General features: G+C 37.0%; 11 protein-coding genes and 1 long non-coding RNA gene across 19 annotated transcripts in view; 5 read left to right on the top strand and 7 right to left on the bottom strand.

Annotated features, from left to right (window-relative positions):
* Positions 1 to 11,525: 11,525 nt before the first annotated feature.
* Positions 11,526 to 21,906, bottom strand: LOC116308623 (NSFL1 cofactor p47). The gene is made up of 11 exons (XM_031719093.2): positions 21,758 to 21,906; positions 21,202 to 21,279; positions 20,641 to 20,663; positions 20,000 to 20,107; positions 19,254 to 19,340; positions 18,619 to 18,769; positions 17,405 to 17,514; positions 16,247 to 16,387; positions 15,760 to 15,906; positions 15,154 to 15,213; positions 11,526 to 12,728 (listed from the first exon to the last, which is right to left on the bottom strand). Exons 1-11 carry the CDS (start codon positions 21,866 to 21,868, stop codon positions 12,596 to 12,598), a joined length of 1,149 nt encoding a protein of 382 aa, XP_031574953.2. The 5' UTR covers positions 21,869 to 21,906; the 3' UTR covers positions 11,526 to 12,595.
* A 605-nt stretch (positions 21,907 to 22,511) lies between these two features.
* Positions 22,512 to 30,234, top strand: LOC116308624 (crk-like protein). Of its 2 annotated transcripts, XM_031719094.2 has the most exons (8): positions 22,513 to 22,866; positions 22,962 to 23,087; positions 24,134 to 24,275; positions 25,483 to 25,542; positions 25,880 to 26,008; positions 26,881 to 26,988; positions 27,074 to 27,154; positions 28,345 to 30,234. In XM_031719094.2, exons 1-8 carry the CDS (start codon positions 22,847 to 22,849, stop codon positions 28,474 to 28,476), a joined length of 798 nt encoding a protein of 265 aa, XP_031574954.1. In that variant the 5' UTR covers positions 22,513 to 22,846; the 3' UTR covers positions 28,477 to 30,234. The 2 variants fall into 2 exon arrangements, with proteins under 2 accessions (XP_031574955.1, XP_031574954.1); XM_031719095.2 differs by lacking the exon at positions 26,881 to 26,988 and having other exon boundaries at positions 22,512 to 22,866.
* Positions 30,235 to 31,187: 953 nt separating this feature from the next.
* On the top strand, positions 31,188 to 43,187 carry LOC116308625 (adapter molecule crk). The gene is made up of 8 exons (XM_031719097.2): positions 31,188 to 31,534; positions 31,614 to 31,733; positions 36,035 to 36,176; positions 36,854 to 36,913; positions 37,025 to 37,153; positions 38,753 to 38,845; positions 39,565 to 39,648; positions 40,482 to 43,187. Exons 1-8 carry the CDS (start codon positions 31,512 to 31,514, stop codon positions 40,611 to 40,613), a joined length of 783 nt encoding a protein of 260 aa, XP_031574957.2. The 5' UTR covers positions 31,188 to 31,511; the 3' UTR covers positions 40,614 to 43,187.
* On the bottom strand, positions 42,182 to 54,720 carry LOC116308599 (uncharacterized). The gene is made up of 4 exons (XM_031719059.2): positions 54,131 to 54,720; positions 46,389 to 52,257; positions 45,503 to 45,743; positions 42,182 to 44,738 (listed from the first exon to the last, which is right to left on the bottom strand). Exons 2-4 carry the CDS (start codon positions 52,188 to 52,190, stop codon positions 44,233 to 44,235), a joined length of 6,549 nt encoding a protein of 2,182 aa, XP_031574919.2. The 5' UTR covers positions 52,191 to 52,257; positions 54,131 to 54,720; the 3' UTR covers positions 42,182 to 44,232.
* A 2,106-nt stretch (positions 54,721 to 56,826) lies between these two features.
* On the bottom strand, positions 56,827 to 72,248 carry LOC116308611 (CCR4-NOT transcription complex subunit 4). Of its 4 annotated transcripts, none has more exons than XR_016121733.1 (24): positions 71,905 to 72,248; positions 71,679 to 71,747; positions 70,937 to 71,002; positions 70,216 to 70,262; positions 69,531 to 69,620; positions 69,289 to 69,349; positions 68,316 to 68,402; positions 67,999 to 68,040; positions 67,648 to 67,706; positions 67,492 to 67,555; positions 67,168 to 67,235; positions 66,316 to 66,366; positions 66,207 to 66,225; positions 65,754 to 65,784; positions 65,541 to 65,568; positions 64,659 to 65,020; positions 64,530 to 64,584; positions 63,871 to 63,980; positions 63,083 to 63,264; positions 62,782 to 62,848; positions 62,289 to 62,390; positions 60,888 to 60,981; positions 59,352 to 59,452; positions 58,626 to 58,663 (listed from the first exon to the last, which is right to left on the bottom strand). XR_016121733.1 is itself a non-coding variant. In XM_031719074.2 (23 exons), the coding sequence occupies exons 1-23, from the start codon at positions 71,923 to 71,925 to the stop codon at positions 58,122 to 58,124; spliced, it is 2,328 nt and encodes a 775-aa protein (XP_031574934.2). In that variant the 5' UTR covers positions 71,926 to 72,248; the 3' UTR covers positions 56,827 to 58,121. The 4 variants fall into 4 exon arrangements, 2 of the variants coding, with proteins under 2 accessions (XP_031574934.2, XP_031574937.2); XR_016121734.1 differs by having other exon boundaries at positions 60,888 to 60,978; XM_031719074.2 differs by lacking the exon at positions 60,888 to 60,981 and having other exon boundaries at positions 56,827 to 58,667.
* A 1,472-nt stretch (positions 72,249 to 73,720) lies between these two features.
* LOC116308612 (DNA-binding protein RFX6) lies at positions 73,721 to 98,621 on the bottom strand. 3 transcript variants are annotated; one of them, XM_031719079.2, is made up of 19 exons: positions 98,415 to 98,621; positions 93,013 to 93,311; positions 91,912 to 92,011; positions 85,659 to 85,782; positions 84,655 to 84,716; positions 84,391 to 84,468; positions 82,537 to 82,564; positions 82,338 to 82,448; positions 81,863 to 81,940; positions 80,674 to 80,787; positions 79,862 to 79,911; positions 79,479 to 79,579; positions 79,184 to 79,242; positions 78,135 to 78,276; positions 77,509 to 77,603; positions 77,246 to 77,363; positions 76,510 to 76,629; positions 75,758 to 76,383; positions 73,721 to 75,310 (listed from the first exon to the last, which is right to left on the bottom strand). In XM_031719079.2, exons 2-19 carry the CDS (start codon positions 93,194 to 93,196, stop codon positions 74,945 to 74,947), a joined length of 2,556 nt encoding a protein of 851 aa, XP_031574939.2. In that variant the 5' UTR covers positions 93,197 to 93,311; positions 98,415 to 98,621; the 3' UTR covers positions 73,721 to 74,944. The 3 variants fall into 3 exon arrangements, with proteins under 3 accessions (XP_031574939.2, XP_088896400.1, XP_031574940.2); XM_089040274.1 differs by lacking the exon at positions 98,415 to 98,621 and adding an exon at positions 94,562 to 94,580; XM_031719080.2 differs by lacking the exons at positions 93,013 to 93,311; positions 98,415 to 98,621 and adding an exon at positions 92,131 to 92,267.
* Positions 98,622 to 100,994: 2,373 nt separating this feature from the next.
* On the top strand, positions 100,995 to 105,479 carry LOC116308617 (glucose-6-phosphate exchanger SLC37A4). The gene is made up of 6 exons (XM_031719088.2): positions 100,995 to 101,412; positions 101,765 to 102,155; positions 102,691 to 102,776; positions 103,442 to 103,555; positions 103,932 to 104,070; positions 104,566 to 105,479. The coding sequence occupies exons 1-6, from the start codon at positions 100,996 to 100,998 to the stop codon at positions 104,733 to 104,735; spliced, it is 1,317 nt and encodes a 438-aa protein (XP_031574948.2). The 5' UTR covers position 100,995; the 3' UTR covers positions 104,736 to 105,479.
* A 40-nt stretch (positions 105,480 to 105,519) lies between these two features.
* Positions 105,520 to 113,241, bottom strand: LOC116308616 (E3 ubiquitin-protein ligase rfwd3.L). Its single transcript, XM_031719087.2, has 10 exons — positions 112,349 to 113,241; positions 111,960 to 112,051; positions 111,127 to 111,411; positions 110,484 to 110,604; positions 109,686 to 109,784; positions 109,338 to 109,498; positions 108,705 to 108,911; positions 107,597 to 107,786; positions 106,662 to 106,910; positions 105,520 to 106,411 (listed from the first exon to the last, which is right to left on the bottom strand). The coding sequence occupies exons 1-10, from the start codon at positions 112,763 to 112,765 to the stop codon at positions 106,259 to 106,261; spliced, it is 1,974 nt and encodes a 657-aa protein (XP_031574947.2). The 5' UTR covers positions 112,766 to 113,241; the 3' UTR covers positions 105,520 to 106,258.
* Positions 113,242 to 113,512: 271 nt separating this feature from the next.
* Positions 113,513 to 122,578, top strand: LOC116308613 (monocarboxylate transporter 10). 2 transcript variants are annotated; one of them, XM_031719081.2, is made up of 6 exons: positions 113,513 to 113,597; positions 116,010 to 116,057; positions 116,861 to 117,059; positions 119,827 to 120,416; positions 120,763 to 121,132; positions 121,732 to 122,578. In XM_031719081.2, the coding sequence occupies exons 2-6, from the start codon at positions 116,019 to 116,021 to the stop codon at positions 122,157 to 122,159; spliced, it is 1,626 nt and encodes a 541-aa protein (XP_031574941.2). In that variant the 5' UTR covers positions 113,513 to 113,597; positions 116,010 to 116,018; the 3' UTR covers positions 122,160 to 122,578. The 2 variants fall into 2 exon arrangements, with proteins under 2 accessions (XP_031574941.2, XP_031574942.2); XM_031719082.2 differs by lacking the exons at positions 113,513 to 113,597; positions 116,010 to 116,057 and adding an exon at positions 116,484 to 116,602.
* Positions 122,528 to 132,946, bottom strand: part of LOC148905375 (uncharacterized) — a 24,647-nt gene continuing 14,228 nt past the window's right edge. Inside the window, exon 3 of the long non-coding RNA XR_016121709.1 lies at positions 122,528 to 123,084. This is a non-coding gene — a long non-coding RNA (uncharacterized LOC148905375). The remainder of the gene's footprint in view (positions 123,085 to 132,946) is intronic.
* Positions 123,422 to 130,493, top strand: LOC116308606 (monocarboxylate transporter 13). Its single transcript, XM_031719067.2, has 5 exons — positions 123,422 to 124,658; positions 126,522 to 126,690; positions 127,682 to 128,253; positions 128,658 to 129,027; positions 129,424 to 130,493. Exons 1-5 carry the CDS (start codon positions 124,626 to 124,628, stop codon positions 129,891 to 129,893), a joined length of 1,614 nt encoding a protein of 537 aa, XP_031574927.1. The 5' UTR covers positions 123,422 to 124,625; the 3' UTR covers positions 129,894 to 130,493.
* LOC116308608 (uncharacterized) overlaps positions 126,454 to 132,946 on the bottom strand; it is a 7,331-nt gene continuing 838 nt past the window's right edge. The window contains exons 1-2 of the mRNA XM_089039987.1: positions 128,251 to 132,946; positions 126,454 to 128,127 (exon numbers count right to left, since the gene is read on the bottom strand). The exon at positions 128,251 to 132,946 is cut by the window's right edge and continues 838 nt beyond it. Of these exons, the coding sequence (XP_088896113.1) occupies positions 130,471 to 132,946 (2,476 nt within the window). The 3' untranslated portion in view covers positions 126,454 to 128,127; positions 128,251 to 130,470. The remainder of the gene's footprint in view (positions 128,128 to 128,250) is intronic.

The following is a 132,946-nucleotide window of genomic DNA, read 5'->3' as shown; positions in this document are numbered from 1 at the left end:
TTGGATTATAAAAGCGGACGTAATTTCTCTTAACGGGAAAAATTCAATTAACCTTTGGTTGGACGAAGTGTGTTTGCTTCAACTGGACATTGATTGTTTAATTGGAAGCCTCTTTTTTGCAGCAGATGATTTCCTATTCTCACTGTGTTTCTTTTGACATGAAAGAATGGTATTTTTGGAAGCCAGGAACTCTTGGGTATATGACTAGACCCATTAAACTTCAACCCTTCAAGGTTCACCCATGTAGCTCAAAAATTAACCAAATGAGTGAATGACCTCGTTTGTTAAATGCTCTTGCATATTATATCATTGTATCTAGCGCTATATAGCACTTACGAGTAAAGCCAGCAATATATATACAATTTCTGCCAAAGCCAATAATAACTTGGATAGCCAGCTGTTAGCTGAATGGGTCTATTGCTCATACAATACTCAGGGAATGGTCATGTGGTCTGAAATGAGACAACATTGAGCCATGCTGAATGGGTCTATTGCTTATAAAATACTCAAGGGAATGGTCATGTGGTCTAAAATGGGACAACATTGAGCCATGCTGAATGGGTCTATTATCCTTACGTTAATGCTCAATAAAAATACAACCAACGAAAACTTTCTCTGATTGTTTATCATGTATTTTGAATAACACGATAATCGTAGCTATGACTCCTCTAAGTCAAGTTTTTGCATGTATTTTTTCATTGTGTATATTTTATTATCAAAGTTATTCACGGCTTTGTTGATTCGAAGGCGGAAAAAAAGTATCATAACATGTGTCTAAAATGCCGAGAATAGATCATTGAGGAACTCCCTAATCATTTCTTTTTTTCTTTTGACCATAAAATACCACTTATAGTATTCGTATTTTCTCAACAATCAGCTTGTAATTAGTGTACTTGGGCTTTTTCCGGTTTTTGAGGGCCAAGAATAGATCATTGGAGAACCCTCTAGCTAATCACTTCATTGTTAGACCATAAAAATAATCTCATAATATTTATAGTTTCTCTATGTTCAATAGTCCAACAAGCAGATCCGGTTCTTTAAAGGAACACTGAGGAACATTGAGGAACACCCCATAGTTTCTATTTTTCATGAGACCATATAACAGTTTAAACAGTTGGTAGTTAAAATAATCTTCATTAATGTTTCTATAAAGTAGAAGCGTCCATGATTGAAGAATAATCATCTTTAATTCCGCTATTGCCACTTTTCCTTCTTATGAGCGTCTTTATAATTTAATGTTCCACATTTAGTTAGAAAAAGACGGCGGTAATCCTTTTACGAGCTCTAATTTACAAATTTATGATGGATGAGATTTTAATGGTGGCTGACAATTTAAGTTTTAACAAGCAAAAGTCAAGCTGGAAGTAGTAAAATTAAGAGAAATCATAAGGTGGTTTCATTGTCGTCTCTGCTATGTATAATGCGGTCTTTATGGATGAGTGTATTGTGTATAAGTAAAAATCATTTAGAAAGATCCAAAGTAGTTAGTAAAATATATATACAAAAACAAAGCTTTGGGGCAACAAGTGGAGACATAGATATTACACGAGTGCTGAGTGAGACGATAACTACGAAAAGAGCTTGCGAACCAAAGAAGGGAGAAAGAACTGAGATAGAGCCGGGACCCCTACAGAGAAAATACAAAACGAGAAAGAATATGGCCACAAAGGCTGAGGCTTCTTTCATCTTGAAATGCAAAGACGAAAAAAAATTCCAGAGAGAAAGCGGTTACAAAGCTGGAGGCTTCTTTAATTTAAAAATACAAAGAAAAAAAATCTCGCAAATCAAATCAAAGTTGAGACACAATTCCACTAAGTAAAAAAAGCGTAAAAATTGACCCCTATACACAAATATGCATATCGCTTATACATAAGGGATTTTTAAAATGAAAGCCTTTCAAAGGGAAATTTCCTAAGACAAAAATATAAACAAACGCGAAACAACCAAAAGCGAAACAGTCTCCCACAAAGTATAAAAGGGATATTCACAAATTAACTTTTAAATTCCAGTTTAAAAATGCTTTTCATTTAATAACCCACTAATTAAAATTGTTTATGAAATTGACATTTGCATTGCAATAACTAATATCCAGGATAGTGTCTCAGCAAGTCAAAAGCGGGATCAAAAATTATATACACTGTGTGATAGATGATTGTATTTTGACTAGATTGTCGATCTTAAAGGCGTCCCTTGAGGGCAGAAAAGCGAATTTTCAATAGTACTATACAGTAAGTGTTGATTAATGAGGATTTACTGGGTCTTTAACGTTACAAAACTGTAAAAGCTCTATTATAGATTACTAAAAAGATTTGCACTTGAATGGTAGAGCAGTCAGTGATTGGACTAATGAGTTAATTGAATGATTTTGGAGTCAGTTTTAGATTTTATAGTTTGCCGGCAGTGAACACGTTGTCGACCATGAAAGCAGAGTCTTTCTCGATTATGATGATGTTGCTGTTGTTGTTGATGATGATATTGACGGTCATAATGATGGTGATGATAGTAGTGATGATGGTGATAACGATGGTGTTCATGATGGTGATCATGATAATGGTGATACGCGATAATGGCGAAGAAGAGCCATCCCCATCGCATGCGAGTAAAAGAGACATGCTAACTCTTTTCACGTTCCGAATAATGCTATTGATTAAACTACATAAAATAGATACTGATTTCTAGCTTCAAGAGGCAATATTAATTCCCGTACGAATGGTATCTTACACGATATAATTTTTTTTTTTTTTGCAAGTGATATCGATGATTTCAACATCTAAACATGACCGGCTAAAAACGCATGTAAATTAGTTGGTTTTTTTTTCGAAGTCAAAAAAAGTTATTTAAAATAATATTAATTATTACCTCGGGCTAAAAGACTGACTGAAAAATTGTATCAAACCTGCCTAGATAGTATGTCATAAGTGCCGAACGCTCGCTTTTAAGCTTAGGAAATCAACGAAAACATTATTAATTAGATTGTTTTTATTTTTTCGAAGCGATTAATCTCTACAGAGCCCTTCCGATCCCCTGTAAGCTTTATTTGAACTCTCCCCCCTCCCCTCCCCAATAATTAGACGTTATCACTTTCACTTGATCGATAGTGATTTATGGCAAACACACTTCCAAACACCTGTAACTAAAAGTAACCCAACACTGAAATAGAAACAAACCGAATGCTTGAATTGAATCTTATTGATTTGTTTGTTTTCGCGTCACCGATAGATGGAGCATCAACGGATGGAGATTTCAAATGGCAGTTTAATCACATCACTTTAATGTGCACTTTACTTGCCGTCTCTTCATTGTTCAACACTCAAGGTCTTTCTGCTAATGCTTCTACCAAGTAAAGTGCTAACGCTTGCTCTTAGAGGTAGCCGCTCTCGTTTGCTTAAATGCTGCATGCTGATCGACTGAACGAAGTTGAAGCGTTAATTTTCTGAGGGAAATACAGGAAGAAAGGAACGATAAAAGAAACGGGGAAAAAAAGACAGAGAACGGGTAAGAAAAAATTAAGAAAAACAAAAGAGGAAAGAGAAAGAAGTGTAAAAAATGAAAAAAAAAAAATGAGGGAAGAAAGATGAAGAGGAATTAAGAAATTAAAGGAAAGAAAAGATGGGAAGGGAAAAAAGAAGTTAACAAGGAAGGAGTGATAAGCAGTGAAGAAAAAAATGTAATTAAAGAAAAGAGAGAAAAAGAAAAGACTGAAAGAAAATGGTGAAAATATATAAGGTCACCAATGTTTTTTATCACTAGAAAAACAAATCGCTTAACATTTCATAGTTTTGTTTGCTAACATAAAAGCCGTTATGGATAATTTTGATGTATAGGTCGAACGTACAATTATGTCACGATATAGTATTAATGTATAAATACAAATGCATCGATATTATATGAGTAGCTTCTTTTGTTATAAAGTAAATAAGTGATATGTCGTAGGTTGGATTTTGTTGACAGTCGAGAAACGACACTTTCCACTCTCAACTTCCGAGTACCCGGGTAAAAATGAAAGAAAATATTTTGGGCTACGATAAAAATCACGCGACAAAAGATATCTTGGAGACTAATACTTACAAAAAATGAGAAATTAGTAGTGGGGGTAAAACATTATTTGGCTTTTCAATACACGGTTTGTGATTGGATAGATTGTATTTCTCGCTATTTGATTGGCTCAAATTCATCGTGAAAGCCATCTCCGTGTCACAGGAATCATACTTTTTTGTGCGCTTTAAAAAATAGCTTTAAATTTAATTACTAGGGAATCTACTGGACGGAAATCCTCGAGGCAAAACAAAAGGTACACTGCACTCTTGATGAAGTCGAACCACTTAAAAAAGCACTCCAAAACTATATCCTACAATATCTTTTGTTTATATTTTCATTAAGGCGTTTTATTTTTTTTAAATGTATGCAATTTGCATGACAAGAAATCTATACGTCAACCTAGAGTTTGGGCACTGAAAAAGGTTGTTTCCTTTTGATCACTTTTAGCCACGTCCCCTTGTGCGTGACAAATTTGATAACACCATTTCAATCAAAGTGAATCCCGTCCCTGATACCATAAATATTTATATTTCCTCCCGAGACTGGCGTGACAAGTTTGACGAGAATCCCGCCTCTGACACCATTAATATTGTTAATATTTTGTCCTGAACAAATGTCACGTGAATCCCGCCCCCGACACCATAATATTGTTAATATTCTGTGCCGAATGTCACGTGAATCCCACTCCCAACACCATAAATATTGTTAATATTTTGTTCCGAGTTTGGCGTGACAAAATTGACGTGAATCCCGCCGCTGCCACCCATAAATAGATTTTTCGATAAGTTTTGCGTGACATATCTGATAACGTGACAGCCAGGATATAAATCTAACAACCACCACACTCAGATCAAAACTTGATAGCACATTATCAATTCAATTTACTCCTTAATTAAATTCAGATCCGGAAGTAACAGTCTCGTTAGAGGATAAGACAGGTTTATATCTGACACGGGTCAGCTTTGACCAGTTGTTAAAATCCCAGGAATGGTATAAGACCTAATCATGAATAGAAAAATGAAATCGTGGAAAAAGATATATTTCCAAACCCTTTCTGTTTTTCAACGGGAATTTAGAAAAAACTAGTTCGGCCATCGATTTAAATTTCTGATTCTCTGACTAGAAACCCTTTAAGTATAGTGATTACATGTGAAATTTTCAATTCAAATCAGGTATTACGAGGAGTGGCGATCTCTATATCCTCAAACCTATCTATTCTGTACGAGATACAATCAGGGAGAAAATATCAGTCATAGTATAAGATAAATATTATCTTTGCCCACTGTTTTCAAGCGGACAATTTTTACTTCGGATTCGTTTTTGAACTCAGGTAACCCAATCCTTTATTGAGTGATACCCAGCTGCGCTATCGATATTTGTTTTTCAAGCTCGTACCCAGAGCCTGCGTTTCTTCTGGCCTGGGCAGAAAAACGAGGCCTCTGGCATAATCCATTTTTGGCGCATGCGCAATGAAAATCATGCTTTCAAACAGTGTTCTGTGTTTACTTCCGATCAAAATAAAAATTAGAAATCGGGAATATATTTCTTAATTTTTGACAAGTCTTTGAACGCATGCGCTCTTATACCGGAAATCCCAGAAATCCTGGTCTCAAAAAATAGATTATGCCAGAGCCCTCGTTCTTCGCCGCAGGCCAGAAGAAACGCAGGCTCTGGGTTTGAAATTATAGTTGTTTGTAATTTTCCGCGCATCCTCAATACGTTTTCACCATTTTCGAAAGAGATAAGATACGAGTCGGCATTTAAGCTCAAACATTTAAGATTTATACAAACAAAACTGTCTTCAGCCTCAAATGAATTAACGATGATCAAAAACCTTTAATCTGTGAATCGACCTCACACGCAAACCGGCATCAATTGACTCCTATTTAAGTGACTGAAGGTCGGTCATATGCAATTTCCCTGTTACGTGAAGGGCGTAAAATCCAAACAAAAACCCTTTTAAGATTAGAACGAAACAAACAGAACGAATGTTTACCATTAGGCAGTTTAAACCGGTCAAGATAACAGTAAAACATCCCTTAATGCAGGGTGTACTTATATATCAGATGTAAAAGTAATTCAGTGCTTTTTTGTTTGGGCTGAATATGAGCCAAAAAGCCATCAAAAAAATGAAGTTTTTGCCACAGGCAGCCCAAGCTAGCTCCTTTTCTTTGAATCGAGAACGTGTCTGTCCTAGCATTAGTTTTCGAGTTTCGTCCTGAAATAATAAATAAATGATTAACTTGGATTAGAAGCAGAAATAGTTTGTAATAAACCTTAACTTTTCTGAGACAGCAAACGTTGTTTACACTGCTCTTGCTTCAGTGCAAATAATTTTGGTTTATCACTCCTTATATGGAGTAGTTTGTACCCAAGCTGGACCACAATGCACTTTGTTTGTCGGACTAATAAAAGGCCCATGGGATCTAGTTTTGTTATTACTAGCTAGTATGCTTACCTTATTAATTACATGATAAAACGCGTAGAGCCAATGCAATTAAACCGTGTAATAAAATCAAACTAAATAACTAACTAATAGTATCTATTTAGTGACTGATAGTTGCTATCACTTAACCAGAACATTCATCATACAAAGACAAATACACAAGAGACCATTTGTGTCTTTTGTTTAATAAACTAAATAGATACTATTAGTTAGTATTTAGTTTGATTTTAGAGTATACACCAAATCGAGATATGGCGACTAATGTGAATAACTATTGTTCTAGACTGTTGCGACAGTTGTGAGAGGAAAAAAAAACCCGTGTAAATCGGTATTTTGAGATGTTGCTGTTAACGTATTTGAAAAAGATCAGTGTCTTTCTTGGTGTAGTAAGCTTTATTGTATTCTGGATTAGGGTTTTTGTCTTGCAGGATATTTTTTAGCTCCAAATTCATTATCCTTAGCTATTGTTTCGCTTTCTTCATGTTTCAGGTGTTTTGCACGAAGAAAGAGCCAGAAATCCTAGGCAGGGGGGGAGGGGGGGTTGGAGGGCTCAAATACCGAATAAACCATTTCATATAGCCGCAGACGCAGGCAAGAGCAACAAAGCACTAGAGTTCACCTTCAAGATTCACAGCCTGAGGTATCGTCACCATGGGACATCACGAAACCTATAGATTTAATCCAGAAGCCAACCTCTGAAAAGAATGATGAATTGATAAAGAACTTTCTGCAGGTCATAGCACAGTTGGTGCAGGGTCAGGTTTAGTAAATTATTTACTTATTGATATATATATACTTTTTTTTTTCTATAGAATTTAAAACGTAGAATTTTTGCTTAAATTTGTTTCAAATGCCGGGGGCCTTAAGATTAGGACTCTGGAATTTGCATGGGCATTACAGCAAAAATCTTGGAAACAAATTGAAGCTAAAAGAGGTTAACAATATAATTAATAGTCATGATATTTTTGGCATTGTAGAAACACACGCCAGCCTTGATTCTGACTTGAAATTAGAAGACTATAAATACTATACAAAATGTCGTGACAAAACAGGAAACCGCCATGCTGGAGGAATAGCACTATATATAAACAATAGAATCAGCAAGGGCGTTTCCTATATACCGACGTCTAACCAAAATGTTATTTGGTGTAGAATAAGTAAAGACTTTTTCCATCTAACAAATGACATATACGTAGGCACAATTTACCTAAGCCCAAATAATTATGCAAAAGAGAATGATGAAGATATATTGCAGGATATAGAACTAGATATAATTAATTTTTCAACTAAAGGTGAAGTCATTCTACAAGGCGACTTTAATGCACGAACTGGGGAAATCCAGGAATACATAAATGATGATGACAGTAAGTACCTTAATTTACCTGATGATTATCTCATTGACAATCAAATGAAAAGGTACTCTAAAGACAAAGAGAACGTTGATAAAAGGGGTAAAAGTCTAATAGATATTTGCACGGCTTGCAATTTACGAATCTTTAATGGAAGGGTTGTTGGTGACTTGACGGGCAAAAAGACTTGTTTTCGATACAACGGAAATAGTCTAGTCGACTATGTAATCGGGAGTACAAATCTACTTGAAAAAGCTCGATTTTTGAAGGTTAATCCACTAATGCCAGATCTATCCGATCATTGTCATATTTCTTATGGAATAGAAATCCAACTTTACCCCAAAAACAGTGGAAACAAAGAAAGAGAAGAAAATAGGGAATTTTCGACAATTTCTAGCTTAAAGTGGCATACTGGAAATATCGATAAATTACAAAACATTTTAAGCACTACAGAAATGCAAGCAACGCTACGCGAATCAATAGAAAACGCAGATAATGTAGACTCAATGGTTAAGGCATTTACTGAAACCCTAACAAGCATAGGAACAGAAGCAGGTCTTTGTTCCCTAACTAAACAAACTAAAGCATTTAAAGAAAATACAGATTCACAAAAGTGGTTCGATTCAGAATGTGAAAACGAAAAGAAAAATCTTCGATCTCTTGGAAAACAAATTTGTAGGAATCCAAATAATGAACAACTTCGTAGGAATCTACATACCCATAAAAGGTCCTTTCGAAGCATGTGTAGACGTAAGAAAAACAAATATTTCAATTCAAAATTAATGAACCTTGACCTCAAAGATTCGAAATCCACCTGGAAGTCTTTGAAACAACTTTTTAATGTAGGCAAAGCAAAAAATGCAAACTCCTGTCGAGCAAACGAAAAGGACTTATTTAATCACTTCAAGACGCTTAATAGCTCCCAGACATCTGCAGTAAATACTACGGAGACCTTAGAACAGTCGCAAAGTCAAGGGGAATTAGATTTTTCCATTACAGATCAAGAAGTATATGAAGTTTTAAGTAACCTAAAGAAACATAAAGCTCCCGGCCCTGATAATATTCCAAATGAGCTATTGATAACGGGAAAGGAAGCACTAAAAGGACACCTAACGGTAATTTTCAATAAAATCCTAGACAACGCAAAGTTTCCCTCTTCATGGAATCTAGGATATATTGTTCCATTGCATAAAAAGGACGATCCAACGAAAGCTGAAAATTACCGTGGAATAACACTCCTTTCTGCAATTGGCAAAGTTTTTACGGCAATACTTAACAAACGGCTCTATGATTACCTAACTACGAATAATATAATTAAACAGGAACAGGGTGGGTTTAGAAAAAAGCACGGAACAACAGATAGTATTTTTATTCTGAAATCCGTAATCGATAAATATGTTAAAAGTAAGCCACGGAAGAAAAATAATTTCCTTTTTTCCTGCTTTGTAGATTTTCAAAAAGCGTTTGACTGCATCCCAAGGAAAAAATTAATGGCAAAACTTGAAAATGTTGGTATAAATGGAAAGTTTCTAAGAGTGATACAATCGATGTACTCCACTGATCAATCAGCAATCAAAGTAAATGGACACATTTCTCCGACATTTTCCTGTTATATGGGTGTTAAACAAGGCTGTATGCTGAGCCCTACGTTATTTAATTTATATCTTCACGATCTGCCTGACTCATTAAATTCGTGTAACAACAATGATGTAATGTTGAATGGCAAACCGATTAGTACTCTTTTATATGCAGATGACCTGGTTCTGTTCTCTAAATCTGCTAAAGGGCTTCAGAAATATCTCGACAAGCTAGAGGCATTTTGTGAACAATCAGGCTTAACAGTTAATATAACAAAGACAAAAGTGATGGTTTTCAATAATACAGGGAAGACAATGAATAACTTCCAATTCTATTTGAACAAATCTAAACTAGAAAACGTTAAATCATATAAATATTTAGGATTAAATTTTACAACCTTTGGAAACTTTACGTTTGCAAAACAAGAATTAAAAAAAGCTGCATTAAAGGCACTATTTCAGATGAAAAGACAAATGGGTGAATTTTTCACATCCAATATCAAATTAACTATAAAACTGTTTGACTCGCTTGTTACACCAATACTTCTATACGCAAGTGAGATATGGGGTATCGAAACATTAAGCACCAAAGACCAAGAGCCCATGGAACTTGTTCATTTGAAATTTTGCAAAATGCTCCTCAAGGTGACAAAGAATGCTAGTAACCTTGCATGCAGAGCTGAGTTAGGAAGGTTTCCGCTAAAATGCAAAGCATGCAGTAAAAGCTTTAAACTCTGGCATAAAATTATAAAGTCGGAACTACACCCAAAAAAACTTTCAGCCGAAGTCTACCAAGATATTAAAAATGAAACTAAAAAAGCCTTTTGGAGCATAAAAATTAAAACTACTTTAGAACAACTCGGATTGGGGATAATTTGGATGAAACAAAATGAACTTTCTCCAAGATGGTATGAATATGGAAAAATAATAACCCAAAGAATATATGACATTGAGAGGCAAATTTTATGGAGTAATCTCCACAATGATGAAAGGAAAGACGACAGACATAAAAATAAACTCAGTCTTTCGTCAGTTCAAAACGGATTATAACTTTGAAGAATATTTAAGTCAAGTCACCAATATTAAGCACAGAGTGGCGCTTACAAAATTAAGAATTAGTAACCATAAGCTTGAAGTAGAAACGGGGAGGTATAAGAGGCCTTATCTCATTTACGATGAAAGGATTTGCCCAGTGTGTAAGTCGGGAGTAGAAAACGAAAAACACTTTCTAGTTTGGTGTCCACTATATGACTCTCATAGAAACGACTTAAGAGAGTTCATAGAAAAAAACACCAGCATTAATTTCAACAATATGAGCGCTGACAGTCGTTTTATGTTCTTAATCAATTCAAAATCAGCGTCTCTACAAAGAGCCATATCAGCATACATTCATCAATGTATGCTGATACGTGAAAATGAATTAAGAAAATTACCTAATACATAGTATATATATATACCTATAATATATTTGGAATCAAACACTCATGTACTATTAGTATAAGGTGCCAAATAAAATTGTATTGTATTGTATTGTAAACCACCTCTAGATCCGCGGCCGAGTGTAAACGTTGGTCTTTGGAGTACCACACAATCTATACCCTGGACTTGGGCCCTTTTCTTGAAATAGCAATACTCCAGTTTCGAGTTCTCTTTGCTCAGCCTTAGTCTCGGTTGTGCGGTATTTTAATCAACTCGTATCAGGCCCGTAGCTAGGGGGTGCAGGGGGTGCGTTCGCACCCCCCCCCCCCCCCCCACGCGAGCTAAAGGTCCGCTTTTTAAGCAAGTGAGATTTTGGCTGGTATGATATTTTCACGTAAAACTAAGTAAAAAAAATCAATTTTACTTTAATAATTTATCTATACCTATGCGTCCTATGGGACTTTAAAAAAATAAAGTATATGGTTGGTCCACTTTTTGTAAATTAGCACCCCCCAAACAATAATCCTAGCTACGGGCCTGCGTATCGTTCCGTAGTTCGTACATTCCGAAATGGGAGTATTCAGTATATAACAATTTACTATACTTTTTATGAATATATTTCTTGTTTAAACATCTAATATAAATAGTCTAAGCGAAATAATACTTTGAATTGCTTAATATATTTAACACCGAAGCTTTTCTTAAACACAGTTTTTGAATTTATTTTCTTAACGGTCGACTCAGTCTTACACCAGTTCCTCTAAAAGTGGATTCAACTGACATCTCATTCAACTTCATACCGATAATTCTTGCTTATTCGTAAGACATCCCGATAAGGACTACGGCCTCGAAGACAACGACGCGCATGTTAAATATAGTTGCGCCGCTGTCTTGTAAAGCAACGTAACAGTAAAATTAGTAAAGCCTCCCTTAAGCGACCATTTGCTAGAAGCGAACAACCTTTATATACCGGTCAGAAGTCAAAGTCTGGCTACAGTAAATCCTCCCTTAAGCGACCATTTGCTAGAAGCGAACAACCTTTGTATACCGGTCAGATATCAAAGTCTGGCTACAGTTAATCCTCCCTTAAGCGACCATTTGCTAGAAGCGAACAACTTTTATATACCGGTCAGAAGTCAAAGTCTGGCTACAGTAAATCCTCCCTTAAGCGACCATTTGCTAGAAGCGAACAACCTTTATATACCGGTCAGATGTCAAAGTCTGGCTACAGTAAATCCTCCCTTAAGCGACCTTTTTTTTTCTCGCAACAGCATTACAATAGTTGTCAAGAAAAATTGAACCTTGGAACAAAATTTGTAAAAAAAGTCTAAAGGGAACATTCAAATTTTATCGATACCCTGAAACAACCTCTGGGCTGATCTAAGTCAGGGCACGGCTAACTCACAGATCGAACCCTGAAACAACCTTTGGGCTGATCTAAGTCAGGGCATGGCTAACTCACAGATCGAACCCTGAAACAACCTTTGGGCTAATCTAAGTCAGGGCACGGCTATCTCACAGATCGAACCCTGAAACAATCTCTGGATTGATCGAAGTCAGGACACTGCTAACAAACAGAGCAAATTAGAATCTAGGGTGTTAAGCTTTGCTTTCGATTCAAGGAAGAGACTTGAACTACAGACAGGAAAGACATTTAGAGAAAACAGAGATTCTTTCTCTTTACCAAAAAATTCCTGAATTTAGAACCATAAACAAGTATCGCTGGAGAAGAGAGGACGAAATGTCGGCACAACACTGACTACATGTCACTTGAACCGCTGTACTATTACAGCATTTAATAGATTCGCTTCTTGGATAGTCTGCCCTGCATCTGTTAACTCCTTATTTGGGAATGTTGTCATGAGAACGAACGGCCTTCCTGCCATCTGAGGTCTTGAACTAAATTAATATCACGTGGTTAAGGAAACCTGGTTTAAGACCTTAGGAATAAACTGAAGTGACGATTGGGTATGAGCCTGATCTTGCCTCCCTTTTCGGTGGATGGGTGGTGGGAGGGTGGATGGGTGGAGGGTGGGTGGAGGGCGGGTAGATGGCGGTCCCGCGGTCAGATTAAAGAGGTCTATATAGTTATTTTCTGAGATACTTTTACCATCATCTGTAATCTTTTTTATATATTTGTAAAAACTCTTTTTCATTATAAGGTAATAAAGTTAATCGTCTGATTGATCGAAAAACAAGGTGATCAAATGGAGCCAGCGTAAAGAAATTATGGTCGACTTAGAGAGGCCATAACAGAACTAGGTGGTCGATTCAAAAAGGGGTGGGAAACAAAGATGGTCGAAACAGAAGAGTTAATGAGTTCGACTTAAAAAGGTTTTGACTAAAAGTGAACGATTTAGAAAGACGAATAAGAATAAAATATGCCCTACTCAAAAAGATATTATAAGATGGTCGATTTAAAAGCAATGGTCGATTATCAGAGGTGGTCGATTATCAGAGGTGGTCGAATCAAGGATAAACGACAATAAAATGTGATTACCAGACCTAGAAATGTTATGACAATAACGGGGTGCGGCTCAAAATGAATGGATGGTGGTCGATAATCAAAGGTGCTCGCCCGGAGGCTGTCACCTGCTTTTTAGGCAAAACGCCACGATTTATTCCTCGCACGATAAAATACAACAACAAAAATCCGAAGATTTTTCACACAAGAATCGATCGTTCTTAATATCAATATACATTTTGTAAATATTTTTTTCCTGGACTGTTTGTAGAGGCTTTCAAGCTCACAAACAAACGCAAACAATATTTGTTCCTGACCAAAGCAGAGACTTAAAATTAGTCTTTCTCTTTTATAAGATAACCCAAACTATTAACACCTATTATTCCGATAATTTTTAATGCCAAAATTTTTAATGGCAAAACCAACTTTTGAACATTGGCTTTGTAGCTAAGCCAAAAAATATTCAAAATTGTTGACTTACAACGAAAATAATTGTATAACTCAATACTTCGATTGCTTAACAATTTTTGGTTCAAAGTCGAAAGGCTTGACTTGGTATTTTTCGAATTGAAAGTCTTTCGTGATTAAGGTGTATACTTTGACACGAAAACGCAGGCCAATATTTTCAACTTCAGAAATACTTGCTAACAATACTCTTGTACTTGTCAATGGAGCAAGACTTATGAAGAAATGAAGTACGATGATCTCTGAATAACGATAGACTTGATATGAGAGAAATGACTTTTCTTTTCTTGAGTATAGACTACGTTTGGGGGGAAAAAACCTATAAAATTTGTAATTGAAATTGTTTATCTAAAATGCATAAAATATTCTGGACTTCAAGAAACAGGTGTAGAATTGAGTTTAAAAATGAAAAGCTTTTCATTAAGTACTTTTTTCAATTCAATTCTTAATATTTACTTCACCACAGAAAGGAGTGCGAGTTCTTTGGACAAAAATATTCACTTTTGAAACGAAAACAATTTTCTTTTGTCAGTGAATTTGTGTTTCAGAATATCCTAGGAAAAAAAATCTTTATCAACGTTATTTAAATATAGAATAAGAAATCGAAGCATTAGCGAGAACAGGTGGTATTTGAAATATTACGAATATCAACAACAAAGACAGAAAGATTTGTATAATAATAAAAAATGCAAGTGAGAAATAGGAAACTAGAAAAATAAAACAGCAAAGAAAAAGCCAGAGAAAAGTAATGTACATAGCTGTCATGAAATTAAGATTAGATAAATAAGAGAATGGATTTGGAAAAATAATAACACAGGTTTTTAGAAAGAGACCTAGGAACTTAGAATTTGAATAAAAGGAGAACTAGGGAGGAAAAGGTTGGAAAAAATTCCATTGAAGAAAAATTACTGTGGAATTGAGGTTTGAGTTCAGAATCCCAGAGCTTAAAATAGTCGCTATATTAACAAGGGAAGTTCAATAGTAGTTGTCGAGAATAAGTCTAAGAACCCAATAAGGAAAGAAAGGAAATTAAGAATGACAGAAATATAAAAAAAATTGAGATCAAAATTGTTGGTAGTTATTAGGAACAAATTGCATGGCACCATGCTGCAAGGCACTATAATAACATCTTTCAATTTAAAAGCCAAACACACAAAATGGGAGGTGGGAGGGGAGGGTTGGGAGGGGAGTTTAATTCAAACATGATAAGGGAGGTGGGAGGGGAGGGTGGGGGATTAACAGATGGCCACCAAAGGTAGCCCAACTGGTCCACAGCTGAAAGTGTGCATTTGACGGTGTGCTCTCTCAAAGCACACACTCCCAACCAATCAGAAAGCAGGGTGTATAGCAGTTATTTCATAAGATGCTAGTAATATAGACTTTGGTAAAGGATACGCTACAATAAATGCCCTTATGTCTCTTACTGTCTGGGTATGATTGAACTTTGATACCAATCTAGTAAATAAAAGTATCATATAAAATAAGTATGTGAGGGGTGGGGTGGGGTGTGGTGGGGTACAGACTCCTAAAGAGGGGGGAATGAAAAGGGGGGGCAGTATACCAGTATATTTTGCATCAAATCTTATAGCAGTTCTCAATAGCACAATAAGAGCAGGGGCAGATCAGGCTAAACATATGGGGGGGGGGGGGGGGGGACCAAATTTTGCTTGACCTATACGAAATGGCTCATATTGCTGTAAATCTATTACTTTCATTGAATAAAACTATAGCTGAAGGAGGGGGGGCTACAGCTCCCTTGCCCCTCCCTGTATCCACTTCTGAAGAATCATTGTAAGAATGAAGGGTTTTGGTGCACGCTAATCGAGGCATTTCCATGACATTCCATTGACATTTGTCTTTGAAAACATTTCCCCCACAAATTCTTTGATTGAATAATACTCCAAAATCTGGGAATCTGTGTCCTCCTTAGGAAGTCAACAAAGCCCCCTCCCCCCCACCCCATCTGCCCCAACCCATAAACAACCATGAAAGGTTCCTAACCTTGTTCCATCTCCTAGTCTGATTTGAATACTAGTTGTAGGCTGTGATTGGTCCACTATTGATGGTGGTGCGGCGCTACTTGACCCTGCAGACGATGATGATGATGTTCCTACCTTTTCTTCATTATATTTAATATCAGGAGCTGGACTGCAAAGGGAAAAGTAAAAAAATAAAAAATAAAAACACCTTTAAAAACCAGAAAATCCAAGGAAACAAAACAAAAACAGATAGGAAAAAAACTAACAAAGAGATAAACACGCTGATGGACAGACAGACAGACAGACAAACACAGGTGTGCACAGATGGGCAGACAGGCAAGTAGGCAGACAGACACACGGATGGACAGAAAGGCAAGTACTGTAGGCAGACAGACAGACACACGGACAGACAAATAAGCAGATGGAAAGACAGACAGACAAATTCTTGTTAGTGCAAAGTAATGACATATCATATACAGCTTGTAGAACTAGCAGTTATTCATGAGTACCTTCCAAGTTTCTGTCCTGTTCCTTGAAAAGCAACAATAGTTGGTTTCTTGGGAGGAACATATTCCTCTTCTCGGTGATCTTCTAGGTTGACATGTACCTCACCACCACGTGACAGACGGTACAACTCTCTGGGGATCTCCCTGTTACGATATTAGTCAAAGTTACCACTAATATCTGCCATTCCATAGCACATACTTACTATTAACTTACTGCTATACAGTACGGAATTGAAATATGGTGACCAATTTGAATAACTATTGTGGTTCTGCACTGACTGGTATAGTGACTGACTAGCCTCGTGTTCACATGGAAACATAAATTTTTTTCACATGTATGAGAGGCTAGTCACTCACTACTCAGTGCAGAACAATATTCAAATTGGTCACCATATTTCAATTGTGCACAAATCTTGCTTTCTGATTGGTTAGTGGTAAAGCACGCTTTATTAGAGCACACTGTGACTAGGATGTGTGCATACTTTCTGTTTGTCATTTATATCCAAAATAACAGTTAATTCTTAATAAAGATATCTGAAATAAAAATATTGATCACTGTGTTGCATGTAGCCTCCTTTATAGACAGCAAACATTTGTAGTGTCATGAGTGAATGTTGTCATGCAGCATCTCTTTCTCTACTTGGGAAGGAAGCCTAGCAAGACAGCCTGAACCAAAGAACGTCTGCATAGGGGACTGTACTGTGTGCAGTTAGGAAGCATTGGAAATTGGCAGAACATTCAAAAACTATCGAGATTCAAACACTCTGGTATGCACTGTGCTTCTACTAACACTTCTCTCATGTTCTGCAAAACCACATTGAGCAAGCAAGATTTCTTACTATTTCTTCCATAATTAGTTTAAAGGAATCTCCTCTTAACTGAGTTTTTGAAGCTACAGTAATATCAGTTTGAAAGATCACTAAAAAATTAATCAATTTAACTTTGAAGTTTTTCAGTCCAAAAGTGTGTATCAAGTCGTGAACTTATGAACAAACTTCAGAAATGGAGCGGCTGAAGTTTTGTGAAATCAACTGTAAGGAACTTTTACTCCAATGATTTTCAAGGTGTATAATTTACCTTTTTATCATTACTATTTCATTAGAAACACCGACACAGCTCACACTAGTTTTTAGCTAGTTATCTCTTCTGTAAGGAGCTTACCCTCTTTTAACAGCATCAATAAATTCTTTATTACTAGGATCATCAAAAGAGCGCAGTTCTCCATCATCAACTGAGAATCCATTAGACCAAAACTTGAGTAAGACTTCTGTCTGTTATACAAATGTTCAAAATAAAAAATACATATATAAACTAATCCCAAAACTATTTGAACACTAGGTACAGTAGTACCACCTCATCATGACATGGTATAACACAGCATGGAAATCTAGGTTGGTGTAGTGGTAGTACACTCCCCTTTCAGCTTTGGGCTCTTGGGTTCAATTCCTGGACTTGGCATCACATGTGAGTAAAGGTTGTTAGGTCTCTCCCTTGATTGGTGGGGTGTGGGTTTGATTCCTTGACTCAGTATCACATGTGAGTAGAGTTTGTTAGGTCTCGCCCTTGATTGGTGGGATGTGGGTTTGATTCCTGGACTCAGCATCACATGTGGGTAGAGTTTGTTAGGTCTTGCCCTTGATTGGTGGGGTGTGGGTTTGATTCCTGGACTCAGCATCACATGTGAGAGCGTAGAGTTAGTTAGGTCTCCATATTGCTTAAAGGATTTTTCACTGGGTGCTACAGTTTTCCTCCCTTCACGATACCTAACATGCTAATTTCCAATTCAATTTGTGAATTAGCTGTGCTCTGACTTTGACTAGCCCAGAGTTTGTTTCGCATTATCAACAAAACTTGATAGTTTGTTTTAAGGCCAGTTTAGACAGTACGATTTTCGCCTACAACTATCGTATACAACACGCTCGAGCCATCCTACAACTCAAGCCGTAGCGTGTAAATCTACGACAGACGAGAGCGTGTTGTATACGATAGTCGTAGGCAAAAATCGTACAATCTAAACCAACCTTTAAAATGGCAATGTGACTTTTCCAAGTTATTCAACATTTCCTCTATAGCATGACCATTTGAACCGCACAGCAGGTTATCTTTTAAAGAGAGCCATTTCATTGACAGCTTAAGTCATCAACCATAGATAGATATATGTAAAGATAAACTACACTATCGAATTACAATGTAGTAATCCGTTCAGTTTGATAATTTAATCCTGTCATCAGCATGAGGGATTTTGATGCCAATCTATCCCACGTCATCCAGCTTCCCAGCTGACGTTTTGCGATTGAATTGCAGCATGTCACCAGGGGTCACTCATTTCAAATAGGCCTTAAGTTTATCATGACGTTATTGATGGTAAATCTTACATCTTGTGGTTCTTGTCCGGCTGGTCTTGTGCCAGCAACAGGCTGTGATGTCCCTCCTTCAGTATCTCCAAGTCTATAGCCTGCCCCAGTAAATCTGGTAGGGGGTTTGCTGCTGGGACCAGGTTCATCTGAGACCTCTTCAGCACCATGTCTGCAGTTTAAAATATGGTTTCGTGGGTTAGGCTGGAATTAGTGAGTTAGGAAGATAATGAAAGATAACAAGTCAATGGAATTTAGAAACAGAAGCTGGCAATGCTTTCACTAGAACCACTAGTCTTTCTCATGCAAGCTTGAGATCTGGTCACGTGATGGTTGTAAACGACGTGACAACTGGTGAGGAATATCCTTTAGGGAATGCCATTTACAACCGTCACATAACCAACCTTGCCTGAAATAGACTTAGTGGTTCTAGCTGAAACATTGCCAGCTTCTGTTTCTAAATTCCAGTAACTGACACATTATCTTTATCATAATATCCAACTGGATGTCTAACTAGCGCAAGTTTAGTAATAAAAATGGCAGGACTGCTTCCATTTGGAGGTTGCTGTATTTTTGTTTTGATCATCATAATATTATAACGAGTTCAAACAGTAAGTTTTCAGAAATATAAAAATAATAGTTTCACCAAAACATACCTTCTTGCCTCATCAAAGATATCTTGTGTTAAGTCTTTGGGGTTTTGCTTCTTTTTAGATTTTGGTGGACCTAAAATTTGCTGTCCACTGGAAATCAAAAAATGAATGAATAAATGGTCAAACAAAGATAATTTACTGTGCGGACACACTAACAGGGTCCACTTGGATAAGACCCACCAATCAGATAGCAGAAAACTAGACCAAGATTGAACTGATAACAGTGTTAGCCAATCAAATTATCACATTCTCATGCTCTTATCATATTGATGTGAATCTGATTGGCTGGTTTAAAATATCGAAATAAATGTCGCAATATGATTGGCTAATGGTAGTAGTTTTTCAAAGTGGTCCTGGTTGGAGTATCCACACAGTAATTCATTATTCACAACTTCTATCCATTTTTTATTTTACTTTTTCATTTTCCATTCCTACATTGAAATAACGAATTATTTTTTAATTTTCCTACATGTATAATCTCTTTATTCATGTATTCATTTGTTTATTTGTTTCCTTTGTTTTCCCTTTCTTCCCTTTCTTCCTTCCCTTCCCACTCAAAAATTTACCAGTCCTTCCCCCCCCCCCCCCATCTTTCCTCTCCCATCCATCCAACCATCTATTCATTCATTTGTTTGATTCATATGTAATAATTAAGACATCTTTACATCCATTCATTCACTTATGTAGTTTATCTAGATATCATTCTCTATCTATATCCAAATTATCCATTTTTCTACCCACCCATCTACCTTGTTTCGGAACCTCCTGCATAAAAAGCTTGTCCCTTATCTTCCTCACTATCATTCTCTTCACCACCCGCTCTGAATGCATCCATTGTAGCAATTCTAGCACTAGATCTGAATAACAAAACAATATGAGACATAAACAGGAGCTGTGCATCCTTTGCAGTGATAACAAAGGGACAAAAAAGCATGGCCACCATGTTGGTTGTAGTGAAATAAGAATCATGAAATAAATTAGATATAACATGTGCCCTGATTGGTCAAAAAATCATGTTTGATAAGAGTATGAAACAAAAACACATCCTTTTTTCTGTGTACACTCTGATTGGAAGGTCCACGAAAATTAAAAGTTATTTTTTGTTAATTTGTTATTTTATAACAAGATTCTTAGGAAAAAACCATAGATTTATTTTAATTTTTGTTGAATTTAACAACTTTATTGAGTAATAGCTGTACATGTACATGCATAAATAAGATAGTAGAGTAATTAGAAAAAATTGTGGATAAATACCCAATAGGGAGAGCGCAAATGGGAATTTAAGCCCATGCTAGGCACTTCCCTTGAGGACTCACATTAGATAAAATAAATTTAAATAAACAAATTTGATATACTATTAACTGTGATACAGGACACTTGCAAACTATACCTTGTTCCACGACTTTGAGTATTCTGTGAGGTAAAACAACCAATGCAAATATCAATAATTTTTGAATAATTATAATGTTAAATAAGCAATAATTAACAAAATTGTCTTGCATATAGCCTTATCTCCTTGATAAGCCTGTGAGCTAAGGTGTTGATGTAATTCAAGCTATTATCATACTATCATACTATTAAAAAAACTTGGATGAAAATGGAGCAATCTGATTGGTTTCCTTAGTGATCAGGCTTCTAGAACTTCTTCTCTCTTGGCTCAGTTAATACTCCTATACTCCTATATGCTCCTTGCATCCATTAATTAACCTCTTTAATTAGCTTGGGCATATTATTCCCTATTTCAGACCAAGTCTCATTCTCTTGAATAAGATTCTTTGTTCAAGTCTCATCCACATTCATGTGCTTCTTGCACACAACCGTTATACAAAGAAATAATACTCAAGGGAATAATTACATGTGGTCAGAAATGGGAAACATTATCAAACCCAAGCTAAAAGGGTATATTAAAATGATACCAAAGAGAAAACTGTCCATTAACTCCTAGAGTTACCTGTGGTTGAGCTGCTGATGGTGGTGGAGGGCTTGGAGAATCATCTCCTCCATCTTCAAAAAAACTACTAAGAGCAAGCTGAAAGAAAATAACACAGCTTTGTCATATTTTGAGATTACTACTGACGGGATTTCTGTACACGACACAGGTAACCCAAGCTGATTTTTGTTACTTTCTTTTTGTCGAGGAAAATCTTTTTAATACCATAAAATGAGTTTCTAAAGTCTTTAAATACCATGTTTAATCCTTAAATCTTTAAAAATTAGAAGCCTTGGACGTAATAAGAAAACATTTTGACGAAAAAGGGCAAGTTTAAGAAAACGTTAAACTAAAAAAACTTGAACGTAGGCTTTAAGTCTCTTTATTGTAAAAGAACATTTCTTATTAATATCTTAGTTATCGTATAAAATAGATACAGCGCCTATTATCATGATATTTTTACAGAAAAAGCTTTCCAAATGACATTTGATTGAAACAGGTCCCAAATGTTTTAGAAGTTAGACAATCCCAGAATTAAAAAAATAAATAAAAAATTCGTACATAAGACAAAACTTACGTGTAATTGCCAGCCAGAAGATTCTAAAAAGAACTGTGCTCTATCTGCATCAACTCCAGTAACATCAGAAAACTCTGATATCAAACGATCTTGTTCTCCTCTGTCAGCCATTTTGGATTTGAAAGGAAAGTCACGTGACTAATGGATTGTCTAAAAGACTGGGATCTAAATAAAGGCGGAAATATTCAGGAGCCGCGCTGCGAATAACGCGCCAACACAAATAATTTCCACGAGTTCACGCGGAACTTTATAAGAAAAAATGTGAACATTTGTTAAGATTAACTAAATCTGGTCAATGTGTAATGATGTTATATATATTATAGAACTTTCACTTTCTGTTCACAATTTGCTAGAATGGTGGAAATAGTTAATGAGGAAGTTGAACAAATGTCGTAAGCTAAGCTTGTTTGTTAGTTTTTCGTTTTGACTGAGCTGGGAAATTCCCCTAATCCAAGGATTTCCTTCGTTTTTCCGCATTGTTTCTTGCCCTAGTTGTGGGGGTTTGGAAAGTTGAAACGAACTGTGCGCATCGTTGACTTTGGTGCGAATACTTCTTAATCAATAGCGCATTCATTAAAGAAAAACTTCCTTAAGACTTTCCTTATTCCTGCTTTTTTTCCATCCATTTCCCTTCATTTTATGCTTCGTTCTTCCTCCCATTCGTTAGTATTTTTGGGGGGAATTTTTACCTCTTTTTAAAAAAATTCTCTTGATGTTGGTCATCCTGTGGTAGCGGCTATAGCCTGGTGTACCTTCCCATGGTTCGTGTGGATTGACGTCGTCTGTTTCCGGATTCTACTCACTTCGAACACCAAAAACTTGTCTAGAAAGAAATGTTCACGGCGATCTATCGGTATTTATTCCGTTAAATCCTCGTAGATCGCATGTTGAGCGTATAAGAATACAATACCAAGAAGACTGCCATGCTCTAGTGCGAAAATATGGGAGTTAACTAGAAATATTTGGAGACAAACATTTGGATATCCAAAGATCAACTCAGTTGCATCAATATTTTGAAAGACTTCGATCTGATAATTATTCGCTTGGAATTCTACGTTTGATTTAAGTAAATCACCACTTAACTTCGTCATGAGTAATCCCTCTAGCAGGTGAGTTTTAAATGGCTTACAAGTTCAAAACTCTTCAAAACATTTACCATTAAATTTCGTAGAAATTTTACTCTATATTCGTTTCAACTCTTTAGTTGGCCATGGTATCATTCCAGCCTCTCAAGAAGAGAAGCAGAAGCAGTGTTAAGTGGCAAAACCCCGGGGACTTTTCTCGTAAGAGATAGTTCTTCAATTCCCGGAGACTTTGTCTTATCGGTCAGGTAATAAATAAATAAAGCTAATATTTCTTTATTTTGTTAGTAAACTCGAAATCTAACGACGTAGATTGAAGAATTAATGTGACAGACTGCAGACATACTTTTTAATAGGAAATTCGTATTAAAAATTGTTTTTGTTTTGCCTTTTCTTGTTTAGTTGATGGTTTTAGTCATCCTTAGTTGTCATTTTGAGAAAAGGAGTGATTATGAAAATCTAAAGTAATGTTTTAAGTTTGATTATTCGATCGCAGCTATTAGAATGCTGCTTTTTTGACCGAGTTTATTATGTAAACATGAGATCAATACTCTCACTAAAAGCACTGATATAAATGGCATAATTAGATTTTCTCATCAACACAGATGTCTGAGACTATAATCCATAATTAATATTTAGACACATCTAGCGTACACTTACAATATGTGCAATTGAAGTTGTTACATTTAAGGGCGAAAAGCAACTTCGCAACTTTCCATGTAACTAAATACTGCTTATCAATGTGTACTGATCATTTTGCATTTCATCTTATATTTTATAATTAATTCTTGCGGCAAAAGCATCTTGGTTTTAGCCACAAGAATTTAATGGTAACTTTTTGTATGTGCAGAGGAAAGAGGCAGAATTTTCACCTCTAAATTTTAAATTATGGAAAAGAAAAACTTGGACCCCATACCAGTACTACAACACAGTTTCATTGCATCCCTATATATCAAGAAAATATTCAAAAATGCTTACTGTATGCCAGTACAACCAAAAGCACCCAATTATATTTTAAAGGGAAATTTTTTTCCGCTGACATTGTGGTTGTGGCACCAAATAGGTTTTATATGACATTGAAATGGCTTTCCGCAACATTCAATTGGTTTTTAACCATTTTTCCTTCCAAAAGTGTAAATACCCTACCAGAGTGCATTTAAAGTTGTTAATGATAACAACCATGAGTTTGGCTTTTTTATTTTATACTTTTATAGCTTATGACTCGGCATTAATTTTTTAAATGATTTTTTATTTCTGATAATCATTAATTATTTTAAATCTAATTCTTTTGTAGTGAAAGTGGAAAAATCAGTCACTACATTATAAACTTCAAGGGAAGCTATTACCAAATCGGTGAACAAACATTTCAAGAAATTCCAAGTATCATTGAATTTTATAGACAACACTTTCTGGATACAACCACACTGAAAGAACCAGTAAGTGATCAAAATTTTACTTTAAATTTAATAATAAGGATAATCATGATGAAAATGATAATAATGGGATTAACAGTGGATTCCACAGAGTGGCTCTTCTTCCACTGGATTCCAATTGGAATTTAGAAGTTGATTTTTACGGAGGGAGGAAAGCCGGAGAACCCGGAAAACCCTACTCTACTCACATACAACACTGAACTCGTTGGGAATGTAATGATACATGATAATGTTTTACTTGTAATGATAGACAGTAGCTAACCAACCTATAGCCCTAGAGAGGGTTTTCCCTGTGTTCTCTAATTTTCTTCCCTCTTCAAAATCCAACACACTAACTTCTAATTCAATCTGCGAGCCATGCCCTGACTTAGGTCAGCCCAGAGGTTGTTTCAGGGTTCGATCTGTGAGTTAGCCATGCCCTGACTTAGATCAGCCCAGAGGTTGTTTCAGGGTTCGATCTGTGAGTTAGCCATGCCCTGACTTAGATCAGCCCAGAGGTTGTTTCAGGTTTTGATCTGTGAATTAGCTGTGCCCTGACTTAGGTCAGCCCAGAGGTTGTTTCAGCGTTCGATTTGTGAGTAAGCCATGCCCTGACTTAGATCAGCCCAGAGGTTGTTTCAGCGTTCAATCTATGAACTAGCTGCACTCTGACTTAGATCAGCCCAGAGGTTGTTTCAGGGTTCGATCTATGAACTAGCTGCACTCTGACTTAGATCAGCCCAGAGGTTGTTTCAGGGTTCAATCTATGAACTAGCTGCACTCTGACTTAGATCAGCCCAGAGGTTGTTTCAGGGTTCAATCTATGAACTAGCTGCACTCTGACTTAGATCAGCCCAGAGGTTGTTTCAGGGTTCAATCTATGAACTAGCTGCACTCTGACTTAGATCAGCCCAGAGGTTGTTTCAGGGTTTGATCTATGAACTAGCTGCACTCTGACTTAGATCAGTCCAGAGATTGTTTCAGGGTTCAATCTATGAACTAACTGCACTCTGACTTAGATCAGCCCAGAGGTTGTTTCAGGGTTTGATCTATGAACTAGCTGCACTCTGACTGAGGTCAGTCCAGAAGACATTTCAGGGTTTGTTTTATATCATTAAATTGGAATTTGGGAGAATTTTTTTGCAGAGGGAGGAGTAAAGCCAGAGAATCTGGATAAAATTAATTAGAAAACTGTTACTTATAATTATTTGTTTTTAACTTTACCTTGTAGGTTCCAAAGGAACCCGAAAACTTGGAGACAGTCAAAGCAATGTATAATTTTCCTGGAAATGTAAGTGGTAACCCTATTATCAAGGAGATGGGATTGTAAAGACTTAATTTTTCAAGTTGGCAAGTTGTAAAATATGCAGTTGCATTTATTTATAAATTTTATCTATTTTAACAAAGGCCTATAGCACTCTGGTAGTGTTTATCACATCTGTTATTTTTGACCTAGAAATCTTTCACGAATGTTTCTTAACCAATTAGAAGCATTACTGTTATCTTTCCATTATCTTGTGGTTAGAAGGTCAATTCTGATTGGCCAAAGAACAATAGAACATTCCCGGACTATTCCCAGGTGCCCACGGTTTTTCGATTCACACTATAATTGCTTGTATTTTTTCCAGGATCCAGAGGATTTACCCTTTAGAAAGGGCGACATTTTGACAGTGATTAAAAAAGAAGAACCTCATTGGTGGAGAGCAAGAGACAGCAAAGGAAAAGAAGGAATGATCCCAGAGCCATACGTGAAACCAGTCAGTAAAAAATAAAATAAAAAATATTTAAACTCACTGTGCTACCGGCCATACAGTGGATGCTTCCACAAGTTTTTGATTTCTTTTTGACATTTTTTTGACAATTTATAATTGCACACTTTACCTCCACTTTTTTTTTCCATTCTTCTATTAAGTCTTATTTCTATTCATTTGATAGTTTTTCTTTGAATATGAATTCCTCATGTTACTGTTTTGGTCCTTTCATCTTGGAACTGAAATTTCATTAATTTATGTGGTATCCTATGGATACGGCATGAAAGTAAAATTTACTTTACAGATGAAGCAGTGACCTGTAAGAACAAGCATGTGTTATCATTCGCATATACATAGTAAGGCTTGGCCACAGGAGGTATGTACCATTCACAGGGCTGTCAACTCTCCCGGATAAGCCGGGAGTCTCCAGATTTTGGACCGTATCTCCCAGTCTCCAGATTAGAGCCTCAAATCTCCCGGATAATTGCTGAAGCTGACCATATCTAGACTCGACTTTCACAACCATAAAATTCCAATTATTTTTGTGTTGTTTTTGTTATTTTACATCGCTAACAAAATCAAAACATTCCTCATAAACTGTTCTCGCAAGCAGGCCATTATAATATAAGCGATAATCTGATTGGTCAAAAATAAACCAATCAGATCAAATGTTACAGAGTGAATGATGTCTTTTTCGCGCACTTTTTTCCGCTGTGACGTCATGTCCCTACCCTATCAATTCTCCAGATTTGAATACCTTTGGGGTTGACAGACATATTTAATATGAAATGCACATGTATGCTCATGAATGGTACGTACCTCCTGTGGCCAAGCCTTACTATGTATATGCGAATGATAACACATGCTTGTTCTTACAGGTCACTGCTTCATCTCTACCCACTACATCGACAAGAAGACCTCCTTCTGACCCAACAGGAGTTTCTGCAAGTGAAAGTTTCCGTTACCATACAAGACCACCACTAGATGTAAATATTGAATTATCATAAAGTGTAGTCTCTAGAAATTGAAAAACCCCACCTGCCAATAATTATAATTCTATTTTGCTTTCAGATCAGAAGTGATGATTTTAACTTTGCAGTGGCCATAATGGACCATGTTAAACCTTATGATGATACACAGCTTACATTTCATGTACGTGTGTAATCCATATCCAATACATTTAATTTTACAGGTTAATTTTAAATTTATTGCCAAGCTTGCAGCCATATTGGTCATATCAGGGCTACATGACATAACTTACAACTGCATGAGCTAAGCTATTATTTTGTAGAATGAAAAACGTATTAATAACTCATGAAGGAAACACAATAGAAATCATGACCATGAAGGAGGTTTTATATCTCATTTAGATTGTCTTCATTTGCATAAACTTTAACTTGGATTTTCTCTATCAAACTTGGTTAATTTCCTAAAGGATTCAGTACGATATGAGAACATACATCATGAGTTTTTTTAGCCGTTCATTAAACTTGCAGATCGTGTTTTATCAGGTTGAAAACACTTGGCTATGCCTCATGTTTTTAAATCCTGATAAAACACTTCTGCTCATTTATTAAACACTACATAAAATAATGGCCAAACTAATCTGTGCAAGCAAAGAGCACAGTAAAAGGGTTCATACAGAAGTGCACAACATAAGCAAAACATTTATGCTAAGCAAAGCCATTCACAACGTACTGGACATATCAAGGTTTTTATAGTAGGGAAAAAAAACTTTGGCAGGTTTCATGCTTTTTTGATCAATGCCCTGCCTTAATATCTGGCCAGTAAATGCAGAAGCTTGGTTTAGGATTGTTCAAAATATATTATCTGGTAAAATAGAAAGTCAGCAATATGATGAAAAGGGGGGGTGGGGGTACTCCCATATATGGACTATACAGGGATGATCCGCTGAACAGGGTATGGTTTCTCGAGGTTCTTGTCATAAACAGGGCATGCAATTCCACTCAAGGTCCAAGTTCTTCCTGAGTTTCCTGTCATATTCAGGGTTTCTACTTTTGTATTGACTGAAACTGGTTATCATGGTCGTAAAAAAACAATACGCGAGATGACATGATAATTGAACAGGAACTCAGTGCAATTAATTATATTTTTTATCATAAACAGGGTCTACAAATTTGATTTTTTTAATCATAAACAGGGTACCCCTTTCAGAATCCCAGCAGAACACCCCTACCCAAATTCTGGTGTAGTACCCCCCCCCCCCCCCCCCCGGATGTGTCACAAACTTTATGTACAAGTGATAATGATGGCAGGAGAGGTGATATAAATAGTTTATGAATTCAAATCATACTAATATTGACATACCTCTCAACCAACAGAGGGGAGACTATATAAAAATTATCAAGAAACATGAAGATGGTGCCTGGTTTGGTGAGTTCAACAACAAAACTGGCAAATTCCCCTTCACATATGTGAGACCTTTACATCCAGATGAAATGAATGGCTTATAGAACCACAGCTTTTTAACTCAGTTCAGTAGCTGAAATGGTTTGTTCAAAGAACAAATTAAATATTTCCATGCAAGGATAGAGAATATGTATGTAGTACTAATTTTCAGAGCTTCAAATGATATTCATGATATCCTACATAAAAGACAATGATGTTAGATCAGACACATCCTATCAACTCAAAAGATGTTGAATGAAAGTGCTTGAATTCCTTCTTCAGATCATTCTATACTGATTGCATTAGTCATAGGCTTATGGAATCAGTCTAAGACCAGATCCTTATTCTTTGGAAATTTTAATCCTTCATGGGGGATGTATGGATATTTTCTGGAACTACACAATGTATGGTAGACTCTTGCACCCTTCCCACCCCTTGGAATTCCAATCTCCCCAGGGGGGTAAGGAAGGGGAGGTATAGAATAAGCTTCTCTTGCATGGATTTGCCAAAGTGATCAAAAGAAAACTTTAGACTACTGTCATGCATGTAGTTTCTCTATTTTGCAATTTTTTTTGTTCTTCACATATCTTATAATTATTTATTGTTTAGCACACTATTTAGTTAATTTCCCCTACACAATATCTAGCTTATAATCCTTCAATGATATTTTATCAATATAAGCAAAGTAATCAATTTCAAGCATGTACAATATACAACCGTCGCAGATGAAGCAAATTGACTGCATATTTGAATTCCCATAAATGATTTTTGCTGTGTATGAAACGCAGCCGCAGCCGCTATTAGTATGGTCATGCAATCCTCAAGGCATTGCGTGATGTGTATCAGGGGTGGATCCAGGATTTTGTTCAGGGAGATGTGCTGCGCACAATATTAACCCAGGAAAGGTTTCACCTCTTACAATCAAAGACAAAAAACAAAATGGTTATCTTCAAAGTAGGAGCACAAAGTGTAACCAGCGAGGGGTGTGCACCCCCTGCACCCCTCCCCTGGATCCGCCCCGGCTTATAGTGCCTGCGTAGGAGGCTACATAAAACTAGTCTTTATCACAACTCCTTTTGGGTTGTCACGTGATACTAGACAGTTCTCTCTTGCTTTAATGTTGCAAATGTAGTTGGTAATGTCTTCATTAATTTCATCAATAATAATAGTCTTTCTTCCCAAAAAAACAGGAATATTTTTTTAAGATTAATGTATGTAACTAAATCAAATAATACTTGAAAGCAGGCAAAAAACCCTTTTCTATTAAAGTCTTTTTTGGTTTGTCTTGCGAACTTCTTATCAATCACACACTTATAAGTCATAATGACTAAAAAAAATAGAAAGATTGGAAAATTTGATCTGTGAGCTAGATACACCCTGACTTTCACTTTGATCACCACAGAGGTTGAAATTCAGAGTTCAAACTGTGAGTTTACCATTTTCTGACTTTGATCAGCCAATGAAGAGGTTGTTTCAGGGTTCAATCTTTGAGTTAGCTGTGCCCTGACTTTGATCAGCCCAGAGGTGGTTTCAGAGTTTTGATAAGTGATTTTTTTGCTTTTACTTAGATCATCCCAGAGTTTGTTTCAGGGTTCAATAAAAATTAGAAATTAGAACAAATAATTATTTTAACCTAAATATTTTCTTATCTTCTGTGACTAACTCAGTAAATATATAAGTGTTTGTTCCTCACTGATATTTTGACATAATTAGCTAGAGGCAAATGACACTTGTAAGAATAATCATGTGTAAATAGATTAGAAACTGTCAAATCTTTTAGATAAACTTTTGATAGATTATAAATGTCAAAATGTCTGGATCAAGTTCTTGTTTTTTCTTGTACTTTCCTGGTTTGGATTGGGTTGGATTGGATGTATAGCCATCCCACAACAGATTTATCATACAGGTCCTGATTTAGAGGGGAGGGGTGGGGTGTACCCAGTGCCCACCATCCCTGGGAGTGAAATCTTGAATCTTATCCTCAAGTATCTCTGGAACTACATGTCGGAATCAAGTCTCAGAAATAGATGCACTTTCTTTTTGCATGTAAATGTGCTAAGCAACATAGTTTATTATGACAATGAACACTGAGTATCGAGTGTTTCAATGGGTTTCTGAGACAGTGAGTATCGAGCATTTCAATGGGTTTCTGAGACACTGAGTACCAAGCATTTCAATGGGTTTCTGAGACACTGAGTACCAAGCATTTCAATGGGTTTCAATGGGTTTCTAAGAGGGAATGGGTTCTTACCAGTACCCCACCAACTACATCAATAAAATCCAGTCTCTCTTTCAGATAATTGTTTTGATCTTCGGATCATTTAAGTGATTCAAACTGGTGGTCAATATATTTTTTTAGGGGGTGAGGAAAGGGCGAAATTCGGAGCCACACCCTATTTCCCTCATAAACTATTGCTTGGAGGCCCATTCCCCCTACCCCACCATGCTGTAGAAACATAAAGATCTATGTAGTCATGTGATAAGTTCAACTTGCCAATCTCGGAAATGGTTTTGATCCCCTTACCCCACCCCAAGGGCAAAATCTGGCTACACCCCTGGATTCTTAATCGTATGGATTCATCAGTTTACATTATGAGAATACATGGATGAATAAAAAAGTACGAGTAATATGGCTGTCTCGTCAAAACATCAAATGATGGGGAGGGGGATGGGTACGAATGTGGAGGCCGAAAAATCCTCCCACTCATAATGACGTAATACTGGTCACCCTGTGTTACGAAACTGGTTCATTCCAGCTCAACCCAGTCCCTTTTGATTTCCAAAGTCAATTTCCGGAATTTTGCGGATGTTCACTCGTTGGGGAACAAACCTCCATGTTCATCGTGTTTAACGGCGATCTACCACTATTTACTCGAGTATAATCTGCTGGATTACTCCTGATATATCAGAGGAATAAGTTTTAAGGCATTAATCAGAAATCGTAGCTGAAAGATGCGAGTGAAGTTGGACGTTTGAGTGATCAATTGACTTGGCAAATTTGAACGTCTTCGAGAGCCTCAAGGTCGTTTTTCAGCTCGCTTTCTGTATTTTCTGTAGTTTCTCGATTGGTTTGTAGAGAAATCAAACTTTATATTGTATAATGAGTGGTGTATTTACTCAAGGGTGAGTTCAAATTGCCAAAAAAAATTGCTTAAAGTCGTAAAAATGCGTTCTAAAGTTGTGATATTTTATTAACTAAAAGCTGGTTTCACGGGTACCTCTCAAGACCGAAAACGGAAAGTATACTCAGTGGAAAAAGCCCAGGGACGTTTCTCGTACGAGACAGTTCATCAATCCCTGGAGACTACGTGTTATCAGTAAGGTAAGAGGTGTAGTTGTCTCATTCCGATCTCCAATTCGAGACACATTGATCCTGTTATTGTAAAATCAAGTCTTAGCAAAACACTTCCCGTGAGATCTCCGAATTGCAAACACATTGATCGTTCTAAATCCATAACTACTTTTTATGTCATCTCAAAACAGATCTTTAAATATATAATTGGCATCCAACATTCACCTATTGATTGAAATATCTCTAAAATATACCATAAATATGGCTCCAAAAACATGTCCTATCTTTTACAATACCTTTTAGTTTTTGTGATCCGTTTTTGTAAACATTTTCCAATTACCTACTTCAATCTCTTTGTATCACTAAAAGTCAAAGTTTTGGATTATTTTCCCTTAATATTTTTATACGATATTATCATTGAAATGCTTGGTACAAGGCAGTAAACTGTTTGCATAAGACCGAATATGTCTAGCAATACTTGTCACAAAGCGAAATAGAGAGGGAAGTAACTTAAATATTACACTAACCTCTAAGATAACTTCAAAAATATGCTGATATATATGGTGGCTAAAAGGTTTCAAGACCTGCAAGAAAACCACAGTTTGATGAGAGTACGAGTTTCGTAATTCATTGTAGTTTTAAGATGTCACAAAAATTCACTATTTCATTTATTACGTTTTTGCCCGAGGGCATGAATTTTATAAACAATTGGTAATACTGTAAATGTGTCCCAATGTATATATACTTTAAAATAGTCCGTCTAAATCACAATGAAGAAATAATTTAACATTTTACATTTCCCTATTATATATATATATAGCTTACTCAAAGGGGTCGACCATATACATGCACAAAAAATGCCTGTGCTTCCAAGAATTTTCTATGAGAAATTGAAAGTTTCATATTCCGATTCAAAAAACATATTTTATAATGACTTACGTTATATGCATTCACAGAAAGAGACCATGGTTTCAGAGAAAATGAACAGGAAGCATGATTTTTGATTTTATGCAATTGCTTAAATCTTTATGGTTTTATCATGTTAGCGGTACCCTACACAGACCTAGCTACAAGACATGCAACTGTTACAGTTTTCAATTTTTCATGATAAATAATTGTAACACTTGACATGCATTGTTAACTATTTTTATAAACAAGCGAACTCTATGGTTGCGTTTTTCCCATCGGATTTTGGTTTTTCACTGCAGCCGGTCAAAAATATAAGGAACTGACTGATTAGTTTTGATTGACGGAAGCAAAAAATAAATAAATAATTTCAGCATGTAGTTTGTAGCTACCAAGTTTGCATGTCTATAAAAAGTAGCCATAATATGTAAGAATAGTGAGATGTAGCTTGTAGTCACCCATGCATCTAGACTGCTGCAATACAACATCATCACATGAACCACTTGGCTTAAGGTGGCTCGACCCCCTCACGCTTGACCGCTACCTTCCACTTTTGGAACGCTAGTGCATAAACGTCTTTTATCCGATTGCAAATCTTTTTTGCACATAAGTCACATAAAGATTGAATTAATATTTGATGCAGTTTTTAGTGAGATTGGACGTCATAACACGTGATTATGATGAAATATTTGTTTTCGTTTAGAAAATAAATTTAGCCTTGCAGAGCATTCAACACTAAAATGCTTCGTCCCACATAATTATATACTAGATGCCTCCATTTGTGGGGATTTTTGAAAAAATCTATCTAGCTAATAATGAGATATTTGAGATTATTTAAATATAGTGCATAATCTACTTCAAAACTAAACAATGGATTTCATACGGCTGAAATTAATATTTCAGAGCTATATATTCACAAATGTTATTGCTCATTTAGTTTTACTCTGTATCTAGTTTTAAAAGGAACATTTTGAAGGTAATCGACTTATGCGATTTTGTGAAAACGTATAGTGCAGAAGACGGGGTAAACATTTGATGCGCACTTTTCATCACAGTTTTCTAGTCAATCTTACTAGATCTTCCATTATTCTAAAATTCGCTGATCATTTCTCTCAAAATTACGTCAGGATACAAATTTGAACTTAAACTAATATTACACAAAATTGCAAGACTATTGAACTCATTTAAAGCAATCTAAAGCGAATGAGAAATACAGAAAACATTTTCCCTTTCCCAACGATTTGATGCTCTGGGAATTCTATTGTTTGCTAATGATCATAACACCAAATTCTTTCGCACCATGCACGGTCTCATCTCGCTTGGCTGCTTTCCAATTTACTCCCGAAGTATGGTTCTTTATCTAAACTCAAAAGTCTTGCTCGCTTCTTTCTTGAAGTTTTAATTTGAGGCATGTTCGCCGATTCTATTCACTCACACTGACAAAGTACATCATGACAAACGTCCCACGTTTGAATAAAAAAAAAACTGTTTGTTACCAAACTTCGGGGATAAATCGGAAAGCAGCCAAGTGAGATGAGACCGTGCATGGTGCTAAAGAATTTGATGCTATGATCAATAGCAAACAATAGAATTCCCAGAGCATCAAATCGTTGGGAAACGATCAATGTTTTCTGTATTTCTCGTTCGCTTTAGATTGCTTTAAATGAGTTCAATAGTCTTGCAATTTTGTGTAATATTAGTTTAAGTTCTAATTTGTATCCTGACGTAATTTTGAGAGAAATGATCAGCGAATTTTAGAATAATGGAAGATCTAGTAAGATTGACTAGAAAACTGCGATGAAAAGTGCGCATCAAATGTTTACCCCGTCTTCTGCACTATACGTTTTCACAAAATCGCATAAGTCGATTACCTTCAAAATGTTCCTTTTAAAACTAGATACAGAGTAAAACTAAATGAGCAATGACTTTTGTGAATATATAGCTCTGAAATATTAATTTCGGCCGTATGAAATCCATTGTTTAGTTTTGAAGTAGATTATGCACTATATTTAAATAATCTCAAATATCTCATTATTAGCTAGATAGATTTTTTCAAAAATCCCCACAAATGGAGGCATCTAGTATATAATTATGTGGTACGAAGCATTTTAGTGTTGAACGCTCTGCAAGACTAAAATTATTTTCTAAACGAAATTAAATATGTCATCCTAATCACGTGTTATGACATCCGATCTCATAAAAAACTGCATCAAATATTAATTCAATCTTTATGTGACTTATGTGCAAAAAAGATTTGCAATCGGATAAAAGACGTTTATGCACTAGCGTTCCAAAAGTGGAAGGTAGCGGTCAAGCGTGAGGGGGTTGAGCCACCTTATAAGCTTGGGCTGAAATTTTTCCCATTTTGGGTCATGCATTATTTTCCTTTAAGTATTTTTAAACCTTAAGCAAATAATTTTATAACAAAGAGGATATGATGTGCTGATTGTCTGAAATGGGAAGACATTATGTCTTTGAAGCTGAATGGGTCTATTTAGAAATGTGACATAAAGTTTCAGAACAACAGAAAGTCTTACTCAACGATGTAAATGAACTTAGTTTACCCTTATATATACATGTATTATAATAAGGCCTGCTGTGTTATATTGTGGATATCATAACATTTGATATTTTTGCCCATCAAATGCTGTTGCACAACATGCAATACAAATTTCTGTTATATTAACTAGTAAATCAACCTCCTACTTGCTTGCCAGACAATTCAAAATGCCAACAAAGTGACAAGTGTTGTCAAAGTGCAGGCAAATAACTTTTGTTTTCAATAATACTGATACATGGCAGCTAGACACTGCCGCTTTAGCAGTACATGAATTGGAACTAGGTTTTTATTTTTGGCTGACGTCAATCAAATGTTTGATTATTGCCTAGTTATTCATACTTTTTTGAATAATAGATAAAGTTGAAAACTGAATTTCTACTCAGCACAGTTCACTTGACATAACAAAGACAAACAAAGAATGTGTAGTTCCAGAAATTATCCACACCCACCCCACAGAGGAATTTGGAATTTCCGAACTGTGGGGGGGTCAGAGAAGGAACAAAAATTACAGAGTTTGTATGGAAGAAATTTGGAATTTCCGGGGGTAGGGGGGTGTCTTAAAAAACTCCTCAGAGGGGGGTATGGATAATTTTTGGAACTACACAATGTTAAAATCTCAGTAAATAATTGCGAATTTTTTTAGGCCTAAATGTCTTGCATATGGTGCTATAGCGCTAAAACTAAACTCTTGAAGATAAGAATAACAGTAAGCTAGATTATCCAAAACCCTTTGTAAGGTTTTCTTTTGTTTAAGTAGCACAATTAATTTCTTATGTGTTCGATTTTGTATGCGCAATGTATAAAAGCCAAGTGTAATGCATGACAACTGTTGGTTCTAATGAAATTATTTCCTTTATTGTTGCAGCGAAAGTTCCAAAGTTAGCCATTACATTATCAACTTCAAAGGATCATGCTATCAAATAGGAGAACAGACTTTCAAAGACATTCCAGATATCATTGATTTTTATAAAAAACATTTCTTGGATACAACTACACTGAAAGAACCAGTAAGTCAATGATAATAATAATAATAAATAGTTAATAAGTAATCAGGATTTGGTTGTACTGTATGAAGAGTGGATACCGCTATTCGACCGATAAAATTGGATAAAAGCATTGACTTATCCATTGGATAAAGATTTATCCGTTGGATATAGCACAATCCACCCTTCTTACAACCAGGCCCAGAAGAATAGGCTAGTTATTATATGCTTGGATTTAAAGAGAAGGGTTAGCAGTGATGGAGATAAGCTTTAATTCTATTTGTTTTATCATATAAAAAGATAAAAAAGCATTTTTTCCCCATTCATGCATGTGTGTGCTGCTAATAAGGTGCAGCCTCTTAATTTTACAACTGTGGTCATCCGTCATGAGTTCGATTCCAGACTTGTCTTAGTTTTTTTCCTACATGTATGCTTCAGGGATTTTTCTCTGGGTTCTCCAGTTTTCTACCCTCCACAAAATTAGACTCTACATTATTATAATTTCATTATGAAATGAGGGCCATAAGCTTGTTGTCCACTGGCTATGCATAAATATACAGTACATGGTGTCAGCACAATGCTCCATTCTCTGAGCATGCATGGGTACTAGTAGTAAATCAAAAGTGATATACTGTATTATTTCAATAATAATAATAATGGTAATAATAATGATTGATAATGGAAAATAATGTTTTTTGTAGGTCCCAAAACCTGATGAACACTGTGAAAAAGTTAAAGCAATGTTTAACTTCCTTGGAAAGGTAAAAAAAAAAAAATTTGAAAAATTAGTTGATTTTTTTGGGGTCTAGCAAATTATTATTTTGTAAACCCAAATGATTCACTAACTTATTCATTTATTTATTTATTGAAAGGATCCCGAGGATTTACCCTTCAAAAAAGGAGATGTTTTAACGGTGATAAAAAAGGAAGAGGAACATTGGTGGAGAGCGAGAGACAGTTCAGGAAAAGAGGGGATGATTCCCAAACCATACGTGCAGTTGGTATGTAACAGCTAACCACTATAGTTCTAGATCTGATTCAATACTAACATCATTGTCGGTCAAATAGTACAGTTCTAGCTCTCATTGTTTCACTTTCTTGTGTTAAAAATGGACTTTTGGGGAAAAAAATCACAAATTTTGAGAAAAGAAAAATTTTGATTTTCAAATTTCAATCGAAATGTTAATATCCAAGAAATACCTTTTGTCATCATTGGTATTATTATGAATCAATCTATTAGTATATGTAATAGGACTCCATGCTGTCCAATTAAGAAATAATTAGATGAGGAAAATTCCGAGGACTTCCAAAATTGGATGAGGCGGTAGGCCGAGTCCAATTTGGCAGTCAGAGGAATTTTTCGAGTCTAATTATTTCTTGATTGGGGAGCATGAAATCCCATTACCTATTAATTATGTAGCTGCCTAATTTATCCCATATCAACGAGACCTGTCCAATTAAGAAAATAATTGGACAGTTACCTATATGGGATTAATGAGAAGCTGTATAATTATTACTGTAACCAATCAATGTTACTACCATATAATGAAAGAGTTCTAGTTTTTACACCTATAGAGAAAGGATTACAGATTATGGTAAAGTACCCAGGAAATAACTTATCGGGCTTAGTAACTATAGCTATTGGTGCCGTGATAGCATTAGTACTGCAATAGCATTGCTGCTGATGATGATGATAATGAATGATCAAGGTGTGATGGTGATGATGATGGCACCCTAATAATAATGATCATTATCACTAACCACTGTTTTCATTGCTGTCAGGGCACCTGACAGAATGTGTAGATGCGGATCCGCATAATTTAACTCGTTCTGCATAATCTCACATAATTTGTCAAAGATCTAAAGAAAACTCAAAGATCAAGAAGAAAATGTATCATAAATCAGCAACCCTTGATTTTGGTCAGAAGCAAATTTTTTTTAAAAGTTACTTGCTAAATTTTGAAGCAACAAGCATCGTAAAACTCTATTTATCTTACGCCATCTTGTTATTGTGAAAACTACAAGTTAGAAATCATTATAGGGTCTGGTAACTAGTAATTTTCAAGATGGCACTAGCTCGTTACTATTCAGCATTTTTTTTTGCTATAAATGTTTGTCTTAAAGTGGTAGCAGTAAATTAAATGACGTTCAGATTTTATGCAAGATCGAGATGCTTAACTCTAAGAAACGATCACAAGTAGTAGACTTATGAAAAAAGAACAAAATTGTTAGCACTGAAGTGTTTTTTTGTTGTTATTATTAAGTAATCCCGCATTTCCCCCACATAATTTGCCATTCTTCCCCCATATAATCAGGGGGGAAAACCAGCATAATTTGAACTTTTTCTCTGCATTCTGTCAGAAGCCCTATTATGTGCAGTTTGAGACATTCTTGCGACAGGTTAAATGAATGACAGTAGAGTACTGAGAATCAAATAGATTGTGAGAGTACATAAGCTAGATGGGAACCATACTCTTAGAATTTATTTGATTGACAATGCTAATTAACATATTTTTGGCACAACTCTTTTAACAAACAGCAATAAAAACAGGGAAAAATAATTATATAATTTATTGCTGTGTTGTTTTGCATATTTTTAGATAACTCCTTCCTGTTCTTCAATTTCCTCTGTATCGCGATCAAGAGTCAGCATTGGTGGCACAGCCCCACCACCCCCTGTTGCTATGCCACAGGTATGTGTGAGTCTGTATCAAAATCATAGCCACACACTGATTGGCTAGATACCTATGAAAAGGAAATGGATGGAACGCTTGTATAATTGTCTTAGCACTAGAGAAACTATAGCATCACTAATGACTATGCTTGAACAATTTCAATTGTTTTATGCTTATAGCAACATCCTGTGTGCATTCAGAGCTGGATATACATATGCTAAGCATTCACCATTACTTAGATTTACTGTAGATTCTAAAGTTAAAGTATATCAGTCTCCCACGTGCATCTGAAACTTGATTGTTTATGCACTTATAATAAGTATCTCCACCATTAAATAAAATACCCATTTTTGTCTTATTGAATCCCGCTGTGTTCCTTGATTACAGACTCATTTACTGACCTCTAATTGTATCATCGCTCTATAATCCCATATGAGCAGCTATTGTATTATTTTCAAATACTCTTTCCTGTCCAAATTAAAGGTTAATTTGGATCATTTCAATTCGCACTTTGAAATTACACCAATCCTCACTGGAACACAGGAATATTCTGCACAAAGTAGAGGCTAATCCTGAGCAACTCTAAATTGGAGTATCAAATTTAAATCCTCAATTCCATGTGCCATCCATTCATGCCTTTTATTTCTTTATTTCCATCCCTTTTATTCTTTCTTTTTCACTCTTTTTTTCATTCGTCCTTTCATCAATTTATTTCTTTCTTTCTTCATTTTTTCCAGGATATACCAAATGATGGTTTTGAGTATGCAGTGGCCATAATGGATCGTGTGGTACCTTACGATAATACTCAGCTGTGCTTCAAGGTATGATATATCCTTCAAGAGAAAATCTTATTTTATTGATACCCTGAAACAACCTCTGGGCTGATCTAAGTCAGGGCATGGCTAACTCACAGATCAAACCCTGAAACAACCTCTGGTCTGATCTAAGTCAGGGCACTGCTAACTCACAGATCAATCCCTGAAACAACCTCTGGTCTGATCTAAGTCAGGGCACTGCTAACTCACAGATCAAACCCTGTAACAACCTCTGGTCTGATCTAAGTCAGGGCACTGCTAACTCACAGATCAATCCCTGAAACAACCTCTGGTCTGATCTAAGTCAGGGCACTGCTAACTCACAGATCAAACCCTGTAACAACCTCTGGTCTGATCTAAGTCAGGGCACTGCTAACTCACAGATCAAACCCTGAAACAACCTCTGGTCTGATCTAAGTCAGGGCACTGCTAACTCACAGATCAAACCCTGAAACAACCTCTGGTCTGATCTAAGTCAGGGCACTGCTAACTCACAGATCAATCCCTGTAACAACCTCTGGTCTGATCTAAGTCAGGGCACTGCTAACTCACAGATCAAACCCTGAAACAACCTCTGGTCTGATCTAAGTCAGGGCACTGCTAACTCACAGATCAATCCCTGAAACAACCTCTGGGCTGATCTAAGTCAGGGCACAGCTAATTCACAAATCGAATTGCAGAGGAAGAAAAAAACCAGAGAAAAACCCTTGAATCAAGGGAGAGATCAAATAAACTGTAAAAAACCTGTGAAAAATTACCAGTGACTTTTTGGAATGTCACATGTTTTCAGCCAGTTAAACAGAATATTTATAATTCTACTTGTTTATTTTCCTCCACAGAAAGGAGAATTAATTAAAATTATCAAGAAACATGAAGATGGTTCCTGGTTTGGTGAGCTGAAAAACAAAACTGGAAAATTCCCATTTAACTATGTTCAGCTAGTGCCGCCAGACGATAGAAATGGGATATAAAAGACTCGACCAAACTCCCTTTCTTCCCTTTTTTTTTACATGATAATTGAATAAGTTTGTTCGAAGAGCAAATGATTCCATAAATATTAAATTCAGGTTAGAAATTAAGACATTTATAGAGTATCTGATGAAAATTCAAATTCTCTCTTCAAAGTAGTTATTTTTGTATTTACTATTAAGGAGATTTTGGTTATTAATCAAGTTTTTCAAGCAAACAAGTTTCTCAAATGAAACCGATGTACTGAATGACATGTGATATTATTAGATTTTAACTATTCTCATCAAGAAAGCCTTTATTATTTTACTAAGTCTAGAAGGATGGAATGTTAAGAAACTTTTTCTGTCAATATTTGCAGCTGCTAATATTTTCAATAAGTCAGGTTTGTCTGTGTACTTGTGAATGTCTGTATTAAGTTAACTGTCTGTCTTTTTCCTGTTATCATATCGGGAACCAATATTACCAGAATTAATCCTATTTTCATTTCTTTTTCATATTTAAATGTTTTAATTTCTTTAGGAGTAGCAAGACCTCTTCACCTTGGGCGTAATCCTGGGGGAGGAGGTACTCCGCCAGAATTTGAGTAGGGGTGTTCTGAATTCTGAAAGGGGTACCCTGTTTATGACAAAAAAAAAACAAATTTGTAGACCCTGTTCATGAGAAAAGATATAATTAATTGCACTGAGTTCCTGTTTCAATTATCATGTCATCTCGCGTATCGTTTTTTTACGACCATAATAACCAGTTTCAGTCAATATGAAAGTAGAATCCCTGAATATGACAGGAAACTCAGGAAGAACTTGGAACTTGAGTGAAATTGCATACCCTGTTTATGACAAGAAGCTTCGAAAAACCATACCCTGTTCAGCGGATCATCTCTGTATAGTCCATATATGGGAGTACCCCCCCCCCCCCCCGGGGCATAATATTTTCCTATTTCAGAACAGGTGTCATTCCCTACGAGTATCATTTGTTTGTTGGTTAACAGTTGTGCATAAAAAGAAATTACATGGATAAAACTCAAGCTAAGATTCTTATTCTCTAGAATGCCAAGTGGTCAAAATGGCAAACATTATGCAAAAGCTAGAGGTCTATTCAAAGTTACCCAAAGGAATTACCAAAAAGGATTCTAGTTTTTGTAGTATCAAAACTTAATGAAGGAAAACAGCTACTCAATGATTTTTGAATTTGAAAAAGCTTGTGTGATCTAGATTTTGCCCTTGAAAGTTTAAGGAGAATTCTGTGGAAAGGCTGTGAAAATTAAGCTTATCATGCTAATTATCATGCTTACAGCTATTAAACAAAGAAACAGTTCTCAAGGGAAGGATGCATGATCTGGTGTCCGCTTAATAGATGTGTCTACTGAATATAGATTTGTTTTTCTCATAGTAATTATTGGGAGGTAAAATTTTCATGGCCACTGACTGTTCAATCAAGGATGTCCCTTAAATAAGGGGTCCACTTAATATAGGTACCACTGGAAAACTTACTACTTCAACTTCTTGAGAATGGTGCTCTCTTACAAAACTCTTGGTTTAGGGGGTAGGGTGAGCTCTTAGTACAAGTAATCTTTCTGTAATGCAATCTTTTTCTTTACTCTTCTATATTTACAAGAAATAGAAACATGTCTGGTTTGATGTAAATGTAACTGGATGTTCTAAATTTGATCTATACATTGTACATTGAGTGTGTGCTTGATTCACTTTTCCTTAATATTTGTATCATAAAAAAGTTTATAATATAAAAGTAATGATTAATCTGTCAAAAATTTAGTCAATGTGCAGATACTCTAATGGGGATACCACTCTCACATAGCTAACCAATCATGATGCAGAATGAATACAAAGAATAACAATTTTAGCCAATCAGGAGCCAAGAAATGAAGCTAAGACCTGATTGGCTGTCCCATTGGCTTTTATCAGCATTACAGCTAGTGTGAATTAAACATGTAAGATCGGGTCAATCAATTATTGATGGGTTGCAAGCATTCCCAAGAGAGTAAAAAGACAAGAACATGGTGGCCATCTTGGTGTGCTTAACAATGTTGCTAATGAGAAATCATTCGTTAAATGGCAGCAACATGGCTGCGCACCATGATGTAATGTGCAAGCAAAGAATTTATGAAATTAGATAACAAAAGAAATACAGGAAAATGCTCCTGTTGTAATCAAGGATGTGCATTTAACATTACCTTATTTCTTTTGTGCAATTGAAGAATATTTTGAGTATTCTGCTAATTGCCAAGTTTTAATTGACATCAGTTCCTATCTTGTGCATGAATGTTCATCAGCTGAATCACAAGTTTTCAATAGAATTCTTTCTGGCTGACAGAACATTGTGGGCAGTGTTTGACCACCATTTGGAGCAGATAATAAGATCTGAAGACATTTATCAATTGATTGAAACCCAGCAATTCTGTTCTCACCTGATTGGTTCAACTTTTTACCCTGCATCTTGATTGGTTTAAGTGTGACTAGAGTGGTTCTTCTCTATCTTTTGTAACTGATTATATTCTAGTAAGAGAATCAACTTTGTATGTGTGATTAATTAAAGACATTACAAAGTTTTGTACTTAACTGGTTTAGAAGTTTTGTTTCTATCCCTTTTTCAATCTACATAAACTGCTTCTAAAACTTTAAAATTATAAATTTATAACCAAGCTTTCTGGCTTGGTTAATTTTATAATCTTTAGGTCGTTGAAGCAGTTTATCTATAATGATGAAACCAACCTACAAAGAAACACTTAAATTGGTTGTTTACAAGCGTTCCTTAGAGAGTCAAATGACAAAAATTTGGCAGCCATGTTGAAATGCAAAAAATGAACTCATAATTTTCACAGGTTTTTCACAGGATTTTCACATGTTCTCAGCCAGTAGTGTTGGTTGTATTAGCAAAGAAGGATAATTATTAATCTTTTGTTAAATACCACCAATATGGCTGCACATGATGACATAACATACAAAAAATATGTGAATTTAAATATCAAAAAAAAAAAAAAAAAACCAGAAAAACATTCCTGTTGTAATCAAGGGTGTGCATTTAACATTATTTTGTCCCTCCGACGTACAATCAAATTAATTAATTTACATTTATGATACAATAAACATTTACAAGACCCTACAATAATTCCTTTAAAAGAAATGTAAATTGATAGAAAATCCCTATTGGAATTTTTAAGTAATGCAAAAACACAGATGGTATTGGAATACTCTTTAGTGAAGAATATTTTGTCAAATTTGAACTAATTGGTACAATAAGCCTTTTCACAGTTTAAGAATCGATTCCACTGCGCATGCGATTTTATCCCGAATTTCTACCTTCTTTTGTCTAAACCTTTTTTTGTTCTTAATTAAACAAAAGAATGTGAGAAATTCGGGATAAAATCGCATGCGCAGTGGAATCGCTTCTTAAACTATGAAAAGGCTTATTAGGAGTCTACAATTAGGATATTCCTCAACATGGTTCAGTACTTGTAAGAATTTCGGAAAGGTATCGGAATGGAATCGGAATAAAATCGGATACCGATCGAAACCTGTCCCTCGAGAACACGGGCCACAAAAACCCGAGAATCACCGGCGTTAATTTATAAAATTTAAAAAACAAAATCATTGCGTTTCATAGTTACTCTATGAGAAGTTTGCCATAGACTTCAATTCCACATAAGCGCAGGGCATGTCTTCCATTTGAATTGGGACCCGTTTGTCGCACGCGCACATATCGAAATCCCGTTTCATTAGGATTAGGAATCTTCCAGTAACCAAACCCATAGGCAGTCTTGATGGTATCGTCGTTGTCATGGTGACGTAGTACCGTCCATTTACGCCCATCAATCGACCCCTCGAAGACCCAGCTCCTCAAAGCACCGGCGTTGCCGCTCCAACCGTGTCGCAGACTATAAGCGGTGGGGACCACGAGTCGTTTGTCACCAAAGTCTATCTTCCACCATTGGTTTGGCTTGTTACTTGTGCTGCACCAGGATGGTTTGCGGTTAGCAACGTCTGTTGCTCTGCCATGGCCGTACGAGGATCGGCTGATTAGGATCAATCCGCTTTCTCCTGGGTTCTTCCAGTCAGTCAAACCACCATTCGTACCCAGCCAGTACAACACTCCACGCGTGTCTTCGATCTCTGAAAAAATATTGAATATAATGTTACGATGGTTTAATTATTACAGCTTACGTCTGTACAACCAAGGAACGAAGAAAATGGTAACCGGAGATGATAAATAAACTAACAACAGCAGCGATACACGGAAATAACAATAGGTGCAATAGCAAACAAGCAATAGCAAACAAGATTAATACAACGTCGTCGTCATCAAAGTTAGTATCATAGTCATCATGAACAACGACCCTCATCATCCAACAGCTATAACATCAGTAACGAAAGCATTAACAACTTTATCATCACCAAGGACTACATCATCACCAACACCACCATCATCATTTACAGCATCAACATCATTATCATCATCATTTACAGCACCATCATCAACATCATCATCATTTACAGCATCATCATCAATATCATCATCATTTACAGCATCATCATCAACATCATCATCATTTACAGCATCATCATTTACAGCATCATCATCAACATCATCAATATCCTCATCATCATCATTTACAGCATCATCATCAACAACATCATTTAAGAGCATCATCATCACCATCATCATTTACAGCATCAACAACTTCGGTTTCACAACGCCGAACATCATTACCACTAACATCACCGTCATCATCATCTGATCATCACTGATGACCATCAACAACAAACCGGCACATCTCGCGATCGCTCGATCTCAAAGGTTTGGCGTCTCACACTAACAAGGCTTCATGCAGTTACATTCATGACTCATGTAGTACCACATTCATAATACGACCTACCGTCATTGGATTCTTCTTCCACCATCATTGGTATGTCCTCACCAGATAACTGTCTCGCAAGTTCAATAGATCTTCTCCTCTCATACTCGAACATCTTGCGCTGATCCTGCTGTTGTCGCTGCAGTTCTTCTACTGCTTCTTCCAGGATTTTATTTTTCTCTCTTTCGAGTTCGAGTTCTTCGAGAAGCACTCGTGAATCCGAGGATGGTTGGTCTTCTGTGCCGATCTTCTGACGAAGAGTCTGATGCAAAACAAGTTCATGTGAGACTTTGTGAGGCAAGTTTAACTCCTCCAGAATTTCAACATAATGACAACGAGGAAATCGAGTGAACGCCATATATCCGTGTAGAGTTATGTTACTAGCCATGTAGCGCTTAAAAGCATTTAGTTATCACAACTATTTCGTTGTAAAATAGCTAACTAGAATTCTCTCAGGCATGAACCAAATAAAGACGCGTAAAGGTATTTTCTTTCGTTTCCAATATACTGCTCCAGTGAACCAGTTTTGCAAAGAAATAACTGTAGCAAAATAGCTGCAATTAGACAACACGTTTTTGGTTTCGATTCACGGATATATGGCGTGCACTCTAAGAGATATATATAATAATATAGTTCTGCAACTCTCACGAAGAACAGAGTTTGACGAATAGTCTATATAAAGTAAGATCAACAAGGAAACTCTGAAGTTATCAAAGGCAAGTTAGCTTCTCCAGTTATTCAAAATAAGAAAAACATTTCAAGACAATGCTGGTTAAACCAATAAACGTCTTCAATATCCATGCTGGAAGAGCTAGGGAAAAAGGCAAGGCAAACATACCAACTGTAAAAAGGTTTTTAAAGCTGCAACATAATGGTGGAAAAAGTGGTAATAATGGGGAAAAGTTACCTGTAGTTCTTCGATGAGGTCTTGATATTTCAGCGCTTTCTTGGTGCTGCTGATTCCTTCCAGTAACGTCTGCAGATTTTCAATGTCCTCTTGCTGGACATCACTCTGTTCTTTTAGCTGTTGCATCATGACATCATCCGTCACGCTTCCCCTCAGGTCTTCAACTTGTCTTCGCAGGACTAAGTTATGTTCTCGTATTTTATGAATGGCTTCCATCAGCGTCAGATTCTGCCTCTGTGTAGCTAGTCTTTCTTCTTCGAGTTCTATTTGTGTCGCAGACAATTCCTTTCGCAATTCTTTTGGTTCTTCGTCGTTGCGTGCTAGACGCAGCACCTGCTCTCTTAGATTTTGATTCATGTGCTGTTCGTCTCTCATCTTCTCTTTGAGATCTTCTAGTTCAATCTGTTTAAGTTCGCGACAACTTCTCTCCTCAATAAGCTGCGCACTCAGTTCCTGTTTTGTTTTCTGCTCGGCTTCCAAGTCTTCAATAAGCTCCTCAATACGGTCCTTGAGAAGACCTTCCTCTTCTTTGGAGATGTTTAACTCCTTCCTACGAATTTGCTCCATTTCAAGCTTGCGCTTTAGGTTCGTGACTTCATTGTTCAACACCCGCTTAACTTCCTCAACTTCTGCCAAGGTTTTTCTAAGCTGCACATTGGTTTTCTTCTCCTCCTCCAGGAAAATCTTCATTTCATCAAGCTCGTAGTTAACGAGGCGATCATCTTCAGCCTCCAGTTCATCAGCTCTCTTCCTCAACTTCTCAGCTTCGGCAACATCGACAAAACCTTCATCGCTCACTCCCTTTGCTTCCTTCAACAACCTTTCTGTATGTCTACTGTAACTTCTTTCTACTTCTAGCAACTGTTTGAGAGTTTGAATTTCCTCAGTTTGCACATCTATAAGCTGTGTTCTCTCGTGGATTTGGCTCCATAAATCTTCCACCACGTCGTTCCACGAGGACATATCTCGCATTATTCTGCGTCGATAAAACAAGTAGATTGCCAGGCGAATCACCATGACTACGGCAAACGTAGCAACAGCAACCGACAATGATAGGGACTTGAAGTAATAGCACAAGACTGCTAAGGCGGCGACGTAGATAACATCATAGCCATACTGCTCGATACTTGAAATTGGTCGCTGCAAGTTTGGTCTTTCTTTCCTTTTTTCTGAAAAGTTATAATCATTCGATTGCTGGATCTTTTTTCGTCCTTTCACTATCTTGATGACACCAAAGATGAACGCAAATACTAGAGGCAGGCCGGCAGCAAAGGTCTTCTCACCGATGACAAAGGACACTGAGCTAGAGACAACTGCAAGGGCCAATAGCAAGGATTTCCATCCCAACACCTTTTTGATTGTCTTATTTTTGGGTCTATTCTCCTTGTGACTCTTCAAATCAGACATCTGTTTTTCAGCGGCATGAACAATGACATTTGTGGCGCTTTTAAGATCATCGATAGCTTTTCTCTGTTCCTCTGTGTGTGAGCTGTGCTCTTCAAGTTGCCGTTGCATGCTTTTGAACACGGAAAACTTATCCCTCGCATGATCTTCGGCCAGTTTTCGTAGCTCCGGGTTTGTATCCATTCCATTCGGGTCTTTAAGACGATGCACAAGGTTTCTCATTTCTTCGCTTTCTTGAAATACCCAAGTCAGTCTAGCTATTGTCAGTTGATGATCTTTATTCTTTTTGTACTCGTCGTTCAGTCTTCGCTCGAGGACTTCAATCGCTTGTTTTTGCTTGCTTACCACATCATACTCTCTATCCATGAGAACTGAGAGTTCTTTGATCTCTGCGCTTTGAGCTTCGACGAGGTTTTTCTCAGACTGCAGCTTATTCTTGAAGTACTCTATCTCCCTCCACGATCGTATGGCATAGAAGACCGAGCAAGCAGCAACCATGGCAGACGATGCTAAAGGCAATATCGAACATGAATTCAAGGAAAACAAGACCACGAGAACTGCAGAAAAGAATACAGCAACAACCAATGCCTCAAACTTTCTCCTCTTCTCTTTGCTAACTGCTTCGTCGATGACCTCAGCAACCCTTTTCTGTATCCCTTCATCACTGCTTCCCTCGAATTTATTCTTCTCTAACTCCCGTTCATGTTTCAGCCTGTGGATGGCCATCTTTAACTCCTCGTAGCCCCAGAACTGACCAAGACGTGATTTGATCTCCTTCTCTTGTAGAATAACTTCAAGCTTGTCAATCAAGGCTTGCTGTCTCTGCAGACGTCGCCTGTCGCTTTCCTGCTTCTGTTTGATGCGCAGCAGTTCTTCTTTCTGTTTTTCATGTTCTTCTTTTGACTGTTTCTCTAGTTCGTCGATTAATCTTTTTCTTTCATTAGCAAACTCCTCTTCGCAATGATGGTTACATTTGCAAGCACCTTGAGTTTCTTTGGGTCTTGGACTATATTCATTGTTATTTTCCACATCATCTCTTCTCAAATCTGCACCATTTCTGCTTTGTTGCTTTAAGTTCTCAATCGTTTTGCGGAGGTTTCCATTTTCAGAGCACTCGGCTGCAAAGCGCAAAGTGAGGCCATTTAGAGCATCATGTAAAGTCTTCTCCTGTTCGCTTGCGTTTTTCCAGGGCTTCTGATAGATAAAGAACAAAAGTGGCACCAAAACAGCTCCAAATGTAAGACAAAATTTGCAGGACAAACAGTAAGCAAGAGGCGATAGGACTAGAACGATAGCTAACTTTTGGAGCAATGTCCGGAGCTTCTCTGCTTTGGTTACTGTAGTTTGGCTGTGCTGTTGATTTTCTTCGTACAGTGCGTCCAAAAATGATTCTTCTGTTTGCTCATTATGTGGCAAAACTTTATCAAGGTTGAAATCTGAGTGTATTTTTTGCTTTATTTTCTGGATGGCGTCATTTTGAGCTTCAAGAATTATCGCTTCGTCTTGTAGACAGTCGGTAGATGGCTTGGTGCTGATTTGATCTTCACTTTCAGATGCAACAGTTACCGCTTGTGACTGTCTCAGCATATTTTCTTCCATCCATTGAGTCTCTTTCTCCCATCTTTTTCGTAGTTCGGAGTTTTCACGCTTCAAACTTGCGATCAAATTATCCTTTTCTTCCATCAAAATTCTCACCTCGTTTTGTTCGACCTCTCTAGCCTTGTTAGCTTCTATAAGACGTTTATCTGCTTCAAACAAGAGTTCTTTCTTGTTGTCCATCTCTTTCTTCAATTCTTCAATCTTCTCTTGTCGGTCGAGAATCAAGCTGCTCTTCTTCTCCGCCAAAATCTGCAAATGTTTATTTTCGTACTCTTCGAGTTCACTCTCTCGTTTCCTCGTACTGTCTCGAATGTGTTTTTCTAACTCGTCAATCTTGTCTTTATATTCTTGTTTCTCCTTTTTCTCTTCGGTAAGAAGTACTTGCAGCTCTTCGATGTGTTGAAGAAGGCTCTCCCGTTCATTCTTTAACTGTCTATCCCTCAAATCCAACTCTCGCTCGAATGCCAACGACCTTTCCTTTTCATTTTCAAGACTGCATTCCAAGATTCTTATGTCTTCTTTCAAATCGTTAATCATAGATTGACTTGTTTGTCGTTCACGCTTCAATTCTTTGGTCATCTGCAACATTACTTCTTTCTTTTCTTCTTCGACCCTTGAAACATCTTCACTTCCGTTCACATGGATGTTTTCTAACTTCTGTTTGAGCTCATCCGTTTGTGTTTTCTCCTCTCGGAGTGCCTTGTTCAAGTCTTCAATCTCTTGCAAGTAAACTTGGATAATTGCCGACTCTTCTAGCTCTCTCTTCAACTCTTCCATGATTCTATCCTTTTCGTCCAAAGTCATTTTTAGTTCATTAATCTCATCACTTTTCTTTTTCAGATTTTCTTCATATTCAATCATCGTCATATCCTCAGCTTCAAACTTCAACTCCAGTTCTTTCAAGAGCTGATTTTGCAGATGAACGCGTTTTCTTTCTTCCTCTAACTCATCAGTCAACTGTTGAATTTGTCCGTCCTTGGATTCTTTAACTTGCAGCAAATCTTCAACTTTGTCTTTCAGTTCTCTTTTCTCTCCGTCTTCTTTACCTCTTTTACGTTCAAACTCTTCTTGCTTGGCTTTCAAGTCGTTCGTCAATTCTTCAAACTTCCTTTTTGCTTCCAATATTTCGTTATCCTTTTCTACGATCTGCTTGGCAAATTCATCCATATTTGTCTCTTTCTCTGAGATATCTGCCTCTATTCTCTTCAGCTCGCCTTTGTATGCTTCTTGTAGTTTTTCCATTCCTTCAACAAGTCTTTCCAGCTCAAGAATCTTCTGTTCTTGTTCACAAATAGCGACTTCTTTGTCTTTAAGGTCATTCACTCTCCTCTCTATTGTGTTGTCTTTGTCTTCTATAACTTGCTTGAGTCTTTCCTCTTCTCCTTGCCTGGTTTTCACATCTTCATTCAGTGCTTGTATCTGTCCTTGCAGATTCTGTATCAATGCAATTCTGTCTAGTAAATCTTTCTCTTTATTCGATGCCTCTTGACTATGTTTCTCCGCCTTCTCCATAGCCTCCTTCATCAACTTTTGGCTTTCTTCAACCTCAGAATTCTTCTCTTCCAAGGCGCTTTCAAGATCCTTTACATTATCTTCCGTTTGCATCAGAAGCTTGTGCTTCTCGATCAACTCCTTTTGTGAAAAATCACTCCTCTTTTTCAAATCTTTATTCGACGTTTGCAGCTCACCGACTGTCTTTTTAGCAGTTTGGAGCTGACTTCCCAACGCACGAGTTTCGTATTTTTTCTCTTCCAAAAGTTTAAAGTTTTCATCGTATTTACTCTTGAGGTCGTCGTACGTCTGCTTGTGAGACGCAACACGACCTTTCAGCTTGTCAATCTCATCCCGTTGCCTGGCAATAGATCTTTTATCCCGATCCATCAACAGCTTCATTTCTAACATTTCTCGTTTCTGTTCGTCAGCGTGTTTGCAGACACCATCGTACATTGCTCTCAGGTCCTGGTACTGGGTCTTCATGTCAGACTGTATCTTCTTCCAGCTATCAATATCTCTTTTTAGTCTCTGTATGTCTCCTCTCAGTTTCTCATTCTTCTGGTATTCTCGCTCGTTTTGGTTGTTTAGCTCCTCTATCAACTTTTGGTCTTTTTCAGCTTTTTCTTGTAAAGATTTGAGCAACTTGTCGCCATCTTCAGCATCTTTCCTGATGCGTTGAAGTTCCTGGTTCAACTCGATATTTCTTTCGCTCTGGACATCGATACTTGCCTTTAAACCACTGACAACTTTATTGAATCTCTCTCCTCCTTCCTCGCCATTATAAACCTCATCTCTAAAGGTTCTCAGTAGTTCTTCACTTTGAGCAAGTTTGAATTTAGTTTGTCCGTGTTGTAGCTTTTCTTCTTGCAGTGCTTCACGTTCTTTTGACAACTGCGATTCCAGATCCTCACAGCAACTTTTCCACCTTGCCATCTCATTCTGCAGTTCCTTGTTAGGTTTTTCTCCTGCAGTAATCCTAGAATGTAATTCATCAGAGGACCCCGTCACGTTTTTCTCTTCAACATTCGCTCCAAAGCGATCTCTGAGTTCCCGCATCAAATCATCTGTTTCTTCGAGCTTCGTCTTCAATTTTTTTATGGTCTCCTCGCTTGCTTCATTCCGCGCCTCTTCGAGTTTCAGAAGCTCGGCAAGTTTATCACTCTTCTCCCTCTCATAGTTAAAGCTGTCTTCTAGTTCAGTTATCTTCAAGTCACGCTTATAGATTCCTTCTTTTAGGGCCTCTAGCTCAAAGTTGAGTGCCTGCTTGAAATCTACTTGATCGTCTTCCTCCCTGATGGGATCCATGGCGGCTTACGAAGACCGACCACCGATGGGAGAAGTGTTGTGGCAAATGGATATTAGCAAACCGGTCCTAAATGTAAAAAACAAATATTAATAAATCGCATGTATATCAGAGACCTCTCCAAAGCCGGCCACTTGGGGGCTTGTGGTCGCTTACGAGAAGTGGTCGCTTACGCGAGAGATGGTAGCTTACGAGAGGTGGTCGATTACGAGAGGTGGTCGATTACGAGAGGTGGTCGATTACGAGAGGTGGTCGCTGAAGAGAAATATTATTTTTTTCATTTGTCACACAAGAAAGATTCATGGCAAGCAATAAAATATTAAGGCAGTAACTATGACAACAGCATGTTTACGCCTAGTCGACATATATGTTTATATACCACATACTCAAAATCAATTAAAGTTTTTTCAAAGCAGTTATATGTATATAACAAAACATACCATCAAATGACGTCAAAAATCTAGATTTAACCTATTTTCACAATCCAAAAAAAAAAGTTAAAAAGCTAAAATAGAAATTTTAGGGTGAAAATCAACAAAAAAATGTTTTTGGACATTTTTCATATAAAAACGCAGAAATATTTTTCTCTGACATTGCGCAGCTTGGAATAGTCTTTTTCGAATATATATATGGCCCATCAAGTTTGGATTAGCACTCATAGGCAAACATAAGAAAAAGATCTACCTTATTATGCAAGCCGCGCGCACCGCAGGATACAAGTTTTGTCTGCCAAAAAAACTCAAGACGATAACTAAAGCTATAGTTAGTAACTATTCGTATTTTTGGATTATGCATTTCGGAAACCCTTTAACAAATCATATCGAGGATGGTATAGTCTCAGTTGGATCAAATCCTGGACTGCGCATCTGATGTGAGTAGAGTTTGTTAGGTCTCTCCCTTCAGTCCGTCCGTTTCTTCATGTTTTCCGATTTTCCTCCCTCCGGCCGCAAAACACGCTAAATTCCAAATCGATCTGCGAGTTACAGCAGTTCAAAGACTTGCTTTTCAAATCTGCATAATCAATTCAATTTCAGCAAAACTCGCTGATGATCGTTGTAGTTTTGAAGACCTAGAAATGATTGTACCTTGATCCGCGCTCATCTAATCCCCTCTCTTTTTCACTCTCACGGCAATCTTTTATGAGTGACCTCTTTACACAAGAAGCCTATAAATCCTTTCTAAAAGGAATAAAAAATATTTTAAACTGCTGGAAATACTTCTCATGTTTGTTTAGCCAAGTCTTAGTAACAACCATATCGTAAAAAGCAACCTTTTAAAATATTTTTGAATTAACACAACTTCGTGATGTTCAGCTCCATACAACTTTTCAAGATTTTAAAACAAGGAAGAAGTAAATGAATAAGTTGAGGGTAACATAAGTTAAGCTTGATAACTTGAAATTAAAGCTAGCTCTTTAGAAATTATTAAATTATTTAAGCGAATTGGTTTTATCAGTACTAAATCTTCATTTGCAAAAATATTCTCAGCTACGGAATTTTTTGGGGAAGTTGTTTGAAAATATTTCAATTTTGTCTTCTTTTTAGGTGAATTTGAATTGATATGATACTTGCAAGATAGATGATATATTTAACTAACCTAATTGGAAAGATAGTTACCGATATTATGAATGCAAACAAATGGTTAAGAAGGATATAAGTGACGTCCTTCTAAACGAGATAGCGGCAGTCACTTGAAAACGTTTTCCAAGAGTATTGCACTTATTTTTGAAGTGAACTGACTGCTCTTCAAGAGCCTTCAAAATATTGGTTGCAAATAAAATTACACAGTGAATTCCGAGTTTCTAAGAAAAACATTTCTTGCGCAAGAAATTGGAGATTGATTCAAATTTTCATGCAACGCAATTAAAGGAAAAAAAAAATACCTTCAACAAATAACTCAAGAAAACCAATTGCCAGCCACTTCTAGAAAACAAACTACTAACCTTAAGTGCTGGATTCACGGAATCTTCCAGATTGAGTAGAACAAAGTGGGTATGCTCTGGGTCGATAGTGGGACGACACACAAACGACAAGGAATTCTCACAGGTGGTTTGGTTGAAATAAAGCGTCCGTCACGTGACTTTTTTGCATATTTAATAATGGTACCTGTAATGTGGGATAAACAATGAATGGACAATTCCTTAATGAGGGCTAATAGTTTTGACTATAAGTCAATAAAGTAACAGCTTCTGCGTAAACAAGTTGGCGAGTTAAGTAATTAACATTTGAAGAACAACTTCAACCTGACTTAGCTGAACTTTCACTCCCTTTTTTTTTTTTTTGCTGCAGGTTAAGGACTTACTACTTGAGAAAATGTGCAATGGTTCAGGGATATGAATTTCATATTTGGACGACACATTCTTTACTTCGATATGAATATGATATTTATATAAATTATTTTTTCCAATATATTGCCATTCGGCTGCTTTTCCTCCAACGGCAGCTGGCTTGCATTACCTAAAAAAGACGCAGGCTTCCTCCTCTCCTATGCTTGTTATATCGTCATCGTTTTAGCATATTCCAAATGTAGCTCAAACAAGATGACAAAACAATAGAATTTCGCTATCTGATTTGAAGACTGTTCTTAGTAATGTCACATTTTTTTATTGGAGAGGGGGAGGGCTGGGGGGAGGGGGGGGTAGTGCTGGGGCCTCAGAGGGAAGGTTCATCAGTAAAAAATTAAACTTCTGTGCAGGGTCAAACCTTTTTATTGTGACTAAAGCTGCTCCCTTGTTGCCTTAATATGAGGGTCATGAATTTCTTACTGAATGAAAGGGGGAGGGGGAGGGGGGAGGGGGTCTACAACTTCTTACGGTTTTCTGCGAATCCTCCAGCCTTCCCCCTCCCACTAATAAGCGTAATTTTCCTTACGCAAAGATACTTTTTTTCTCATATAAAAATGACCTGCGCTGGCCCGGGAATTGCTGTAGGGTTTTAAAAACTTAATGGCTATTCAAGGAAACCTGAATAGCATCTGTCACGTTTCTTAAGCGAACACCAGTAAATGCAGTGTTTAGCTTAAATTTTGTAAGAAAAACAATTGCGCATGACATAAGGTAGGACAGCTGATGCGTGAACTGGCAATGCACAAAAAAACTAACATTCAAACTTATATAATTGCTCTTGGAATCTTACCCTATATAAGACGCTCTAAAGCAAGAGTTTTATGAGCCTTAGAAGGGTAAAAAGGTGTGTATTTATGCACGAAAAAAATAACATTCAAACTTATTTATTTGCCCTTGGAATCTTACCCTATATAAGACGCTTTGAAGCATGCATGTAAGAGTTTTATGAGCCTTAGAAGGGAAACACTTGTGCGTGAAATACGGTAGGTGAAATACAGCCGATGCGCAAAATGTTTATTATTCATTGTAGCATATTTGTACTAGAAACCTTGTGTGCGATGAATGATGAAAGTAGCTCTGAAAGAACAGTTTAGTTAAGTATGGTTCGAGATTTTATAGGTTAAAAATTGCGCGTAAAACGACACGGTTTTTGCACGCAAAGCACCGCGCAAATTTCTATCAAATATGCACTAAACTGCACACATATCGATGGGAAGCTAAATATATATTTCAAATATATTTTAGATATTTACCTTGTCATAACAAGATTATTTTCGTATTTTCATCTATATGTATTGCTGCAAGGGGCAGTAAGAATAATGAATGATGCGGCGACAACAACAAAAGTATAGAAGAGAAACAAGAAAAAAGCGGAAGTATTGAAGAACATGCATTTCGGATCGTTTTAGTTTTAATAACCGTATAACAAAAATATTAAGGGCGTTTGTACCCCAGACATACAAACGGTTGTGGTCAATTTTGAACTAAAGTTTTCACTCGGTTACTTCTAATTCGTTCGAATTTGTGGCTGCCATTTTAACAAAGTGTTTATTCGTGACACAAGGAAACAAGGTTGCATCGCATACCAAAGTCACGTCCGCAGTTTGTTTGAGAATCGACTTTAAAACAAGCTACCTTTAAGTTACAAGTATACCAAAGTAACGTCCGCAGTTTGTTTGAGAATCGACCTTTAAAACAAGCTACCTTTAAGTTGCAACGTATACCAAAGTAACGTCCGCAGTTTGTTTGAGAATCGACCTTTAAAACAAGCTACCTTTAATTTGCAACGTATACCAAAGTAACGTCCGCAGTTTGTTTGAGAATCGACCTTTAAAACAAGCTGCCTTTAAGTTGCAACGTATACCAAAGTAACGTCCGCAGTTTGTTTGATAATCGACCTTTAAAACAAGCTACCTTTAAGTTGCAACGTATACCAAGACAACAAAAAGCACTGTTGAACGATAGATAGCGGAATAACAAGATTCTATTCACGGTTCCACGAGGGTTCAGTTCGTTCATCATTTTACCTTCGCACCACGAAGCATGCGAGTGTATCAGTTTAGGAGGATTGCTTAACAGGATATCAATGTTTCCCATTTCAGACCTCGTGTCATTCCCTAGAGTATCATTTCTTTGTTTAATGGTTGCACATGAGAATACAAACGAATATGGATACAACTTAAACAAAGAATCTTATTCACTAGAGAATGAAATGGGGAAAACATTACGCCCAAGAATAAAGGTTTATCCTTTGTAGTGTCAAGTCTTGACTAAAAATCAAATCCATACAATGATTCAATCCCCATGTCCAGTCGTTTATTCAGACTCATTCAGATTTTCATTATTTTGTCTGTTTGTCGTATATATTGTTCATCACAGTTCAAGCACCAACATTTAAACAGCATTTCGTCCCACATTTTTGGCCACCAAGCCAAGCAGCTAGCTCTGTCTATCTTTAACATACAGTCAATGTCATTAACGTTGTCCACCAAAAAAAGACATTTACACATTTAAACGTTTACAAATTTAGACATTTAGACTAAAAGAAATATCACGTGTTTTCTCGAACGTTTAGCCATTCTCCATCTTAAATCCTCTCTAAATGGTCGGGGCATTCTGGAGATTCGATTCACGAGTTGAATTTTACATTTAAAGTTCAGGCTGACGCACACGAGGCAAAGAATACATAATAAAAATGTCTAAATGTCTAAATGTGTAAATGTCTTTTTGACTGTATTTTTATCTTTTAACTATAAGAAAATGGTAATGGTTTTTTTACCAACATGGACAGAAAAACGACAAGCTCGCGCATCCCGTCATTCCCTTGAGTATTATACTTGTGTAGTTCTACTACACAATATATACCTATTTCAAAAAAAGTTTTCGGTGTCCAAGGCGATAGGCAGTAGGCGATAAGCGAGTCATTCCAAGATCCAAGAATAGCGATAAGCTCTCGCATCTCGTCATTCCCTTGAGTTTATTTTTATGTGTAGTTCTAGCACTGAATATAAACCTTTTTGTTTAAGTTTTTTTTTGGAAGGCGATAGGCAGTAGGAGATAAATCATTCCTAGATCCAAGAATAGCTGAAATAACTTGTGTTTCTTCTTCTTATTGATGGGTTGCAAGCAATCCCAAGAGAGTCAAAAGACAAAAACATGGCGGCCATTGTGGTGCCGTTAACAACGGATGCTAATGAGAAATCTTTTGTTAAATGGCACCAACATGGCCGCGACGACGTAACGTGCAATCGAAGAATTTTCGTCAAGAAGACACGGAGGTTACTGTTGAGATGTCCAGTGTTGTTTGTGGTAGAAAAAACAATTTTAAACATCTCGATTATTAGTGTTTAGATGTACGCCCACGATTCCTTCCATCTTGGAATGACCTATCGCCTACCACCTATCTCCTATGGCAACCTTTTTTGAAATAGGTTTATATCAGCTTGGTATAGGTTTATATCAGCTCTCAAGAGGAAAGATCTATTGACTGCGTATATTCTTGCAAAAGGCAGCTTTTAAAAATCATGGCTTTTTCTCATGATTCATTGCTTGAGAATGTATCATTGCTCAATAGCCATAATCAATTTATTCAAAGATTTTCGACTTTAGTTTTGTTCTTGACAACTCCATATCTATTTTCCTTTCTCTGTTTCCCTGGTTGGTACTTATTCCCCTTGCAGTCAGAATGTACCGGTATCTTGCCTGGAGCCTGGGTACTGGGTTGTTTCTTTAGGGAGGTACCAGCCTTTGATTTTCCAGGAGGATTCTTCGACATTTTCGTTTCCTTTTCAAGAGGTACTTTGCCTGATATTCCAGTCTTGTCTTCTTCTTTAGGCTTAGCATCACTTCCTTTTACTAAATCCGTAATTTTATTTTCGAAAGCATCCACAGGAAGCCCATTCAGTGGTCCATCGATGGTTATATCAGAAAGGCCACTGGATGGTGATTTTACTTTATTTGCCGAGCCGAAAAAATTCAAAAATTTAAGCACAGAAGGGTCGATATGATCATTAGGCATCGTAGTAGTATTACTTATCTGAGAGCTGCTTGTCTTGGTGGGTTGACCAGGAATCCCTGGAATATTACTTGGTATAGGTTGATGGTATTTCTTTAGCATCCCCGGGGACTGGACTGCCTAGAGCAAATCGAACAATGCGGTCAACGTATGCACACTCACAAGATTCAAAGATGGTGGTGTTCTTGGTTGGGGGGGAGAGGGGAGGTGAATAACACAATCATACTGATGGGCGGTGGTGGTAATGGTGATGTTGATGATGGTCGTAGCGATAATGAAGAAAAAAATGGTGATGAAGTTGATAAGGATGATGGTGTTTATGATCATGATAATGATGCTGGTAATGATGGTGACGATCATGATGATGGGGATGATCATGATGATCATGATGATAATGGTGATAGTGAGGACGATGGTGATGGTAATGTGGATGATGAAGATAAAGATGACGGTGATAATGATGATGATGGTGAGCACCATGGTGGTGATCATCATCATGATAATGATAATGATGGGGGTGATGATGGTGACGATCATGATGATAATGATCATGATGGTGATGATGATGGTGGTGATGATGATAATGGATGGTGTTGGCGATTGTGTTTATAATGACGAAAACGATAATGATAATGATCGTGGAGATTGTAATAGTGATTATGACGATGATGGTGATGGGAATGATAGTGATGAAATTAATTATGATCATAATGATGATTTGATAATGATGATTATAGATACGGTAAATGATGATCATTGATGATGGTGATGATGATAATAGTGTAAAAGAGAATCGCTACGTACCACTGCACCAGGCAGATCTGTAGGACCATTACCAGAAGACAGCCCACTGTATCCATTAGTAATGATACCAGGAACGATTGGTAGAGGGTCTGATTTTCCACCTGAAAGAAAAATAAAATACGAAAAATAACTCAATGTCACGACAAAAACGCTTTTCTCGCAAAAAAAAGTTTGGTTCAATTTTCACAGACAACTGTGATTGATTTATAGCGCTATCCGACGGATGAAATCCTTATCCAGAGGTTAAGTTGATGATGTTATCCAATAAATTTATCCACTCGATAAGATTTATCCTTCGGATAGCGCTATCCACCCTTCGTAAAACCGAGCCCTGGGGTTTTTGATTCCATCAATCAAATTTCCAACGACCTGCGTTAATGTCATTTTATGGACAGTAGCCGAAGCCTATATGCCATGATGGTGACACTAGAGAAAAACGTTTGCGCATGCGTGCACTTCAGCACGTTTTCTAAGAATTTTGAAGAGTTTGAGTGAGAAAATAAAAGTTTGTTTCCTCCAAGTATACTAAAAAGTTCGAGAGTATACTTTTGTATTTTGTCCCAAGATACCGTATTAACAAACACAATATGAAAGAATTAGCCTTACGTTTCAAGCATGGACACTAAGTTTTGGCATTTTGTGAAGTAAAATTTATCAGGTATGTTTGAAAGCCAGATTTACATATGTTTTGACTAATTTGCATACGGATTCAGAGCACGCGCAGACGTTTTTCACTCGTATCCATGATGGTTGCTTAATTATGATAATGGTGTAAAACATCAAATGCGCGGACACAAGACGTGTCATTTTTGTAACGGAGAGGGCAACACTGTTGTGTCCTACCCTGCCCAGTCCACTTGTCACCGGTCATGAGTCAAACTTTTGTGACTGTTCATGTAATGCTTATGTAACATCGCATCGTGTGTCCGCACGACCTCAACCGAAGAAAAAAAAACTTTTAGAACCCCAAAAACAATGCTCTGCACTAACTTTTTTTTAGATACTATGCAATGGGCTGGTAATTCTATAAGCCCAGTAGCAAACTAGAGTAATCTATTAGCTACGCTGGGCTACAGAGGTTCTATTTCGTCGAAATAGCAAACGTGGGAACAATAATTACAGTGAAGACACTCGAACCATGAACACTTGAATTTATCCAGATTTTTATTTTCTGAGCTTTTTACTGCTTCAAACCCTCTAAACAAGTAGGATTGAACTCAAATATGCTGTGTGATCAAAAGATAACTTATTTCTAAATGATTCACTCAAGGGATGCATGTTAAAAAAAGTAGTAAAAAAGCACAAAGTGTTCATGGTTAGAGAGTCCTCGCTGTTATTACTTCTGGACCCCAGGGTATCTATTAGTCCAAAACAATAGTGATCCAAAAACCCACTAAAACAATTAGTCCTCTCGCTCTAATGGCCTATAAATCAGAAGCTCATTCGCACTTGAGGACTAATTGCTAAGTAGACCGTGAAGGCTACAGGTCTAGATATTCATGCTTTCTGAGGTCACTCCCATTAACAGGGCCTTACCTATGACTTTTGACCACACTATACTAGGGTCATCAACCATAGGGATGTGTGGATCTGGTCTCTTGGCTTCGAATCCCAGGGGGAGGGCGAACTGCTACAGTGGACAAGAGAATGAAACACATCTGGTCAAACCCACAATCCCAAGGATTGAAAAAAGCAATAAACTTCTAACTTGTCTGGGGTAGAAGCGATATCATTGAGCTGGGTGATTTATGATTCTTATATACACCTATTTCAGAAATCGTTGTCGCACCAAAAGCCTCCAGCAACAAGCCAAGACCGCAGAGAACGCTGGTACTTTTAGCAAATTGCTCCAAGCAAGGCTGCTTGAGATGATAATTAGTGGAGAGCTGTAGCCACTTGCATGAACCATAAATAAATCAATTATAATTAAAAGTACCAACGTTCTCTGGAGCCCTGGCTTGTTACTTGAGGCTCTTGTTGCTACAACGATTTCAGAAATAGGTGTATGTTTTAAACACCAACTCTTGATTCCTTAATAAAATTTTGAGAGTCATTTATGATTCTGCATTATCAAAACAAATATTCATGATGCTTTCCACTGTTTTCATTGCTACTCGCTGCCAATCAAGACAACAATCGAGACATTTCGGGAAATTTCACTGCTGTCAATCAGAGTATATAAAGGTATCGAACAATTTAATCAATATTGATGGTAGTCTATTGCCTGATTTTCTTGTCATGACTGTTGTCTCGATCAGTGTGTAGCAATGTCAACAATGGTAAAACTTCAACACAATGATTCATGATTTCTTCCATTTGGAAGAAGTGATTCATGATTACTGAGTCTCAATGATTCTGCTTCAACCACTGAAACTTGGGCATAATGTTTTCATATTTCAGACCATGTCATTCCCTTGAGTATTATTTCTTTGTTTAATGCTTGCGAATGAGAAGTCACATGAATATGGATACAACTCAAAGAGTCTTACTGTATTGTCAATGGAATGACAATTGGCCTGAAATGATAAAACATCGCACCCAAGCTAGAGGCCTATAACATACTTTATCATTATCAATACTTTTTCGCAAGGCTAGAATTGTACCAGATAACAAAACTCTCAATAACTTTAACTCACTTTAGCAATCAAAATCCAATAACATTTGGCTTTGAAACCTCAGTCAAGCTAATAATTTTAGTGGGCTTTTAAATTGCTTGGTTTCACTTGATGTTATTTCCTGTTTGGTGCAAAATGTTTATCAGCTGAATCACAAGATTTCAATACGATTTTTTCAGGCTGACAGCACATGGGCAGTGTTTGACCACCATTAATGAGATTCAAAAAATTTTGTCAGCTGATTGAAACCCAGCAATAGATGAAATATAGTTGATAGAGGGGGCTTAAACTATGGTTGAAATTTCTTAGAGAAATGACGCACCTTGTCTTTGAGTAGTTGTTGTTGTTGGTATATTCGATGTATCCTGTGTCGCTGGACTCCATTCACTTGGGCCACGTTGATATCCTTCTGTATTGGGCCAGCCTAGTGGAAAAAAATAGTATTAGTGACAGTATTAAACAGGAGCAGGGGGAAGTCCATGTTCCTTTCTGAGATAGCAAACATGGTGCATTGTGGTATGCCTTGGGTACAGACATCATACTGTGCCTTTTATGGTTGTTTGCACACAAGCTAGGCCACAATATATAATGTTTAATGCATTCGAGTGAGGTATATGGGCCTTGGATGTTTCTCACACAGCAGTCATGATGGGTGGAATATTATGTCTCCCACTTCAAACTATTTAATTTGTCAATTAAGTGTTTAAGGACAAGTTTATGCGAGCAACAAGAAGTCTTTTAGTAAACATAGCTGCAGCAGAGGAGTGCTTAATTGGTAAAAAGTCACATAGTGGTACTAGTATGTCATTATTTACCTGAGAAGTTTATATTTATATTTGGTAGTAAAGCTCTAAAACCCTCTTGCCAGCTTTTAAAATCATCCTGTGTACAATAAACACAAAACGGTCAGATTTTTTTGTCTTTTTTTTTTTTTTTTTTTTTTGATGTGATGCACAACTGCAAACGGATTCCTGGATTTCTCCAATAGATCAGCCCAAAGGTTTCTTCGGGATAAAATTTATGAGCAGGCCATGCCCTGACTTAGATCTGCCCAGAGGTTGTGTGTGTGTGTCCTTCCTCCCTGTTCCAGACTGAACTTAATGAATAAACACACACCTTGTTGTCGGCATTAGTATGCCCATGTATCTGTTGTTGATTCATCTGTGGAACATAACCTGGTCTGTTGGTAGAAGGAGGGATAGGCTGGTGTGGGTTAAAGGAGGTAGGGGAAGTTTGAGTTACTTCTTCTCTCAGGAGATCTGCCAGACCCTTGCTTGATTCATTCCATGGGTCAAACCCTGTGAAAAAAGAGTATGAAAAGTATACATTTAACTAACGGAGCTCCCCTACCAGAACATTAAACTATTTGATTTGATTTTATCTCCAAATATTATTAAATAAATCTCAAATTCTGTTAAGAGTTATGTTGTTGCCGAGTCTCCCTAGCTAGAGACTAATGTTAAGTAGTGAAGTAATCAACATTCACTACCACTACATTTAATATTGTATGCATACAACTCTCAACTCGCATGTCAATGTTGATGTTGGGATCAACCACTACATTTAATATTCTATGCGCACAAGTCTCAACTCACATGTTGATGTTGGGATCTACACTACATTTAATATTTTATGCACACAACTCTCCACTCACATGTTGATTTTTACAGACTTGGGAGAAAAACCAGAGAACCTGGAGAAAAACCCTTGTAACACAGGAGAGAACAACACGTCAAAAACACTTGACTCATGTTGGGCATGCAGGGCTTGAACCACCGACCCCGAGCCGTGAACTCAACATTGATGAAAAAACAAAGAACTAGGAGCTTAAACCACCCATACTGTAGATATAGAGAAGCATGGGTTGTGTGTTGGGTGGACAAGAATAAATCCGTCGAACCTACCTAAATCATCATCAGATGATACTTTTAAGTGTAAATTTGACAAGCCCAAGCCACAAGCAAATTCTCCTGAGGTGCCATCAAATAAATTTGTACTCACAGTAGGGGTATAGCTGAAAAGAAGATTGTAAGATTAATCAAATATTCTGATTTTTGAATTCTAATAGGCCATTTCACGGATCCCGTTACTCAACCTCAGGCTCGTCAGCATGTAATTATTCTTTAGAATTTGACTACAGCCTGAGTAATGAAAGGAATTTACACATCAACGAACAATTGAAACACTTAAAGATTTCACGGGTTGTAGGCAATTTCTAAAGAATATATTACATGCTGACGAGGCTGAGGTTGAGCCGCAGGATCTGTGAAATGGTCTATTGTTGCTGCACTTGCTATTGTTATTGTTGCTGCTGTTGTTGTTGCTGCTGTTGTTGCTGCTGTTGTTGTTGTTGTCATTGCAGCCTGTGAAGCAGCACAGAATGAGATTGGTGCAGAGAGGTGGCATTAGAACAGCCGCAATTTAAAATTAAGAAATTATTTTTTTAATGGAATTACAGCATAGATAAGAGAGATTCCATGATTACACCTCCCCTACCTTTCTCATAAATATTTTGTACATATTTGCACTTATTTATCGTTCAATAGTAATATAGTATACATACTCTAATAGAGGATCAGTAACTGGAGGTACTTGGGGAGCAGCACTTACTGGCCAACCTAAAAATATATAACAAGATTAATAACTCCAAGCGGCACTAAAAAGTGGCCACATTTTCACAACACAGCCTTACCTGTATCATCAAAGCCCTCCCGTCTTGGTTGCCCAACATTCTTAGGTATTGACTGTGGTAATGTTGGTTGTACTGCAGGAGGTATTGTTTTTATTATATTCTGAGTTTTCTGTGGTATTTTTGTTTGGGTTGGTATTGTTTTCTTAGTATTTAAAGTCGTTTGTTTTTCTGTTTCTGTGTCTGTAATTGGTTGGTTTTCCTTGGGTTGCGGTACTGTTGGTTGATTGGGCGTGTCCCAGTTTTCTTCGTCCCAGTAGTTGGTGTCATTATCTTTCTGGTCGTAGTTCTCAAAACCTGGTGGACTGGCTCTCGGGTGTGGGGAACCAGAGTGAGAAGACCCTGAAGCATCATCTCTTATACCCCTAAAAAAAATAATTCAAATATCAAGACAACTCATTAAAGCAAGTCTTTAAAAAGAGTCATTGTGGTTTCCAAAACTTCTCAAGGAACCTCTTGTCCACTAAGAAAAGGAGGTGTTGAGGGAAACAGGGGGTGTATGGGATTGACATCATCCCTACCCCCTCTACAAAGAAGATGCTAGAAAATCCAAGGGCATACTTTGTAGTTCCAGAAAAGGTTCATGTGTACCTCTCCAATGGAGGGGAATGGAATTTCCAAGGGATGGGCATGGACTGAGAAGGTGAGGAGGTGTGGAAGGGGGTGGTATGAGGAAGGTAAGGGGGTGGTATGAGGAAGGTAAGGGGGTGGTATGAGGAAGGTAAGGGGGTGGTATGAGGAAGGTAAGGGGTGGTATGAGGAAGGTAAGGAGGTGGTATGAGGAAGGTAAGGGGGTGGTAAGAGGAAGGTAAGGGGGTGGTATGATGAAGGTAAGGGGGTGGTATGAGGAAGGTTAGCTGCAGTACTAATTCTAATAATACTTACCAACCAGATCCTGATGGTAATGAGGATCCTGTAACATGGATAGAATTAAATAATTATCTCCTCGTCAAAAATTGAAGAAAAAACCTTTTTAGATTAGATTTAGTGATGTTCATCTGCAAGAACCCAGGGGTAAAAAATGCTGTTGCTTGTTTCTCTCGACAGATTTTTACCCCCAGGTTCCAGCGAGGATGGTGATATTTAATTGTAATTTACCTTCTGTTCCTGACCACAAGTCCTTGGAAATCTAAAAAATAATCATCAATTATCGTTTCATTCAAATATAATGCCATCTACTACAATAATATTCATTACTGAATGAACAACTCCTCCAGATATCTGGATTTTTGGCTTATGTCAATCAAAAAATACCAATTAAATCAAACTTACATAATTTTGATTTGAAAATATTTTGTTTAGGAGGATAATGGGCTCCCTGTGGCTAGTCTGAGGACCAGAATGGTTTTCAGTTGGAGATAAAAAAACATGGTTTTGTGTTAATGTGTAGTTTTTTGGTGGTAATTTGTAGTCGTAACTAATAGTTTAACTGTAGGTAAAGTTAATTAAATAGACTTTGGAGTTCCATTCAAAACATATTTTGATGGCCTGGCCAATGCCGCCTCAGCAGACCTCAGCATAACATCCTCAATCAAAGGGCAAGTTGTTTACCTTATCAGTGTTAATACCCCTGTGTGGTAAAAAAAGAAAGAAAAATTAGCCATTGAAATAACATACAAAATGGTAAAGGACGATGTAATAAATTCATGTACCAACTTACATCTTTCTTGCATAATTTGCTAGAAGCTGTTGTTCATATTCTTGGTGTTTTCTAAAAGAATTGAACAAGAAAATTCATGCTCTCTTCCTAACAATTGATTTGCACTCCTATGCCTCTTTGCCCTTAAGAAATTCCATCTTTTCCCCATGGGGAGGGACTGAGGAAAATATAGATGGACATCATGTAATGTTCATAAACATAAAACTCTTAACCTTTTTGGGTTGTTTTCTTCTGCTCCTCCCAGTTAATTTTTTTCAATAGTGATGTAAAGTATAAAATTCTCATTCTGGGAAATAAAAAAACCTTGAAACCTTGAAACATTGCCATTGTGATGTTAGTGTGCCAACCAATTTAACAACAGGTTTTTTCACTTTGCTTTTTTGGATTGTCAGTTTTCTGGTTTGAAATTTAAAGGGGCAATTGGATGAAAATGCTCCAATTTTTAAAAGTCCAAATAATTGAAGTATTTGATTGAAAATTTTCGCCTGGGAGCCACTTGCAGTTGAGAAATTTTGGGTTCAAAGAGAAAAGAACAATAGGGTTGAGTAAATGACGTCATTTACTCACAATTTAGATGCTAAATAAAATTGATAATTTTTATATGAGACATTTTAGTGAGAAGAAAATATGTTGCTTGGCTACGATTGGGGCCATATAGATACGTTTAATTAAGTTTAAAGTCATTTCTAAGTATCATCCATTTTCATCCAAGTGCCCCTTTAAATAACAATATACCAAACAAATTTTGTCATTGTACACCCACATTATATCATGTTCGGGTAGTTCCAGAAAATACCCATACCTCCCCCATGGACGAGGTAATAAATCAATTATACAATTCATGATACTTACGCTTCTTGCATCTCTTCTTTAGTAAAACTAGCTACCTCATCACCAAGTTCATGTAGGTACATACAATCCTTGGAAAAGAAAAAAAACAGGTCTGCATAAGAATATAATGTCATAATACCGAAATCATTTTAAAAGATGTATATTCTATATTCGGTAGTTAGTCATACATGGATAAGATTCAAATTCATGATTGCTATATGTCGTAGACTGTTGTTGCCCATTTACCTATTGCACTGCACATATATCAATGCGAACTCAATATACTACTCCTATTTAGTAAAATTAGGTAGGAAAAACTAAAAAATAATAATTTTGAAAACCTACCTGTTTAGGGCAAGGTATATTTCTGAGAAAATAACTGCAGTATTTTGTCGTTCCCAAGGAAGCTCTACACGAAAACAGAAAAAGTTGATATTAAAAAAAGGCAACTACTGATGTGCATAGATATTTCAATCTTCAGGACTGTGTCTTTTTACTTACTTAAGTGTTCGACCATCCAAGTAAGCATTACTAACAGCAAGAATAGCCTTATAAGCATCCTAGAACATGAAGGAAAGTAAATGTTAGTCTTTAAATGTTCTGTGGCTTCTGCAAAGAAGGTTTTAAAGAATAGTTTTCATCAGGAAAAAATAAGGAAGGAAGGATCTATTTATACAAAATGACAGAAAAGGAAGGAAGGAAGGAAGGAAGGAAGGAAGGAAGGAAGGAAGGAAGGAAGGAAGGAAGGAAGGAAGAAGTGACAAATTGACAAATGAAAGGACATTCAAGAGTTAGATGCATCCTACTTTACAATCTCTAAGAATCTTAAAATTGCCGTCATTATAATCTTACCTCTTCTTTATTGTAAGTGATATAAGCACTAGCACTGGGACCCTAAAAAAAGAATAATATCAATAAAACCCACCAATACTCTTCTGAATCTGATACAAGAACATCTTGAAATACAACTTAATATGAACCCCAGCAAAATAATACACTTTGAAGTCTCAATGACTTCATCTTCAGGTAATGATTTTAAGAATGAACAGAGCTGTTTAATGCTGTATTATTTCGCACGTTTTCACATTAATTACATGTACTGAATCCTTGAAATAATTGACATGTTGACAGTTTTTTTGTAATTCTAACGTCATAATTATTAGCCCTACCTGTGGACCAGCATAATTAGTACTATTGTTTATTACAATCTTGTGAATTTTCCCAAACTTTCCAAAGTACTCATTTCTTTTTAAGAGCTGAAAAAGAAAAGTTCATTTTTTTTGTCATAACTAGTTCATATTTGAGATGATTATGTAGAAAGAAGAGAAATGATTGTCAAAAGTAGTTTTACTGAAGGTGTTGTCAAAATAAATGATATGCCTTCCACTCTTCCTTAACCTTTATTTTATCAGTGGTACTGAGTGCATTAAGTGGAAACACTTAATAATTTCCATGATTCAATATTTATTAGAATAGACGTCTTCAGCTTGGGTTTAATATTTATTCATTCTGGATCATGTGTCATTCTCTTGAGAATAAGATTCTTTGTTTGAATTGTATTCATATTTATATGTCTTCTCATGCACAATTAAGCAAAAAAATAATACTCTAGGGAATGACACATTGTCTGAAATGGGGAAATATTATGCCCAAGCTAAAAAAATGTCCATTTGGAAATGTACTTTTTGTTGGGAAGAAGAATCCATATGGGTTGGGTTGGGGAGACAGAAAACTCCTTAAGGCCGAATTACATGGCACAATTTTTGCCTATAACCATCGCATGCAACCTGCTTGCGTCATCCTTACGACACGAGTTGTGCCGTGTAAATCCATCCTACAACTCACTCAAGTCTGTTGTGTGCGTGTGGATCTTACCTAAGTCATGTCGTAATGATGACGCGAGCAGGTTGCATGCGATGGTTGTAGGCAAAAATCATACCGTGTAAATCGGCCTTTAAAGACCCCTGCTGGGTTCAGTGGATGCATTAACAGCACCAATCTGCATGCTTCCCAATACTACATGACTGCTGTCATGGGTTGAAATTATGGATCTATTAGCTCAAGGTCTGTAATAGTGTTAGCAAATTGAGCCAAAGTTGTATCCATCTACTTCAAATTCTATTGATCTTCTTCAAATCTTACCTCTGAGTCAGCAAGTCTCTGCGTCAAACCAACCACAAACACCAAATTCTTTTGTACAACCCTGTTTTTAAAAGAGCAGAACAACAAATAAATGTTTTGAAAAATAAAAATTGTGTCGTATGAGCTCACCATAGCATCCAAAGCAATATTATTTACAAGTGCTGAAGATCATAGATTAGAAAACATAAGCAACAAGTTAGCAATTTGATATTACGAAAAAATTTCCCAGCTAAAAGGCTTACCTGACATTTGCTAAATGTTTTCTGTTTTCAGTTAATTTCTGTTTTCTCTGTGTGTCTTTTTGTTTTCTTTCTTTTATAATTCTTTGTATTCTACAACAGAAAATGAATATTACCATGTAATTCCTGGTGATACGACCTTGTATTTCGTATACGTATACGACCTCGTATCTTCCGTATTACTGATCACATGAGAGGGTGGGGTTTAAGACACATGGCAATGAAGGAGTGGGGTTTACGATACCATGACTAGTTTTAGAATCGATTGTGGAATACTACAGAATATGTGCTTGCAAATAATTGAGAAACTGGAAAAAAAAAGACCACTGGAATAATTTACTGGTTTGCAATACTCCAGTTTTAAGTTCTCTTTGCTCAGTCTCGTTCGGCATCATAATATTAAGCTATTTGACCAAAACTCGTGGCATTTTCATCAAATTGTATTGTTCCATAGTGCGTACATTCCTTACTATACGATGGACCTTAATAAAGAAAGAACACATTTGTGCACAATCAAGGCTAAGACTAAGCAAAGGGGAACTCGAAATGGGAGTATTCAAGGAAGCTGCAGATATGTGAATTCAAGCTTTACTCTTCTTTAATAGATGCTAAATTTAATCTAAGAAGTCAAAAACAACAACAAATGATGTATATATGTAAATGGTAATATTAAACATGTTCAACTTACTCGTCTTGTGACAATGGAGTATATACAGCAGGATCCTCACTGTAAGCCTGGTAATGATATACCCATTAATAATAGTATTTATAATAATAATAATAATAAACTAAGAATTTTGTAAGCAAAATTGAAGCAAATTGTAAATAAAGATAATAATAATAATAATAATAATAATAATAATAATATTCAAAAATCAAGAATCAGCAAAGCCTAGGCGGAACCTGCATTGTTGTAACATAATATAAAGATACCACAACAACAACAACAACAACAACAACAACAACAACAACAACAATGATATAATAATAATGATATCAATATTTTTTTCGTCTGAATATGACGCCATAGCCACCATCTTGGGTGAATTTAACAAAAGAGTTGACAAAATATTTTGTTATAATATCAATCAACATGACTACCATGTCATTTGTTACTTAATAACAACAATAATGATAGCAAAAACTTTTCAAAAATTGCATTTCAGACAACATACACAGTCAAATTCCTTTTTTCGTGTTGAAATTCATTTTGAAAATTGAATTTCAATGATAGATTTGATGAGTGTTTGAAGGTTCTGTATTATCAGCATGAAAGATCGCTGACAACTTCAGATTGTCAAAGTAAAATTGATTACCAAGTTGTGAACTTCAGAGACAAAGTGGCTGAAGTTTTGTGAAATTAACTGTAAATATCTGTTAATATATTTAACGTGTACTTATGCTATTACCTTCCGACAAGCCGGGCATAATCCATTTTCATCTGTTCGTATACGATGCCAGCAGAATCTACATACCTATATTTAAATCAACATATTAGACAATTACTACTGTCTGGGATAAATTAAAATAAATTAGTAGATGCAAAAGAGAGAATAGATGAATGAATAAATAAAAAAATGTGGATATTCACAATAAAGATGTGCACTTTCTAAGTTTGCAGGGTAGAAATATTATCTTACATGTAAATTTTAATGTTATTCAAGACAGAAACTGTACATTTAAGTACAAACACTTTCTCTAAAAAAATATCTGATATATTAAGTGTCTGTGAAATATCCAAGGTACCCATCCCAAAATAATTCCTAGATGCCAAAATAATCATTCCATTTCCATATATAACTAATAGAAAACTAATTTTGATAAATAAATTTGAGATCAATGGGAAAAAAAAGAAAATGGTTAATGCCATTTCTACAAAAACTGATCTACAAAAACTCACATTAGTAGTTATAAGTCGTATAGAATTGATAAAACGTTCTGTTATGTAACTTTTGGCATTTCTAATACTAAGAAAAACGTATTTTGAAGCCATAATGCGTTTCATTAGTATAGGTAATCATCTAACATTTTTGAATCATCTTATTTTTATATAATAACGTGATTAAAAATAACGATAAACATTGATAGAAAGGATCTCAGACAAGAGATACTCTAGGATTGTACTTTGTTAAAAATACAAATCATGCTTACTTGGTATCCACAAGTACATGGATAGAAGTTGACATCATCGATCTCCAACGGTTCCATACAAAGGGGACACTGTTTTAGGAATAAAACGTCAAAAAATTAAGTACAACGTAATAATTCCGATAGAAGTTGCAGGTCAATGCCTTGAAAACATATCAAGTCAACCAACACGTAGAAAAATATCAACATTAGCTCAAAATAATAAATATTTCTGACACCTATTACTTACATCTAGCTCAGTAGTCTGCATCTTGTATATTAGAAAGGTCTGAACGCTTTAAGAAGTATTTTTTTCTGGAGATTAAAAGTAAAGGACTGTTCAAGATTCAGAGATTTGGAGGTTCAAACCAGCGTAGTGAGTCACAAATATGGCGAAGATACTCAAAACAAAAACAGGATTTGGACGTTAAATACAGCTTGAGGTAACTTGAAGGTATAACTGTAGCTACTGTTAGTGTTGTTTGGTTGGTAAGAGTGTTAAAAGATGGTGAATTTTGTTATTTTATCGAGAAAACCGTCCCAGCCTTCACCAGCATTGCCCAACTTCCTTCGACCTCTGTCAACCATGACTTACTGCGCATACTCATTAGCTTCACCGCTGGTATAACCATCAAAATGATCGTAGGCGCGAATGGTTTTAATTGCGTTTTGATTTATGCGGGGGTGTGGCTGACTAAGGCTTAGAAAATTTAATTAGAAAACCCTCAAAATAATACAAAAATACATTTCCCCTCTCATATATATTACGATTAACAATGACATTTAGTGTTCGTCATTGGTATTGTGATAAAATCACGAGCTATAGATGGGGTTAACCAATACAAAGTAAGTGAAAGCGAAGCTTAGCGAACCTGGAAACGAGAAAAAGAAACACGTCAAACAACCGTCGTAGTTTTCAGCAAAACACTGAAGTCTAGTATTCTTCTTGAATAATTAGGAGGTAAGTTTACCTACTTTCACGGAAACTCAGACTTGGCCAGTACTGGTTAAACTGAAACTCTTCTGAATGAAATACACATTTTGAGAAAATTCAACAAAAAGCGCGGGGAAATTATACGGTGTCAAGCTTTCCTTTTTTTATCAAGTACATATCCTCCATTTGGTAAAAATGTATATTGCTGCAATAGTGCCTTTCAGGCCCGTAGCATGGCATCAGAGAAGAGGAGAAACAAAGCAATATTAAGGAACTACAAGAGAATACCTCTTGTGGACCACTGTTACAGGCAAAACATCGTTTCTCTATGACATTAGTCTTTTAAAAAAACGCAAAAACTCTCATTTTATTACTTCTTTTCTCGACTGGCTCACCTGACTTCGAAATCTGCAGTTTCAAGAACCTCCTGGGGGAGGGGGTATTCTCGTATGTACCTACCCCCGGCTGGTAAAGAGGATCTACCACTGTTAGATCTGAAAAGCCTATAATGAGTTTTTAGTGTAGTTCTCTTTGTCTTAGGTTCGTTTATAAGTGTTCTATAGCTTTTGTTTCACTCGTTTCAGTCTAAGTATTTTCGTCATTGTTTCGTCATTTAGTCTTGTCCCTTAGGAGCTTTTGTACGCCTTATATACGCCCTCTATGTAAATACTTAGTTAGTTGGTGCTCGCAGTTTCGTCCCTTCATACACAAATGTAAGTTATTCGTTTCCATAGTTCTTATCGTTTTGCAGTTTAATGTTTCGTAGTTTTTCCTATTTGTCATACTTACTAAGTTATTTATCTATTTAATATATTTATCTAGTCTTTACCGTACGCTTTGCGTATGTGTATGGAATAAAATCAAGTATGGGACAAGCAGTGCCAACAACCACCATTTATATTACCATGCCTCCCCCTCCCTTTCTTTCCTTCCCATATCTTACCAATTCTTTCATTCTCTTCCCATTTATTCTTTTGTATTTCCTTCCTCTTCTCTTCCTTTCCCTTTCATCGCGGTTTATCTCATCTCATATAGAATGTTCGATTTTCGGAACGGAACGTTTCATATATATTTTAGTTATTATTTTATCGAGAATGTAACAGGACAATAATACCAGTGAAGAAATGAAAACTTTTCGTTATTTGGCAATTTTATGTTTGCATTTTACATATAAACTAATAATATATAAAACCAACATGTAAATACATGACAATATATGTAAAACTATTAGCTATTATTAAACTATTACTAATCATCTAATGATATATTTAATAAATCATCTCGTAATAATAATAATAATAATAATAATAATAATAATAAAGTAGTTACTATAAACGCGCCTGCGCAGTTGCTAGACTATTGTAAGATGCTCTCGAACCCATTGTTCCTCACTTTTGCCATTATTTGGTTAAAGTCATTTTGCCCTGTGTAAAAGGAAACACAGATTTCCTAAACAATAAAACTAAAATCTTATATTTAAAGGAATTTGGTTTACGGAATGTAGACTCCAAGAATAGAATCCAAAATCTTGAATGCATCAAGCCAGTTCCAGAAACCCGAACTCCTTCACTGGTATTCTGGAATTTCTTTAATGTGGCAAAACTTGCAGTTACTAATATTTATAGAAACCACTCTATGTTCTGTCATTTCATTACATGACTACATATTATCTTGAAAAATATAAAGTTTGTTCTCTGGTTTACCTAAAAATATATATTTATTTATACTCTGTACAAGAATATTTGCGATTATTTTGATTTACAAGGAATCGGCCGATTTTTTTCTTTGTCTTTTTTCTTTTTTGTTGATTTTCTTGATTTCAAGCGAATTTGTTCGACTGGGTAATTAATTACTTGTTCACATACCAAGTTGATATTTGCATAATTATAAATCTAATCATATTCTTTAAAAAATATTTTTTATATGGGAAAGCGATTTCTACGATTTGTACGAAGCGAAAACTTCGCGCAGCGCGCGCTTTTTCCCGCCAAAATATATATTTTTCTTTAAAAAAAAGGGCGAGCGACTTATGTGCGCACTTGTAAATATAAGGAACGTCTGGCCTAAAGTCAATAAAATATAGCATAATGACTGACTAAACTAAGGCAGAACGAATGAACGGCATTCATTAAGAAAGGCGCACGTATAAGAAAGAATGACCTAAAATTGTACCACACGAAGCCGTTTAAGAAATGTGCGACACACTGTCTTTGCCAACCATTTTAAAAATCAGTTTATCATTCTCCTCTTTGGCCAGCAACTATACTACTAGCTTCTTGTCACTAACCAAAAGTAATGAAGGCACAGATAATGAAAATAAAGCCTGCTCTATATATAATCTCTTCACATCCGCACTCTATACCATGGCTGCTTCGGTCATCAAAAGTGAATTAATGGCAGGCAACGCTTCGTGCTCATCACCACAATCAACTTTTTCGAGTTCGCATTCGCCATTAAAGAGCTTGTTTACTGCGATATCGATGTACTCCTCTTGATCATGGCTCATCATGTTCGCGTGATCTTCCTCCATCATCATGTGACCAGCCTCTACGTATCCTCCACTGTTGTTACAGGACATCATTGACACATGCGCAGTAGTGACCACAGGGTCACGTGGCTGGTTGCCACCAGTGGTTTGCATGTAGTACGCATGCGTCATCATGCGGCCGTAGTTGTTGTTATGGTCGTTGCGTTGATGTACGACTTGCCCGTTTGAATAAAGCTAAGATAGAAATAAGAATAAATGAATATAAGACGGTAGCAAGAAAACCGAGAAAGTGCTCGTGTTAAATGTAAATGTAAACTTTTTCTAGTCAGGGTGGCCCATTCATCACCAGTTGGCTGATACCCACGGCGGCCCTGTGTAAATCGAGTTGATGCGCAAGTGCGATTCACTATATGATAAAGGGATTCAAACACATTGCGCAAACTATCGACAAAATAAACAGCTATAAAACTATATGGAACGAGTAGACAATTCCCAACGAATGGGAAACTGGGCGCTAATGTACCACTCGAAGACTGAGCAAAGCATTTGGGTTCACAGGAATTGGTTACACTATAAACAATTGCGACCAAAATCAGTAAGTTCGATAACTAGTCGATTATTAAAAAAATAGAAACAAAAGCTTGAGTAGGAATAATGTTCAAGCCAACATTGATCACGTACCTGTCTGGGAGGCATATAGTTGTTGTTGTTACTAACAGGTGTCATCTGCCTTGGATTCACATATCCACCAAGCCCACAGCTCTGAAAATGCTGAGACACAAGCTTATCGATCAATTCAGGGGAGGGGTCGGGTTCACTATTCTCGTATGCGCACGATCGTTTTCCAGTTGAGAAGGCCGTGTATGTCACTAGGGCCTGTCCGTTACCATGCAGCTGACCTCTTGGCATTGGAGAAGAGACCGCTGGAGAAACTGGTGGTGTTAACACAGGCGCCGATGAAAATACATTCTGACCAGAATAGTACATCTCTCTTGGTGAAGGGATTGCAAAGCCAGTATTTTCCATTGGCGTTGGGGGCAGGCCGATAAATCCATTGGAACCGCCATCTCTATAATGAGGTGAATAGGGACGTGACAGTCTTTTGGGTCTTGATTTTGTGCGAGGATGATCCTCGCGTGACTTCGTTCGCTTGTATCTTTTCGAGCTCTTGGCTTCTGATTCGATGTCCTTGTCACGCTTAGAAGAACGAATGATGTCACCGTTTGTCACGTCAGGTACCGTGAACTTCGTGCGCGTGACGACTGTCTGCACCCGTAGAGGAGAATTGTCTTTGTCAATGCCTTCTCCTAAAATAGCCAAGAAAACAATAATGATTATTTAAGAAGATTGAAATGCTGATAGAGCGAGAGGTTGTTTTAATTTTCCTATGTCAGTTCCTTTGGAATAAGCTAGAAAATCCTTTCCAAACTTACCCATTTTTAAATGTCTATCTAGCAATTCTTGCAGTTTTTCTTCCATCTCATCGTAGAACCTCGTTTCAATCACGAGTAGCACGTACTCATCCATCAACATTCGAATAAGATGAAACGAACCTGATTGAAAAACGTCAATCATCGTAAGATCTCACAAGCATAGCAATAGTCCCCTTCACAGTTCCCTGCGCCATCTTGAAAGGTAACCGTGCCTTTGCATCGAAGCGAGACGAACGATGAGCTTGCAATGACAGAGACATGTGAATAATTGTTCAAGGTGTTAAAAAAAGGTTTTTAACAAGCAAGTTTATACCAACAATGTTGCATGCGAGCAGTTGGGAGCTACCATCTGTGAGGTGGGACAACATTGAATGGAGGAGGGGGTGGGGGGTGGGGGTTTGTAACTCTGGAATTCCCTTTGAAGTTTAAAATGGTTACAAAGTTTTTCATGACATTAGAAATTATGCACAAAGCTAGTTCTCATTGTTTTATTCGCCGACTGTAGCTGTTACAGCGCATTTCATGTTTCTTTGAACCAGTCAACTCCAGACACGGCACGTTTTCTCGCGGCAAGGTCTCCATACATGTACATCAAATTTCCAACGCTCTTAGTTAGTAAATTTTTGATTGACGGTAGCGAAAAGCCCAGAAATCTGGAAGTTGTGGCGCTCACTGAAACTTTTTTGTTGTTGCTTGATTATAATTTTTGGTTGAAACAGAATTTTGAGTCACTTACCAAAGCACGAAGACGCGTTCAACGTCAGGTTGTGCATTAAACGCGCGCCAAGAAACGACCATCGAAGAAGAAAATCCTGCGCTCTGTTCTTGAATTCTGTTCCATTCTCGATACAAGGCTACAAAACAGTCAGATTTATGATTAAGCCAAGAAAGATGTGATAAAATAAGGACGACACAACTCGTGATGATCCTATGTCCTATATCTTATCGCCTATTTCCTATCGCCCCCGACAACCTTAGGATATATTTATTTTGTCGTACCTGGATGACTTTATATTCAACAATGCTGTCCAGCCATTCTACATAGGCCTCGACAGACGCCTGATTATTAAGCAGTTCTTTGAACCTTTCCATGACTATAATGAGGCAAAAGCAGATCAAAGTTTTTAGTAGATTTAGTGCTTGACTTGCGCGCAAAGATGATACATATGCAAAACCTTAGCTGTTGATTATCTTAACGCGCGCGATGTTGGTGTGAGAGCGCGTCTAGTCTACAGCGGATCCTTTTTCTCCAGAGACGCTTTGTATAGTAAGCAGTACATGCACAAAATCTTATATTTTGATTTTCTTTTGCGCGTGCGATGAGGGTGTGTGTGCGTGTTTACGGCGGATCCCTTTTGTCCAAGAATTTTTTTGTCCAACTTTATCCTTGCATGACAATCATTACATGTGCAAAACCTTAGCTTTTGACTTTCTTAACGCTTGCGAGGGAGTATGCGCGCTTCTACTGCGGATCCCTTTTGTCACAGGATGCCTTGAAAATGCGCAGGAACATAAGAATTCCGAGAAAGTAAAAGTCTACATTGCTTAACCTCGAATAAAAATCCTATAACTTCCCAAGAGCTTGCCGATATACATGTCGTTTTAGGTTGGGCATTTATACTTACATTCTTTGTCGAAGCTTTCGTCTTCTTCTGCCTCGCTTTTGCCGTACAATCCTGTCGCACTTATTGTTCCATTATCTACTTTCTCAAGATCGTAAACCATTTGCTGAACAACCTCTGGGCTAGACAATACTGGTCGTGCCGTCTAAATGGTAGAAGATTTTATCATTAGTATGTAATATGTACCACCACCTTAGGGGATTTCAGCTTTGATCATTATACACCTATTTCGAAGATCGTTGTCGCAGCAAGAGCCTCAAGTAACAAGCCAAGGCCGCAGAGAACGTCGGTACTTTTAATTATAATTGATTTATTCATGGTTTATGCAAGTGGCTATCGCTCTACACTAATTATCATCTCAAGCAGCCTTGCTTGGAGCAATTTGTGAAGTCAATATAAATGAAAATACACCATGAATAAACTAATTACAGCTAAAAATACCGGCGTTCTCTGCGGTCTTGGCTTGTTGCTTGAGGCTTTTGGTGCGACAACGATTTCTGAAATAGGTGTATATATCTTGCATGTGTACCAGATGATTTGGAATCTAGACGTCACGCAATGCATTGCTTTTCATTGCGAAAAATTATTAGCGAAAGTATTTTCTATAATCTTTTGTCAAAACGAAATATTTTCCACCAACAATGGCAAAAATATATTATATATTATAATACGTATTTGATAAATCGTTCTACGATTAGTTCTATATTCTTAATTTTAAGTAAAAGCCGTTTCTTTATCAAAAATATTGAGCTACGACTAACAAAATGTTCGCTGATTGGCTTATTCAAAATGTTCGATGATTGGCTAATTCAAAATGTTCGTTGATTGGCTAATTCGTTAGAGCTGAGAGAAGCGAAATCACCAGGTAGTGTGCAGCTTTCTAATTAATGTAGATGTAGTCCTAGGTACCTAAAAGAGGTTTTACTATGCCCCTATTGGATGAGAAGTTGCGCACTTTAAATATCGAATAGGTCAAAGACTGTTGCCCATCTATTTTGCAATGATTTTCAACTTTAAAACTAATTTTGACCCTCGACCAACAATTGACTCACCTGTGAAAGATGTAGGAATGATGTTTGTCTTCGTATGGATTGAGCAAATCTTCTAACGACTAGATAAAAAGAAGAGGAAAAACATGCCCTTATACCGTATAACCTTTATAAATCGATCACATATTCAGTACATGTAATCCACCACCCTTTGTTTAGCAACCACTTTACAATTCCAAGAAGATGGTCGCTTAATAGAGGTTCAACTGGACTAGAAAGCACTGAACAAAACTTAATTAATAATGATTAATAATGATTAATAATTATCTTATCTTCTTTCATTTCTCAGGTTACTTACTTTGTATCTTTCCAACTTTGATGTACTCAGGGAGTTGTTCCGTTGCCATGATTACCCAGCTTTCCAGATGGCGCGCAAAATTCCTGATGTCTGCCAGCAGACTAAAAAGAATGAAATAAAAAAGACTTTTAATGATATCTGTGAATAGCTGACTAATAAAAAAAGGGCTGAGCCTGTACAAATGGGTCCGTGCTCTTCAAAAACAGCGGTATGCATCGAATACGAAACTGGTGCCCCCTATTCCCCCCCCCCCCCCCCCTCAAAGTTTGTTTTGGCACCAAAATTTAAATCATGCTAGATTTGGGGGGGAAATGGTACATTTCCCCACCCACCTTCCCCCCACCCCCCTAAAATCGAGACCTCGCTACGCCCCTTACACTCACCCTTCAAGGACATCTTGCATCGATGATGGGAGAAGGACATCCATTAAGACCTATAAGTAATAATATTAATAAGTATCACTAGGATTGGTCCCTTAAGACAGGATGACAAGATCTCAGCTAAAGATTTCCGAAGGAAGACTGGTACTGAACTCTCGTGATACTTGTGATACTGACTGCAAGATGGTGGAACATTCTTAGCGCGTCCTAAAAACTCAAGTACAAGTTTGGAAAAGAAATGTTCCTTTGAACTTGAATAATCCCCTTCACAGTTCACTGCGCTATCTTGAAAGGTAGCCATGCCTTTGCATCGAAGCGAGACGAACGGTAAGCTTGCAATGATAGAGACGTGTGAATAATTGTTCAAGGTGTTAAAAAAGGTCTCTATCATTGCAAGCTCACCGTTCGTCTCGCTTCGATGCAAAGGCACGGCTACCTTTCAAGATGGCGCAGGGGACTGTGAAAGGGACTATTCAGGCTCCGTTTATATGAGAACAGTCAGAGTGTTAGGGTAGATTCTTTTGCTTGCAATGGCCTGTTAGGAAACAAACACCAAACTTCTTGTCCCTTAGGCATTATGCGACTCAGCGCACTACGAGAACTGATGATAAGGACTACCCAAATTTAATGAAAACGGGGCCCAAAAAGTATTCCGCAGGGTCTTTTCCACGGAAAAAAACTCTTACACGATAATGTATTAAACATGCTGCAACGCGTTAGGGCCTCGTTAAACAAAGACAACACATTATCAAAAGATAAAGGTTAAAACCACTTGACTTTAGCAGGCATTTACCAAATGGTCATTCTGTATTTACCTTATAAAGAATAGAATCACAAACACAGATAACATCAGAGACAACCTCTGTCTCCATCAGCGGTAGAAGATGGTCAGGCATTCCTTGCCAGAAGTGAAGAAGGAAATTTTTTATCTAAGAAAAAGTCGTCGAGGAAATTAGTTAAGCTTGTTTTGCATACCAGGGGCGGATCCAGGATTTTTTCAAAGGGGGGGTTGTAGCATTGATTGAGGTGGTGGAGAGATATAGCAGACCAAAGGGTTAGGGACCGACGATTATTGCTGCAGGCGAGCATGGTTGTTTCAGGTCCCACACACGGCGTATAGAAAAAAAAAAGCGAGCGAAATGTGTTCGGCACCCCTGTTTTAATAAAACTTGCGATGCTGTTGGTGTAGACTTGCCCCAAGTCGACCTCTCTTGTTTTCTCGGCGTTTTTTTAATTCGAGCGAAGCGAGAATCTTGCGAGCGCAGCGAGCGAGCGACGAAGTCGCGAGAGGTCAAAACGCCCAGTAAAAAAAAACAAAACGGGCGGCGGACTTTGCGAAAGTCTACTGTTGGTGTTGTCATGAAAAAAAAAAAAAAAAAAAAAAAAAAAATCACGATGGCTCTCATAGGGGGGGTTGCAACCCCCAAAACCCACCCCTAGATCCGCCACTGCATACTGAGGGAAATGATTGATTAATAGATATCTCCAGCATCAGGGTTTTGGCTAACTGCTAGGAATCACTCTTAGAAACACGCCCGCAAACACGGAGAAACACTCAACATAAATGAAATTCAATATGGCGGCTCTTCCAGCAATAACTTCGTTATGACGCCATGTTGAATATTGAAAGATTGACGGATAACGCCTGACGTCGAACTGCAGTTTGAGGCTTGCGGGGCTAGCATTTAATTAAGTTGTTATCCTACGATGTTTTATATTTTTTTACTCAAAAATCTTTGAAAATCTGGGTTTATTCTCAAAAGTTAATCTTTTCGCAAACTCCATCTGGCTTATTTAAAGTTTCAGTGTAATTAAATAAAATGTTAGATATAGTGAACTCGTTTCAATGCAAATTGATATCGATACCATTGCATCTTTGTTGACTATCTTCATAAGATTTCCTAATCCGTGAACGTGTTTTCAAATGATTTTAAGTACATAATCGGCTTATAAACTGTAAGCAGATTATCAGTTATTTTACTCGGCTGTCTCCTTATCTCTTACCTCATCAAAGTTTGCATTAATTGCAGTATCCAGTATGCACTGACAGTGGGTCTTGTACATAACGACAAACGTTTGGACCTAGTTAAACACGATGGAACGTTAAGTGGATATCTGAGAGAAACAGCTAGTAAACATTGCAAAATATGAGCAATAATCGAGAAAAGTTTCAAAAAGTTTCTCATGTCAAGCCAATGTTTTCTTTCATTCTTTTCGTTTTCTTCTTTATTTTGTTTCTTCCTTCCTTTCTTAATTTCAAACAGGTAGAATGGTGTTGCATGGAAAACAACAGTAACATTACACACATGGCTTCCAAAGCCGTTCAAGCGCTGTTCACGTGTTTGGACATTGTGCAGTTTCGTGCGCTTTGATTGGCTCTAAGTCGAAACCATTTCAAATTCACAGTAATGTACTTTCTCATACAAGAAACTTTGTTTAAAACATTTCTCATGAATAAAATAAAAATTATATTTTTTACCTTATCTAAAGAAATGTCTTCGGGGAGCTCAAGCAACAAAGGGTTGGGGAAGTCGGGTAAAAGTGTTCCAGTTTTGGAGCTGAGGGAGTACTTTCGAGTTGCAAACGATCCCTACAAACAACAAGGCATAAAGAAGAATAAACATGGTGAAACTCGGAAAGAATAGAAAACAAGCAAAAAATACTCGATTGTTTCTTACCTCGTTTGTCGTTTTTGAACCTGAGAACCTACAAAAACAAAACAGAAAAATCAATGATGAAGCATAACAATAAGTTTTGACAATATAATGAAAAATAATTTGGAAAATAAGATTAAAAATAAAGGGAAAATGTGAACGAGAAAAATGGCGGGAAAATGAGCGCGCACGCACACGTATCGTTGCATCGGGTTCAACCGCGAAGGAAAAACATCGATCCCCAAAAAATAATCAATGTTTTTATGACACAAAGTATACAGATTATTGGAGATAAATCGTTTGGATTTTGTTGTTTATTTGACCCTGAACGAACTGTTTTAGATCTAGTTATAGCTATAGAACTTTTCGTTTGGAATGAGTCACCATCAATGTACCAACCCACTTAACCCACTGTTTGAAGGGAATTGAAGGTCATAAAGAAAGACAAACTGTCTTTAAACAATGAAATATTGATTGTAGGTAAGGGACGGACCTACGCTGAGTTAGAAAATAATGACAAACCATTTGCAAAACAAACTCAGTACTCGGAAAAAACACTTATGTAACCTTTCTGTTGCACGAACTTTTCGTCAAAGATTCAGCCCAGCAAGTCGTGGCAAATATTTTTAAGACTAGTTTTTCAAACGATGTTTGTTTTATTTTGAAAACTAAGGTAAAGTTGAAATTCCGAAGCGAAGTTTTGAAGAATGTGGGTTTTTTGATATAATAAAAAGAAAAGCTTGACAAGATGGGTGGCAATTCCTACAAGCCTGTTCTAAAAATTACATTCACAATGATGACAAAAGACGACGTTGTTGTTTGCTTACAGTTTTTTTTATTAAGAGCTGATTTTTGTTTATTTAAAAGTCTATTCCCTTTTTGTGGGTGAACTCTGAACGAAACAAGAAAAAATTGAAATCTTGACGATGCTTTGAGATGATAACTTTTGAATCTTTTAAAACTGGAAGTCATTTAAAATACGAAAGGCTGGGGCAACAGAGAAAAACATACTTGATGGTGCAGCAACAATAACAACAACAACAACAGCAAGATAGGAAGAAAAGTTTGTAAAATAGTCCTAATATTGCCAAAACAAAATGATGAGAACGACCAAAGACAAAAACTGAATAAGCTGATGTTTAATCAAACAATTATTCTAGCCTTCATTTGATTTCAAGTGCATTTTCTCCCAAAAATCTCTTTTGTATTCAAAAGACAAATAAACCTGCTGCAGACCGGAAACGGGGCTCACTGTTTAAAGCGAAGTTATTCAAAGTATTTTTTTCATAAAGTCAAGCAATAACTGAAAACAAAAGAACAACGAGCTCAAAAACAAACACAGCATAAAGGCTTTTTAATATACGAAAACCAAAACATAAAACAAAACAGTTGAAAAACTTTGTTGGAACGTTTTTCCTCTTTTAACGAGAGAAAAAGTGTCTTTTCTAGTGTATGACGTAGCAACACGATTAAAAAATTATAGAATGCATGAAGGACGGTTAAAAATAAGCCTAAAATGTATCCTAATAAGATCCCTCAATATTTCATAAAATGATAGAATATAGAAATAGGGTAAAAATAAGCTCAAATGTATCCTAATAAAATCCTTAAATATTTCAAAAAGGTGAAGAAGAAAAAAGTCTTAAAAACAAAGTGAAGGTTTTTCCAATTGTCTTTTGTGTCAACAGTTTCTATCAAATCATTCTGTTTAACAAGCTGGGATGAAAACAGCTTTAAACGATAGACCTCAAAGTGAAAGCCTTAAGTATGCTCTTAGATCCGTGTATTTGAAAATGTCAAGCTAAGTCTCTTAATAAATGGGTATAGGGGATTGTGTGGGAGGTCTCGGAATACCTTGATCCTCGAATTTGTCCTTACCGTGTGAGACCTTTTCCTGAATACACCGAATGGTAATAAGCCGACGATTCCTTAATTCCAATCCCATAGTAATGATATCTAGAAAACAAGATTCGGTGATTTTAGAATCGATTTATTTTTTCCCCTCGCATTATCCACTTCAAAGGCGGCATCTACACTAACCAAGTATAAAAGTTAATTAATGAACACAATACTTCATTTACATGATAAAAAAAAAAAACGTTTTGACAAACAAAGCAGTTCATAAAAAGACACTGCACTTACTTCGAATGTCCTCTAGTGCCCAACCTTCTCGTCGTAAGTTGTGGAAACTTTTGCCGAATTGTCTATTGAAAAATAGAAATGAAATATTGAGTATAAAAATAAAGAGTTGTCGTGAATAATTTTGGATAATAATAGCCTTGTTTCCCGTGACTGATTCAAGCTGGCTATAAAGTTGACAGAGGGCTTTACAGCGATGCTTTAAAATCGCCAGATAAGTCTTAAGAAAACAAGCCATATAAAAACTTTAGCAGAGCGGCAACACTAGGATTAAAGCAAGAAAAATAACGTGTCTTATTGAATACAACAGTCAAGCATCAAATTAGAAGCGAAGAAAGAGATTAGAATGACTTTAAAGTCTTGAAAATTCCATCACACGTTGTTGCGTCTGCGTCAATGGTGGCGTAATGGAATCAAAGGCTTGCAAAGTTATTTTTGCTGTTCCTAGGTTACCAGACTGCTTTGGCAAAATAGATATACATAGTTATGAGCGAAAATACATATCTTAAGATATTCAAAGTTTTATCATTCATACAACCGTAATTATATTAACCAACAGCTCCGCTGTGAAGAAAAGCAGGTCTATCTTAGCGCCAGCGCCCGGGATTTTAGGGTGTGGCCTTATACTGTCTGTAGCAAGGACGAAAAACGAAAAGCTCACCAAAAATCCTAAGAGTCATCACTAACCAATTTCGGAGGGACGTTAAAGAACCCGCACTGAAGAAGTAAAGAAACCCTGGCAGTCACCACCCTCAGTGCCTGCATATCATACTAACCACCTCTCATGTTTGTAAGCGCCTTTGAGTATACCAGTGGAAAGGGCGCTATATGCTGAATCAGCGTACATGGTTAATGACTTGCATGCTCATGTTTAAAGATGCCTCGCAAGAAGAAATTACCCTTACATCCTCTTCTTAACAAGGGCTGAGAGCCGGGCTGAGTAAAGAGATGGGTGTTACGGAGGGCAGAAAAGGACGTCAAGAACAAAGTTATTTAAGAGAACTGACCTTTCCAAACGTAGCTGCACAAGCCGCTTCTATTTGATTTTTTCTGCAGAAGTCTAAGTAATGGGCGTACAGGATACAACGAGGAAGACAGACTCCTTCACACATGACATAGTTCTCTTCTAACCTGAGAAAGGAATCATGCATCAAACTAGACATTAAAAATAGTTAATAAAGCATTTTTTGGACCTATTATTTCGCCATTGGGTTTTCAGGAAGGGAGGGAGGAGAGAAATAATACTCAAGGGAATAATACGTGGTCTGAATTGGGAAAATATTATGTCCAAAGTAAAAGGGTCTACAAAAGAAATAATACTCAAGGGAATGACATGTGGTCTGAAATGCCACAAAAAAACATTACACCCAAGGTAAAAGGGTATATAAAAGAAATAATACTCAAGGGAATAGCATGTGGTATTAAATGGTAACACAAATCGACAACAATAAGCACGGCAAATCAAAGAAATAAAAGCAAAAATATACAGCAAAATATAGAAACGTAACTGCTAGATTGATGGCTGGAAAATAGATATTCAAACGTGTCTCAAGAGCTTCACAAATTCTTTTAGCAAATCATGCAATTTCCTATCCTACGTAAGACGACAGATATGGCTAACGAAGATATAACTCAAGATGAGTTTCTAAGAGACTCGTGACAGTTGATTTATAAAATATCTGTGAACGGGATTATCTCGTAATCCACTGAAATTCAAGATCGAGTTTAAAAATCTATTGAATACAGAATTAATACACTTCGGAATTTATATGATAAAATAGCTGAATAGGTTGATTACAACCAAAAAATGATAGAATGAATAGCATATATCCATAAAAAAGCTAACTACAACAAAATTGTACAAATTAGTACAAACGGTTTTGTAGGTCTACTGTCTATACTGAGGTCTACTGAACTTACTAAACTGCCGTTCAAATTCATACAATTTCTTACACAAAGGTTTTCACGGATTTATGGTACGTACTCTAATAAAATGACAGATGTATCTTGCACTCACGACCAAACCTTTGGAAAATGCTTAAAATTGATTCAATACATATTCGTGTACGTGAATGAGATTTAATAAAACTGACAAGCTAAAGAACGTTTTTCTTTCTCCTTCTCTTTCTCTCCGTTACCCTGCCGTGCGGGCCAAGCTAGCCCAATTCGAATCGCGAAATGCAAAAAATTGAATCTCATTTGAGCAAATTTTCTTTTTTGAAATATTGAACATGAAGTCCAAATAAAATCGTGCGCTCGTGCATGATATAAATTAAAAAAATAAGTTCATATATTAAATCAATTTTACAAGACAATTAACTAAAATTTTAAAAAATTGATTTTTCAAAGCTTTGCGAAAATATTCTCAAGGGATCGCCGCGAAACCTGTCGCAAAATTTTGGGGATTCTAAAAACATTGAAGACGTTGATGCGAAGCCGTAATTGTGCGTGATTTTAGAGGCTAGCTGTTGATATATTGAACCCTTAAAACCACAATAGGAATGCAAGTATTGATGAAGTCATACATGGATTATAGTTGAACCAGGATTTGAAGATCTCGACAGTATGAAGAACGAATGTAAGAAACGCACTCGTTTTTGGATTAGTACGCTTATTTGTGGATTAATTGATATTTGTGTTTAGTAATCCAGTATATCAGTTGTGATTTAGTAAAGAACTCCCCTTGACAAATGACAAAAAGGACTTAGAGGGCTTTGTGTTAGGAGACACGCGGTGAAACTGGTTAGAGAAGGAAGGCACGAAAAAACGAGCCAATAGGAATTTCTAATCAATATCTACATAGAAAGTACGCTATATAAATCCTAAATTATTATGAAGAGCCTTCAAGAAGATTTAGCTCAGTTTTTGTCCCCGGGGGGAGGGGGAGGGGGGTTGTCCTATATTTCAGTCTGCGTGGCATCTCTTTGATTACGATATCTTAGGTCATCTTAGGTAAATTGGTAGAATTTAAATAGGTAGAATATTAATAGGTAGAATTTGAAAATGTAGGCAAACGGAAGAGAGCTCAGCGTTCTACGAAGTACAGACCATTTTACTTTGGGTAAAAAAAACGTTTGTGCATATCATCTCCTTGTTTGATGATGCTAAAAGAAATGGCATTAAACCATTGGAATCGATCCCAAGCTTGGTTTTCTTGCTAATAAATCACAGTAAATTTATCCCTTTTTTCGAAGACGTTTGGAATATTCGAGAGTTTTTTTTCATCTACCTTTCTTTCGTGTTCTGTAGTTATCTAGGACGAGTTTTAGCAATTGGTACATTAAAAAAAATTCGAGGTAAGGCTTGAAATGGGAGACGGGAGAGATTTTTAAGAAATGTTTTGAAAGATTTGAGACTTTTTCATCTATCTTTCTTTCGTGTTCTGTTCATTGCTAAGACCGTGTTTAAGCGTAATTGAAGCCTTCTTAACGGAAAAAAACTAGGAAAAGCTTGAAATGGTAGACGGAAGAGCTCTGTACAAAGACTACGTTATGCGGTAACACGAACGAAAACCTCGCGCCTTTGTTATCAGCAAAACAAAACAAACTGAAGAATGCCTACACACGTTGAAAAACCTCGGATATCCCGCAGTAACCCCTCGATGCTAACCGCAAGCACGTCACGATGAACCCTGAACTAGAGTACTTCCTTTGATCGATTAGTCATCGGATGTATTCATTATGTATCCAACTTCCTTGAAAATCGATCTCTCTTTAAGAGGCAAAGAAGTTCTTACTTTCAACTACAGACATAACGCAAGCAAGCACTAGGGGGTAAAATAGACCTCTTTAGCTTGGGCGTAATTTTTCTTTCCATTTTAAGACGTTAAGCAAGAAAAATCATCCTTATCTGAATTACGATCATACTAAAGTTTTTTTCGTTTCCTCTGGTAGAGAAAGATATAATAATCAAGGAAAACAAGCATGTGCTGATGCAGCGCTGCCTCTCACTGCTGCCGGTTAGATTCTCGGACTCGTCATCCTGTGTGAGTAGAGTTGTTTGTTGGTTCTCTCCTGTGTTTTTTTCCTGGGTTCTCAAGTTTTCCTTCCTTCGCGAAAATCAATTTTTAAATTCATGGAATGAAGACCACAGGTTTGATAGCAACTGGCTATAGTGCTACTCTTATAGAACAAGAACTATTTAGGAGAAGCTACATTATTGATTTGTACATTATTGATTTGTTTGCTACCATATGAAAAACCAATTACTAAAATTCAATACTTCAGGAAAGACGCAGTTCATTCTTAGGAAGTGGTCGTGCTACGAAGTTAATTTGGCCGCATTAAAGAGGGCCGTCCCCGGAACCATTTCAAATTTCGATAATCCTAAACTACAGTTTCGTAAAGTGTACTAAATAGTACATGACTATTTGAGCTATGGTCAAAATCTTCAAAGCTTCAAACTTTATGGAACCCTGAAACAACCTCTGGGCTGATCTATAAGTCAGAGCATGGCTAACTCATAGATCGAACCCTGAAACAACCTCTGGGCTGATCTAAGTCAGGGCACAGCTAACTCACAGATCCAACCCTGAAACAATCTCTGCTCACACGGGATGTCGAGAGCCCCAGAGATAAGAGGCAAGTGTACACTACCGGTACGTCACTCTTGGTTCCCATTTTTAAATTTTAAAAATTTTTAAAATTCAAACCGCATTACCTCAAACCCCTACCAGCACTACTAGCATCAAATAAAAACTGCATAGCGTAAAATAAAGACAGAAAAGTTTGCATCAAATTATTTGTTTAAAATCCAATAGCGCAGGCACCCAAAATAGCGCACTAATTCACTAATGACCGAGCGAATCTATTCTGCAAATAAAGAAGCTTAGAGTTATTTTAGCTAAAACGTCTTTTTAATAGCGACTATAAAAAGACGCGAAACTAAAGCCTTGAAAACTTAAACAAAAGAGCAGAAACAATCGCAAGGAATAGTGACACTTCCGCGACCAAACAAAAACAACAAATAAAGGGATCAAGTTGGTTTTCCAATATCAAACAAGAAACGTCGACGTTCATGCAAGAGGGTGAGAACTAAATCCTGTGAAGAGCTTAGACAGCTTAATGTGTTTATGGGAAATAAATGATGGTGGTTGAGCGCGCGCCGGGAAGAATTTTCTGAGGAAATGAAAGACTTGTTGAAGCGAGTGATAAGGACTTTTTCGTGTAATCCTATTCGAGCTCAACTGGTTATGCGCTATTTATAAAAGTATTTACCGTAATGTATTAATGTTAAAATAACGACAATACCTCCAAACTACAAGCAAAACGAAAGCTTAAAATCAGGAAAGCATTTTGGTTTGCCTAAAGAAACGATTGCAATTGTGCATACGCACAAATAGGAACGATAAACAAACAATGAGGAACAGAATAGAGCGAGTTCTTACGAGCAGATGCGCAAACTATCATAGGAACTATAACTCGGTTTGACAGCAACAAATTTGTTGAAGGAAAACTAATGCGTAGCAATTTGAAACGCATTAATTTTTATAAGCAAAGCTGGACTTTTCCGAGATACATTATGAGTTTGGAAGACATTATGCAACATAGTTGGGGAGGCCCATTAATTTTATCATCGAAATCGGTAAAAAAGTTAGTAGTATTTTTAATAGAAAAGAGAAGGTTTCGTAGAAGTTTTTAATCAAGCAAAAACAAAAGATACGTGTAATTTTAACATAATAATCCAGGTTTCGATAGACCTTGGAGCAAAAGGGATTGCAAAAAGACTCTGTCTTTCCATAGTTAATAACTATATTGCTCTATTAACTATGCCCTTTCGAAGATTTGCGTTAGTTTTTCTTTTAGACGTCGCTAACATTGCTACATTTGCCATTCGTTATCACGTCTAAATTCACTCAAATTCCACTTAAAAATGTGCGTGTTTCAAAAGCAAACAAAACTCCTCAAAGTTCAGTCACTCTTACAAATAGTTTGTGAAAGACAGCAAAGCGGACAAGTCCTTTCATTTCAACCGGAAACGCCTTCATGTTACAAAGTACACTTCATCAAAAAGAGTGGCTTGCAAAATACACAGTACAGTGAATTCAGAAATCGGAGGCTTGGAATTCAGAAACTATCCATTTTTCTTTACGTCAATGTTTCGTCAGGGAAAGAAACAATCAATTATCCAACGTCTTTAAAATACCAATCTCAAGTTTTACGTCGCGAAACCTGTTTTTAGGTCAACTATGGTTATGCATTATTCCAGCGTACGTCATTGGTTGATTGGTCGAATAAGCTTTGAAATCTTTGTTGACCTAATGTCTACTTGTCCAAGCTTAGGGAAACTCATTTATTTTAGAGCTAGGGTTCGTTGACACGGTTGACACAAACAACATTGCGTTTGCAAAGACGGACCGAAATAGCAACAGTGTAAAGAGAGGGTAGCCTGTGTAGCGGCACTTTGCAGGCTAAAGAGAGGGCTGACTCGGGTTGGTCGCACCTCGTCATCTAGGGGTAAAGCATAATGAGTAAGCACGAAGTGTGAAGTAAAGAGAAGCCGAAAAAAGGACGCCTTTTGTCTGTGGAGAAGTTTAAATAAACTTATAATTGGACTCCTAGTCATTTTCCCGCGCTATTTCCGCAACAAAAAACATCATAAAAACTCCTTAATTTGGTAGCAATTCGTACTGCAAAAGACTCTAGCTATTATAGTTACCTCAAAACAGCCCCTTGCCCTTAGGATGGATCGATAGCATAAGCCGATTAGACCCTTCAACTGAAATATTTAACTGTGCCCTCTGCGATAGATATTGGACGATATGAAACTTAAAATCAAAATCAAACGCTCTTTACGCGCAATGCTTATACAGTTACGAAATTATCGTTCATTAAAGTTCCAAAACTAACGCGTTTGCAGAATCGACTGAAACTCCCAGATTTTTCAAAGTTTTCATTTTTCGACACATGCAGTTTTCTTAAGTTTTCAATTTTCTTACGCGGGAGGATTTTGCATCATCTACTTATTTTGTCAATAAAGATTGTGAAGATAAGAGAGTATAATATGCAGAGTTATGCAGTTTTAAGAGAAAACCAGAAGTTAGTGAAGCTAAGCACTTGTAAATTGCCCCTTTGTTTTGAACAACAACTGTACGCCAAATTGCACTAAAAGCTCCAAAAACAAAACCCTAAAAAAGAAGATGCAGAGTAAAACGGCGAGAGCTCGCAATAATAACCTTAATTACGAAGCTTCTTTGACCCCTGTGTTTACCTTTAACAGTGCACGAACCAAGGATGAGAAAAATAATATTCCATCACTTACCATTCGAGTGTTAGAGTTAGTTGCTCTTTCTTGGATTTTGAGAGAACTCCATTGATGGGAAGAACCCTTGTCTTCGCTTCTTTCATCTCTCTTTCAGCGACTAGCGGACAGAATGAAAATACGAACGTTTATCGCGTATCAAACATGTCAACACCTAGAATAATAATTTTTCCATGTGGAAATTTTTGAACGATTCTGCGCGTGACTGAAGTGACTTACTAAGGTTTCTTTTTCTAGAGCTGCGCCTTGACTTGTGAAGCCGCATTTTGGGTTCTATACACACTTGGTGAGATAGATGTATAGTGTACGCGCGGGTATGATGACGCAGAGTAGTGAGCGCGCTGGCCACCGGCACACTTACTGATAGCAATCAGCGCATTCAATGGCCCATTTGTAACGAAGCGGAAAGGGAAACAACAATAGGGCCAGGTCAATCAATCGCTACCAACTATAAAGTTACATAAATTACGCATGCCATTTATTAAAACATTGATAGATCACCACACTTCATCAAGGAAAACTTGAAAAACTCCGAAACGAAGAGAATAGTTTGTTGTTGTATGAAAAAAAACCTTAGTTTGACTGTTAGTCGTAGATCCGAATCTATTACTCTTGGGAGTAATAATTTTTTTAATTTATAGTAAAAGACAAAATGTTTATTAATGAATCAACGAACCTAATAATCTTCCTTGATCCAAACCATCAAACAACATCATTGTCTCGCACGAAAAATAACCTATTTCCTATCTAGTTTAGTTTTACAGTACAAATTTCGATGTTTTTAGATGTTTATAAATTACCCAGATAATTAGATTTTAAGTAGCTCGCATTTGAACTTTCATGTGCATTTGAAGATTTTTTTCCCTGTCATCGAAATTATCAGCGCGCTGCAACCAAATGGGGCCCACACACATTGAACATGAGTTACATAAGTTTATGATCACACACTCCCCAGAAAAACATCTTACGCTGATTCCATCATGAATATAGAGTGACGAAACGGGGCTTTAACTGGAGGTCATCATTAAATCACGAATAAACATCTATTTCAAGTCAAAATTTTAGGACAACTTTCAAAACAATATTCCTGCATTTTCTTACCTATGATGTTTTCGTCTTCATTTTCCTGCTTTACTTTCTTAGAAGGGCTAGATTTCTTGATCTTGTTCTTGGTACTACGGCAAACACTGACACCACTGTAGTCTCGTCTTTTTAGAAGACCAACTTCTATGAGTTTAGCCGAGAGTAGCTCACTGTTTCTTCCACGGTTTCGTGTGCTGGGCATATTATTGCAAATCCGTCTACTCTATGTACCCTTGCGACAAGGGATCGTCCTAAATCCCTATACTGGCGTCCGAGGGTCACAACTGAATACCTTCACAGAGATTTCGCAAGGTAAGCTGTAAATAAAGTAATATTGACTCAGAGAACGAGAAAGAAGGTTTGGTTAAGATGGCCTGATTTGCAAGGTATGCACGCGTCAAAGCACAATTCTGTATGTAAAACAGCACACAACTGAAAACAAAAGATCGTCCCAAAAGGTGACAGCCATAAGGACTCAAAAATCAATTCTACGTAAATACGCGCGCCAAATAACAATCTGTGACGTCATCTTGAATTCTCCCAAAGGATTTCATACGCACTTCCGACGAATTAAATAATTACAAGCTTTCCTTATGAGGGGCTGTGGATTAACCAATCAGAATAGCGCAATTTAATTGACGACCGCCCTCAGAGAGCAAGCAAAATGGTCGCTATGGCAACGCATATAAGGAATAAACAAATTGGAAAATTGTGAGTCTTTGGTTAATAGATTTATTTGGGTCGGTTCTTACGTAAAGTTGCTAAACTATTTACTAGTACGACTTTGGAAGACTGTGAAAGGAAAATAAATGCATACAAATATTTTAATTTATGAGGTTCCAGGACATCAACTTAAACTACTGACGGCTTGACATATTCATGCGGCTCTTACCACAAATCTATCTATTAAAACTAGCTCCAGGGCCCGGTTGTACGAAGCCTGGAAAGTGCTATCGAACGGATAAATCTTATCCAGGGGATAAATTTATTGGAAAACAGCATCAACTTATACGTATGCACTGGATAAGGATTTATCTTCAAGATAGCGCTATCCAGGCTTCGTACAAACGGGTCCCAGGCAATTTTCCGATCTAGAAACTATTGCAGATCATAAAAAGCTAAATTTCGAGAAGCAAAAAATTTTCCAAATCTTTATTGATCATTAAATAATTTGGCATAAGCTTAGCAAATCAAAAGTTTTCAACCTTTCAAACTTCTCCAAATATTTTGAAAAGTCTAATACTCAAATCAGTGTTTCATATTCGAGATACTGTCTTATCACTGTCTCATGAAACCACGTTTTACCCTGTAGATCTCAAGATGCACTCTCGATGACTAGCATTCATCACTAATGAGCCTTTCTGCCATATTGGGTTAAGAAACTACAGTAAGCTATAAGTTTAGCGAATCTAATTTTGGACTTTAAGCTGTCTTCTTCAAACAGGAAGTGAAGATGAACTCTAAGTCATTTCCATAAGGCCGTATTAATGCCATACACTGATACCTTTACCTTATAGCCAGATACATATGCTTCCATTGCATTCCTTGCCTTACTGTGCATACTTACCTTCAAAAAAAATTTCCTCAAGAATCCGAGAGTAAAACTTTGCGACTGCGATATGATAGTCTTATTTAAAGCAAGAGTAGGATAATAAGAATAACATTTCGGCTTTCCTTTTAACTCTTACTCTCTTGGAGATTGGTTCTGAATAATTTAAATGCTTCTTTGTCGATCTCACAACAGGTATTTTTTTAGACCTTGGAACTGAAGAGCCGACAGAAAACTTTTAAGAATTTTAGATTTTTAAATACTCGATTCTTATTGGGTTTTTTTTTTTTTTTTTTTTTTTTTTTTTTTGTCTTTTTCTTTTTGTTCCATTTTGACATGACATTTCTGGATTCCGGTTTGATCTGATATGACATTCTCTGATCTGTCTTCTCTGCCGCAGACTGTGATTGGTCAATAAATACCACACAGATGTAATGAACCATGGTTTTGCAAGTTTTCTAACTATTTATAAAGTAGTTCTCAGTTTACCAAGACTCTTTTTAAGAACCCTCGACGTGATATTTCTTGACTTCAACAGTTTTTGATCTGCATTTTGTGCAGACTGAATTCATAAAATTTAACGATTTTGAAGTGGTTCTATCGATTGGTTGAAAGCATTCCCAAGAGAGTCAAAAGATACCTAGAGAGGGACCAACTTTAATAGGGTCAAGGTGAAAAGAGGCGATGTCCCCCCTCCCCTCCCCCGATTGTATTGATTTTAGACGTACGTACCGGTAATACCCACTCTCTGCCAAAGAATGTTAAAGTTCTCGATATTGGGTATCTGCAAAGTGATTTTGAAACCTATTTGTAATATATACACAATTACGTTAATTACTATACATGTAAACAGATATAGTCATTCATAACTGCGATTTGACTTAGAGGAAAAATTCCAGGATTTCACTCTCAGGAGTCATTCCTTGCGTACAAGTATTGAATCGGAATGATTCCAACGTGATTTTTATACAACTGGATAAATCATAAAGCAGCTAGTATTCACGGGAATTTGTATAATTTGGAGTCTTGTATTGTGCGCGCTGTGACAGACGACGGAGCTGACGTAATGGATTTATAATCTTAAGTGTTATGCAAAAATTATGCCCCTGGCAAAAAAAAATTGCCTTGCAATGTCTTTGGGGAACGCAGCAATATTCGCTTCAAACCGGCTAGTATAGCTTCAGTTATTTCTTGATTTTTCAATGTTTGAAATTACTAAATATGATTAGTCCTACTACAATCAAATTTTCTCGATTTCCGGAACTTAAAACGAAAAAATATAAACAATCCAAAAATAAAAAATATATAATTGAATTGAATTGAAAAATATTCCGTTTTAAATTTTTTTAATTTGTTGAAATTTGTAGATAAAATCTACATGAAATAAACCCACGAATTTCAAAAAAGGAAACATATGTAATAAAACAAATACATAAAACAATGATTATGTATTTTTTTGTTATAGTAGGTGAACAAATTCATTATGGATACTATTTTTCAATTTGACCCACTTTCACTCGCACACACACACCACTAATTTCAATATTCTATGCATACAACTCTCAACTCAAATTCCGTTTTTTTACTTACCCCTCCCTACTTAGTCAACAGCTATGGACACCAAGTGTTCACGAACACAGTTAAGTTCAATAACCTTCCACTTATTTTTTTTTTTCTTTTTTGGTCTACGATCGCCGCTTTTCGCCGCGTTCCCTCTCCACTCTAAGCTAGAGCCGCAAAAGCTACAATGATACAAACTCGTCACATTTGACAGGTTTTTATGAATTTCAATTTATTTAGTAATCACAATGGATCGATCCCCTACTGTGGTAGCTATGTAGATCGCTAAATGATACAGCATATATTTTGAGATTTTAGTGCGCTTTTCAAAGAGATGTTTCAGGGACCCGGCAATCATAAAAATGCGTACGTTTTCTCTTGTATCGCTTTGGCGTTCATCATAATTTTTTGTGACTAGACGTTTTAAGCAGTTTTTCAGTACTTTCAATAGCTAAACGATCAAAAATTGAAGAGGTTCGTAAATTAGAAAACTGAGGTCTAAAAACATTGACACACACTTCACTCGTGTCTTTGCGCTTTATTTTTATAAAAACTTCCAGACAGATTAATCACGGAAAAGCTATAAATGAATAAAAATGAAGAATCTTAATCGTTTGAAATATTTTACAAAATTAAATGTTATGAAGAAAATGTGAAAACAGTAGAAGAATACGTCACCAATAATAATATAAATTAAAGTTTAGGAGTATTCAAATTTTGACTCTCTCGATAAAAAAAGTTATATGATTCTACTCCAAGTTCTGTGTGATTTATTTATATCACTTGAAATGGTTGAATGCAGCAGTTTCCTATTACCAATTTTTAAGGCTTAGAAACTGTTAATATATATCAGTGCATGTAGTTTGGTATCTCAACAATGTACAACACTACAACATAGCAGATCGCCCACACGTTGCTCCAATATTCAATAGTGATTATTTCGATAGTTGAAAAACTTACGTAATGTCTTTGAAGTTTCCAAACTTTAGTTCTCAGTGACATATGTCTGAACAATACGCCCCCTCCCCCTCCCCCCCGCTGTTGTCTCAGGGATTTTGTGTGTATACATAGCTGAGTTTGAATAGGATGGGATGGGAATTGAAAACGGAAATAGAATCGCCAGCATGAGATTTTTTCCATTTATCCAGCTGGGATTTTCTAGATTTTACCCTAGTGTCATAATTCATACATTTTTTATATCACTTCTTTCTCTTTTACTCCGGCGAAGGACTAGCGTCCGAAACGTCAGTACGTTTTTTCATCTTTTCACGGTGTATAATTTACCTTTTCATCATTACTAATTTATACATGGTTTTCTTGCATTTCAACCAGAAGATTTAGCTTCGACAATTCACAAATATTAAAGATATCTATACCACTTGTGCTGCTTATATATATATAAATATATCAGTATAGTATAGGATATAATAATGCCTAACTAGCTTCAACTGAATTCATTTTAAAATAATGCTCATTGGCGACTAATTTTTTCAAAAACGTTGATAAAAAATTTCAAGCTATGCCGTGTTTGTAGAGTACACATTTACTTCTTATTGAAAAAATAATAAAGGCACAACCAGAAGAACTGAACAGCCAAAAAACTAATTCTAATTTAATGGTTCTATTTTTCACTCATTTCGAACAGAAAATTATGAAATTCGAGCTGCTTGAGATCGAATATCTCCTTCAAAGCAGGGCCGTAGCCACCGGCACGGCGGGGGAAGAAAGATATTAGAAAAATATTTTAAAAATGTATGAAAAACCGAAAACCCTCGAAAACGGGACCAATCAGAAATTTGTGGCTACGGCCCTGCAAAGAGATGCCGAGCTAGCGTTGTCTTGGAACTGAGTACGTTGAATCGCAGTTGTACCAGGCGAGTACCGTACCGACTCCTGGCCAATCTTGATAAACTGCTCCAATCGGCTCAAGAAACTCTAATCCCAAACAACAATAAGATTACACGAAGCGATTATCATAGATCAGGAAAGATGCTCTTCACGTTGTATTAAATATTTTAAGAAACAGCTAAAACAAAGTGAAACATTGTCGCTAAAGCTGGTGAAGTTTGCACAATTTTTAAAATGCTTCAGAGGTAAAAGGTCCAAACAAAAGTGAGTACTGACTATTGGAAATAAAGATTGTCTTAATTCTACTACAAATGATTTTATACAATGGCAAAGGTTTAATTTGCTTTAAAATAATCATGAGTTACTTTTGAACAAGAGAATGCACTAAAGGATATGCACTAAATATACAGAGGAAATACTGAGAGCTACCCAGATGTATATGGTACGTTAAACATGTACTCACTCGAAATCCTGTCTGACAAGCTTCATGTAGTTCAACAACGAAGGGCTTTCGATGCCTGGAGAAATTTAAAACCTCATCTATAAGTCGGCTCTTCCATCCAGATCAGTGGAGAAGATGTGGACACAACCCTAAATAAACAGAAAACTTAACCATCTAAAGATACTGATACAAAACAAAGATAACTTTTCGTATCATACTGGTATGGTTATAAACACGCAACACTGATCGAAATCTCTGGCGTACACTTGTATAAACATACTACAGCTTTACGTATCTTTTGTACGTCGAATGTGAAATGGGAGCCACTATTTCCTTGGCCGTTAGGGTGGTATTTCTAGCTTCTAAAACATGACCTCTGTCAGGAATATTTCAACGAAATGACGTGGGCTTATAATACTTAAGATAAAGGATTTTGTTCTATCCAAACTAAACAGGGAATGATCAGAAAAGATTTGCGGAGAATGCAGCAGCAAAATAAATGGTGACCACAAATGGACCTCCTTATCAATGCGCGTAATATTTTTCCATTTCACACGATGTTATTCCCTAGAATGTATGGCTAAATTTAAGGGAGTAAACTCAAGTTAGAAAATCAAAAAAGTCTTTAAAATTGTGGCTGAAACTATGATGTCTAAATAGTTAAAACTAAGGGACCATAAAAGGAATAATACTCAAGGGAATGACACGTGGTCTGAAATGGGAAAACATTACGCCCAAGTAATCGAGTAAATAAAAGAAATAATACTCAAGGGAATGACACGTGGTCTGAAATGGGAAAACATTACGCCCAAATAATCGAGTAAATAAAAGAAATAATACTCAAGGGAATGGCATGTGGTTTGAAATGGAGAAAACATTACCCAAAGTAAAAGGGTCTATAAAAGAAATAATACTCAAGGGAATGACATGTGGTTTGAAATAGAAAAACATTACGCACAAAGTAAAAGGGTCAATGAAAGAAATAATACTAAGCGGTCCATAAAAAAATAATACTCAAGAGAATGACATGTGGTTTTCACGTAAATGTGAACACATTACGCCCAAAATAAAAGGGATCAATGCTTGTCCAATTTACAATACTTTATGCATAGCAGGCTAAGACAATCCCACTGTATTTTAAGCCTTTATCATATTCATTTGTGCTTTAATTCCCAAAACATAGGGAAATGGTGGCATCAGTCGAAGTTTCTACGCCAAATGAATCTAGTGATCTCAAGTTCTGACTTGAACAAATAAACAAACTTGATTCCAAGTAAAACGCAATGTTTGTGTTGATTTTCTGTTTGTTTTGTTGTCATTGGGTCAGTCTTCGGAGTCGCTTATGTCTGCTATTTCACTGCTTCTTGAAGACAAATCCCTAAGAGCAACACCCAAACATTGGAAACATCACCCACTTTTCGTTTAGTAGTCTAGCCTGCAGAGCAGGCGTTCTTTTGATGGGTTTGAGGGAGAATCGGGGTTTTGGGGATCCTGTTTCGACCAAGGGCCCGCGAGAAAAATGGGACCCAGCAATAAAAGGGAACGTCCAAAAACCCCGGTTTTTCCCCAAACCCACAAGAACCCCTGCTTTTCAGGCTACGTTTAGTCCAACCCAAAGACTTCCATCGCAGAGCAGAAAATACCCAAGATAATATCTCCTCATTATCTACCTATTACGAGTGACGAAAATAGTGGTCTACAATCCCACACACGTGCCAGTATCATAACACTAAAGGGGATAGATTAACAGTTAAGATATCCTAGGCCTCGTCGTATTACAGTACAATGTTTGTCTAGATGTATTTGATCGCTAAAGGTCATTGAGACAGTACATGTAGATAATACAGTGGAGAAAAGGAATAACATGTGATAATCTTGTGGTGTATCTGTCTGAGAATGTGAAGATTTCTGCTGCGATAGCTAAAAATATAAAGTGGTTATTTTAAGGCTTTAAGTAGTTTTGAACACAAATTTTAGTCTGTCGAACCTCTTGCCTGATTTACAAAATCAGGGAGAAGACTATCGATACAGTCGGTGCATTCTCTACTTTCACATCCCCATAATTCTTTTCGTCTTTGGGGGGTAACCAGAGGGCAAAAACCCACTTATTTTGCCGAAGGCTGATCAGACAATGTTGAAAATACCTTGTTTGGTATCCAAAGATAAAATGAAGAAGTAAAAAACAGAAAAAGATTGAAGCTTGAAGTTGTTTAAGGTAAATTTTAAACATTTTTTCGCAAGTCAATACATTTTCTGTAAGACCAAAACTCTTGATGATCTGTACGCGCAAAAATAACTTGGAATAAACTGATAATCAGTATTGTACAGATAAAAGCAGGTATAGTATAAATTCAATTAAGAAACCTTTCAATTTGGGACAGTTTTTTGATTGGTTACCCCCAAAGACACAAGGCATTATGGGGATGCGAAAGTCGAGAATTGGACACTAAATAACAAAAATTGAACATAATTTATACCATTTGGAAACAAAGCAAATAGCAATACGTGTATCCCCTCCCCTGCCACACAACCCCCCCCCCCCCAAAATGTTTGGCACTTTGAGATAACTTGGGCTTCCTGTGGTGAGTACTTCAAAACAAAGATGGCGGAAAGCAGAGAGTTTTTGTACCAACGAACAAGATGGACAGTATTTGCGTCTCTTTTTGTCGGATATTCCTTCTACTACTTCACAAGAAAGACCTTCACATTCTCTATCCCTTCAATCGTAGAAGAACTTAATTTAACGAAAGAAAATCAACACCAGCTTGGCATAATTACGAGCAGTTATACTGTGACGTACGGGTTAAGCAAGTTTATCGGAGGATTTTTAGGCGATAGAGTTAGTTCTCGTGGCTTATTTGCCTCTGGTTTACTCCTAAGTGCTTTAGTTAACGTTGCTATCGGGTACTATACGAGTTTGTGGAGTTTGACAGTGTTGTGGGGGGTAAACGGGTTAGTTCAAGGAGTCGGATGGCCGCCTTGTGCAACGCTCATCAAGAACTGGTTCAAACCGCAAGAGGTACGTTTATAATCATTTTTGAGTTTAACTATTAAAGTCATCCACTATTAATCAATTATGTGATATAACGCTTTGAAATACTTTAAACTTTATAATTTAGATCCTTTTTGCTTTGTTTACATATTTTCATTTATATAAATGTTTAGTTTACCGTCTCATGTATTCATATATTTGTTATTTTATCATTTGCGGCATGCATAAATAGATAATTTTAATGCATATTATTCTTATTCATTAAGAACTCCTGGCAACTCTCATTTTTTTATTCTCATTTTCCAGTTCATTTATTTTGATTTCGTTTTACAAAAGTCTCTCTTTTTTTTTAAGAAAATTAATTCTTTTCTATCACCAGTTTGGTACACTATGGAGTGTTCTAACAGCATCAAGCAACCTCTCAGCAAGCCTATCACCTGTAATCATCTCATATTTATTACTCAACTATGGCCTTAAATATGCATTCATTATTCCCGGAGGCAGTGCTTTAATCATTTCAATGGTAGTATATTTAAGTATATATAACTCACCTTCGGAGATTGGATTTGATGATAATTATGCGCCAAGCCATGAGGAAAATACCAGTGAGACAGTAGAAGAAACTAGTTGCTCCATTTCAGATGTCCTGCGTAGTCCATTTCTGTATGTGATTTCATTTGGGTATTTCATGGCTGCCTTTGTTAAGTTTGGAGTTGCTGACTGGGGACAGCTGTACTTGATTCAAGATAAAGGGAAATCTCAGTACGATGGTAAGTAGTTGCAGGAGATTAAATAGAGGCTTTGCACTATCTTGTGATGGCAGCTATGACAGGAGGCAGGAACAGTTTAATCTGGTCTAATCTGATTTACATGAGAAAGAATTCAATTTCCTAGTGGAAAAAGACTTATTGTTCCTGCCTCCTGTCATGGCTGCCATCATGTGTTGGTGCAAAGCCCCTATATACGTAGATTTCATATTAAAATGTGAAATAGGGCTGTAATGTAACATTCTTTGAACCAATCACAGTGCTCGAGATCATTGCTTTTCTGTCCAAAATACTTGGCGGCACTTTCAAGGTCAAAGGGACTAAAATAATTTCATAGGGGCATCCCACACCATTTTTAACAAGTTTTCATGATCATTTTAAAAACAATATATAGATCGGTCTTCCAAACAATTAAACAAAAGCTAGCCTAACGTAAGTGGTGTTTTAACATGGAGCAATTAAAAATCAGTTTCCAAATAGCACAATCTTACTTATTTCATATCTCTCACCCTAATATACTTGATGTGTTCAATTTAAGCTGGTGTTGCCATGAGCATGTTTGAAGTTGGTGGGTTCTTTGGGAGCATCACATCTGGATACATTTCAGATAAACTGGTTGCCAAGGTAACATCTACTGATAAGTGTTATGCATTGTTTTGATATAAACCTATTTCAGAAATCGTTGTCGCACCAAAAGCCCCAAGCAACAAGCCAAGACACGCCGGTACTCTTAGCTGTAATTAGTTTATTCATGGTGCATTTTCATTTATTGACTTCACAATTGCTCCAAGCAAGGCTGCTTGAGATGATAATTAGTGTAGAGCTATAGCCACTTGCATGAACCATGAATAAATCAATTATAATTAAAAGTACCGACGTTCTTTGGAGCCTTGGCTTGTTACTTGAGGCTCTTGGTGCAACAACGATCTTTGAAATAGGTGCATCAATAGAGACCCTGGCCTTAAAACGGCACTCACAAGAGCCACAAACTAGCAATAAAAGACAGAATGCTCTAAGGAATCAATGAAAGCAAGGCCCTATTAGGGGTGAGATATCAACAAGCGACACAAGAAAATTCTGAAATTGCAACATAGGCAGTGGCGAAATTAAGACAGAAATTCAATCTTTTCCCCAAAGGCTTCGCTTCAAAATACATGGGTTTTCTTTCATTTGTGACTCAAAAACTGGTTTCAGTTATTGTACAAGATAATTTAGAGTATTGCAGGATATTTTGTACTTGCTTAAATCAGGTTTCTATTTATTAATTAATTTTTGTCTTTCATTTCTAGTTTAATGACAAGACAACTGCTAGTCCTAGAATGCCGCTGATATTGGTCTATGTACTTGCCATGTTTATGAGCCTACATGTACTAAGAACTGTTATCCTCCTGGAAACACCAAAGGTAAAATAATACTAGTTTGTCTATACTTTATATCAATCACATGACTTTCATCTATTCTATCCAAAACAATAGGCCCTTTGCAGCTCAGTAATCACGTGCTGATTAATACACTGAGAGCAAATGAATGAACATCTTGATTCCCTTGGGTGAAATATACTGGTGAGCAAACAAACTTTCTACAACCTGTTTCGAGAGATCGTAATAAAACTGCATTTCGTAACACACTGGTTACGCATTGTTTCATTCAGTTCTTCACAAAAAGCTAAAAAGAATCACCAATTTAAAATAAAAACAAAAATTTTGCTCACCAGTACAGACACGTGACCGTTAACTGCAAAGGGCCTATTGTAATAATAATTGCATTAATTTTGTCCAGATGATGGTGGGGCTTACTACATTTGCATTGGGATGTTCAGCAATGGGTCCTATCAACATGTTTGGTGTATTAGCAGTAGAGAACAGTCCTGTTGGGTTGACGTCATCCACCCACGGCATCGTAGCTTTAGCAGCCAGTAGTAAGTACTACTTTAGAGCAGCTCTTATAATTTTACAATTTTCGATCATCGGGCAATGACAGGCAAGAATTTGAATTTGAATATGAATTGTCTAGTTAAATCTTTGAAACCTATTAGGCCAAACAAAAAAATAAGTGTGTTTCCTGTTGCACGATCGACCCTAATTTTCTTGCCTGATTTTTGCCGACCTCTATATTTTTTTCATTCCCAAATCCACCACAGGGTTCCCAGTAAGCTCATTTCTACTCTTGTATCAGTAAAAAAAATCCAACCTACCGACCCCAATTATTTTTTCTCATGCAACAGGAAACACACTTATTTTTTTGTTTAATTTCTTAATTTCTATAAACTCCTTTGACATAGCCTCCTCCTCAGACATCCCCTTGGGCTTCCTGTGGTGACTGCCATAAGGTTTAACACAGGGATCCCAATGGAGAATATATGGGGTAACCTGCAGAGAAGGCTACTCTTGACATTCATAATTCTCTTTTTCAGTTGGTGCAGTCATGGCAGGCTATCCACTTAGTATCTTCACCAAGTTTTATGACTGGGATGGAATGTTAATTCTTTTACAAGCAATATGTCTGTTAACGTTCAGTGTGTTGCTTTGCACTCGCAATACTAACAGAAATATGAGTCTATCGGTTAAAGAAAAAGCAACATAATGATTATTTAAAATAATAATTACCAATACAGGGGGTGTACCACAAGTTGAATTGCAACAGCAATTTTTCATGCAACATTGTTGTGCAAAAAATTGTTCTCATGTAACATGGTGACAATTTTAACTAAAACTCACATTCTTGCCATCAATTTGAGTTGCCTGCTGTGCATGCCATGTTACGCACCTTGATATGCACATCTCAACACCACCTCCCTTTCGCTGATCTATCCTGTTTTTCAGGGATCAAATTTTGCCTCATGTAAGGAAACAAAAGTCCTTTCTAGTTTAACAAACAAGTTGCATTCTGGTCTAGCTTGGGTACGAGCAACACCATGTAGTCCATGATGAATAAAAATGTTTGTACCCTTGCTGTACCTTGATCTACTATCTCCAAAAAGGTGACTTTATTTGCAGATGTTGCAATTTTGGAATATACAAGGACTAGATCTTTATAATGTTGGAGAAAGCCACTTAAGGGATAGTGTAACACTGCAAGGTACAAAAGTTTCACCACATTTAATGTATTTGCATACAATGTACTTCTATGCACAGACTTTGCAATTTTCCCATGTGGTCATACCTTTGTGGTTTAAGGATAGATTATTTGATCTACACATATTATTCAGAAATATACAACATTTCAATTTGTTATTATTATTTTTGGATCTGTTGATATAATTTTTTTTAAACAGTTAATTAATATTAGGAAATCGTATCAATTTAAAAATTTTTTTTGACGAGAAAGTGAAATGTAACCAGTATGACTGCAAAAAGTATTAGCAATGTAAAGTAAAGTACAATATTTTAATTCAAACAAACTATTTATTAATAAACTGCTATAATTTACAACTATGTACAACTATTTTAATTTTAACTTTAGAGATATTTTAAAATATCATGTTGGATTATCAATATAAAAATATACATGTTTATTTAATCAATAAACTTCAACTGGGTATTAGTAAGAACAGCTTACAAGATGGGGAAATAGACCCCTTGCCAAAATGGCAGCCAAAAAAATTCAGTTGAGTTAAAATTAAACTGAGAGAAAAACCAATACGAGCACGCTACAGTATACCCCCAGACATACAAATGTCTGTAAATTTGTCAAATTTTCAATTTGAGTTTTCTCGGCTGATATAACACTTGACATAATGCATCTTCGTAGGGTTACTAAAGTAAAGGTGCTCTTTCCAGTAATAGTATTGGTTTTATAATTTAACTCATTTGAATTTTCAGCTGCCATTTTGGTAAAGGGTCTATTGTTCCATTCACCTTGGTAATATATAATGCTTTCCCATGATATAAAATGCTTTCATCGCAACTTTTCCTTATTTATTATTTCTTTCTTTGCTAATAACACAAGGAGGTACACATGGATATGGATGTACCTCTGACAAAGACTCTTTTCTCAAAAGGATGGAAGGTCATAAAAATAGGAAATCCTTATGCCTAAGCTACTCACCTCGAGCATTTATTCAGTTATTCAATTTTATAATTCCTAAATTATTTTCATACTTGTATCTACTGCCATCGATAGACATCCAGTTTCTGCTCAGTGATGGTAGTGAGAAAACTGTGTCCATTAACAGTAAATGGTAACACATCTAATACTGTTTCGCCTTGGTAGGGAAGTTTTTGAAGCTTGTTGCCAGTAAAACCATCCCATAATAGAGTCTGGAAGTAAAAAAATATGAAGAGGATTAGAATTTTTCTAGAATATAAAATCGCATTGAATAAAAGAGTAACTAAACACTTGCCCATTAGAAATAAAGAAGAAAATTCCCATTTTGAGCACTTTGCATGTTTTTACAACATATGACTTCAAGATTTTGGGGTTTTTTGGCTTCTGTTTATAACTATTTCTAAACTACTAAACATGGCAAAGAAGGAGTAATGTTACGAATAAAAAGATGCACTGTCTTACAGCTTTGGCTGCTTCGTCTGGTGCCGCAACTATCAGTGACTCAGAATTATCAGGGCTGGTAAACAATGACGAGCGGCTTAGTAGCTTCTGGATTGGACCACCAACACATTGCATTTTTGAATTACATGTAATAAGGCTTCCCACATTTGATGCAGAGCCATCTGCTTCATTAGGTGCAGTGCTTGGGTCATCCTCGGACTGTGCCCTAGCGGTTGATACTCCAATTCCATTACCCTGGAGCTCACACACCTAAAAACGAGTAGAGAATTGTTGAAGATTTTTAGCTGAATGTGAATGTGATGACAATGATGAGAGCAACAAAGAAATGATGGTGGTAGTTACAGGTAGTATACCAGGTGAAGATAATGGTGATGATGATGTGTACTAGGGTTTTTCTCCGGGTTCTCCGGTTTTCCTCCCTCCTCAAAAATCAACTTCTAAATTCTAATTCGATCTTTGGGCTTTCACTTAGTTTGGAGCCAGCTCTGTTGTGATTGTCCCACGCTGTGATACAACAGCGAAAGCTTTGTAGACTAGTGTACTGTTAAGAGGGAAGATGATGGAGGTTACAGTATTGTTGATGATTAAATGATGATGGTGGTGGTGGCGATAGTGGTGGTTGTGTTGAAGATGATGGTGGTGGGAGGAGTGGGCAAAGATAATGGTAATAGTAGTGGTGATGGAGATAACAGTGATGGAGATGGTGATGATGATGATGATGATGATATTGGTGCTTGAGGTTTGTTGTGGTGAAGATACATGTACAGAGGTCGTAGAGGTGGTGAAGATGGTGAATATGATAGTAGTAGTAGAATAATTGATGAACATGATGGTGACAGCAGTGATGGAGAAAGTTAAGATGATGATAATGATGATGATGATGATGATCAAGATTTGTGATAATGATGATATCTGATTTAATGTAGGCCACTTACCACATGTCTTGTTTTCGGTAAGTTCTTTGATGGCCTCAAGGAGAACATGCAATGCCTTGTTTTCGGCTCAAAGGACAGACTAGTACAGGATCCTTCTGGTAACATCAAGGTGTGGGGAAGATAATCCACACCAAACGTGCTCTCCCAGAAACAAGCACCACCAAGCTTACAAACAAGTAGACCCCCTGGTCTGAAATAGACAACAACGAAAAAGAACTAAGAATAACGTTGTGATATTTTATAGGGTATACATAAAATATTTGGGTGGGGTTCCTGTGGAGAACAGTGACCACAGGAAGCCCAACCATCCAGGAATATTGGACAGCATTCATGGTTCCGACTCAGCAGTTTTCCCAGTAGAATTAAAACATTGTCCCACAAACAATTACTGTACATAGTATTAAAATATACAATCTAATATAATAAATATAAAATAAAATTGCTTCTTAATTCTTGTAAAACTCTTTAAAACAAATTTTGTTTTTAAGAGTTTAACAAGGATTGAGGCAAGGACAGAAAACATTTCAGAGTTTTAAATTCTGAGATATTCCAAGACTTGCTAATTTGTTGACCATGTGGGACATAGCTAACTAAGGGGAGTCAGAACCATGAATACAGTAATATTTTCGACTGATATCAAATTAATTGTAAGGTTTCATCAGCACAAAGCAAATAATGATTTTGACACCAACAATGATGATGATGATGATGATCAAGTATATGATATATCATATAAACTAACGAATGAGCAAATACATGAATATACTAGAGCAACGCCCTTGAAGGACTTTGTTGTGAAACAACTAAAATGGTTTGCACATATAATACGCTCCTCAAACTGCAGATATATCAAGAAGCTAACTTTTATAGATACAAGCAACGAAAGAAAAGGCTGTCCAATAAAAACATTAATAAGAACAATCTACCAAAGATTTCAGGAATATCAACCATCACAGATTCTGAAAGAATGCTTTAGACGCAGCCATAATAGCTTGGCTTCAAAGTACTAGTTGAACTTACTCGAGTAGAGTGAGAGCTGAATGTTTCTCTAAGAGAAATGAGCAATACATTGATTGATTGAATTATTCTTAGTCATATACGTACATACCTTAATTTTGAGTTGATATCAGGCTTCACATGAGCTAATGATATGACAGGACATGAACTATCCCCCTCGGTTTTTAGATTCTTTAGGAATGTATTTGTGTTTCGGACATCAAACATGAGACAAGAGCCATTCATTAGCCCGCAATACATGTAGTTAGAGTCGCTGTTGTTCCAGGCACAGGACCAGGCAGGTACTGGCGTTGAATAACTGGAAAAAGTTACACATTTATTCATTCATAAATTAATTATGGATCAACAAACTTTACACTTAATGGCTAGCTCACAGATCCAATTAAAGTTTAGTGTGTCATTTTTAAACCTTAGAGCATGGAGAAAGCCCTAGTGTATGGAAAGACATACATAGAATCAATTCCGAAGGCCATGACCTTACATACACTGGTTTTTTATTACTTCTCCTTGGGTTAACTTGACCTACTACCATGCACATGCAACCAAAACTACACAGGGATCCCAATGAAAATTTTTTCTGGACACCTAGAATCAAGGGAGAGCTAACAAATTCTATTCACATGCGTTGCCAAGTCTAGTAAAAAAACCTAAGACGTCAGAAGTAAGAAGTTAGTGTACTACCTCTACACCACCCTTAATTGATCCCCATAAAAAATAAACTAACCTTTGTACAACAGTATTGCTTATCATGCTTGTAATCTTAACTGTCTTGTCCATCCCAGCTGTCAATAACAGTCCATCTCCTTGACAACTGAAACAGGCATCCCGTAGTGGCTTCTGGTGAATCTGCACAAATTCAGAGTGCTTGACATCTAGAGAGCTGACCTACAGAAAATAGAACATATATGTATTTATAATGCAAATTCATGTACATGTATGTGAAATGTAGAAACATTGAATCTCATTTCAAGTCGTATGCTTGCCATATGTAAAATAGACCTAATTCACCTGGGTGCAACTGTTTACCTATTTATATATTAATAATTAATAATTCAAAAATATTCATATGTACCTTGAGGACTCCAAATCCTGGAAACAGCTGATTTGCTGATGGTTTTGATATTACTAGAAGAGCATGGTGCTCATCAAATGACATCACTCTAGAACCACCCTGGAAAAAAAACAGCATTCGATGAAAATTAAATGAGTAAATATGTATTTGGGGTCTTTGGGTCAATTCCCAGACTTGGCATCACAAGTGAGTAGAGTTTGTTACTACAGGCTGTAGGTCTCTCCTGTGTTTCAAGAGTTTTTTCTTTGGGTTCTTAGGTTTCCTCACTCTGCAAAAACCAACATGCTAAATTCCAATTTCATCCTGTGAGTTAGCCATGCCCTGACTTCAATCAGCCCAGAGGCTTTTTTTTAAAGGTATCGATAAAATTTCAGCTGTAAAATTTCAATTTCAGCAAGTGGCCTAGTTGGAAAACATCATTTATTCCCAAGGCTACTCGCTTGGTCTAGCCTTACTGGGTACTTCTTAAAGTGTGACTTTATTAACCAACGCCACCCTAACAAATTTTAAATCAAATTCACAAACATGTTTTCAATGCTGAATAACAGGATGACAAATTCTGGAGTTTAAACTGTTTCTCGTTCACTACTGATCATGTACACACACATATGAAAAATTGTCTGAGTAGCCTTGGTTAGTGCAGTCTCACAGTGCTATAAATTATAGCTATACTTCTGTGGAAACCTCTCTGTGCTATGCAGTCAACTTACTGTCTAAAAATACCTACTAATATAGAGCTTGTATTCAATCTTTTGTTGGTAGAATATAATGAGAAGATAATCATAAGAACTACAGTACCTTTGATATTTGAGATGTTCCTTGAAGGATATAGCACTTGTTTGAAGTAAAGGCCTGGCTTGATGCTTCTCCTACAGTCCTGGTTTCTGAATTTGGTCTTTTGCATGCACAGGAGCTGGAACTGTGAGGTAAACAAAATTAGCTCTGCTCAAACAGCAAATGAGCTTCCTACTGTAGGGCTAGTGGACACAGACCTAGTAACAAACTCTACTAACTTGTGATGCCAAGTCTGGGAATTGACCAAGTGACCCCAAAACAGACACAGTACAGCATACTGTATTCTACTCACCCACTCCCAAACACAGACACACAAATGAATTAATATTTGAATAAATTGAGTCTTAGATATATTAATTTTGATAAACCAAAAAAGGTATAGAAATATAGATAAGTTTTAGTGCTTGGGAACAAGGTTATTCCAGGCGAAAGACCCTTGGAAATAAATTCGGAAAAATTAATTTCCGACGAATCGAACCCACGACCTTTGGAATTGTACTACCGATGCTCTACCAGCTGAGCTAGAGGTCAGACTGAGAGCCAGCCGGGGTGAAATAGATGTTTGGTTGCATTAATTATGATGCAAAGATGAGAATATGTGAAAAAAAGGAATGACAGAAACACATCAGGAAAACTTATTTCTTACCTTGCAAGTCTCAATTCTTGCTGTTGCAACAAAGTAATTTTCATTCTTTCGCATTCAGCCTTCACCAGCTGATACTGAAGTAATGCTCTGGCTTCTGCTTCTTCAGCTCTTTGCCTTAGTTTCTTTTCCTTTTCGAGTTCTTCTAGAGCTCGATCTTTCTCTGTTGTATCAATGGTCTTTAATGCCTTGGCATAAATATTCCTTATGTCCCTTCGTCTTGCAGGTGCATTGCACTGAGGGCATTTTTCATTACTTCCTTTTCCCTTGAGCCATCTTTCTATGCAGCTAAAAAATAAAATTCATGATAGAGTTGAGATTGAATGTACTGAAGTATCTGGGCTGTAGTCATTGCAGAAGTGGTCAATTGAGAAATCCATAGCTTTAGTAGTCGTCTGGCTGGTTCGGAATTATGGTTTGTGTAGTATTGCTGGTTTTCAATCCTTCCCAAGGGAGTGAAATAAAAAAGACATGTCGGCCATGTTGGATGATACAACAAAAGAATTCATTGACAATTCTTATGTTAAAATCATCCAACATGGCGACTATGACGTCATGTGCAAACAAAAAATTAGTAGACTGACTTCGTTTTTGAGGTCTTATTAAAGTGCAGGTTTGATTCCTGGACTTACTATCACGTGTGAGTAGTTTGTTAGGTGTCTCCCTTGATAAGACGTTATTCCAGGGTTTCTCTCGTTCTCCTTCCTCAGTCGTTGAAAACCTAATATGCTGATATACGAGTAATCAAGCATTGCATAACTGTCCCTGGAGTTGACTTAAAATCAGTGCATCAATCAGTTAATATTTTTTTAAAAACAGGAAAAAAGATTTCTAACCTCTTGCCAAATAAATGTCCACATGCTAGCGAAGCCAGACGATGAGCACCTGAATTGGACCAAGGTTCAAAACATATTGGACAACACTGGGCCTAAAATAAGTAAAATGCAAACAATGCAAACTTTGATAAATGTGACAGTAATGATAAAAAAGTAAGTTATACACCGTGAAAAGATCACGGTGTATAATTTACCTTTTTATCATTACTGTTTCATTAGAAACACCGACGCAGCTCACACCAGTTTTTAGCTAGTTATCTCTTCCTACAACAAATGTGGCGTTTGTTCGTTTCGAATGGTTATGCAACACACGTTGCACGCATTCATATTTTTAAAATTGCGATGGAAATGACAAAAACACGAATTAAACATTTATTCTTAATACTCACTTCGTCTTCTTTTTCAGGCGATTTTAAAGGTGATTTCGATATCTTTGCTCTTTTTGAACTCTTGGCTTTGAACTCGTCTCTAAACTCGTCTGGCGATTCTACTATAATTGGTTGGTTCACGAGTGGAACCGTTCGTGCCTCCAGTGGAGTAGAATTATTCGTTTCTGCTTCGTGTGTTACGGATTCCGGTGCTAAAGGAGGATCGTTTTCTTGTGATAGAGTGCTTACTCCTGGTTCAGGAGCCTGTTGTGTGGACGGAAAGTTTAAAACACTTGTTTCAGCGTTCTCTTCAACTCGATCCCCAGATTGTTGCTGTTCTTCAACTTCCATTTCTTCAACGCTTGAATTTGCACCATTTTCAGAGCTTGAAATTCTATCCTGACTTACAGCGAACACTCCTTCTTCGCTAAGTGACATTACTGATTCTTATTTTCTGCATTTAAATGATTAAAAGTGTTTTTTTGCGTGTCCAAAACTAGAAATACTTTAGGTTTACTTTTTCAAAAAGTTTGTAAATTCCGCGCCAGGAATAGAATATCCTCAAACGCATGCGTCCTCTGTTGACCACTGACCGCATCACACTGCGGTTGTCCACAGGAAACCCAAAGGCAGTGTTTTCATATTTGTAAGAAAAGGAAGACAGGGAAAGAAATACATTTTTCTAAAAGAAATCGAAAAAAGAAATGGGATAGAACCAAGAAGATTTACACAATAGATCACAATTAATGTTCGACCAGTGATGCGATGTATGGAAGGTGTTGAATCGAGCATCAATCGCAAGCCGTTTGCTCTACAGTACCCAAACCTCTCACCCTAAAAATATCAAACAGTAACTTTTTCCCCAACCCCACCCCCCTAAAAAACCGTGTCGTTGCCGAAACTTGCACTGTCCAAAGATCATTTCTTCACGTGTGCTCCAAAAAAAAAAAAAAAAAAAAAAAAACGAAACATATTTTTCGTACAATTTTTAACCTTGACATTTTTGATTGACAGAAGTTAAAACCTGCACACTAGGAGGACTAAGGTCGCGCAGAAACGTATGACAGCCCTCGAATTTGTGAGGAATATGATCAATTGATAAATATCCGGCCACATGACGTAGCTTCCGCTAACAATTTATTTTAAACTGAGTTTCATTCTGACTAGTAGGTTTCTCGATGCAAGCAGATCAGTCCTTTGCTTGCTTGGCATTTGGAGAGCTAGAACAGTATTATCCGGGTTTAGGCAAGTTTCTCGGGCTTCCTTTAAGGTAAATTTCTATTCAAAGGAAAAAAAATGGATTTCTATGCTTTTGTTTTTGCGGCTTTGCAGCTTTACCACCCATAATGATGTCAATAATACGATGTAAAGGAGCAAAAAAATCTTGCAAAGAAAGAAAGAAAAAAAACTTGTCGTCGCTTATCACCACCGCAAGTACAGTAGTGACGCAGCTCAACGGGGTCGAACTTGAAAGCATGTGAAGCCGTCATTTTCTTGATTTTAACTCCGTCAATACTTAGTTATTTTGTTGATTTTAGACACGATAAACTGAATATAAGACTACTATTTAAACATTAGAAAATTTCTGCACATTTAAAAAATATTTTCTCAAAAAGTAGCAATGCCGAAAATGTAATTTTTGACCACATTGGTTTGAAAACATTACATATGACAATCAGTTGCTCCTTTCAAGAACCGACTAAGTTTTAAATTACGTCGTAATGAATTGGTATTTGTTGTTGCAGTATCCTTTTTTTTTTTTTTTTTTTTTGGTTTTGGCCTTTGGCAAATAGTAATTGCATCAGTAATAACCCCAAAGGAAATGTGGCCTACAACGATATTTTTTAGAGCTACTCATATAAAGTTTTCACCATATGTTGGTGGTCAGAAATATTGCACCATCACGTGCCCATGGCACAATGTACCGGGCTGCCTGTGGTTACATGGCAGAACAATAAAATTCCTATATTACTCTTGGGAATTAAATTCTTTCTTATATTTAAAGCGATTGTACTGTTCCTGCCATCCAACATGGCTGCCATCACGTGATGGTGCAAAACCTCTTTTACACCACATCCGCAACCACGGTTCAACCTGATACAAACACACGCCGAGCTCTTTGTTGATTCGTGTGAGTTAACCCCATGATAAATTCTAACAGATGGGCTTTTGTTGTCCAATGAACGCGCAAATTATATGATAGTATATTAATAGCGGAAAAATGCAAATAACATTATCAGGAAAATAATTCCAAGCCAAGTTCACGCTGCTGGTGAGGTCAAGATAAGTTTGATGCAGTCGCGATCAACATAAGTAAGCTACGTATGCCTGAATAGCATTAAAATATTTGAATTCATTATTTAAAAATTTCACGACGCTTGGGATACCTGTGGCCAACTGTCGACATCGCCCATGACTCTCAAAAAATTGATCACTGTTCCCTGCTTCATTTTCATTAGAGCAGTCATCAGTACTAAAACCATTTTGACTTACAAAGTATATTATTGTTACAATCATGTAAATTCATGTGCAGATGATATCGTCAGGCAGCATTAAACAAAATTTTACAGCTGGAAATGTTGCGAGACGCACGAATAGGCTCAATTTTAAATGCATTTCCTAATTCACTCATATAATGTTCTCTCTGCTTGAACTTGGAGGACAAATCACGGGTCAAAATGAAATTAGTATTTTTTATAGAAAAGACTCGATACTTTGACTTACTGAACATGCTTAACTCCATGAAGATGCGTGACTCCATGAAAATGCGTGACTCCATGAAAATGCGTGACTCCATGAAAATGCGTGCGGCTTAATGGAAAGCTTTACAGAGACAGGAGTCATGCATTTTTATTGATTCAAAGTATCGATTCTTTTAAAAAGACATACTAATTTCGTTTTGGCCCGTATAGTTGTTTTATGCTACCCGACGATATACATTGCAAAAACAATTCCGCGTTGCAAAATTTTATTGCAATTCTATGAGTTTTTTGTTGCATTGGCAGCACAATGAAGATGCTGCCTTCTAAATATGCCTCCCAAGAACTTAGTTATTGCAGCGAAAACCTGACCCCTACGCTAGGGGTCAATAAGCTCAAGGTACAAGCAAGATAACAGATGACTAATAATCAATATTCTAAATCAAAAGCAGAAAACAGGAACTGGGGTTAAATTTTAGAAGACCACCTCTATGCCGGCTTCCTGTTGGAATTCGCGTTTAATGTACATCACAAATTATCTGTTTTAAATAATAACATCACATGGGTAGATTGATGGGCTTTGGTTTCAAGTCGAGGTTGAACTTGATGAATAAGAGAATCAAGTTCAATCTCGACTTCAAACCATTGTTTCGTGGTCAGTCAAGCAAATTCGGGATAGGTCTATTGACCTTGCACGAACGACAAACAGGATTTTTGATTGCTCCCAATGGGTCAAAGCACACCATTATTATCCATTACGAGGTTGAGAGAAAAACTGGGATAAGTTGGCATTTGTAGTGCATTATGAGACTATTTTAGGGCACGAAATAGACGCTACCTTCTAAATTAGCTCCTAAAACAGTCGTCCCAAAATGAAGCGCAGTCCCAACTCTACCCAGTTTCGCTCTCAACCTCGGAATGACTAAGATTGAATATTATTATCATATTGATACTAATTAATTTACTCATCAACATTATCACAGAAAGGAGTGATGGGAAGAGAGCAAGAACTAGAACTAAAGAAGAACAAGGTAACGACTCAGAGCTGAATTGTTAAAGCTGCATTCACCTTTGCAAACCCCAAAGGAAAACTGGTTTTAAACAACTTGTGGTGCATAGGACTGTGGGTACTACTTTCTGATCTCTTCTTGCTATTTTTTTAAGACGGACCCCTCAGAAAATAATTTCTATATTAAAAACGATAGAAAACAGAACTTTTCCTGCTAGAAGAATTTTAAGGGAATAATTTGCATATCATTTACTTCAAGATTCTGAATCAAAAATGTTGAATTTACGTCTCAAACCATTCCTAAGTAATACTAAAATACATAAAGTAAATAGAATGTGTTGAAATAAGGATTTATTTTTTTGTGTGTGTCGATCTGTACGTATAATTAGAATGATCTCATTTGTTTCTGCCAATCGTTCATCCTTGATGCATAACAGGTAAAACTGGATTTCTGGTTAAACATAACAATTGAAACGAAATGTTTGGTGTCGGAGTAAATATAGTTGCCATCCATGAACAGTCACATAGCTTTAATTCGCAAAGAAAATATGCTCTCCTGAAATCCCGGTAAGATATTCAATTTTAACTAGTTAACTTCTGAATTTCGAATAAGGATTTTTCATCGGAATTTTTTGGACGCTGCAACCGTTATTGTAAATGCTTCTATTATATTTTTTATGCGGTTTGCGACGTGACTTATATAATAACGATTTCTGCTTGTTGTTTCGCTTGCTACCTAACACACACAATGTTTCGTAATTTAGACATCGATCAATCACCGTTGTTTGAATAACATTCTCAGTTCAAACTTTCTTATTTACACAGGAAAAGTTGATGGAGTCGAAGATGCCTACTTGCAGAGATATTAGATGTCACGTACGAGGCAAGCTTGATGGAGGGCTGAGCTGGCTTATCGTGTTTTCGTCGTTCATTCAACAGTTCATAGTAATCGGAACTCATAACATTTTTGGATCCTTTTACATCGATCTTCTAAATGAATTTAATAAATCCAAAGCAGCAACAGGTAAGTTTTGAAAAGCATATTTACAAATTCAACTCTGCTGTGTGTATTGGTCACGGTGGTAGTTATATATTTCAGTTTTATGCTAAAAAGCTGGCACAAACAATACAAAACGTTTTTTATATTCATCATAATAGAAGCTATCTGAGCCCCAAATTTCTGGCAAAACCACTGTTTGATTGAAGATCCCAAATTTAATTTCAGTTGAAATTCCCTTCCTTACTAAGTGCGACATAAAGATAAAACTTCGATCTGCCTTTTTTTTTTTTTTTTTTTTTGTTGTTGTTGTTTGTCTTGGATCTAACTTATTCATGATTTTAAAAAGAAGTTCAAATTTTCAGACTTAAAGCTCTTGTACTCATGTGAAACAAGCGTAGAAGATTATAGCTCCAGAAAATGTAGACAAGGCTATTTTTATGGTTCCCAAGTTTTCCTTCGATCGAATCCTCTGTAAAACCTACAGACTAAATCTAACAGAGTTAATCGTGTTTTAACTTTGATCAGCCGAGAGGTTGTTTCAGGGTTTCGATGAAATCTGGTCTTTTGAGTTATAAGCGAAACAAAACAACACAAAGCAACGAAAAGCGAAAAGCGAAAAGCGAAAATCCTTGCAATTGCACGTCTGCACTATCCGAGTCCTGTTCATCTAGTCACCACCAGCAGACGCGTAAGAAGACGGTCCATGGCATTCTTGAATGCGATGTGTTTATCGCGATGAAAAAACATTATTTCTCAAACCTTTGGCACCGATTTTTAATCTACTTAAAAATACAAACTATGAATGCGACTAGCCATGCATATACATGGTATTATTAAAAACTCTTTTTTTTTGTTTTTATTATATTTAGAACGGCACAACAGAAACAGTAAGCGGTATGAAAAGTCGTTGAGATTGAATGATGCTTCTTTGTGTGGCTCATGTTTTTAAACATTACAAATATCGGTATCCTTGTCATGATGCCCGTCATTGATGCCGACTCTAAATCACTCTATGGTACAGGGCAAAATTTATTAGCGACTTTTAACAACTTCTGTTTACGTAGTTTTAATATTCGAAGTTAATCTGGGTCTTCTATATAAAGCTGAACGCACAATAAGGCTTTGAAAAAATCGCTTACGAAATAACATTGGACATTAACATCTTTTGTCTTAGTTTAGCGAAGCGAACCGAATGACGTTATGATACTGAATTAATTGGAGCCGGGAATTTGAGTCACATCTGTTAGGGATACATTCCAATTCCTCATTCCCATATCACGTTTTTGTTTTATCATGCTCATGTTAGTCCTTCCAGCAAGTTAGGTTTGTGATGCTAGCGACGTATTTTATTAGGCGAGAGATTGACATGTGAAATGAAGCAGATTTTTGTTTGTTCCACACAATGGTTTTTGTCATTCGGTTATATTATGCCAACATGAAAGAATGTTTCGAAATTTCCATTGTTTTAAAACAAATCGACTAATACCAGTTACATTTATCAACCTCACCACCAACTGACATCCAACAACCTCACCACCAACTGACATCCAACAACCTTACCACCAACTGACATTCAACAACCTCTCCACCAACTGACATCCAACAACCTTACCACCAACTGACATCCAACAACCTCTCCACCAACTGACATCCAACAACCTTACCACCAACTGACATTCAACAACCTCACCACCAACTGACATCCAACAACCTTACCACCAACTGACATTCAACAACCTCCCCACCAACTGACATCCAACAACCTTACCACCAACTGACATTCAACAACCTCTCCACCAACTGACATCCAACAACCTCACCACCAACTGACATCCACCAACCTCACCACCAACTGACATCCAACAACCTTACCACCAACTGACATCCAACAACCTTACCACCAACTGACATCCAACAACCTCACCACCAACTGACATCCAACAACCTCACCACCAACTGACATCCAACAACCTTACCACCAACTGACATTCAACAACCTCACCACCAACTGACATTCAACAACCTCACCACCAACTGACATTCAACAACCTCACCACCAACTGACATCCAACAACCTCACCACCAACTGACATCCAACAACCTTACCATCAACTGACATTCAACAACCTCTCCACCAACTGACATCCAACAACCTCTCCACCAACTGACATCCAACAACCTCTCCACCAACTGACATCCAACAACCTCTCCACCAACTGACATCCAACAACCTCTCCACCAACTGACATCCAACAACCTCACCATCAACTGACATCCAACAACCTCACCACCAACTGACATCCAACAACCTCACCACCAACTGACATCCAACAACCTCTCCACCAACTGACATCCAACAACCTCTCCACCAACTGACATCCAACAACCTCACCACCAACTGACATCCAACAACCTCACCACCAACTGACATCCAACAACCTCACCACCAACTGACATCCAACAACCTCACCACCAACTGACATTCAACAACCTCCCCACCAACTGACATCCAACAACCTCACCACCAACTGATATCCAACAACCTCATCACCAACTGACATCCAACAATCTCACCACCAACTGACATCCAACAACCTCACCACCAACTGACATCCAACAACCTCACCACCAACTGACATCCAACAACCTCTCCACCAACTGACATCCAACAACCTCACCACCAACTGACATCCAACAACCTCTCCACCAACAAACAAAGTAGATAAACTTGAAATGGCTAGTGATACAGATAAATAGTTTCATTTGTTAATGCTATTTTCTCTCTTTTCAGCTTGGGTAGGCTCACTGTCCTTTGGTCTCAGCTTTTTACTTGGTCCTTTAACAACAGCGATCTGTGACAAATTTGGCATTCGAACAGTTTCACTTATCGGCAATGCGTTATTCAGTCTTGGACTCCTCGCAACATCCTTCGCAACGAGCATTAGTCTTATGTACTTGTCATATTCTATACTTGTTGCCATTGGTTCCAGTTTTTGTTACTATGCATCGATATTGATTTTAGACCAATATTTTCGGAAACATATCGTAACGTCGAATGGTTTGGCATTATCTGGTGCTGGTGCAGGAACTCTAGCTCTTTCTCCAGTGGTTGAGCTACTGCTCGAAAGATATCGTTGGAGAGGCGCAATGCGCATCTTGAGTCTCATCGCGTCTGCACAGTTCCTGTGTTCATTTATTCAATTTTTCATTAAGCCTCCTCTAAGGATAAAAATTGACGACTGCGATACAACAAACGAGAAAAAACCCGAAAGAAAGAAGAAATTTATCAATTTATCGTTGTTTAAGAACAAGGCTTATGTATTGTGGATCATCATCATTTCTTTGGTGCTCTTTGGTTTTTACATCCCGTACGTTCATCTGGTAAGAACAAATTCGTTTGTTAGTGCTGATTTTATAGCCTTTTTATAGCTGTTTTTACATGCAAAAAATAAAGGATGAAGACTAAAGAATGCCTCTTAATTCATTCCTATCTGTCATCCTTATATTTGGCCCACCGTTTTTCCTTAACCGTTTATCTCTTGTCAGTAGAGCCTCAAAGCAGGCAAATTCAACGATACATCTTTTATTCATGATTGACACATGTCTGTTATTTCATTCATTTTATTTTGTTTTGTGGACCAGTGATTGTGATTGACATGTGTCAATTATTCTTCCTGCGATTTTCACGTGACAACCTTCTTACAATTCTTTTTTTTTCCACGGACAGGTCCGTCATTGTCAAGACTTAAATATTCCCAAGAGTAAAGGCGCCATACTCATTGGTTATCTAGCCATTTCACAAACCATTGGTAAAATTGTCTTCGGTCGAATTTCAGACCATCCACGTGTCAATCGAATTTACTTATATCAGTTCTGCCTGCTGGTTTGTAGTGTACTGACTACCTTACTACCTATCATGACATCAATAGAGAGTATGACTTTCTATTGCTGGGCATTTGGTTTCCATGATGGCTGCTTTGTACTTCTCATTGCTGTTTTGACAGGAGATATCGTCGGGCAAGAAAACATGGCGTCTGCTTTTGGGATGATGTACTTCTTTAGTTGCATCCCAATGATGATAGGTCCACCAGTGGCGGGTGAGTCAAAGGATCGAGAACACAGCTACTCTCTTATCAAGAATTAATCAATCAATAAGTGTTGCTCCCGCATGAGCATTTCTAGTGATTAGCTACTTATTAAAGTCTGCGATTTGATGATTGTAAATTTTAGTGATTGCATAAGAAGCGCGTGCTTAGTGACGACGCCAAATGATCAACTCTACGCTTTTTCAACGCTGCTATATATCTACAATCATATCTACCCAAAAATGTATTCAATCTTCCTATCTACGTACACCAAAGTAATATTGTAGTCTTCAACTACTTGATAGCTCGTAGCGGTAGAAATTACCGATTAGAACCGAATCGAACGCTCTAAGTAACCAATTCTAACGCACTAGATGATCGCAAATGTGTCAGTATTGCTCCAGAGAATAGTCGATAGCGATAATAAAGGTACAAATAAGAGCCCACGCTCCATATGGTCAGCAACGGAGACGACCATATTAGCACTGCGTATGTTCAGCTTAGATAGACCGCTTTCAAAGTTAGTGGCCGAATTTTGCTTATGACCAGAACCACAAAAATAGCAACGTGACGCTTTAAAAAAACTAATTCAAATGAATGCTTTTTTTAAGGTGCTATGTACGGAATGGTTGGATCATATGAGCCAGCATTCATCATGGCCGGAGGTCTTACGTTCATTGGTGTTTGTCTTCTTTTCTTAATTCCAATCCTCCTCCCTTCAGAAATCGTCCAACAATGGAGCATGCGCTCTACGCGTCAGGAGATCAAGCCTGCTGATGATGATGACAAAATTGTCTCAGCAAAAGCACACACTTCGTTCCCTACTTATGCATCAATGAAAGCACAGGATACTGCTCCGAAAATAACTTTATTTAAAGAAGACGATCGACAAAATAGATTGAGTTTGATACTCGAACAGTATTTTTCTATGCAGCAACTGGTAAATCAAAGAGACAGCCTTTTATCAAGAATGTATTCCTCCGAAAATTTATATGAAAGTATACCATACACAGCAATCATCCGAGAAACAGATGTATAAAAAATGAATTATTTACAAATAAATTTTAGTTAAATTAGGCTGCGTTCATAATGTATGGCAGAGTGAGGAAGCGCAGGTGAAAATTTGAAATGTCCAGAATAATTCTTAACACCCCCCCTTAAAGTCATGCAATATACGATCCCCCCGAAGCATGGCTCGTAGCTTCTTCCAACAATTGTGCATCCCCCCCCCCCATTTTTCTGATAAAAATGTGCTCTATTCCCCTTTTTCCTACCAAAACTTTCCCGATTCCCCCTCATTTTCACCTGCTCCCTCCCCTCTGCCATACATAATGAACGCAGCCTTAATGGGTTAGTTGCATCAAGGCATTATAAATTATGGGTTGGGTATTGTTTTGTGATGCAAAATTTTAAGATTATTTTTAATATTTATCTTAAAAATACAAATTTTTAAAGTCAGTTGTCTTGTTTTGGTTTACTTTTGTTTACTACTGAACTCAATCTAAAAACTTTATTTTTTCAAATAATACTAATGCTGCTACAGCGACTAATAATAATGATAACGATGACGATGACGATGACAATCAGTCTAATCACATGTGAAGGTGGCTGAGATTATCGAATCGAATCGTCGAGAGGCATAACCTGTGTACACCCGCTTCCAAGCCCTCCCCATTTTTCCCCGTAAGGGGGAGGAGTGGGAAGCGGCTGTAGACAGGTTACGAGAGGCAGTGAGATGACAGCGATGAAACTATGTTTTGAGGAACCTATCAAAGCATTGAGCTCCCGTCAAATATCAAGCCATTTTTCTCTAATCATGTCCTCTAAAAAACTTATGTCCAATGTCTGTGAGAGAAAGCGGGTTTGTACATTTTGAAAACTTACGTCAGGGACAAAGCTGTTTGTTTACGCTCGCCCTGTCTCTCATCTGTATTTTCTCTTCTGAGGCAACATCTTATAAGAATCTAAAAGATGAAATATAATTTCTTTATATTGCAAGAATTGCTGAAGAAAAAAGAAAATTTAAATACGTTTCTTTCAGCTGACTCACAAATAGCGGGCACCTCTCGAAATTTCGAAACGGAATGGCGCATGCGCAACTTGTACTCAATTCAGACGAACTCCATTCGATCGGATTATCGTATTTTTTTAAAAATATTCGATCATTCTCCTTAACTATTTGTAATACTTTGTTGTTTATAATCCAGAAATTCATTTGTTAAGCCTTTTTTAGTTGTTTCGCCATTGCGTGCTGATAGGCGGAATTTGAATATTAATGACAAAAAAAAAACTTTCAGTTTATATTATAACGAACTGGTTGAACGAGCTTAACATTAAAATTTAAATACCACAGACCACAAACATCCATAAAGAACTGCAACGAGACAATGACTTAAGAAACCTTTCTCGAAAAGCTAGTTTTTTTTTGTGAGCACGTTCACAGCCGGTAAGTAAGTCGACTAAGGTCCAATTCAGAAGTTGAACGTTTGCAGTGTCGAATCTGTTTTCCTTTGAGACCAGTGGCTAAGTAAACGTATAGAGCTATAATACTACAAAAGACGAGATAACTAGCTAAAAACTAGTGTGAACTGCGTCGGTGTTTCTAATGAAACAGTAATGATAAAAAGGTAAATTATACACCGTGAAAAGATAAAAAAACGACGACTGCTCAGCGCCAGGCATACTTCGACTAGATCAAAGCAAAACAGCTCTAGACCTCAGAGGCAATTAGATTCAACACGGGAAACGTTCGACGTCTGAACTGGGCCAATTTATATCTTAAATCAGATCTGAATTCGGGAGTAAAGAGTTCGCAAGTTAATGGAGTTTTGCAATGTTTCCAAACATGATCTCTATAGTTTTACTGAAGGATTTTCGATCAATATTATGTATAGAGACAATAAAATGTCTGAAACTCATAAGCCCTAGAAGTTTCTGACGTCGTTTGAACTCAAAGACCATTTTAAAAGGTCTGACGAGTGTAATTTGTATTTTAATGATTTCTCTGAATATTCAGGAGAGTAGAAACCTAGATAAACAAAAAAAAAACAAAAACAAAAACAAAACAAAAAAAAGAAATACGAAAATTACGGAACTTCATTCGGACATAACAATCGATATCAGATATCTTAAATTCTGCTGACATCATTCGACAAGAACATAACAAAATTATACGCAGTTGGTCAGAACTAAGAGCCATACAACAATAGAATTTAATATATGCATATGATTTGCGGGGTATTCTATAGTTGAATATATATTTTATAGCTATATTTTTTTTTGTTTTCTGTGGGAAAACCTGTAATGCAGAGTTTGTATTGGTACTGATTGCTGCAGACATGAATTACACTAACGTGCATCATCTTCGACTGGTTTACAACACGGAATAATAAATTACTCCAAAGGTCGTCTAACGCTATTCTAGCGCAACCAGGCCTATCAATTTAAGAACAAAACACTATTCGTCCAGACAATAATTTCCCTCCACAGGAAACTCAAATGGCCTATGTATGTATATTATCAAATCATCTACTTAAAGGTACTTTATGTGCACCGTTTAGTATAGGAAATCGCACGATCTCGAGTACAATTCAGAATTTATAGGTACGAGTGATGTTTTGACAGTTTTCAAAATTGGACGAGGCATTAGTTGAGTCCAATTTGAGAACTTTCAAAACATCACGAGTATCTATAAATTCCGAATTGTACGAGAAGATTGTGCGATTTTTACAGGAGTTACATTCAAACAGATATCATTCATGGTCTCTTAAGTCAAAATAAATTGCCAGTCATCTAATCTGCTTATAAGGTAAGGTTTAGGTCTTAAGCTTTATAGTTGCAATTGCAAACAGTAAGAACAGTGGCCCAGCTCCTCCACTTTTAGGTATACTTCACAATTTGTAACTACAGTAAAGTAGTTAGCTATCCATAAAACAAAAGCAACAACGTTCATCAAAGTGAATGACCTATGAAGGGTTTATTTTGGGTTTATCGAATGAAAACAGTACACTGTTGACTAGAGGGAACGAGAATGTTTCCAGATGGATTCGAGAATGTTGTGATCAGGAACCCCCACTTTTTCCAAACCGCTCTCTTTTTTCCCAGTAAGACTCTTGTATTTATATAGACCCTATTGTCAACCAGCTCAGTCTGATCTGTTTTGATGATTTTTAGGGTTGGTGTGCCTTGGAAACACTGTTGTATTACTTTAGGTAGTACTTGGCTGCCACGATAATAAGTATCGTAAAAGATAAACCAAGATAACTAAGATAATCTCTTCTCGAGAAAATACAAGAGTTTCTTTTTTGCAAGAGCTGTCTTTTGATTTGCTTACATCTCCAAAATGATATATTGTCCGTCAAGTGATCTGTTTTGACGACTTGTAAGGTTGGCAAAATGTCTTCAAAACAATTTGCATTTCAAGCAGTTTTAAATAAGAAAATAATAATACTGAAAAGAAGACACACTTTTCTCAAGAAAATGAGAGCGGTTTTTTTTGCAAGAGTTTTCATGAACTGTTCTAAATAATTTTCAATGGACTATGTCTGTTTTTATGATTTTTAGAGTTTGCGTGTCAGTGTCATGTTAAACAGTTCGTGACTGTGTTTCAGTCTTATTATCAAACAAATATCATGGGGTCTCAGCCGTTATGTAAATTATATAAAACCAATAAAGGACAGCTTTTTCCCTCTGGGGGGAGGGGTGGGGCAGGAATGGCTCTAAAACTGCTCTAAAGTAAGATTATAAATTTTGAAACAGCGGGATCTTCCGATAAAATTAATTAATCTTGTTGCATTCCCCTCTACTTGCTTAGATTCCTATATAAGATATTGCATAATATTCGAGTGAACATTCATGTATTTGAATAACTATCTTCCATTTTTAAGGCTTTTATGGTTGCGAGGTTAATTTGGAATTACCATAGCAACCATAGGATGGCAGAAGTGGTTACTATGGTAATGATATATTAACATCAACAGTAGCCAAATAAACTTTGAAAATTCTTATTTTCCATTTCATTTGTGAAATGCCCTCGAGTATCATCCCGCTGAAGTATTTCTCTATTACCCAATAGAGGCTTTGCATCATCACGTGATGGTAGCCATGAAAGGAGGCACAACAATAGAGTCTTTTCTTCCTAAAAAAACTGAATTCTTTGTCGCGTTAATCAGATTAGACCAGATTCCATTGTTCCTGCCTCTTTGTCATGGCTGCTATCACGTGATGGTGCAAAGCCTCTAGACAAATCTTGAACACTATTTACACCTTCCTCCCCCTCCCCACCACCAGCTTCCTATCAAGATTACCCACCTAATGATAAAATATCATTAATATGTGATAACTTGAATGATGCTTTAGCTTTAAATAGACTATAATTTAGTGCTGCACTTTATCTTTTTAGTTTTCTAGTTGGACAAGAACAATGGAAGGAAAACTCGATGGAGGTCTGAGTTGGGTCGTCGCTTTTGCAGCTTTTTTCCAGCAATTCGTGATGATGGGTAGTAATTACGTTTTTGGAGCGTTCTTCATTGCACTGTTGGATGAGTTTAAGGAGAGCAAAGCAATAACTGGTAAGATACTTCGCCGGCATAAAACTTAGAAAGTGATGTTACTTCAGGAGTGTCACAAGTTGTTAACTTTTATAAATATACAAACAGACGAAAATCTTTCGCACAAATATAGAAAGAAAATTACTCTTTACTAATATACAGACGACAATCTTGGCGGCACGAATATTAAGAATAGAGTGTGTGTAATAGTGGAGCGAATGCTGAAAATTGAAATAATTATCGACGCATTCGAGCACTACTTATTGTACGAGTATATCATGAAATGATTTTTACCACTGGTCGAAACGTCTATCAACAATTATATAGAAAGAATGAAAGCTGATCGTAAATTAATAGTTGCAATAATCATAATCAGCTAACAAGTAAATAAAGAGAAGAAAGGCATCATTTTACATTAACCATTTAAAAAAACCGCAAATTATATTGTAATCAATTATGCACGAAAAAACCTGTTAAAAATAACAAAAAAGGATTTAGGAAACAGGTAGATTTAGTGTTTCTTTTTATCACTTTTATGCATCACAATTAAGATGTTTTTTTTTTTTTTTTTTTGCTACAAAACGTTTTACTGTCGTAGCGAGATTTCTTTTCGCAACGCCTGCTGTTAATATGTTCATTTTTTGGATATGATCCATTACCTATACTTGCCCCAACGATTGTCTGCATAACAGTCCCCTTCACAGTTCCCTGCGCCATCTTGAAAGGTAGCTGTGTCTTTATGCATAGAGACATGTGAATAATTGTCCAAGGTGTTAAAAAAAGTCTCTATCATTGCCTGCTCACCGTTCGCCTCGCTTCGATGCAAAGGCACAGCTACCTTTTAATATGGCGCAGGGAAATGTGAAAGGGACTATTGCCTGCTTGTCTGCTTGCATCGTCGCCTGCCTGCTTGCATCGTCGCCTGCCTGCTTGCATCCTCGCCTACCTGCTTACTTCTGTTTTATACCTCGTGACTAATTACCTCTTTACACTTGCCTTCCTATTCTTCTAGGATTGGTCGGTTCATTGGCATTTGGCCTATCGTTCGTATTGGGACCAATAACAACGATCATATGCCATAAGCTTGGAAACCGTGTTGCCTTATTTATAGGCAGTGTCTTCTTCAGTCTTGGGCTTCTCTTAACATCTTTTGTAGATGACCTGAGCCGGATGTTTCTGACATATTCCGTAATGGTTGGATTTGGTGGAAGTCTGTGCTATTACACATCAATATTGATATTGAATGAATACTTTTGCAAGCGTCTTGTTACTGCGAATGGTTTAACTTTGTCTGGATCTGGCTTGGGTACACTGGCTCTTTCAGCAGCAGTGGAGCATTTTTTAGAGTTACATGGATGGAGAATTGCTTTCCGAATTCTGTGTGTCTTTTCGCTTATTCAGTTTGTATCCTGTGGAATTCAGTGTGTAATTTCAGCACCCATAAAAACAGATTCTGCGCTGAAAGACAAGGTGTCCAAGAATAAATTTATTGATACTTCGTTGTTCAAGAACAAAGCTTACATTGTTTGGGTGTTTGTCATTTCTATGGTGCTGTTTGGGTTTTATATTCCTTATGTTCACCTGGTAAGGACAATATTGTTTTCTTTTCCTCCATTTGCTTCTCCAACTCTCTCAATCCTTCTTCCTAGCTCCTTCTCCTTTTCATTTTCCTTCGCCTTCTTCTTCGCCTTCTCCTTTGCCATCTCCTGCGCCTTCTTCTCCACCTTCACATTCTCCTTCTTCAACTTCTTCTCCTTCAACTTCTTCTCCTTCGGCTTCAACTTCTACTCCTTCTTCAACTTCTTCTCCTTCTTCAACTTCTTCTCCTTCTTCAACTTCTTCTCCTTCTTCAACTTCTTTTCTTTCTCTTTTTTCTGCAAGGAGAAGGGTACATCCGATTTTTCATTGACATATGTCAATCATCCATGCCCTTTTTGTTTTCCCGTCATCTGATGTTCTAATGTTATGGTTTAATTTATGATTGACAGATCCGTCATTGTCAAGATCTAAACATTCCCAGGAGTAAAGCCGCCATACTTGTTGGTTACTTGGCTATTTCATCAACCATTGGCAAGATTATCACGGGTAGAATTGCAGACCACCCACGTGTTGATCGACTCATTTTGTTTCAATTCTTCTTATTAGTATGTAGTGTTTTAACAACACTTTTTCCTATCATGACATCGTTAGAGACTGTAACGATATACTGCTGGTTATTCGGCTTCCAGGAAGGTGGTTTTGTAGTATTGATTGCAATTATCACTGGAGACATTGTTGGTAAAGAAAAAATGGCGTCTGCTTTTGGAGTATTGTATGGCTTCAGCTGTATACCTATGATGATTGGCCCTCCTGTAGCGGGTAAGTTAACAAAACAGTACACAGTATTTTGCTTTCTCGTCGGTCGTACCAGCCAATCAGATCCCAGTTATTTTCTTGGCTCTGAACTTTCAATCAATAGACCCCTTGCATGTGACTTCAAAGCAACTCAATTTGGAGGATATAACGATGGGTTTCCAATTCTCAGGAAATTGAAATTCTTTTGTTTTTACCTCCAAATTGTGCTGCTTTGACGTCACATTCAAGGGGTCTATAAGGGAACCTCGAAATATTTTCTGCATGATACTAATTGGATGGTTTTTCTGTCCAATCCAACTAACTTTTCTTGATAAGTGGTGTGCAACCGCGCGGCAACATTGTACTGCAGGCTCAATACTCATTTACTTTCGTTGCAATAAATCTTTATTTTTTCCATAGGAATGATGTATGGCATATCCAACTCATACAACCCAGCTTTCTTCATGTCCGCTGCCTTAACAGCTTTAAGCGTTTGCATTTCGTTCTTGATCCCAGTCCTACTCCCTCAAGAGATCATCGAGAAATCGAGCATGCGCAATACTGCCGAAGAAATTCAAATGCCTTCGACCGGCAGCAGTACTAACAACAACTCGAAAAATAGTTCTGTAGATCAAGAAGCAGGAATAAAACTAATTGAAACAAAAACAAAAAATGACGGGGTTTTTATGGAAAGATCTGGAGCAACACGAACGTTACGGAAACGAAACAAAAATGAAGGGACAACTAACAGACTAAGTCTGGACTTTCAGCTTTACTTCTCGATGGAACATCTTGTAAGTCAGAGAGACAGCTTGATAAGCAGCTTCTATTCAAGAGAAAATCTTAACCATCCAGCTCCAGTTCCAGAAGTCAGAGAAACAGATGTTTAACGCACATGATTAGTTTCGTAATAATTCCAGATCCGGTATAAACTTCCAGATTCTTGATTTTATGGGGGCAGGGTCAAGTTTTTCTTGGCGAGAGAAGCAAGTTTATTAGGCGTACCCAAGTGTCTGTCTTGCTTTTCGAGTGCTCCACAGATCCCAGGGTGTTTATATCACAGCACAGAGGCATAAGCAGTCGATTTATATTTTTATATATTTTATAAATGATTTTTAAATGAATTTATGCGAGCGTGTCTCTGTTCTCTGATATAAATATGGTAGCCAGCCAATCAGCGTGCGCGTTATATTTCAAATTTTTTTATTTATTTTAATTTTTAATAATAACAATAATCTCTAATCAATAATTAATAATTTTTAAATATTTATACATTTTTTCAAGATTGTAAAAAACGAATAGAATTTGTCCATTATTTAAATATGAATATGTTAATATATAATACTTACAAAGAAGAAGGAATTATAAGATGAAAAACTGACTAATAAGGAAAATTGAAATATATATTAAATATATAACTATGTATCTTTATCTAAAAATCTACGTTAATAAGCTAAAAATCTAAATTTATAAAATGGCGCTTTCAGCAACCTGAATGTCTAAGTCTATGTTGTTTATATCATTATAAGTTCTTTTTATAGTCCTTGAGCCTCGTAGACATACAAGTGCAGATCTTAACAGAGAGAAACAAGTCTTGGCCCTAATCCATGCCATTGTTTTGTGGTACTCTTCACCTTTCTTTCGGGCTATCAGTTCAGCAAGCCTGCTGTGATATGTTTTGCATTCTTTACTCATACCTCCTGTTGTACAAAAGACAAGGGGAGTAAATGTTCCATGTTCGATTTTGTTTACTCTTTCGGTGTATTTCCGCTTCTTGTCATTTTCATGTAGCTTGTAGATTTTGGGTAGATCTAGATCTTTGTACGTGTCTGCATTTGGGTGACAAACCCTTACGTCAAAAAAGGCAGAACGTTGCTTCTCCCAGAAACCTCGTGCATGGATGTCAAGTCTTGCGTCTGCAGCTTTGTTTGCTCCTTTGCTTAGTTTCTCATCTGAGATTGATTGTAACAAGGGCTCAATCTCTACGTCGTTGCATACTGTGCTAAGAAGCTCAGCCTCCAGATTGCGTAATTCGTTGTGACGTTGAATTACGAATCCACCACGTTTACATATCATTGCGTGATCGACCGAGAAATCTTCACCACATACACACTTTGATGGAATGTCTCTGAAAGACCAATTATAACGGAGACGTAAAGCGTCTCTAAATTCTCTCTTGTTCAAGTCGAATCCCATTTCCTTAAGAGGAATTACAGTTAACCAGGTTGATGCTCCTTTCTCTGCGGCTAAGTCCAAGGATCTGGCTGTAATCTTTGGTAGACTTTCCTTCAGGCTTTCAAACGCATCTTTGGATGCTTTTTCTTTCTCAGTGTGACATTTCTGCTTTGCTGTTTTCACTTCAATTTCATCTGGCAACTCGTGAGACTGGGAGATAATCTTCTCCACAAGTGGGGCACTTACTTTGACTGACGATGAGAATTCATACTTTGCGTCAATACACGGGTTAGTAATACCGATACCTCCATATCGTGTCGGTAGCGATAAAATCTTGCGATCATCTTCATCACAATCTTTTTGTGTCATGGCGGGTATAAACACGTCGGAGATGGCAGCTTCTAAAGGTTTCAGTAGGTCTGAGATATCTGGAAGTGTGCGAAGAAAGTACGTCCAGCGATGTTTTAAGCCAAACGTGTAGGCAGCGTAACAGGCCTGTGGCTGTGATAGAGCAAATTCTGCTAATTTGGTGATCTCGTTCACCCAGTTGTCAATCTTTTCCGTGACGTACTCGTTTAGAAACGATCTGGAACCAAGAACTGCACCAAGATGTTTGTGCCCCTCAACTGTTACATTAATGGGTGTATCCTTAAAAGTTTCTCTGACGATTTCTTCTTTTGGTGGCTTTACTATAACCCAGCACTTCTTTGCGTTGGGGAAGTACCCAAGATCTGGTCCGTACTGGTTAAGAGTGTCCCACCATTTTTTAAGATCCGCTGCTTTTCCTACACCACTAGCGTCATCAGCGAACCAGCATTGCTTGGCGTCAGAAAAAGCCTGCAATGTTGTAATAAGAGGCTGCATACTCAACGCGTACATACCCATAGCCAGTGGGTCACCTTGTGTTGTTCCCTCAGCTGATACGAGTTCTTTCCCGCCTGTGATGAATAATCTTGCTGACTGTCTGTACGAGTTGATGGCATAAACTGCAATAATAGGGCCAAGGATTCTGATGTTGTGCAAAGCAGCAGCTCTGTTTAGTGAGTTGAAAGCATTTGATGCATCAATAAGAAGTACGGCATCTGTGTTATCTGCAGCAAAGATAGTATTCATTGCGTGAACTGCAGCTTCATTCCCTGATCTCTGGCCTGCACACAATTGGAGAGAGCCACTGGTCTCGATGACGTCATCCTTTGACACATTCATTACGCACTTTCCAATGATTCTTCTGATTACCTCTCCAACTCCAATGGGTCTTACGCTGCCTTCACCTTTGTCAAGCGGTATCAAACGACTTGCAACTAATGCCTCTATGGTGGTGGGATCTACATATGTTGTACAGAGGATCTTTGTCATTGTGGCTAGTGCTTCACAAAGCTTTGAGGAGGATTGCTTGAATGACTTACAGGCAAGAATTCTTCTGAAGCCATTAGCGTCAATACCTGAAGGGCCACCCGAGCCTTTAGTTCTCAGGGCTGCTTGTCTGATCATATCACCGTCTATCTCACTATAAATTGACTCGGGTATCTCATCATCAATTGGGCCGAATAGCAATGATCCCAATTTCGCTGGCTGTGGTTCAGGATGCTTCTCCTTGAGTTGAGTCATGACGTCATCTGTAAGTGGTAATATGCCTCCGTTTGTCGATTCATTTAAGAAGCGCAATGCTGAGTTAATTTGTCCTTCCATCACAAGTTTTGCAAAGACTTTTGATCGATCAGGTGGACATGTGGTCTTGTGTTTCTTCATGCGACTTTGAATTATCCTC

Source organism: Actinia tenebrosa, unplaced genomic scaffold (assembly GCF_029948245.1).
Source record: "Actinia tenebrosa isolate PJP-AT-01 unplaced genomic scaffold, QUT_ActTen_1.0 PGA_scaffold7__59_contigs__length_16204524, whole genome shotgun sequence".
Lineage (NCBI taxonomy): Eukaryota > Metazoa > Cnidaria > Anthozoa > Actiniaria > Actiniidae > Actinia > Actinia tenebrosa.
Note: the sequence above shows the minus strand (reverse complement) of the source record. Positions and strands in the feature narration are given on the sequence as shown.

Bases quoted from the DNA above. Each gene is read 5' to 3' on its own strand.
- LOC116308612 (XM_031719079.2), bottom strand. From the start codon at position 93,196: ATGCCCAGCACACGAAACCGTGGAAGAAACAGTGAGCTACTCTCGGCT. The intron at 92,012-93,012 runs GTAAGAAAATGC...TCTGTCCGCTAG, and splicing joins TGAAGACGAAAACATCATAG to TCGCTGAAAGAGAGATGAAA. The intron at 85,783-91,911 runs GTAAGTGATGGA...TTCCTTTCTCAG, and splicing joins CTAACTCTAACACTCGAATG to GTTAGAAGAGAACTATGTCA.
- LOC116308624 (XM_031719094.2), top strand. From the start codon at position 22,847: ATGAGTAATCCCTCTAGCAG. The intron at 25,543-25,879 runs GTAAGTGGTAAC...TATTTTTTCCAG, and splicing joins TGTATAATTTTCCTGGAAAT to GATCCAGAGGATTTACCCTT. The intron at 26,009-26,880 runs GTCAGTAAAAAA...TTGTTCTTACAG, and splicing joins CAGAGCCATACGTGAAACCA to GTCACTGCTTCATCTCTACC.
- LOC116308613 (XM_031719081.2), top strand. From the start codon at position 116,019: ATGGGAAGAGAGCAAGAACTAGAACTAAAGAAGAACAAG. The intron at 117,060-119,826 runs GTAAGTTTTGAA...CTCTCTTTTCAG, and splicing joins TAAATCCAAAGCAGCAACAG to CTTGGGTAGGCTCACTGTCC. The intron at 120,417-120,762 runs GTAAGAACAAAT...TTCCACGGACAG, and splicing joins ACATCCCGTACGTTCATCTG to GTCCGTCATTGTCAAGACTT.
- LOC116308623 (XM_031719093.2), bottom strand. From the start codon at position 21,868: ATGGCTGACAGAGGAGAACAAGATCGTTTGATATCAGAGTTTTCTGAT. The intron at 20,664-21,201 runs GTAACTCTAGGA...TTTACCTCACAG, and splicing joins CATCAGCAGCTCAACCACAG to AATACTCAAAGTCGTGGAAC. The intron at 18,770-19,253 runs GTATGTTTTGGT...TTTAAACTGCAG, and splicing joins ATCTTTGATGAGGCAAGAAG to ACATGGTGCTGAAGAGGTCT.
- LOC116308616 (XM_031719087.2), bottom strand. From the start codon at position 112,765: ATGTCACTTAGCGAAGAAGGAGTGTTCGCTGTAAGTCAGGATAGAATT. The intron at 112,052-112,348 runs GTGAGTATTAAG...TACTTATTTTAG, and splicing joins CGCCTGAAAAAGAAGACGAA to GCCCAGTGTTGTCCAATATG. The intron at 106,911-107,596 runs GTAAGTGGCCTA...ACTCGTTTTTAG, and splicing joins TACCGAAAACAAGACATGTG to GTGTGTGAGCTCCAGGGTAA.
- LOC116308625 (XM_031719097.2), top strand. From the start codon at position 31,512: ATGAGTGGTGTATTTACTCAAGG. The intron at 31,734-36,034 runs GTAAGAGGTGTA...TTATTGTTGCAG, and splicing joins GACTACGTGTTATCAGTAAG to CGAAAGTTCCAAAGTTAGCC. The intron at 37,154-38,752 runs GTATGTAACAGC...GCATATTTTTAG, and splicing joins CCAAACCATACGTGCAGTTG to ATAACTCCTTCCTGTTCTTC.
- LOC116308599 (XM_031719059.2), bottom strand. From the start codon at position 52,190: ATGGATCCCATCAGGGAGGAAGACGATCAAGTAGATTTCAAGCAGGCA. The intron at 45,744-46,388 runs GTAACTTTTCCC...GTTTTGCATCAG, and splicing joins ACCTCATCGAAGAACTACAG to ACTCTTCGTCAGAAGATCGG. The intron at 44,739-45,502 runs GTAGGTCGTATT...ATATTTTTTCAG, and splicing joins GGAAGAAGAATCCAATGACG to AGATCGAAGACACGCGTGGA.
- LOC116308617 (XM_031719088.2), top strand. From the start codon at position 100,996: ATGGCGGAAAGCAGAGAGTTTTTGTACCAACGAACAAGATGGACAGTA. The intron at 102,156-102,690 runs GTAAGTAGTTGC...GTTCAATTTAAG, and splicing joins AGGGAAATCTCAGTACGATG to CTGGTGTTGCCATGAGCATG. The intron at 103,556-103,931 runs GTAAAATAATAC...AATTTTGTCCAG, and splicing joins TCCTCCTGGAAACACCAAAG to ATGATGGTGGGGCTTACTAC.
- LOC116308606 (XM_031719067.2), top strand. From the start codon at position 124,626: ATGTATGTATATTATCAAATCATCTACTTAAAG. The intron at 126,691-127,681 runs GTAAGATACTTC...CTATTCTTCTAG, and splicing joins GGAGAGCAAAGCAATAACTG to GATTGGTCGGTTCATTGGCA. The intron at 129,028-129,423 runs GTAAGTTAACAA...TTTTTTCCATAG, and splicing joins GATTGGCCCTCCTGTAGCGG to GAATGATGTATGGCATATCC.
- LOC116308611 (XM_031719074.2), bottom strand. From the start codon at position 71,925: ATGCAGACTACTGAGCTAGAT. The intron at 69,621-70,215 runs GTAAGTTGAACA...TTTCTGTTGTAG, and splicing joins ACTCCATTGTCACAAGACGA to AATACAAAGAATTATAAAAG. The intron at 66,367-67,167 runs GTAAGTATCATG...CAATTCTTTTAG, and splicing joins AAAGAAGAGATGCAAGAAGC to AAAACACCAAGAATATGAAC.